Source organism: Dendropsophus ebraccatus, chromosome 8 (genome assembly GCF_027789765.1).
Source record: "Dendropsophus ebraccatus isolate aDenEbr1 chromosome 8, aDenEbr1.pat, whole genome shotgun sequence".
Classification (NCBI taxonomy): domain Eukaryota; kingdom Metazoa; phylum Chordata; class Amphibia; order Anura; family Hylidae; genus Dendropsophus; species Dendropsophus ebraccatus.
Genome location: NC_091461.1, coordinates 60,697,128 through 60,841,306, shown reverse-complemented (window position 1 = coordinate 60,841,306; position 144,179 = coordinate 60,697,128). Strand labels below are relative to the sequence as shown.

The following is a 144,179-nucleotide window of genomic DNA, read 5'->3' as shown; positions in this document are numbered from 1 at the left end:
GCTGCAGCCCGGCGCGCGCGCTGAGAGATGAGTCCAACGCTCATAGAGAATGACGGAGCGCTGGACTCACCAGTCATTCTCTATGAGCGTTGGACTCATCTCTCATTGCGCGCGCCAGGCTGCAGAGGCTGAGATCTCCGTGACCCGACTGGATCCAGAAGCGGGACCTGGCGGGATCTGGTGAGTATAGGGGGCTGTAGCGGGGGGGTCGGGAGCCTGTTCCCTTTAATAGGGATACTTCAAGTGCTCTACCTGGTTCTTGCAACAGCAGAACCGGCCAAAGACTATATATGCATACCATAGTGGTATTTTCTCTAGAAGATTTCCTTACAAATTTGATTTCATTAAAAGTTTTATATTATACAAATATGAGAATATATTCGGATAAAATAGGTCAGAACATTAGAAAACTGTTAAAACAAAGATAAAATAAAGCATAAAATAAATTATAGCAGTAGATAATTATCTACTGCTATAATTGATTTTTGTTTATTTTACCTTTGTTTTTACAGTTCTCTATATGTTCTAACCTATTTTATCCGAATATATGCTCATATTTGTATAATATAAAACTTTTATTGAAATCAAATTTGTAGGGAAATCTTCTAGAGAGAATACCACTATTTCATATAAAGGCTCATGTACTGGAATTGTATGGTGACATGATCCATATTTCAAATCTATAAGCAACTCACGTTCAGCCGTGTGCTGTCTCTGTAAGACATTCTTCCCTAGAAACATTGGTAAAAAATACAAGAGCATTATTTTTCTTTATTTTATTAAATATTGTTATTAAGTTACCTTGTCATACAAACCTATGTCATTTTCTAGAAACAATGCAAACAATGGATTTGTTTTATTCCAATGGTTATGTGGTAAAGTACCTAATTTTATAGAATTTTAAGGTTTTGTTTTTATATACTGATATACAGTATTAATGGACCTTATACATTTGTAATGTTTTGTTAGCAAGCAGATATTTATTTCGAATAAAAGTGTAGATAAAAGAAAATGTAATTCCAGTTGAGCCGTGTTAATACAATGCACATAAACCATGGCAACCAGAATGGAAGTTGTTTATGTTGTGCGCTCATTTCAGAAAACTGGAGAAAAAAGTTTCTTACAGTTTATTACAGTGAGCTTTATTTGTTAAAGCTTTATTTCTAGGAAGGCCATTCTTATAGATCAACAGGGAAAGGAAATGCTTTATACTTTATACTTGGTTTCTCACTGTGAACAATACTAGATGACTATGTTTTATAATCACAACTGATTCAAATATCCTTAAGGTTAGGTTCACACTGTGTAAAATAAAAGTAAAAAGACAGCTGTAAAATAAGTATCTAACACATCTGTATTTAAGATTTAATAACGTGCTACAATAAAGTATATGGTAAAATGTGTACACAGATAGCTGTTACTTCATAAATTTTAAAGTGTACCTGTTGTACTGTATATATAACTTTTAAAATCTAAATAAACAGTAGATGTGAAATAAAGAATGTTTGCATATACATATACATTCATTTTTTTCAGTTATCATTCTGTAAAACAAAGCTTTACTTACCAGAACAACAAAAAAATTATGTAAATTGAAAACATGCTTTATATCACATCTACTGTTGATTAAAGGGGAAGTGCGGCGGTAAAGAATCATTCACAGAATAACATACATTACAAAGTTATACAACTTTGTAATGTATGTTATGTCTGTGAATGGCCCCCTTCCCTGTGTTTCCCCCAACCCCCGCCCGTGTACCCGGAAGTGTGGTGCGCTATACATAGCTGTCACGTGCCGACCTCCGTCTCCGATCTTCAGTCAGTGAAGTCTTCTTCGGGCGGCCGGCGAACAGCTCCGACTCTCCTGAATGCCGGCCGCCCTCTGCAGCATCATCCGATGCTCAGCCGCAATTGGCTGAGCATAACTGTGCTCAGCCAATCGCGGCTGAGCATCGGATGACGCAGCAGAGGGCGGCCGGCACTCGGAAGATCAGAGAACATCGGCCGGCCGGCCGAAGATGACGTTGCGGCACAAGATGGCGGACGGGCGCGACATGGATCAGGTAATGTATAATGCACCAACACTTCCGGGTACACGTGCGGGGGTGGGGGGATACAGGGAAGGGGGCGATTCACAGACATAACATACATTACAAAGTTGTATAACTTTGTAATGTGTGTTATTCTGTGAATAATTTCTTAGCGCCGCACTATCCCTTTAAGGTTTTAAGTTATAACGACAATGCCAATTTAAAGGGGTATTCCACTTAGAATTAACTTATATGTTGCTGCCCAGGCGTAGAACATAACAGCTAACTCTTTCCTTTCCACACTCTCATCCTTACATCCTCCTTACCTTTCCACTTTCTGTCCTCCTCCATCATCTTCGGTCCTGAGACAGACTCATCTTGCAGCGACAGCGCACTTAGCTGGACTGCAGCCAGTAACTCCCTAAAGCTGTGCCTTCTACAACAATAATATATAGGCCATGGTTAGTAGCCCCCTGGGAAGGCAAATAAAGATTTCTTGAGAAATTGTGATGTGCGGGTGGCGACCGAGGAATATGATCACGGAGTGACAGCCCACTCAGTCAATCACTGGCCGCAGCACTCTCCGAGTCAGTGATTGGCTGAGAAAGCACTCACTCCGGAAGCACGCGAGTGACAGCCCACTCAGCTAATCATTGACTGAGTTGGCTGAGTGGGCTGTACCTCTATTCTCAGGAGTGACAGCCTGTTTAGCTGTTACATATTGTGTAAGTGGGCTGTTACTCCTGAGATGAGTGATAGCCCACTCAGCCAAAGGCTATGTTTACATTCTGTAAGAATGATCTCTGAAAAGATCATCCTGGCCGGTACTGCAGTAACAGCCGGATGATCTTTTGCGCTTCTGAGTTCTGATGTGGGCGCATCCATGCGCACCAGCATCAGAATTCCCCACTGCACACTATGGAGCGTACGGCTGGAGCCGCTCGCTCCATAGTGTGCACTGACAGGGTTCCTGCGGCCGCTATTCAATGAATAGTAGCCGCAAAAAACTGACATGTAAGTTCTTTGCGGCGCTGCTAGAGATCCCGGCCGGAGTGTATACTATGTGTATACACTCCGGCCGGGATTCCATAGATGGTAAGGTAACGTATATGTTCGTATTACTCATGGCTGTTGTTGTACTCTGCAATGACAGCCGTACTTTTACAAAAATATGCATTGTGTGAACATGGCCAAACACTGACTGCCTGAGACTTATCAGCAGCGGGGCTGTCCTCTTTGCTCTTCTGCTGTGCTCCATGCTTGCCTTGGGGCTGCTTGTGTCTTCTTCCTACTTATTATTTTTTATAGAGGCAGCTTGTCAGCTCCACCTCCTGCTTTCTCCCTGAGCATTTTTGGACTCTTGAATTCCAAGCAAAGGTGTGTTTTGCTATTCTGCTGACTGTCTGTGAATTCTGACCTGTGCCTTTTCTTTGGTTTATGCTTATTGCTTGACCCTTGTCAGTACCGTATACCTCTCCTATTGCCGACTCGGATTGTCTGACCTGCCTTTGAAGCCACCTACCCCTTTGCCTGTCTGACTACGCTACCTGTCTCATCCCTGGTACTGCGCTGACTCTCCTGTTGATGACCCAGCTTGCTGACCACGTATACTTGGCCTGTCCTTATAAGCCTTGCACCAAATCTGTTTGGATCTGGAGAATAAGCTGCTGCTCACACAGGACCACACTTGTGGAGTGACCTGATGCCCTCTAGCTACAGAAATCCAGCTTCCACATCCTGGAGTATGATAAAGTGTTAAGACCTAGAGGGCACTTAGACTCTGCTCGCTGGTGTGGCCTAAAGTCAAACCAGTTGAGTAGCACAACGGGTCGACACTCGCTGTCTGTTACATTACACTAAAACATCTAAACATCTGCAATCACTTAACCATTTTAGTGTGGTTCGTTTGAAAATTGGTTTGGATGAACCCGAACTTTGCTTCAAAGTTCAGCAAACCTGCCAAACCAATTTTTTTTAAGTTTGCTCATCTTTACATAAAATGTAGACTTATAATGTTGAAACAGAATATAGGCTTAGGATGTAGTCTTAAAATGTTGACATAAAATGTAGGCTCAGATTGTTGGCATAGAATATTGACATAAATAATAGGCTGGCATAGTATATTGGCATAAAATGTATGCTTAGAATGTTGACATAAAGAAGGAGATTTATCAAAGGGTGTAAAATTTAGACTGGTGCAAACTGCACACAGCAACCAATCACAGCTCAGCTCTCAGCTCTGGTAAAATGAAAGAGGAGCTGTGATTGGTTATTTTAGGCAGTTTGCACCAGTCTAAATTTTATACCCTTTGATAAATCTCCCCCAAAATGAAGGCTTAGGGTACAAACACACACGGCATATACGCGGCGTATTTACTGCTGCGATACGCAGCAGATACGCAGCAGATTAGATCTAAATGACTGAACACAGTATCAAATCTGCTGCGTATCTGCTGCGTATCTGCTGCATATCTGCTGTGTATCTGCTGTGTGTGTTTGTACCCTTAGAATGTTTGTATAGAATGTAGGCATAGATCACTGATTTAGAATGTTGGCATAAAGTGTAGACTCAGATTGCTGGCATACAATATAGCCTTAGAGTGTTGGCACAGAATGTAGGCTTAGTTAGAATCTAGATATAGAATGTTGACACATTATATGCTTCTAGGTATAGAATGGTCAAATAATATGCTGACAAAGAATGTAGGCTTAAGCCCGTATTCCACGGGTCGTTGGAGGAGCAAACGAGCGCTGTCAGCGCTCGTTTGCTCCTCGTTCGCCGCTCGCTGCCGCCGCTATTCAACGCGGCTGCAGCGAGCGGGTGAGTGCGGGAGGGGGCGGTGGGGAGCTGCGGGGGGGCTGCCCGGGGGATCGCTAGATCGTCCGGGCAGCCCATAGGATATAGCAGCATCTGCTGCCGATGCTCCTATTCAACGGAGCGACGGCAGCAGATCGCTGCTATATCAGTCGCTTGTTTTTCAACATGTTGAAAAACAAGCGACTGCAACGATCAGCCGACATGAACGATGTCGGCTGATCGTTGCACTCTATTCCACGGAACGATTATCGTCCGTAGCGGTCGATATCGTCCGAAAACGAACGATAATCGTTCCGTGGAATAGGGCCATAAGTATGTTGGCATAAATTGTTGACAGAACAATGGCATAGAATGTTGGCTTAAAATGTCCGTATAGAATGTAGGCTTAGAATGTTGCTATATAATGCAGATATAGAATGTTAACATAAAATGTAGGCTTGGGTTCGTGACATAGAATATTGAGGTAGAATGTTGACAGAATATTGGCATAAACTGTTAGTAAAGAATGTCCACATAGAATAGGCTGTGTCAGGATCAGTGGACGTGAGCCCACTGTGTCATGTGCCTGTCTATCCCTAAGGGGGTCTAAGTGTATCTTCTGTTCCTTACAAGATACTCCTGAAGGTGGAGTAGACTTTCCCAGAGGATACGTCAAGCTGTTACATCTGTTACATACTACCAGAGTTGCCAAACAGACAGTCCAGGCAAATGTTAGGACACAGGACACACCTGATACAGGCAACGGGTGCAACTGACAGCTACTGGGGATGAAGACACAGGTGCAGGTTACACAATGCAGGTAACTTAATGCAGGAACGGGTAGCAGATGCAGACACAAGTTGGGTCAGATTTAAACTGAGGACGGGAATACGCAGGAATACAGGAGCTGGCTGGAAGTACAGAGGGACCAGACAGCAGGATCACTAGGACACAGGGACACCACCGCGGGAGCACAGGTACCAAGCTGGATATTGCAAAAACACTGTAGCAGGAACAGTGGAGCTAGGATGGACAGTACAGAAACACAGAAGCGCTTTTGCAAAGCAAACAGAAAAACCTTTGCATGACCATAGGACCCTGATGCTTGGGCAGAGCACATGTGTAGGAAGCCTCCTTAAATATTCAAGCTACAGGTGCAGAATAATTAAGGTACTAAGTCTTAACTGTAATAAAGGTGCATGCGCACCCCCTCTAATCGCTGGATCTATAGTGCATGCAGAGAGGCCTAGCAGTGGTGAATGAATGTACGGAGGCTGGGACGCCCAACCTCTGTTACATGGTGAAACTTAAAGTGAGCCTGGAGAAAGAAAAAATGTGCTGTTGTTCCTGTTTATGCTGGAGAATTATGCTGTGTGCATAGGACTGCAAGTTGGAGGAGGTTAAATGGAGGTAACATTGTGTTATTTACTTAGGGTGGTATCTTTATAGGGCTTAAAAGGTAACTATTACCACCAAACCATGACCACTAACAGTACCACCATACTGTTACTGACCAAATCCAGTGTACTAAAATGAATAGTACAAAAAGTACCAGTTTACAAGGGACAAACATTACCACCATATACTGACTAATGTCACCACCAGTACTAATTAAAATCACCTCACACAGTGACCATACAACAGAACATACCAGCTCTACACAGACCCGGTCGGTCCACGAATGAAAGTACAAACCAAAGCAAGCTCCGCCCTTCCCTCTGGAAGGTTCCTAGTTGTGTATATATGTGTTAAACCTTCATTGCTTGTAGCCATACATGGTAGAATATGTTAAAAAGTAAAATTGTGCAAATGAGTACAAAATAGCATAAATATCAAAGCACATATGAAAAAGGGGGCAAATGTTGGACAACACCCAATCCCAGGCATCACAGGGATCCAACTGTAACACTGCACTAGTAATGTCACTTATACTCATTATGCATTAGTGTCTGTGTGTTGCATCTACGTATAAATTATTTAAGATTAAAGTTATTGTAACACTAATAGCCAATATTTAAAGAGACTCTGTCAATAGGTTTATGCTTTCCTATCTTAAGGTAGCGTAAAATAGTGACAGAGAAGCTGAACAGAATGATGTATCACTTACATTGTTCTGTGCAGCTGATCCAGAGATATCCTCCTGAATAACATGGACAATAAGTAGTCCCTCTCCATTATAAGCATGAGCCCAGTAGTCCTGGATATTAAAGTAGAAAACTCCGCCCACCAGCTGCTGATTGGCAGTTATCTATCTATGCCGTATATAGGTAGTCAACTGTCAATCAGCAGCTGGAAGGGCAGGGGGTGGGGGGGGGGGGGGGGTAGAAACCCCATTATCCTGCATATTAAAAAAGCAGCTAAACAGAATGATGTAAGTAATACACCAATCTGTTCAGCATTTCTGTCACTAGGTTATGTTGCGCTCATTTAAAGGCTGCATAAACCTAGTGACAGATTCCCTTTATGCAAGACTCTCTGTTAGCTATTTACATCACATACAAAACTACTGTAAATTAAACATCAGATGTCAGCTTTGATCATCCTTGTGCATGATAGCATAATGAAGTCTAATTGGGGTCTGTTGTTTAGCATGCATAAATGCTATCTATTCAAAAAACATATTACGGTAAATAAAAGTATCTCTGTTCTTTTGATCATTGTTTGGACTTTCTGCATTGCTTGTTCAGTATAAATGACTAAATTAAAATTCATTTGATTTACTCATCATGAGGATCCGTGTCTATTGTCTCCCTTTTTTCCACTCTAATAACCCTAAATAGCACATCTAAAAAAATTCCAGTTATGGCGAATGCCCACAGAAATCTTTTGTTACCAACTAGGGATGGTGAACGATCGTACGAACCCGGACTCTCGGAAATAAATCCCGCTGTCTTAAACCTCCGTGGAGAGGGTGGATAAAGCTGGAGGACCGCCTGGAAAACTGGGATACAGCCTATGGCTGTGGCTGTATCCTGGTTTTCCAGATGGACCTCCCGCTGTATCCACCCTCTCCACGGAGGTTTAAGACAGCGGGAATCATTGCCGAGAGTCCGGGTTCATACGAACCCGAACCTCGGCAGGTTCGGACCATCCCTATTACCAACATATTAAGCAAAACATGGTTAACAAAAACATAGATGTAAGTTCACTTAATGGAGTTTTTTCTATTAAATTCAATAGACCTTTTAATGGAGTTTTTTCAATTAAATTCAATGGACCTTTTAAAATTAGCCACACCCAAAAGGGCCATCATCAACCTAAAGTAGAATTATGTATCAACAGCCGTCATTGCCAGCAAAATATGTAAAACAATGGCCATTATTTAATACTCTAAACAACGGCCGTTATTTTAAGTAACAAATAACAGACATTGAAAATCGTTGCGTGAACATGGCCTCAGAGTCAAATACGTTGTTCTATATTTTAAGTTTTAGTTCTATTAAAGACAAGGAGGCCAAATGTTTTATTTTTGTCATTCCTTTCAGTTGCCTATGTGTAACTTTCCTTCAAGTCTATGATTCTTTCTACAGTAAATGGTAACATCTAGGCAGATCAAAAGGACCAGCTTGTTTTCCTTTCAATGTTGCCAGAACACACTGGTATAAGCATCACCCAAGAATTCTGAGAAACCATTTTTAGGTTTTACTATATTTTATGCATTTTTTTTGCAACTTAAACTATGTGACTGGATATTTTAAGATGGGGTTTCAGGGTGGAATACCATAAGCTCTTTCATTTTTCATACTTCTTCATCCCCTCTTCTGTCATTTTCAATACCACATCGTATTCATATGTGGGTTTTCCAATTCTTAGGTTTTTTTTATGAGCATGCCAAAAGTTTTGTTTCACTTGTAATTTTGACAAGTCTATAAAATAGCCTGATTCTAGTTACTCTTATTATAGTAAATGTTTAATTTGTATAAACAACATCTCTTCTGATCCAATTCAGAGTCACTTAACGAAGAAACTGGTCTTGTTTTAAGGATATCATTTAAAGTGTCCTTATTAGAGATGAGCGAGTAGTAAAATATTCGACTTTCGAGAATTCGAATCAAATAGGCACCGATATTCGACTATTCGAACGAATATTCGATCCCATTATAGTCTATGAGAAAAAAATTTGAGGCACTTGGAAATCCAAATTCGACCACTTCACCATGTCCCCCATGAAACCTCCCTAAACGATGCCAAGACCTCCAGAGTGACACTGTGAAAGAAGGGGGAGCATGCCTGGGTGCACCCAACACCCCAAAATCGCAGTATAATGCCACTCTCCGCAGTTGTGAAGGAAAAATATTTGCGAGCGCTTTACGAATGTTTACAGCAATGTTCACACATTTCTTTTGAATTTCGTGCGCAGCGTTACATACATGATTCCAATCTGCGTCCATAGAGCATCACGTTATTCGCGCGTATCACGCATTACGCTGTACGAACGCTAGGCTGCAGCAGAGCAGAGATTAGGCAACTGGCACTATAGGTATCATGTGCCTTTTACTGAGCAACTGGCACAATAGGTATCACTTGCCTTTTACTGGGCAACTGGCACAATAAGTATCACTTGCCTTTTACTGGGCAACTGGCACAATATGTATAACGTTTACGTGCCCTTAGTGGGCTTAACCAGGGACACTATAAGTGACTTGTACACACAGGGTACTGAAATGAATACAGCTGCTGATGCTGCTGCTGCTGCTGATGCTGTTATATCATCTATGTCTTAGCATTGAGAAGTGCTTTGGATTCAAAGATGACCTTTTTCGCTTAGCCCTGAAAAGGACTCTTGAGTTTAGTAGTAATCCTGCCTAACCAAAACGCTACTAAAACCTATCTCTCCCTGGCTAGGTTGAAGGCGCACCTGCGGTTGAGAGGCGGAAGTCAATTATTAAATATTCGAGGTCATGTGGTTCAGCCATCCAATGAGGGTAGAGGTCGTTTTCGCACTGCGTGCGTACTCCCAGGGTTCCTCATGGCCTCCCTGCATGGTGATTGGATTTAAAAACGTGCCAAGTGCGATGGGAGGGCTTTCGAATGTTTCCCGCGTATTCGTCACACTACTCGATTGAATTCGAATCTTTTGAATACCGTAAAAATCAATTGAACACCATCTCGATTGAATCGTATTCGCTCATCTCTAGTCCTTATCACTGTAAAACTAAAAACAAAAAAACATGATGCAGGGATATGCCAAAAGTTGTGATCTTCACAGATCTTTAGATGAAGTCTGGAGAAAGATGCGACAGTCTATGAGGCTTATCTCTTGCAGCGAGCAGAGATCAGAGCTAATCAGGGAAACAAGCACACAGGTCCGTGGGGTCTGAACAAACTTGTTTCTGCAACATGTCAAAACTTTATGTGACAGGGAAAGTAACTTTCCACAAGCTGTATATCCATGTTAACACAATCTGTCTAAGACTAGAAAATAAATGTAAATGATCAGATAAGGCATGTCCTTTGGTGCCAAGGGAAAACCCTGAAGCTCGCATTACGTTACCATCCACACTGCTCTAGTGACTGGTAGGTCATATTGCTTAAAGAGTTTGTCTAGAGAAAACAAAATTTTCCAGGTTCTGTGACATCCCAACCCCATAGCAATCCAAAGTCAATTCTGGCACTTACCAACCGATGCTTGAAGTATTTATTAATAAATACACATATCCGATTTTTAGAATATTACACACGCTAGAAAAGGGCCAAAATCCCAAATACACAACTAGATTAGTTCCCATATATAAAATGTAACTTTTAATCGGCTTCCATTAAAATCATGTTGAATGTCTATTTTGATATACTAACAACACGCCTTGTGCCCCATATAGTAATAATGCCCCCCTGAAGTAAAAATGCCCCCCTGTAACTCCATATAATAACAATCTTCCCTATACCAATACCACTTTTGCCTCACATAGCCCCATTGTGACCAAAGGAAAAAAAAACAATCTAAAAAAAATAAATCTACCGCAGCTAAACAAGCCAAATACATTCAGTTTCCTCCAAGGGTGCTATACAAACCTCAGGACAAGTGAAGAGCAAACCTGCGGAACATTTGGCTTTTTCCAAATCTGAACGCTCGACATTTGACTCCCAGTGTCTGAAGAAGGTTCATGCAGCCCTAGCGCTGCCAGGAAAACATGGATACAGCCTATGTATGTACATTTTCCTGGACTCCCTAGGGCTGCATCCAACTTCTCCAGCTGCCAGGAGTTAAATGCAGAGCATTCCGGTTCAGACAAACTGGAATGTTCGGTGAGTTTGCTCATCACTACTCAAGACCAGTTATATCTTTCTGGTTAATGCCTGCCTGATAGACGGGATGCCTGAACACCGTAAAGTTTCCTCTTTTAGGAGGCCTGGTCTTTATGGCAGCTGCCTTTGGTTATTTTTTTGTTTGTGTGTGTTTTCTATTTCAGGTAGGGCCCCATTATATGAGGTGATTATCTGCCAAATCAGGCAGATTCAGGCAGATCACTGGCGGTGGCATTATTAGGAAGTTCAGCAGCGGCTCTGGTCAGTGAGGAAAAGGCAGCAAGACACCGGGGGAGTAAGGACAGGTAGGTATACATTTGTATTCTTTTCTATATAAAGCAAGGGCTGCAAGGACATGGTTAACGAGCAGCCTCCCCACACAAAAATCGAGCAATCAAAAAGCCTTTATAGGCAGTAAGTTTATCCAGGATATCGAGCTGTGTAATACAGCCCTTACTACTTCAACAAGTGGAAAGCATGGGGGAGATTTATCAAACTTGGTATAAAGTGAAACTGGCTCAGTTGCCCCTAGCAACCAATCAGATTCCACCTTTCATTTTCCAAAGAGTCTGTGAGGAATGAAAGGTGGAATCTGTTTCACTTTACACCATGTTTGATAAATCTCCCCCCATGTCTCTATGAGCTAGGGCAACTCGGCCTGTCTTGTTAAAGAGACCATTAACAGCAAGAAAAGAAATAAAAACATTGAAATAAATGTCTAAATGAACTTTTATGAAAAAAAAAGAAAGCTGAAAATAAGAGTTGAAACAAAAAGTAACAGAATCTAATTAAGTGATGAGTCAATCAAGGATTAAATAAAACCTGTCTATTGTAAAAGGATGTACGAAATAAAAAGTCATTGTTTGTGATTATCCATTTTTCTAGGCATGTAGCCTTCAGCACAAAAAGAATTACATTCAAATACATTTTTTCTATAGTTAATCCTAGAATGGCAAAACAAAAAACAAGAGAGGAAAAATGAAACAAAGAACAAAAAGTACTATCACAATGTACATACCCACAATGTACATAGTTCCTCTAGTTGTTCTAAAAGTGTATAAATAAGGCTATGTTCACACAAGTTTTTTTCAGCTCCGTTTAAAATTACGTCCGTTATTTTGAGTCTAAAATAACGGATGTCATTTAGGAGCCTGGCCTCCCCTTAGTGCAATGACTGGTGTTTGTACATTATTTTAGTTTGGGTTACTAATTGGCCTTTGGTTGTGGCTTAATTGAAAAGTCCATTGAATTTAATAGTAAAAACTGAGAAAGAACAGTGACAAAAGAAAAACTGTGTATGAAGAACTAATAAAAAACGTCCGCTGTTTGCAAAAGTCTTCCGAAAATAATGATCATGATCATTATTTTGACGTCCGCTGTAAAAACGTCCGTTATTCAATACATTGTGTGCATTGGATGTCCATCTTTCCATTGACTTCAATGTATTGCCATTGCAGTCAGTTAAATCGCGGCAAAAACGGACGTTATTTTAAATTGCAAAATCGTCTGCCTTTTCTCTATTTTTGACGTTGTGAACATAGCCCAATAGATGAAAAATATATATGTCTCTTATAACAATGGTTTAATCTTACATGCCATCCAACCTGTTATTGAACAAAATACGGAGGTGTCACAACGAGATTGAGGAAAAAGCTCATGATGCTGAAGGCATTTGATCAGGAAGACACAGACTGAAATAAAAGAAAAAATTGTATAAAATAAAAAATATATAGAATCACTTTCTCTAACTCGCTTCCTTCATACAATGGAGGCACCCCTTCAACCCCGTGGGATGACACATTTAGCAGCTTCTTTTCCAGATTAACCGTTAATTATGAACCTTCACATATTCAGGATTTTATCGAAAAATATTGTTCACTCTCTCATTTTAGAGTTAAAGGGGTTGTCCAGCGAAAATCTTTTTCTTTTAAATCAACTGGTGTCAGATAGTTATATAGAAGTTATATAGATATGTAATTTACTACCATTAAAAAATCTCAAGTCTTCCCATACTTATTAGCTGCTATATGTCATGCAGGAAATGTTGTTATATTTTCAGTTTGACACAGTGCTCTCTGCTGCCATCTGTGGCCGAGACAGGAACTGTCCAGAGCAGGAGAGGTTTTCTATAGGGATGCCCATAGAAATGTGTGCTATGGCTGCAGCAGGGTGTGTGTGTGTGTGTGTGCACGTACTATGGCTGCAGCAGGCTGTGTGTGTGTGTGTTAGCTATGGTTGCAGCAGGCTGTATGTGTATGCTATGGCTGCATGAGGCTGTGTGTGTGTGTGTGTATGCTATGGCGGCAGCAAGGTGTGTGTGTATGCTATGGCTGCAGCTGTGTGTGTACTATGACTGCAGCTGGCTGTGTGTGTGCTATGGCTGCAGCAGGGTGTGTCGACATTTGACTCCCAGTGTCTGAAGAAGGTTCATGCAGCCCTAGCGCTGCCAGGAAAACATGGATACAGCCTATGGATGTACATTTTCCTGGACTCCCTAGGGCTGCATCCAACTTCTCCAGCTGCCAGGAGTTAAATGCAGAGCATTCCGGTTCAGACAAACTGGAATGTTCGGTGAGTTTGCTCATCACTACTCAAGACCAGTTATATCTTTCTGGTTAATGCCTGCCTGATAGACGGGATGCCTGAACACCATGAAGTTTCCTCTTTTAGGAGGCCTGGTCTTTATGGCAGCTGCCTTTGGTTATTTTTTTGTTTGTGTGTGTTTTCTATTTCAGGTAGGGCCCCATTATATGAGGTGATTATCTGCCAAATCAGGCAGATCACTGGCGGTGGCACTATTAGGAAGTTCAGCAGCGGCTCTGGTCAGTGAGGAAAAGGCAGCAAGACACCGGGGGAGTAAGGACAGGTAGGTATACATGTGTATTCTTTTCTATATAAAGCAAGGGCTGCAAGGACATGGTTAACGAGCAGCCTCCCCACACAAAAATAGAGCAATCAAAAAGCCTTTATAGGCAGTAAGTTTATTCAGTATATCGAGCTGTGTAATACAGCCCTTACTACTTCAACAAGTGGAAAGCATGGGGGAGATTTATCAAACTTGGTATAAAGTGAAACTGCCCCTAGCAACCAATCAGATTCCACCTTTCATTTTCCAAAGAGTCTGTGAGGAATGAAAGGTGGAATCTGTTTCACTTTACACCATGTTTGATAAATCTCCCCCCATGTCTCTATGAATTAAGTGATGAGTCAATCAAGGATTAAATAAAACCTGTCTATTATAAAAGGATGTATGAAATAAAAAGTCATTGTTTGTGATTATCCATTTTTCTAGGCATGTAGCCTTCAGCACAAAAAGAATTACATTCAAATACATTTTTTCTATAGTTAATCCTAGAATGGCAAAACAAAAAACAAGAGAGGAAAAATGAAACAAAGAACAAAAAGTACTATCACAATGTACATACCCACAATGTACATAGTTCCTCTAGTTGTTCTAAAAGTGTATAAATAAGGCTATGTTCACACAAGGTTTTTTCAGCTCCGTTTAAAATTACGTCCGTTATTTTGAGTCTAAAATAACGGATGTCATTTAGCAGCCTGGCCTCCCCTTAGTGCAATGACTGGTGTTTGTACATTATTTTTGTTTGGGTTACTAATTGGCCTTTGGTTGTGGCTTAATTGAAAAGTCCATTGAATTTAATAGTAAAAACTGAGAAAGAACAGTGACAAAAGAAAAACTGTGTATGAAGAACTAATAAAAAACGTCCGCTGTTTGCAAAAGTCTTCCGAAAATAATGATCATGATCATTATTTTGACGTCCGCTGTAAAAACGTCCGTTATTCAATTCATTGTGTGCATTGGATATCCATTTTTCCATTGACTTCAATGTATTGCCATTGCAGTCAGTTAAATCGCGGCAAAAACGGATGTTATTTTAAATTGCAAAATCGGCTGCCTTTTCTCTATTTTTGACGTTGTGAACATAGCCCAATAGATGAAAAATATATATGTCTCTTATAACAATGGTTTAATCTTACATGCCATCCAACCCGTTATTGAACAATCCTGAGCAGTGTAAGGCTATGATCACACAACGTCAAAAGAAGAGAAAAGGCGGCCGATTTTGCTATTTAAAATAACTTACGTTTTTGCCACGAATTAACTGACTGCAATGGCAATGCATTAAAATCAATGGAAAGATGGACGTCCAATGCACACAATGTATTGAATAACAGACGTTTTTACCGCGGACGTTTCTTACTAGTTCACACAGTTTTTCTTTTTTCACCATTCTTTCTCCGTTTTTACCATTACATTTAATGGACTTTAATGGACTAAAGACTTGAGGAAGACTTGAAAATTTTTAATAGAAATAAATTACAAATCTATATAACTTTCTGACACCAGTTGATTTGAAAGAAAAAGTTTTTCGCTGGACAACCCCTTTAAATCAGCTATATGTCTCTCACTGCTTCCTCCTTTGTTGCTGTCTTTGTTTAGCCACTATCCCTGCCAACCCTTTCCTGATTCTGCAGAATGGTGATCCTACTTAAAAAAAAGTAATCTTAAGATAAAGGTTGGGGGGCAGGAAAGGAGCATGATAAATGGAGAGGGGTATTTTAAATTAGTAATGTATACAATAGTATTTAGGTTTGAACACAAGCGTGGAGACTGCTGCTACTATTTCTATAAAGTCTGATAAAGGGATTCCCCGAACACACTGCTCTATAGTATCTTATTTATATACTACCTGTATCCGTGAATTGAATCTAAAACCCAACAGCCCCATTCAGCGTTTCCTTAGGCATCACAAAGGTTGTATTCTCATACATTGTACTGTATGTTTACATTCTTTATAATGTTTATATAACTATTTTGAAACCAAGAGAATGTTAGGGTTACCAAATACTACAAGCAGCCTTTAGAAAAAGAACATAATAAATATTTGAACAGACTGTATTGCTTTGAGGGAAAAAATACGGAGGTGTCACAACGAGATTGAGGAAAAAGCTCATGATGCTGAAGGCATTTGATCAGGAAGACACAGACTGAAATAAAAGAAAAAATTGTATAAAATAAAAAATATATAGAATCACTTTCTCTAACTCGCTTCCTTCATACAATGGAGGCACCCCTTCAACCCCGTGGGATGACACATTTAGCAGCTTCTTTTCCAGATTAATCGTTAATTATGAACCTTCACATATTCAGGATTTTATCGAAAAATATTGTTCACTCTCTCATTTTAGAGTTAAAGGGGTTGTCCAGCGAAAATCTTTTTCTTTTAAATCAACTGGTGTCAGATAGTTATATAGAAGTTATATAGATATGTAATTTACTACCATTAAAAAATCTCAAGTCTTCCCATACTTATTAGCTGCTATATGTCATGCAGGAAATGTTGTTATATTTTCAGTTTGACACAGTGCTCTCTGCTGCCATCTGTGGCCGAGACAGGAACTGTCCAGAGCAGGAGAGGTTTTCTATAGGGATGCCCATAGAAATGTGTGCTATGGCTGCAGCAGGGTGTGTGTGTGTGTGTGTGTGTGTGTGCACGCACTATGGCTGCAGCAGGCTGTGTGTGTGTGTGTTAGCTATGGTTGCAGCAGGCTGTATGTGTATGCTATGGCTGCATGAGGCTGTGTGTGTGTGTATGCTATGGCGGCAGCAAGGTGTGTGTGTATGCTATGGCTGCAGCTGTGTGTGTGTGTACTATGACTGCAGCTGGCTGTGTGTGTGCTATGGCTGCAGCAGGGTGTGTGTGTTTGTGTGCATATGTACTATGCTGCAGCAGGCTGTGTGTGTGTGTCTGTGTGTGTGTCTGTGTGTGTGCTATGGTTGCAGCAGGCTGTATGTGTGTGCTATGGCTGCAGCAGGCTGTGTGTATGCATGCTATGGTTGCAGCAGGCTGTGTGTGTATATGCTATGGCTGCAGCAGGGTGTGTGTGTGCTATGGCTGCAGCAGAGGCAAAAATTAAAGGGGTATTCTGGGCAACAGTGAAAAATCCAGGGGGGTGGTGGGATCAGGGCCGTTTCTAGGTAATTTGGACTACAGGGCGAATCTTGCTAAGTGTCCCCCCTCCCCCCACCACAAAATAAAAAAAGCAATTCCGTGACTCACAGGTGACGTCTTCTTTGATCTGAGGCGTCACTTCTCTTTTCCTCTCCTTCTGGCCAGTCCTCCATGATGATTTCTTCCAGCTACAATTCATCTCTTCTCTTCTCTTGAACCTGCCAGACAAACATTTTAGGCTCTGCACTTTGACAACTTCCACTTTTTTTGTGTCACATGCAGTAAAGTCAGTAGCTATGTGGGTTGCCCGCTGTATGAAGGGTCCCCTGCTGTGCCCTCATATAGTAATAATCCCACCTGTGCTTCCCCTATAGTAATAATCCCCCCTGTGCTCTATTCCCATAGTAATAATCCCCCTGAGCTCCCCTCCATAGTAACAATCCCCCTTGTGCTTCCCCCATAGTAATAATCCCCCTTTGCTCCCCCCCATAGTTATAATCCCTCCCTGTGCAGTCCCAATAGTAATAATAGCCCCATATAGGATAGCCCTCTCCCTGTGTAGCCCCCCATAGTATAGACCCCCTGTGTAGCCCCCATAGTAAAGCCCTCCCCTTGTGTAGACCCCCAAAGTATATCCCTCCCCCCGAGTAGCCCCCCATAGTATAGCTCTCCCCCCGAGTAGCCCCCCATAGTATAGCCCTCCCCCAGAAAAGCCCCCCATAGTATAGCACTCCCCCTGAGTAGCCCCCCAATAGTATAGCCCTCCCCCTGATAGCCCCCATAGTATGATAGCCCCCCCATAGTATAGCCCTCCCCCGAGTACCCCCCCCCCCCCCAAGTATTGGCCCCTTTGTAGCCCCCACATTGCCGCAATTATGGGGAAAAAAAAACAAACACTCACCTCTCCTGGATCCTGCAGCAGCGTCTCCCTCTGTCTGGCAGCTGGTCTTGCAAGTACAGTGAGCTTCCGGCACAGGCAGCTGGCCACACACCGTACCGGAAGCTCACCGCTGTAGCCCTGCAGCGCCTGGACTTCTCTTCTAGGCTGCGGACATGTGACGTCATCATGTCACATGCCCACCGCCAAACAGGAGAGAAGAGAAGTCGGGGCGCCGCGGGGCTACAGCGGTGAACTTCCGGTACAGTGTGCGGCCAGCTGCCTGTGCCGGAAGCTCACTGTACTTGCAAAAGATCCGGCTGTCTGGAGGGACCGGCCCGGGGGGCATGTGCGGCGATCTGGGCAGATGATGGGGTGGGCGGCCAGTGCCCCCTAGCTGTCGGCGTCCCATGCGGTCGCCCGGCCCACCCGCCACTAGAAACAGCCCTGTGTGGGATCATAATAAAGTAGTCCTATTTACCCGTACCTGTGCCCCTGCGGTGCAGGCTCCCGTGTCAGGGTCCCGATCCTGTGATGTCATGGCCCCACTCAGAAATGCCCACTCAGTGAGTGAACTAAACAGCTGTGGTCACTGACTGGCTGAGCAGTTCCTGTGGGGCCGCACTGATTAAGGACCCTGACAGAGAGCTGATAAATCTGGGTCTATGTATTACTGCTATATCCCTATGGCTGACCTCTATTTCAATGTGGCTGACCCCTCTATATCACTATGGATGACCTCTATATCAGTATGTCTGACCTCTATATCACTATGGCTGACCCCTCTATATCACTATGTCTAACCGCTATATCACTATGGCTGACTCATCTATATCACTATGGCTGACCACTATATCACTATGGCTGACCCCTGAATATCACTTTGGCTGACTCCTGTATATCACTATCGCTGACCCCTATATCACTATGTGTGACCCCTGTATATCACTATGTCTGACCCCTTTATCTCTATGGCTGACTCCTCTATATCACTATGGCTGATTCCTCTATATCTCTATGGCTGACCCCTGTATATCACTATAGATGTCCCCTCTATATCGCTATGGATGACCCCTCTATATCACTATGTGTGACCCCTCTATATCACTATGTTTAACCTCTGTATCACTATGTTTAACCTCTAAATCACTATGGCTGACCTCTATATATCACTATGGCTGACCCCTATATCACTATGGCTGACCACTTTATCACTATTTGTAACCCCTCTATATCACTATGGCTGACCTCTCTATCACTTTGGCTGACCTCTATATCACTATGGCTGACCTCTATATCACTATGTGTGACCCCTCTATACCACTTTGGCTGACCCTCTATATCACTATGTGTGACCCCGCTATATCACTATGTGTGACCCCTCTAAATCAGTGCTCCTCAAACTTTGAGGTGGGCCTCACCAGTGAGGCAACCACTAATTGTTGGTGAGGCCCAGCTATGGAGCTAGTTTTTACAAAAGTGACTATGATCTGCACAGTCCTTTTGTTGTTTAGCAACATTATTAACTTATTTTGTACCTGCTTATTTAGTATATAGCTTGGGAGACGGGTGAAAGGTAGCCCTAGGATTATTTTCAGCTTTTAAATGGACTTTCACCACAGATGGCGAGGCCCAGGCACCCTCTTGGTCAGTCTGGTGAAGCCCAGGCATTGCCTTGGTCTGTTAGGTGAGGCTCTAGTAGAAAAAGTTTGAGAAGCACTGCTCTAAATCACTATCTCTGACCCCTTTATACCACTATGTCTTACCTCTATATCACTATAGCTGACCTCTCAATATCACTATGCCTGACCTCTATATTGCAGGCATCTGGCATTGTTAGCAGTGTTTCTGTGTGTATGGTGAATATTTAGTTAGAACATAGAAGATTGTCAGCAGGATAAGACCACCTGCTCTATCTAGTCTAGTTCTGAGTTGTTCAAGGCATGGAGCCTGGAGACTGGCTGCATCCACTGCACACACAGGAGAATCTGCTTTATATCTTTGCCTTATTCACTCAGAAGACGCCGCAGAATTATGTCGGACATCAGGATGGAAGTTATTTAATGGCAAATAACGGCCGTCATTTTAAAATATCTGCAATTATTTGCCATTAAATAGCAGCTCTACAAATAATTTAAACAGTGTGTTAACATAGCGTTTCTGTGTTTTCAATCCACTCCTGGTTTTGGTTGCAAAATACTGAGCAAAAATACTGTGTGGTAAAATATCCCATGAATGGTAATAGAGCAATTCTAAACACATTGGGGGAGATTTATTAAACTGGTGTAAAGTAGAATTGGCTCAGCTGCCCCTAGCAACCAATCAGATTCCACTTCTGATTTCTCACAGATTCTTTGAAAAATGAAAGATGGAATCTGATTGGTTGCTAGGGGCAACTAAGACAAATCTACTTTATACCAGTTTGATAAATCTCCCCCATTTAGGTTTTTTTTTTAGTTAAAATTTTTTTAAAGCAGTCAAATAAAAGACAAGTTATATAAGTTGCCTATCATTGTAATCCTACTGACTTGGGGAACATATATAACAAGCCAGCTTTTACCACAGGGCAATCGGTGTAAACATAAAACACCCCCCACCAATGAAAACAAATTACTTTTATTTTTAGTTTTTCTGGGCAAATAATTTCAAGTTTCACAGCATATATTATGGAAAAATGAAGTCTGTCATTGCAAAGTACAATTGGTGTTGCAAAATACGAGGGCTCATGTGGGTCTGTAGGTAAAAAATGCAAGTGCTACTATGGCTTTTCGAACACGAGGAGAGAAAACGAAAGTGTAAAAAAAGAACAAGTACAGTAATCCTGCCATATTGTTTTAGCAATGGTCGGGGGTCCCAGCCCCCTGAGACCCACTGCTCAAAACTCCTGGCATGTCACTATAGCACATCAAATGTTATTGTAAAAGAATAGGTGTCCTGTAATAAGCCTGGGCAAGAAATCTGAAATGGTACTTTACTTGCAAAGGATAAAATCAAGAAGATTGCAATGTTGGCAAACATAATAGTATGTTAGTAAAAGCACAAAAAGGGCTGACAGCTGCCATATCCACAGAATGTACTTCCCTCTTCCTGGAATCCCTGAAGTTGTTTTTACCATCAAAGTTGGGAATATAATAACTTCAGTGTGTCGCAGGTCAATGGTACGGTCACAGTGAGAGAAAAGCCAGAGGGTTCTCCCCAACTCACTAGCTCTATACATAATACATTGATTCTCCATTATTTGTCATGTTTACTATTGCTTTCTCAGGGTTGAGGGTTACAAAATATTTAGTACATTGAGACCATTCTTGGGCTATGTTCACACATAGTATGTCCATCAATATTTTGGTCAGTCTTTTTTCAACCAAAACCAGGAGTTATTTCTACAGAAGCTGTGCAAATCCTTCCAAAAGACTGGCGGAAATACTATGTGTGAACATAGTCTGAGACAGGGGCGTTGCTAGGCTCTTAAAACATCCGGGGCACGGGCCCCCTGAGTTGACTTCTGCAGTGACGTTACACACACTATATATATATATATATATATATATATATATATATATATATATATATATATATATAATATGTGTGTGTAACTTTTTTTTTTAAACAGATGATCACATAGGCTAGTATTTGAAATTGTGACTCACAGTTGACATCTTCTCTGATCAGATTCGCTTTTCTCTTTCTTTTCCATTCAGCCCAAGCCATAACCCCCTTCTCTACAGAATCTGCCAGGAAAAACATTTTAGGCTCTTTGCTCCAGCACACACAGTAATTAGGTCTCCTCTGTGCCCTATATGCCCTATCTGTGCTCACATAGTATAGGCCTTCTCTCTACCCCCACATAGTTGTAGCCCCCCCCTTCCCTCTGTGTCTGCATAAATTATAGGCCTCAACTGTGCCTCCAAATAGTATAGCCCCCCTGCTCAGCATCCTGCCTATATAGAATAGCCCCCATGCTGTGCAGCATCCCCATATAGAATAACCCCCTGATGTGCAGCATCCCCATATGGAATAACCCCCCCTGCTGAGAAGCATCCCCATATAGAATAACCCCCCCTGCTGTGCAGCATCCCCATATAGAATACCCCCGCTGTGCATTATTCCCGTATAGAATATCCCCTGCTCTGCCCCTCATATAGTAATAATGTCAACTGCTGTGCCCTTCATATAGTAATATTGCCTCCTGCTGTGCCCCTCATATAGTAGTAATGTCTCCTGCTGTGCCCCTCCTATAGCAATAATGTCCATGCTGTGTCCTATATAGTAATAATGTCCCTGCTGTGCACCCAAATATAGTAATAATGCCCCCATGCTGTGTCCCCCATAGTAAAAATGCCCCCATGCTGTGTCCCCTATATAGTAATATAGCATCTACTGTACCCACCATAGTAATAAAGTTTCCCTCTGCCTACAATAAACCTGCCCCCTACACACACTATCCCACCTGACCCCCTACACACACACACACACACACTACCCCCACCTTACCCCCCCTACACACACTACCCCAACCTGACTGCCCCTACACACACACACACACACACACACTACCCCAACCTGACTGTCCCTACACACACACACACACACACTACCCCCACCTGACCCCCCATACACACACTACCACCCCCATCTGAGCCCCCCATACACACACTACCACCCCCATCTGAGCCCCCCATACACACACTACTACCCCCATCTGAGCCCCCCATACACACACTACTACCCCCATCTGAGCCCCCCATACACACACTACTACCCCCCTCTGAGCCCCCCATACACACACACTACTACCCCCCTCTGAGCCCCCCATACACACACACACTACTACCCCCCTCTGAGCCCCACATACACATACACACTACTACCCCCATCTGAGCCCCCCATACACACATTACTACTGCCCCCATCTGAGCCCCCCATACACACACTACTACCCCCCTCTGAGCCCCCCATACACACACATTACTACCCCCATCTGAGCCCCCATACATACACACACACTACTACCCCCATCTGAGCCCCCATACATACACACACACTACTACCCCCATCTGAGCCCCCATACATACACACACACTACTACCCCCATCTGAGCCCCCATACATACACACACACTACTACCCCCATCTGAGCCCCCATACATACACACACACTACTACCCCCATCTGAGCCCCCATACATACACACACACTACTACCCCCATCTGAGCCCCCATACACACACACTACTACCCCCATCTGAGCCCCCCATACACACACACTACTATCCCCATCTGAACCCCCCATACACACACACTACTACCCCCATCTGAGCCCCCATACACACACACTACTACCCCCATCTGAGCCCCTCATACACACTACTACCCCCATGTGAGCCCCCCATACACACACTACTACCCCCATCTGACCCCCCATACACACACACTACTACCCCCATCTGAGCCCCACATACACACACTACTACCCCCATCTGAGCCCCACATACACACTACTACCCCCCTCTGAGCCCCCCATACACACACACTACTACCCCCCTCTGAGCCCCCCATACACACACACTACTACCCCCATCTGAACCCCCCATACACACACTACTACCCCCATCTGACCCCCCATACACACACACTACTACCCCCCTCTGAGCCCCCCATACACACACTACTACCCCTATCTGAGCCCCCCATACACACACTACTATCCCCATCTGACCCCCCCTACACACACTACTACCCCAGTCTGAGCCCCCCCATACACACTACTATCCCCATTTGAGCCCCCCATACACACACTACTACCCCCATCTGACCCCCCATACACACACTACTACCCCCATCTGACCCCCCATACACACACACTACTACCCCCCTCTGAGCCCCCACCATACACACACACTACTACCCCCATCTGACCCCCCATACACACACACTACTACCCCCATCTGACCCCCCATACACACACACACTACTACCCCCATCTGACCCCCCATACACACACACTACTACCCCCATCTGACCCCCCATACACACACACACTACTACCCCCATCTGACCCCCCATACACACACACACTACTACCCCCATCTGACCCCCCATACACACACACTGAGTACTACCTGGTCACACACTGCCAGCCCCCATCCCTCCGCCCCAAACACACACAGTAACCCCCCCCCGGGGGTTACAATACTCATCCCTGTGCTGCAGCTTGAGGTGGAGGAGCGCGGCAGGGGAGAAGCGTGCCGGCGTTACAGCCGGCTGTGACGTCCCTGGAGAGCAGGAGAGAGGCGGGCCGGAGCGTGCAGCGTCCACTGCGTCCAATGAAGAGAGGGGTGACGTCACGAGGCATCCGGAAGTGGTGCCGGCCGATCCCGCTCCCCCCCAGCGCTGAAGTAACAGCAGCCTGAGGCCTCTGATAGTGATCTATCACAGACCCGGCTGCTGTTACTTCAGCGCTGGCTGGATCAAAAAGACTTTCGGGGCTAGGCTGAAATCATTCGGGGCTGGGGCCCCGAATGATTAAGCCTAGCGACGCCACTGGACATGTTGAAATTGGCACCTGGAAAGTTTGTAGCATTGAGACCATTCTCTGACATGCTGGAATTAGCATGTGAAAAGTTTGTGGCAGTAAAAATTCCTTATGTGTGTCCCTGCCTCAGTAATGCCCCATAGGTCTTATTCACATGCTCCGTGATCACTGATCTGCGATTACAGACAATTTTAAAGCCCATTGCTTTCTATTGGGCTACTCACACATTCTGTTTTTTCACACATCCGCAATTGATTCCATGAAAAATAGGACCTATAATCAGTGGCGGATTATAATGTGGGCGGTTTGGGCAGCCCGAGGCTCCGGGGGGGGGGCCCATGCCACGCCGCCCACATTATAATGCCGCCCGGGAGGCCCCCTTCCCCCCGCCACTGCACTCTTGTGACCGCAAGCATTGTTTTGCTTGCGGTCACAAGAGTCTCCGGCTGATGCACGGCTGCCGGGGTGTCCCGTCCTCTCCCCGTCAGCGCGCGCATCACACAGCTCCCTGTACGCCTGGGGCCCTGACTTCCGGTACTGACGCTCTCTGTACCGGAAGTCAGGGCCCAGGCGGCACTAGGAGCTGTGTGATGCACGCGCTGCCAGGGAGAGGATGGGACACCCCCGGCAGCCGCGCATCAGCCGGAGACTGCAGAAGGAGAGAGGATCGACGGGGGAACGGACGGCAGGTGAGTTGTATTTTGTTATTTTTGTGTTATTTACTGACTGGAGGGACCATCTATAAAGGGGAGAAAGAGGGGGACCATCTATAAGGGGGGGGGGGGAAAGAGGGGGACCATCTATAAAGGGGAGAAAGAGGGGGACCATCTATAAGGGGGGGGGGGAAAGAGGGGGACCATCTATAAGGGGGGGGGGGGAAAGAGGGGGACCATCTATAAAGGGGAGAAAGAGGGGGACCATCTATAAGGGGGGGGGGAAAGAGGGGGACCATCTATAAGGGGGGGGGAGAGGGGGACCATCTATAAGGGGGTGGGGGAAGAGGGGGACCATCTATATGGGGGGGGAAGAGGGGGGCCATCTATAAGGGGGGAAAGAGGGGGACCATCTATAAGGGGGGGGGAAAGAGGGGGACCACCTATAAGGGGGGAAAGAGGGGGACCATCTATAAGGGGGGGACAGAGGGGGATCACCTATAAGGGGGGAAAGAGGGGGACCATCTATAAGGGGGGGCAGAGGGGGACCATCTATAAGGGGGGCCAGAGGGGGACCATCTATAAGGGGGGAAAGAGGGGGACCATCTATAAGGGGGGGGCAGAGGGGGACCACCTATAAGGGGGGGCAGAGGGGGATCACCTATAAGGGGGGAAAGAGGGGGACCATCTATAAGGGGGGAAAGAGGGGGACCATCTATAAGGGGGGAAAGAGGGGGACCATCTATAAGGGGGGAAAGAGGGGGACCATCTATAGAGGGGGGAAAGAGGGACCATCTATAAGGGGGGAAAGAGGGGGACCATCTATAAGGGGCGAAAGAGGGGGACCATCTATAAGGGGGGAAAGAGGGGGACCATCTATAAGGGGGGGAAGAGGGAGACCATCTATAAAGTGGGACCATCTCCTATAGGATTAGCAGCCTCCTCTCCTGACATCCTCTGTGCTGCTGGGACCTCCCCTATAGATCAGCACCCTCCTCTCCTGACATCCTCTGTGCTGCTGGGCGCTGCAACCTCCCCTATAAGACCAGCACCCTCTTCTCCTGACATCCTCTGTGCTGCTGGGACCTCCCCTATAGATCAGCATCCTCCTCTCCTGACATCCTCTGTGCTGCTGGGACCTCCCCTATAAGATCAACACCCTGCTCTCCTGACATCCTCTGTGCTGCTCTGACCTCTCCTATAGATCAGCACCTTCTTCTCCTGACATCCTCTGTGCTGCTGTGACCTCCCCTATAGACCAGCACCCTCCTCTCCTGACATCCTCTGTGCTGCTGTGACCTCTCCTATAAGATCAGCACCCTCCTCTCCTGACATCCTCTGTGCTGTGGGAACCTGCGGCCTCCCCTATAAGATCAGCACCCTCCTCTCCTGACATCCTCTGTGCTGCTTTGACCTTGGGGGGGGGGGGGGCAACATCAGGGGACCAGGTGAGGTGGCAATATGTTTATTGGGGGCAACAGCGGGGGAACAAGTGGCAATATGTTTATTGGGGGCAGTGGAGGTGGGGTGGGCAATGCTTACTGGGGGTAGCAGCAAGGGACCGAACATTATGTTTATTGGGGCCAGCGGGGAGGGGAGGCAGGCAATGTTTATTGGGGCAGCATTGGGGGGGGGGAGGGGGGCAGTAGTGGATTATAATGTGGGCGAATTGACTGGGGGGGGGGCCCAGGTTGGGTGGACAGCCCGGGGCCCAGGGTACTTTTAATCCGCCACTGCCTATAATAATTGGTGGTGTGATCACAGCACAGTTTCCCGTATAGAAGTCTATGGAATCCAAGGGTTTTCCCTGATTCCACACATGCCATATCCATTGAATCTGTGTAAAAAAGGGATCTCGTGTCACCTGTATTGTCATTTTGTGTGACGCACGTATATGAAAATCACTGAATGAGGCCTTAGGCCATGTTCACACAACGTATCTTTTTCATGAATGAATGCAAAAGATACGTTCTATGTGAATAAATGGAATCCCGGCCAGACTGTGTACACATAGGGGGAGATTTATGAAAGGGTGTAAATACACACCTGGTGTAAACTTTCCACAGCAACCAATCACAGCTCAGCATTCAGCTCTGGTAAAATATAAGAGGAGCTGTGATTGGTTGCTGTGGGCAGTTTACACCAGGTGTATATTTCATCCTTTCATAAATCTCCCTCGTAGTATACACTCCGGCCGGGACTCCATCCAGCCGCACGGAGTGTCTCCCCTGAACCCCAGCCTCTCCCCCTGCCCCCCAGCTTCTCCCCTGCCCCCCAGCCCCTCCCCCTGAACCCCAGCTTCTCCCCTGCCCCCCAGCCTCTCCCCCTGCCCCCTAGCCTCTCCCCCTGAACCTCAGCTTTTCCCCCTTTTCCAGCACTAATAGGGCATAGAACAAAATCATCTCCCCCTATCCTCTATTTGTGATGTTCTGGGGTCACTTCCCTGCACTGTGCCCCCACAGATCTCTGTATTCTGATCTCCCACAAAGCATCCAGTGTATAATGCACCTAGGACCCAACTACAACTCCCAGCATGTACTGACAGTCTGCAGCCCTCAGGGTATGCTGGGAGTTGTAGTAAAGTAGTACAATCCTCTGATAACTGCGGCTGTAGACAGATGTATTGCTGGACCTTCAGGGCTGATGGTTGTCACCCACAGATTGCAGCCACCAGGAGACTCTGCACACAGTGATTTATTACAGGGTTGTCCTCTCAGAGACTACAACTCCCAGCATACCCTGAGAGCTGTATAAATGGAGGGATTTGTCACAGATACAGATGAATCCAGGAGAGGAGCGGGTCAGCATGTTGTGTCTCACTGGTTCTATATTGGTGGGCTCCAAGGATCATTTCCTCTGGTGGGCCCCAGGTACCCCAGTCAGACATTGGACTGAAGCGGTCCCCAAACTAAGACGTTCCCGGCCTCCTTCCTTCCTCCATCATGTCTGTTTGATGAGAAGAGCGGGTATCAAGCAGAGCGCCACCCAAGTGCCAGGGTATATACCATGCATGTAACCTGCCAGTGCCGGGGGGGTGGGGGTGCCTCAGCATGCAAAGTGCCTAGGGCAGCATGAACTCTAAATACAGGCCTGTGCATAAGGTAAAGGTATGTCCTGCAGGAAGTGGTGTATTCTCTCCAGTCTGACACAGTGCTCTCTGCTGACATCTCTGGCTGAGACAGGAACTGTCCAGAGCAGCAACAAATCCCCATAGAAAACCAGCCAGAGATGTCAGCAGAGAGCACTGTGTCAGACTGAAAATAAAACGTTTCCTGCAGGACATATAGCCAGTAGCAGATTATAATAGCATACCTCCCAACTTTTGCAAAGAGGGACATGTGCGCAGCGGTCCCCATAGCCACGCCCCCATAGCGACCCTCCATAGCCACGCCCCATAGCGACCCTCCATAGCCACGCCCCCATAGCAACCCTCCATAGCTACTCCCCTACAGTCACCACATGCTGCGGACTGAATAGTGCCCTATACGGTATCCAATCCCCCCCAAAATGCCCTATATAGTATCCAATCCCCCATTATAGTGCCCCACATAGTATCCAATCCCCCCAATAGTGCCACACATAGTATCCAATCCCCCACATAGTATCCAATGCCCCATATAGTGCCCCACATAGTATCCAATGCCCCATATAGTGCCCCACATAGTAGCCAATGCCCCCATATAGTGCCCCACATAGGAGCCTATGCCCCCATATAGTGCCCCACATAGTAGCCAATGCCCCCATATAGTGCCCCACATAGTAGCCAATCCCCCATATAGTGCCCCACATAGTAGCCAATCCCTCCATATAGTGCCCCACATAGTAGCCAATGCCCCATATAGTGCCCACATATTAGCCAATGCCCCCATTTATGCCCCACATAGTAGCCAATCCCCCATATAGTGCCCACATAGTAGCCAATCCCCCATATAGTGCCCCACATAGTAGCCAATGCCCCCATATAGTGCCCCACATAGTAGCCAATCCCCCATAAAGTGCCCCACATAGTAGCCAATGCCCCCATATAGTGCCCCACATAGTAGCCAATCCCCCATATAGTGCCCCACATAGTAGCCAATCCCCCATATAGTGCCCCACATAGTAGCCAATGCCCCCATATAGTGCCCCACATAGTAGCCAATCCCCCATATAGTGCCCCACATAGTAGCCAATGCCCCCATATAGTGCCCCACATAGTAGCAAATGCCCCCATATAGTGCCCCACATATTATCCAATCCCCCATATAGTGCCCCACATATTATCCAATCCCCCATATAGTGCCCCACATAGTATCCAATGCCCCCACATAGTAGCCAATGCCCCCATATAGTGCCCCACATATTATCCAATCCCCCATATAGTGCCTCAGATAGTATCCAATGCCCCCACATAGTAGCCAATCCCCCATATAGTGCCCCACATAGTAGCCAATCCCCCACATAGAGCCCACATAGTAGCCAATCCCCCCATATAGTGGCCAATCCCCCATATAGTGCCCCACATAGTATACAACCCCCCCATATAGCGCCCCACATATTAGCCAATCCTCCCATTTGTGTGGCCCGACCAGAAAAACAATAAACCAGTAACTCACCTGTCTGCCGGTCCCAGCAGCTCCTCTCCCGGCAGAGCGCGCACTCCCATCATCTTCCGGGGCGGGCAGCCAAAAATACATAATTTAAGTGGTGTATTGTATCCTGGCTACAGTTCTGCCATGATTTGCAAAATAACTATATAAAAAAAACAGCTATGCCAAATTCAGAAACCATAGCACACCAAATAATGTAATGAGTAAAAGTACTTTATTATAACAGGTACAATATTAGATATTACTGATCCCACAAACTTAAAAACAATTAAAATGTATAGCCCACAAGGGGGTACCCGGTATATTACCACCCACAATGACAGCCCAATCTAAGTATGTCACACACCCTGTACAAGTAAAGTGCACGTGCAATACGTGAGTGATCTATAACAAATCTAATTGGCACCAGCAATCCACAATATCAATAAATATATGCACTGAAAGAGGTGTCACCTAATAAATAGGGAAACTGTATTTGAGAACAACCAATTGCAAATCAGTTCAAGTGATAAAAGGTATAAGCTCTATAAGCACTGTCACCTAGTAAATAAGAAATCGTGTACAAAGACAGTAAAGTCAAAATCAGATAAAGATAGTAAGATACCACCATAAATAACAAGCAACAGGGTGGTGATGGGGTGTCAAGGAAAAGAGCCCCACGCGGTCCGTCTGCCCAACCGGACTTCCTCAGGGGTACTGTACAAAGGTTAGGGACCGTTATTTATACAGAAATATCAAATGATTAAATAAATCATACAAATAATTGTTAATACCTGTGTATCGGGAGCTGCCCATTGCTCCATGCTGGCTCCAAGATGACCAATGCGTGACCAATGCGTCAGTGCGCATGTCCGGTTCATTGCGGTCACGTGACCACGTCTGTCTGACTCTAAGTCACATGACCGAGATAAGCTGACATAAAGTCACATGATCGCTGTAAAACATTGTATTTGCAACAACCATCGAAAACGAGTTTCACATAATTGTATTGGATATATTGCAATGAAACACACTACATTATGGTTATAAAGAGCATATGTATTCATGCTGTCTCCAAGATAGCGCCGATAGCGTGACCCATGCATTAATACGCATGTCCAGTTCAATGCGGTCACATGGCGCGTCTATCTGACTCTAAGTCCCTGAGAAAGTCCGGTTGGGCGGACGGAACGCGTGGGGCTCTTTTCCTTGACACCCCATCACCACCCTGTTGCTTGTTATTTATGGTGGTATCTTACTATCTTTATCTGATTTTGACTTTACTGTCTTTGTACACGATTTCTTATTTACTAGGTGACAATGCTTATAGAGCTTATACCTTTTATCACTTGAACTGATTTGCAATTGGTTGTTCTCAAATACAGTTTCCCTATTTATTAGGTGACACCTCTTTCAGTGCATATATTTATTGATATTGTGGATTGCTGGTGCCAATTAGATTTGTTATAGATCACTCACGTATTGCACGTGCACTTTACTTGTACAGGGTGTGTGACATACTTAGATTGGGGTGTCATTGTGGTTGGTACTGTACCGGGTACCCCCTTGTGGGCTATACATTTTAATTGTTTTTAAGTTTGTGGGATCAGTAATATCTAATATTGTACCTGTTATAATAAAGTACTTTTACTCATTACCTTATTTGGTGTGCTATGGTTTCTGAATTTGGCATAGCTGTTTTTTTGATATAGTTATATTGGTCTATATGCTTACCATTTAGCACCCATTATTTACATTGAGTTGTGCATGTCCATTACTTCTGTTTGTTTCATGATTTGCAAAACAATCGCTGCTTTTTTACCGCAGTTTTGCACTAATCAGGACATTGTGATATTATATTATGTATCCCCTCCTATGAACACCACGCTAGTGCTGCCATAGTTACAGCGGGGTAGGGGGGTCCAAGCTTGGTGAACAGCCCGGGGCCTATGATAAAGTTAATCCGCCCCTGTATATGGCAGCTAATAAGTATGGGAAGACTTGCTATTTTTAATAGAATTAAATTACAATTTTTTATAACTTTCTGACACCAGTTGATTTAATAAAAAAAAAAAAAAAAAATTTCGCTGGACAACCCCTTTAACCAGTGAAGGGCTTCTGTGTCCTCCTGATGTATGGGTCCAGTTGCAGCTTTGACCTCTGCAGCTTTACACCCTGCTGTATATGGTATTCTGCACTGCAAGCCACAAGGCTGCGGTACCGCACACAGATGCTGCATACACGGTTATAGGAACTGGGACGTTTCTCTCCTCACGCTGGTTGTGAACACTAGGGCCACAATGGGAAATGTTATTACCTTTACGGACATATGATTCCTAGTACCGGCCCTGACCACTAGGGGCAGAGGTGGTTTACCTGGGAGCAGGTAAGTGAGTGCTATAGTAACCTGTGCTGTGTGGACACTGGTGACCGCCCACCATGCTATCTCCACGTGGCGACCGCACTAGAGCAGGACGTCAGGCAGAGGGCGGGATCCGGGCAGTGCGCTAAGGACGTCACTAATCTTTCATTCATTGCCTATTCCAGACCACGCCCATTCCCCATAGCTGGCGCCCATTGGCTTTCAGAGCAGGGGGTGTGCGCTATAAACAATTCTCTTTTGACAGGAGGCTTGTCGAAGCCCCGCCCACAACCTATGCAGCCAATGGAATAAGAGCCGGGAAGGTGCGTGCGGGGATATGGTAGCTGCGCACCGCCCGGCCTGTCCTTACTGAGTGTAACATCAGGCCCGAGCAGACGACAAAGGATCGGCAGCATGTCCTACAGCATCGAGCAGAGGGCCAAGGCCAACAGCCTGGAGTACCGGCTCTACTTCAGTGAGTGATGCGTCACCGGGAGGGGCGGAGAGGGAGGGGAGCTGTCATACTGGTCCCGGCATGGAGCATGGCTGTACACAACAATGGCCGCACGCCTAGTCACCTGTGTGTACGGGGATCTGCCCTGCTGAATAAATACAGGCACCTGCTGGCATGAGAGTAGTGACAGGGAAAGAGGGTAATGGCAGATCCTATATACACTGACAGGGTGATCACCCCCATCATGGATCTGCTGAAGGGGGGTTATTACCTGTTCTTATTAGTAATACCTATCAGGTTATCAGTCCTGGGGCTTTTCCATTTAGTTTGTTCCATATTGTAGGACTTAGTGGGTTGGCAGCACTGGGTACATTGTGGCAGATGTATGAAGTATCAGGATTGTAACTGTCTTCAACTTCTGGTTGTGAATAATAATAATAATTAGATGTTTCCAGTTAATGACAGCAAGCAGAGATCTTCTAACAAAGTGTAGTAGAAGTTATAAAAGAATACAGGCTGCTACTTTATATGAAGGTTCTGCACTAGGACCAGATCTTGTACAGAGCCATCACAGGCATTCTCTTCCATCCATTAAATCCAGTGGGAACTATAGAGACTTGGGACTCCACAATGCTCCTTAGTTGCACTCTTCATAGACCTGTATTAGACCAGGAGCACAAAGTTCATGGAAGCTATGCACCTATGTAGTGTACCTAAGATTACATCTTATCTTCTATCCACAGGACTGACCAATCTGCACAGTAGGGATCCACCTGCTGGGACACCAACCATTCAGAAGAGCTGGGGACAAGGTGCTGGTGCTCTGTTTACTCACTGGGAGTGCTGAAGGCAGCCGAGCACTTTAGCCTGGATTCTCCATCGATCCTACAGAGAGTGAACAGAGCACCAGCACACATGCATTGCACTGTCACTCCATTCACGCAAGTGGCCAGGAAACCCAGTTTTTAAAATTAAGTGGTGCCAGTGGTGAGACCCCACTGATCAGATACTTAAAATGTACCTGTCATTATAAAAAAGAAAACTTTTGGGAGAATGAGCCAGAAGACTGCAAGCGGGGATAGGAGCCTCTCCCGCCTCTGTGTCACATGATGAATCAGGCTCCTGATGTAAAGGCCCTATTCCACTGGACGATTATCGTTTGCATAATCTTTAACGATTAACGATCTCAAACGACCGCTATTGCGAAAGACCTGAAAACGTTCAGTCATTTCCATGGAACAATAATCGTTACTTATGATCGTAATTGCGATCGTTTTACTTCGCTATTTATTCACTATTGCGTTCGTATCTATTGCAAACGACCGAACGATGTCTTATTCAATGCGAACGTTTTGCGAACGAGCAACGATAAAAATAGGTCCAGGTCTTATAAAGCGATCAACGATTTCTCGTTCGGTCGTTAATCGTTAACTGCATTTCAACCGAACGATTGTTGTTTAGATTCGAACGATTTAACAATAATCTGAACGATAATCGTCCGGTGGAATAGGGCCCTAAGTCTATGGAACTCAACTTTTTTTTTCCTGACACAGAGCAGGGAGCAGACGCCCTGCAGCCTGGTCCTCTCCCGACTTGTTCTCACTAGTGGTACGAGTCTGCAAACTCAGACCTGGACCAATTAAAACTTTTGGCATGTCTCTAAAGGTCAAAATTTTTATTATGATGAAAGGTACTTTTTAATAGGTCTTCTATGGATATGTCATTAGGTTTATTCTTTGGAAAACCCTAGTATGGCCATTCCGGGGCTACGGCTGAACATATAGGGGAGGGTTAATCAAACCTTGTGCAAAGAAAAAGTGGAGCAGTTGCCCATAGCAACCAAAAAAAATTTGAACCTGCTGATAGGTCCTTATAGCGCACGGGGCGCCAAGGATGAAGGTAAGCTTCTTACTTACATCAGATACAATCAGTGACAAAGACTATAGGAAATCAACTTGCACGCCAACAATGTTAGAGATATCAAAAATATAAATTACATTCATCCTCATGACTGTTTTCATGCTATTAGAAGTTTAATCTTTATGCCGTTTTGGTCCACGGGGGGCAGGACTACCGCCCGCAGTGCACCGATCCACCCCAGCTGGCCCTGCTCAGCTGATATTTATCAGAAAGGGCAGGCCAGCCAGGGGTGAAGTGGTGCATTTTGGGGGAGAAATCCTGCCCCCGAGCACCAAAACACCTAACTGGCATGAAGATTAAACTCCTAATAGTACTGAAAGGATGGTGAGGATGAAGGTAACAAACAGACCTTGTGGTATAGAGTCATATCAGCAGGTTAGATTCTCCTAGTTTACTTTAAAGCTTTCTGAGGCCTTTTTAGAAATGAAAGCCGAAATCACGTTGGTTGCTATGGTTAGTGCTTCATTGTTACTTTGCACAAGGCTTGAAAAAAAGAAAGTAAAGAGAGTTCAACTGCTAAGAAAAAATAGGAGAGACTGCCAAGGCTAAGCAATATCTTTTATATACCCCTGAAAGTGAACAAGAAAACTAAAATATACACTTATGGTCCTCAAGGCTAGACAATATCTTTTCTATACCCCTAAAGGTTAAAAAAAAAAGCTAAAATATACACTAATGGTCCTCAAGGCTAGACGCTTGTTGCATTTATGTAGATGTATTTATTAAGAATAGGTATTTTGTGCTGACATTTTGCACTCATCACCACTCGCTTACATGTACCTTCTTTATCCTACCATCTTGGAAAGCACGTACAATAAGTGATGATACTACTGTATGTAGTTTTTCATGAACGCTATACTGATATCATGGCGCCTGCCACCTTAGGAAAGATGCATCACTGGAGTGGTGACCATAGTCTTTAATTGACTTTCATGGCTTATGGTGAGTGATAGAGGTGCCAGAGATAAAAGGCCTGAATATATACAGATGGTTGAGGTATTTATGACATTGTCTTGGCTAATATAGATGTGTTATGGTGAAGTAATTGGAACATTGAAACAATTGCAGACTAGACATCAGTCTGTCTGGTCTGTTCTTTATCTGATACTAGAAGCTACTAATTATTGGTGTACACTTATTAATAAAATGAAGGCTGCCATGTTTATGAAGACCCCCTGACACTCTCTCAGTATTTTCTTTTTTTTTTTTGCTGTATAAAAGCATGTCCACACACAGCAGATTTCTCTACTGTAAATCTGCTACGTGATCTGCACGTTTTGCTTGTGTATTTTGCCATGAAATCTACGCCATGCATTGCAGTAGGTGAAATCTGCAAACATTCTGTAAACCCATTAAAGTGACTCTGTACCCACAATCCGTCCCCCCCAAACCACTTGTACTATCAGATAGTTGCTTTTAATCCAAGATCTGTCCTGGGGTCCACTTTGCAGGTGATGCAGTTATTGTCCTAAAAAAACAACTTTTAAACTTGCAGCCCTGTGCCAAACTGCCGTGGCCTAGAGTATCTGTGCCCTAACCTTGCACCATCCCTCCGTCCCTCCCCCCCCCCCCTCTTCATCATTAGGAATGCCACCTGCAGGATTTTTCCTATTCCTCTGCAGTGAATACTGCACAGTTGCCTTAACGATCCGGCCCATGTGCAGTGTTCACACAGCTGATGAATAGTAAAAAATCTGCCTGGAGCATTCCTAATGATGAGGAGGGACAGAGGTTGTGCCAGCCTAATGCACAGACACTCTGGGCCACGCCAGTTTGACACAGGGCTGCAAGTTTAAAAGTTGTTTTTTAGGACAATAACTGCATCACCTGCCGAACGGACCCCAGGACAGATCTTTGACTAAAAGCAGCTATCTGAAGGTACAAGCGGTTTGGGGTGGGCAGATTGTGGGTACAGAGTCACTTTACAGGTATGTTCCCATGTACTGCCGTGTATATATAGTCTGTGAGAATCTGCAGCATATATAGTGTATGTGAATATAGGCTAGGAACACACATTGCAGAAGTAATGCAGATTTTCTACAGCAGACAAGGAGCGAGACCAAGATTAAAGAGAAATAGGAGATATAAAGGAAAGATTTAGGGGGCGTTTATGATGAGCGACATTTCATACGCCCCTCTAATCTCAAAGCCATGTGAAGCTTTAGACTTGTGTCTCAGCCTGTGTGTCTGATGAGAACATGTCATCAGAAAATAACTCAAGTTTTTAAGTTTTTATGTTTCAGCTTTACTATCTATATTACACAATTTACAATATAATGTACAATAATAATTTCTTCTGGCCGCTAGGCTTAAAACGAAGGTGAGACTTCCTGTCCTGTCTGTGATAATAAGGAAATAGCTGTTGAAAAGTGATCTGTACAGTGAAAGGTGACTCCAGTAGATAGTTTTCAATAGATGACCCTCACCGCTCATCCTCCCTTTCCCTGTAGATTGACTTTTGCACAGGGGGGGAGATTTATCAAACATGGTGTACAGTAGAATTGTCTCAGTTGGCCCTAGCAACCAATCAGATTCCATCTTTCATTTTTCAAAGAATCTGTGAGGAATGAAAGGTGGAATCTGATTGGTTGGGGCAACTGAAACAATTCTACTGTGCACCATGTTCACAGAGCAACCAGAGTTCACAGAGCATGCTTACAAGTGTGTCCTATACAATACAAGGTCAATAAATTCTGTTAAAAACCACCTGAACAAGATGTACATAAAAAAATAAAAGGTACAATCCAACAGCTTTTTCTTACCCGCAGAATAACAAATGCAAATCCACAGCTGTTTAGGTATTTTGGAAGATTGCAGTATATAGCTATAGGTAGAAATAATTGGTAACAGTGGAATAAATATCCTTCATACTGTATATCGAAGGTGTTAAAGACATTTAAAAAAAGCAGATTTGCTATCATGTATTTCCCCTAATAATGGTGGCATAGCATTGTGATAGGGATACATGGCTCATAACAGTGCATTTTGGCTAATTGGAGCAATCGAAGAATAGTCAGATGTATTCTAGAGGCAGCGCTCACCTTTGCCTTCACCCTCTTATTGGTGATCGATGTCTGCAGACACAATAGCCTGTCGATCACTGTCATAAGGCAGGATGTGCCCAAATGTCAAGAATACATCAGACTCCTAGGTATGGGCCTGGTGTATGCTCTGAATGTTGCTGTTTCCTTTTTTTTTTTTTTTTTTTTTTTTTTTTTTTTTTTTTTTTTTTTTTTTGCATAGGCCATCATAGTCTGACTGATCTGCTTTAATGCTGCCAAAGAGCTCAAGAGCATAACCTTCTATTGGGAAACTTGTTTGTCGGTCAGGGGTTGCCTGCCACCACATCTGCTGCCTCTGTCCTTTAATTTCACAATTAACCAAATTCTTTGTAAATTAGCCAAAATATAAAAAGAAGCAAACGTTAGTGCATTATGACCATTATCATGGGTATCAAGGGTAGTGCGGTGTGAAGCATAACTATGCTCAGCCAATCGCGGCTGATCAGCTGATGACGCGCTGAAGGGGGGCCGGCATTAGGGAGGGTGGTGCGGTCCGGTTGGTCTTCCTGAAGATGACGTGATCGTCCCAAGATGGCCGGGGTACGACAGTGATACCGTAAGTATACAGTATTACACTTCCGGCTCTAGCATGGGGGGACGGAAACACGGGGAAGGGGGCCATTCACTTAAATAACACACATTATAAAGTTGTATAACTTTGTAATGTGTGTTATTTAGTGAAATAATGCTTTACACCACACTACCTCTTTAAGGTATACATAGTCCTAGAGGGAATCCCTCTTATTAACCAGAATGAGAACCCAGTATTATCATTTTCTTTCTCCAGGGCTTGACACTAGGGGCAGATTAATTTTACCATAGACTATGGTTAGTATTCCAAAGAGTGATTATCGGCCGTATTTGGCCGATGTCAGCCGTTACGGCCGATAATCGCCCCGTGGAATTGACAGCAACGATCAGCCGACATCGTTCATGTCGGCTGATCGTTCATGTCGTTTGTTTTTCAACATGTTGAAAAACAAACGACTGATACAGCAACGATCTGCTGCCGGCGCTCCATGGAATAGGAGCATCGGCAGCAGATGCTGCTGTATCCTATGGGCTGCCCGGACGATCAGCGATTCCCCCGGGCAGCCCCCCGCAGCCTCGTCCCCCCCCCCCCCCCCCCCCCCCCCCATACTCGCTCGCGGCAGCAGCACTAATAGCGCTCGTTTACTCCTGTCAGTAGCCCGTGGAATAGGGCCTTATGGCAGCAGTAGAGTGGTGTTAATAGTATGGGATAGATAGTGTTGTATTTACAATGTACCTGTAAAGTTTTATGGAAAATAATAATTATCAGGCAGCACTGTGCTTTTCTAAATTACTTTCATTTTAAATTTGGTGCCTAAATACCTTTAACAAGGGTGCCATTGTCAACCAGTATCCTTCTTTTCCCACCCTAGACTGGTCACCCAGTATTCTCTTGCACCCCCTGTGTCCCTCTTTTTCATTGCTTGTCCTCCCTGTCCCTTTTCCACATACCTGTACTTTAAAGGACAAGTGCCATGAAAAACTTTTTCCCAGTAATTGAAGCACATTACAAAGTTATATAACTCTGTAATGTGCTTCAATCACCTATCTGCCTCCCTTCCCTGTCTTTTCCCCCCTTCACCCCCTACCAGGAAGTGTCCTAACTCACACAGACCTAATGACTGTCACCAAGCTCTTCTCTCAGCTCCTTCTCCTGTTACACTAGCCTCCCCCCTCCCCTGCCTTGTCAGGTGACTCAGCTTGCTCAGCTCCTATTGGCTGAACAACTGCAAGCCATCACTTGTCACATCTCACTTGCTTATCTTCCCTCCGACTGACTCGGAAACATAGGCAGCCTCCCCCCTCCCCTCATACCCTCTCTCCTGCTGCCGTGGACTCAGTGAGTGAATGAGTCATGTCACTAGAGAAGATAAGCGGAGCAAGCAGAGTCACCTGACAAGGAGGCTGGTGTAACAGGACCTAGAGCAGCCCTCCTGCTGATGCAGCTCATGATGGACCTGTGGTGACATCATATTCACATAAGGTCCTTCAGTATGTTACTGTATTGTCTCCTGGCTGCAGTTTTGCCCTCATTTGTGCAAATTGCGGTAAAGCATTAAAAAAAAATAAAAATAAAATTCTTGCAAATCATGGGAAAACTGTAGCCAGGAGACCAAACACCACTGAAAGTATTGTCATTTTGGGTGGCCATGGGACCTCCCAGGAGTTCTAGGCCCCGGGCTACCGCCCAAAACAGATCTATTATAATCCGCTACTGCTTGACACCACCATGTATTATGGGGCTGCCCATTGATTTAGGGAAGGGCTAAGTTATTCTACGCTTCTTCTCCAGGGCTTCAGCAAAGAAACAGAAGAAGAAGAAAAAGAAGATGTTAGAACCAGGGCTTGTGCAATGGCGAAGTGTCCCCTGGTTCTAACATCTGAATGCTAGTAGCTCTTGATTTTGAGAAGGAAATTTAAAGTGACTGTCCTGTCCCCTGACTGTATACTGTACGTGGCTGTGCCTAGTACTGCAACCTGTCACATCATACAGATTCAAACCTGTTTGAATAGGTAGGTGTGTAAACATTCCTAAACCACCACCATTGACTGTAGTTTAATTTTTACCCTAATTTTCCCATCTAAAGTAATTAAAATATAATTTTTTTTTTATGCCATTTTTAAAAAGATCTGTTAGAGTCCATGTTAACAGTATTGCAGATGCCTGTTATGGCCAGTTGTACTGATTTGGGATTTGCCCACTAGTGTAGATTGGATTGGAAATATAGGGTACAAATTGGACTGAATTGCAGTAAATGGTGTGGGTTAGTACTTCATGCCATGCCCCATACTGGGGATATATAGCTTTTACTATTTGGTTCACTATTTGTACTGTTCACTAAATAGATGGGCAGGAACATTATTGCAAAATGGAGTGTGATGCAGTTATTGTCCTAAAAAACTTTTAAACTTGCAGCCCTGTGAAAAATTGGCATGGCCTAGAGCGTGTGTGCCCTAGGCCTGCAATGCAAAGGGTGACATTTTCTGTGAATTTGCATGTAGCATTTTGACAAAAAACCTACATATCAGTCCTACAAAATTATCGTATTCACTCAGAAATAAGGTAACAGTGAAGGAATTTGTAGACTACTTTTGAACCATTAACATATTTGGGCATGGTTCCGGTTCCTGGTAGTATACGTTGGCATATCAATCTACTAGTATGCTGATATAGAGCTTGAATTCAAGTGTGTCTGTCACGACAGCCTGCTTCAGAATCAGAAGCAAGATCCTCTCTTAGGGTATGTACACACTACGGAATTTGGGCGGATAACCCGTTGTGAATAGAATAGAGTCTATGGCACGGGCAGAGGGTTAAGTGGCTGGTTATCCGCCCGGCTTCTGTAGTGTGCACATACCCTTAATCTGGAAGTTAAGGTCTCCATGGATATGGATATAGATATGGAGATGCATTAAGATGGATCCAATAGGGGTCCCACGCATTAGGGTCTCATTGTCTCTGTATGCATAGAGACCCAAACTTAACAGACGATCTTGCTGCTGATCCAGAAGCTCACCGTCATGACCGATACAGATAGAAGAGAGGGCTGGCAGCAGTGATGGCACACAATGTTGAGCCTTATTACACAGCCTGCTATTCCGGATAAGTGAGCGCTGATACGGAATTACACAGCTCAATAATCGTGAAACATTCTTAGTGATGTCTGGTTAGCCCTTGTCTTTAGTGTCAAACTTTATACTTACCTGACCACGCTCCCTCGTAGTCTAGCTTCTGCCTGCTCCTGGCAGCTGGAACTTCGAAGACTGTCTCTGACTGGAGAGTGCTGCTCGCCAATCTCAGGCTGAGACGAGACTGTCGGGGCCAGTGATTGGCTGAACAGCCTGTCACTTCAGAGACCAGCTCAGAAGTTCCAGCAACTGCAGCAGGGAGCAATGATGATTTTTCAACATTTTAAAAGGCAACGATCAGCCGATCATTTCTTCGGCTGGTGGTGAATGTACTGCATGTAAGCACAAGGGTGGTCTGTGCCCCATCTTCATGTTGATGTGATTGTTGCAAAGACATTGTGTTAAGTTGATGTGTTATATAGCAGCAGGAAGAGGCTAAATGCAGTATAAACAGGTAAAACCTGTGACTGGGAAATCTTATCACATGACTGATAATAATATATATTATAATATTCAGCATGAAGTAAAGTTCTCGGCAGGACATGAGAATTTTCACTGGATTTGTTCTTTACTGATTCGCTGCACATCAAAATGCATCGATGAATGAATACACCAGCTTTGTAAATCGCTTTTGGCAAATGTATAAATATGGACGATATTGATTTTACTAATGTCCAGCAACTCACAAAACAGACACATTTATTTGCTCACACCTAATCCTGACCTTTTACTATTCAGAGTGTGTATATAATCTGCTTCTCCCCCACAGCTTCTCTTCTCTAGAGAAGGTGAATGTCACTAGATTTTGATAAGGCTGGGTTCACGCTATGTTTTTGCAATGTGTGTGTGTTTTTGTTTTGTTTTTATCCATTTTTGCCAAAAAAGCGCATGGGGAAAAATGGATGCATTTGTTTGCATCCGTTTTGATCCGTTCTTTCATTAAAGGGGTAGTGCGGCTTTCAAAATTATTCGCTAAATAACACATTACAAAGTTATACAACTTTGTAATGAATTGTATGTTAGTGAATGCCCCCCTTCCCGGTGTTCCCCCCCCCCCCCCCCCCCCCCCCCAACCCCAGCACAGTTATGCTTAGCCAATCGCGGCTGAGCAGCTAATGACGCGGCACATAGGGGGGCCGGCATGAGTGACGGTCAGAGCGGTTCGGCTGGCCTCCCGAAGATGACATCATTGTCCCAAGAAGGCGGACGGGGGTCAACACGAATCAGGTGAGTATAGTGCATCACACTTCCAGGTCTAGCGTGGGTGGGGGGGGGAACACTGGGAAGGGGGCCATTCACTAACATAATATACATTACAAAGTTGTATAACTTTGTAATGTGTGTTATTTAGTGAATAATTTTGAAACGCCGCACTACGCCTTTAACTTCCATTATTATAAAAGGGATCAAAACGCATTCATTTTTTTACGTACACAAAAAACACATTTTTGTGTAACTTAAAGGGGTTATCCAGTGCTACAATAACATGGCCACTTTCAGAGACAACACAACTCTTGTCTTCAGTTCAGGTGCGGTTTGCAATTAAGCTCCATTCACTTCAATGGAACTGTGCAGCAAAACCCCGCCCAAGCTGGAGACAAGAGTGGAGCTGGCTCTGGAAGAAACGTCAATGGAAGAACAGATCAAAACAGATGCACACAAATGTTTTTTTTAACTGATTAAAGAAAAACGGATTGCAAAAACGTATTGTGTGAACCAAGCCTTAGTGAGCTTTTTAGGGATGGCTAGGGGGGCTTATGCATATTCAGCACTTGTGTCAGCATGTCATCTGTATAATAAATAAGCAATAGAGATAGCACTTTTGAAGTGAAAAAATCTGTGGCTTTATTCACCCCCTTGCAACATTTCGGCTAAACACACTAGGCTTTTTCGGCTAGCATGTCATGTCAACCAGGCACCTGACTGTCAGATGCACAATCTCCAATACAGCCATTATTGTAGAGCTCTGTAAAAACACAGCTCACTAGAATAAAGCCCCTTGATTGCTGTAAAAACGCCCCTTGTGTATGTTGCTTTGGTTAACCAGTATTTACAATGGAAATTTGGACCAGCAGTATTGTCCCTTGTGGCTGATGAAATACACTGGAGTATCCACTTCCTGTGGACGCAGTTTTCTAACTGTATTCCTTTTATTAACACTAGCTGAATCTTTGGCATTCAGCATCATGGTTAAGGGTTGAACAACCCTGTGCTTAAAGGGAACCACATTTGTGCTGTTTAGGCTCACAGGGATGCTGCACAGACCTTGCAGACGGGTCCCCTATTATGGTGGGGGTTGCTGGCTCCCTAGCTTTATGTCCCGGTAAAACGTTGTTTAATACTGCGCGTTAGGAAGGGGGAGAGCCATGAACTAGTCATCTAGGCAGAGAGCCGTCCGTGACTAGTCGCGGCTCCCTGCATGGAAAAAAATGTCCCCGTCTGAACTTCTCCATTATTCTGTACTCTATGCCAGGAGTCACTGGCAATTTGTGCTAAATCACAGAAAGAACAGATTAACAGATTTCTTGCATGTAACAGTGATCAAGTGTCCATGCTTCATTTATATCAACAAGTACAGCAATGCAAAAAGACTTTACATTGCTGTAACTGTTGATGCAAAATAAAGCGTGGATACTTGATAACTAATGTATGCTGTTGGACTACTCTCTAAGTCTACTTGCCCACATACGGGATTATGGGTTATCCAGCATGCATCCAACCTCTGCCACATCCATCTCTGGTCCAGTGCGGATTCGCACCACACACCCAACTCTTGTACATGTTGTAGAGATGTATCAAAAGTTTTGATTGGTTCATACCCTCACTCATAACTAGAATGCTTTAGGAAAAGCAGCATAACAAGAATGATTTGGGAGAAGCACACAGCAGAGTGCTTCTCTCCACACTGTGTGTGCACACAATATGAGGCAGTCCTATAGACTTGCATTAGGAGTCTGTCTTGGTCACAGGCAGAGCTTGGTAGAGAGAGAGCTTAGTATGTGCAGTCATCCTGGCTCCATCTAGCGATTGATTGGTTGGGGTCGTAGCACCCAGACCCCAACCCATTTAAAGAAGAGAATAAATAATAATTCATCAGATCCCACTAAAGTAATACATTATAAACTTTTTTTTTTTATCACATGTGAATGTCTCCGTGTATGTGTAGGCCTGCATCTCACCCCATGTGTCTTTGTGATAAAGTCTGAAAGCTTAATGCAGTAATGCGACTCGGAGAACCAGCAGACTTAATAACAAGCTTTTATTTCAGCCCAGACTTTTGCCTCACATTTGATTTAAAGAGAAATAAAACTCTGTCTGCAGCTTGGCTACATTTTCTAAGGCAGTGATTTCAAATTGGTGGCTCAGAAGGCTATGTGTGGCCCTAGCAATGTATAGAAAAGTACATTCATGTGACCTATGTACCTTGCCTGGAATAATGATCAGACACAAGCTTCTTGTTGTGGGAGTGCTGTGATTTTTTTCTGATTTCTAAAAATTGTTTAAACCAAGGCGGGATTTATTAAGACAAGCATATCGGTACTCCAGTCTTAAAGGGGTATTCTCGTCTCAATTAACATAGTTATATCTGTAGGGCTTGTCAAGTTAAATATTTTTGCAAATGCATTTATTTAGCAAACTTGTCTCCTTTTTCCCAATACAGTATGCTGCTCTTTCCCTCCCATTGTTGACATACCACTATTTTTGGAGCAGAGTGGTGGTCTGTAACCTAGACAACTAGCTGTCAACAACTGGAGGGGAAAGAGCAGCATACTGTATTGGGAAAAAGGAGACAAGTTTGCTAAATGAATGTATTTGCAAAAATATTTAACTTGACAAGCCTTACAGATATAACTATGTTAATTGAGACGAGAACAGTAGTAGATTACAATGGGTCCTTTTCGGGGCCTGGGGCCCTGAGCTCCTGGGGGGCCCATGGCCACCCAAAAAAAACTTATATTTTTAGTGGTGTATTGTCTCCTGGCTACATTTCTGCCATGATTTGCAAAAAATTGCTAATTTTTTACCGCCGTTTTGCACAGATGAGGGCATCATGATATTATCTATCTTATACTATGAACAACACGCTAGTGCCGCCATTGTTACAGTGGGGTGGGGGTGGGGGTGGGGGGGCCCGGGCATGGTGAACAGCCCGGGGCCTATGGTAAAGTTAATCCACCCCTGGCCGAGAATACACCTTTAAGACTGGAGTACCCGCCTTGGTTTGAAACATTTTTAGAAATAGGAAAACATCACAGCACTCCCACAACAAGAAGCTTGTGTCTGATCATTATGCCAAGCAAGGTACATAGGTCACATGAATGTACTTTCCTATACATTGCTTGGGCCACACATAGCCCTCTGAGCCACCAATTTGAAATCACTGCCTTAGAAAATGTAGCCAAGCTGCAGCAAGAGTTTTATTTCTCTTTAGATCAAATGTGAGGCAAAAGTCTGGGCTGAAATAAAAGCTTGTTATTAAGTCTGGTTCTCCGAGTCAGCTGCATGGGTGAAGGCTTTACTGCATTAGGCTTTCAGACTTTATAACAAAGACACATGGGGTGAGATGCAGGCCGCTGGGAGGAAAAGAGCAGCGTATCAGGAAGAGGAGGCAAGTTTTGAGTATATTTGCAAAAATATTTACAAGTCCACTGAGATTTACTATATTAGTTTGGATGAGAATACCCCTTCATATAAATGTTCACCCCTTTGTCCTGTGCTGGTTTTTAGAGATGCACACATCTTAATAAATCTGGCACCTATGAGGCTGCCTCCAAGCTGTTTGCAGGTGTAAATCATAGTAAATTGGGTGGGTGCTGAAAGAAGGTACACCTCCTCTGCACTATGCCACACCACCCATGTCCACCCAGCAGGCATACAGAATGCATGGTAAAATCGTAAAAGCTCACATTTTTGTCTCTATTTTTTGGCCACCAACTTTTTGCTGTTTTGGACCCAGGCATAAGGATAATAACTCCCTCCCCCCCCCCCTCCTAAATTGTCAAAACATGACATATGGGTGCTTTGACCCAGTCCTGGTAAATGTGATGTGTAGCCCTTTAAGTAAAATACTACATATAAGGTCCCCACAATTTGTCATTTTTGGTTTTAGCACATCTTCCGTAAGGGGCATCTGTGGTAGTCTAAAGGGGACCTCTCTGACAATAGAGATTTGTTTTCAAAATGGATGACCTCATTGAAATCAATTGGTCCCTTTTCTGTCTGTAATTTAAAATTCTGATTTATGGTCAGAAAAAAACTGAAGCCTATTTTGTGTTCTTCTGTCAGGAACCTTTGTTACAGATTCCGTCACAATAGATGGACAATCTATAAAATGCAACGCTATATTTTCCCATCCAAATGACTGATACCTTGGCAGAACCTGATAGACTCCACTATAAGACACTGAGCAACTGTTAGCCTTATTGGAATACACTGAATAACAGATCTGGCTCTGCATCTTGGGTGTTACCAAACTAACCTCACATCATTGCTAGAAATCATGATACTAGAAGTTTAATCGGGTAAAACCGGAGCAATGTACAGGTTTTACATCGGGAATACAGAATAGTAGTAATAAAACACGGACCGCTCATCTTAAGTATTCTCACAGCAGAGTTTTTTTTTATTGTGAAACTATTTATAAATTTATGTATCGTATATACTGTGTTCTGACCTCATCAGAGAAGCCATAAACAATCTTGGCTTCAGGTTTTTCATACAAACCCGGGTGGTAGAGTGTATGAGAACGGACTACAGCTCATCTATTAGTGACCAGAGCAGGGAGCACAGCGCTTCTTAATCTCTTAGTAAGATTTACTTCTTTAAATAGCCTTTACTTCTTGACCTTTCACAGATGTATAATCCTAAGGCCTGTAGAGAAGTCTCCTCCACTGATGTTGGAAGGTCATATTTTATATGTGCACTGACCTATATGGCTGAAAGCTCTGTTACCATGATCATGTTTTTTTTTTTGTGCATCCGGCTACTTTATCTACTGTAACAATAAAATAAAGTGTGGGATCAGTCAGTAGCAGATTTATGTCTTACAATCTTTTTTGGGCATGTTAACACTCCAGGATTTTTATACAGTGCAGCATAGGCTATTATTAGAGAATAGTGTAGAGGTTCTCTTCTATGCCTTGTTCTTTGATTTTAATAATGCTGCCTACATTTCCCATAAGGCTTCTGGTTTTGCATAGAGTGTGGGTGGGATAGGATCAACGGCAGGTCAGCTAGTGAGGGCTTTTCAAGAAATATTGCCATGACCTACTATGACAAGTCTTCAGGGCGTTTTCAAAGGTTTTTTTTTTTGTTTGTGTTTTTTTTTCCTTTTCTTTTTTTCCAACGATTTTCCAAATCACAGTAAAAAGATTCAGTTTACGCAGTTGCAGTAAAAAAATCACCATTTTTGTCTGATTTTGGCTAAATCACTGCAAAAACTTAACATATGAACACTCGGGTCAGGTCAGATGTAGAACTAGACTAAATCTTGATCCCATAGAGAGACCAGCTGCAGCAGCAAGTGAACCATGCAAGGACACAAGCGAATGACGATCTCCGAGATCAGTGCAAGTTGGCAGTGCCTCCAGAAACAAGAGCTGTGAGTAGTTGCTGTGGGCAGTTTACACCCAGTTTACCCTTTAATAAATCTCCCTCATAATTTTTAACCCCCCTCCCCCAATATGGGGGATCGGCGGGAGGAGGCAGCCGCACATTGCCTCCCCCCGCCGCCACCGCCTGCAGAGGAGCTATGCTCCCCCAGTGCAGTTGACCCCATAGACGCTGTGGTCGGTGTGACCGCAGCGTCTATGGGGAATCTGGAGGGAGATCCGCCCCCTGATGCCGCACATTGCCTCCCACCACTGCTGCTGCCCGGAGGGCAGCTTCCCCCCCGGGCAGTAAACCCCCATAGACACTTAAGGGTCTACGGGGTATCCAGACGGAGATCTGTTTCTCTGGAGCCATGTGAGCGATTGTGTGGCTGCGGGGGGTAATCATAGCAACCCAGATGCTGTCTAGTGTGTTAGTAATGATCAGGCCCCTGCACTGAGGCAGGGGCATGATAGTTTGTATGACCTGTCAATGTCCTACACTGTATAGTGCGTTCCAGCACATATCATGTGCTGTGATGTAATGTGAGTTCTTTGTTAAGCCAAGCTCCTTCACTAGAGGCCCCCCTCTTGAGCTAGCGCAGACGCAGGGCCGATTCTGGGTTCTAAAATTGAAACTGCGCCCCTTCCCCCGCAAACACAACTATATACCAGCAGTGAACATTGCATATATGACTACATACCAACAGTGTATGAATTGAGAGGAAGAAAGCTGCAGGGACTTACCGGTTCTGTAGCGGTATTTCTTTATTTATTCATGGTTAAAAAATGGGATTGGTACATGTATCTGGGACGTCAGACGCCACATCTCACAGGTGCATCACACACATGACTGCCATTTCGCGCGCATGCGCGCTTCATCAGGGTGCTTACATACCAACAGTGCATACAGAACTATATAACAGAAGTGCATACACTAAGGGTATGTTCACACTGAGTAAAACAGGCGGAATTCTGCGGTGGAACTCTTCGCCGCAGAATCCCGCCTGTCTCACTGTCCCATAGCCCGTAACGTCACTACTTTGAGCGGAGAGCGGCGGCTGCGGACAGTGAGACAGGCTGGGACAGTGAGACAGGCGGGATTCTGCGTTGGAATTCCGCCTGTTTTACTCAGTGTGAACATACCCTAACATGTATTAGTGCCAGTCTTAGTGGTGGTGACATATGGGGAGCCAAGTGTTAGAGACCCCATAATAGTATAGGTCTCAGACTGCCTAATACTGGCAGCTTCAGACACTCAATAATACTGTTAGCCTCAGAGACCACCTTACCCATATCATAATACTACTCCCCCTTCATCCTCCTTCCCTCTCCATCATCATACTACTGCCCCCTTCATCTTCCTTCCCCCCCCCTTCATCCTCCTTCCCCCTCCATCAACATATTACTCCCCCCCTTCATCCTCCTTCCCCCTCCATCATCATGCTACGACCCATTTCACCATCCTCCTGCCCTTCCATCATCATACTACTTCTCCCTTCATCCTCCTCCTGTCCTTCCATCATCATAGTACAACCCCTCTCATCCTCCTGCCCTTCCATCATCATACTACTCCCTTCATCCTCCTCCTGTCCCTTCATCATCATACCACTAGCCCCTTCATCTGTATTTAAAACAAAAAAAAGCCATACTCGCCTCACCAGTATGGACCCTCCACGGACTCCTCTCCCTGCTCTGCATGGATGACATCACTCGCGCTCGGCAGGGGGCAGGGCTTCCCGTGGGAAGGGGCGGAGCCTCCCGGGACATTGTTTTGCCGGGGCTGTCTCGTCAGAATCAGGATAGTCCCGGCGAAAACCTGAGGGCCCCCACCTGCTCCCCTCCTCTCCATCCGGACCGGGATCCACCGCTTCTCCTTTCCCTCGGTGACAGGAGAAGACGCCACACTGTAATCCTCTCCCCTGTACTGTACGGCATCCGCTGGCTGACAGGCCCCTTCCCCAGGCCACGTCACAGCGCCGTACACGCTCTCTGTTGTACAGCATTGTGACCTGGCCTGGGGGTGGGGCCTGTCAACCCAGCGGATGCCGTACAGTACAGGGGAGAGGATTACAGTGTGAGTGGGGGCGTCTTCTCCTGTCACCGAGGGCCCCGAGTCTGACGGCAGTGCATCCCTAGAAGCTGCAGAGTTGCAGCTTCTAGGGATGTGGAAAGGGGGACAACTGAAGCGGCAGAAGCGGCCCTGCGCAGAAGGCCACTAAGTTTTCTTGTCCATGTCTGGAAAACCTGGGCTTTTACATGGCCACATGTAATATTGCATCTGTGTGCTGACAAGGTACAGTTAGCACCTGTAAGTATTTTTATGGGATATGCTGAGTGGCAGGTTAACGGTGATAAGGTATTACTAGGTATGGGTTATTATCAGTGTCGGACTGGGGTACCTTGGGCCCACCAGGGAATTTAATTCTAGGGGCCCACCCTACATATACCAGATAGAACCAAACCTTTGCACAGCGCTGTGTATGTGACCAGCAATGCTGGCTCACTGCTGGTAACTTGTCAGTCACTCTATGCAAACAGTATAGGATGCCACATAAGTATCTTGAAAGGAGAAGTCCCATTAAAAGGGAACTCCAGGTAGAAGTTAAAAAAATGAAACTTCTGCAGAGGCATAAAGCATTACTTACCTATCTATTCCATTTTTGAAACTACCAAAAATCCATTTGTTTTGGGGGGTTTTGTTCTGTTTTGCGTTTCTGCACTTCCTGGTTTATCAGTTGTACACAGTACTACAGGTTCCAGAATGCAATGCTTTCACTCAGCTGTACTTCACAGTTCTCCACCCTGCCTATTCCCCGCCCAAAGCTGTTGCAGAACATCTAGGCTGTGTTCACACATTGCAGTTTCATTGTGTTACTGAATTATTTGCAGTAATTTATGATTTTATTGTGGTCCCACCCACACAGCACGCTGTATTCTCTACCTGTAACACCACACAGCACGCTGTATTCTCTACCTGTAACACCACACAGTACGCTGTATTCTCTACCTGTAACACCACGCTGCAGTACTGCAATGATACTGCAACATGTGTGAACACAGCCCTAATTTCACTGCACACTTCTGCACAATTAAAGAAATCAGTGCAACACCTGCTTCTGGCCGGTCAGAGATGATGGATCACTTAGGGGATTGGAGGAACCAGCCAAGACTCCTATGACATCACACCCTGCCCCCCTGTCTGCATCATCAGCCTGTCCTCAGCAAATACACACAATGTGAGGCAGAGGGATGTAAGATTTGTCTCCTAAGGGAGGATAACAGAAGGAGCAGGAGACAATGTGGATTTGCACAGGGGCCATTTTTTTCACTTCCTGGATTTCTATCAGTTACCAGTGTGGCAGAACCATACAGATACAGTAATACATTGTATAGACACATATATTTAACTTTCAATGTATTTTTAATAGAAAACAAGTTTTTCTTATCCGGCGAGCCCCTTTAAACTGACAAATCTCAGGCAGGCAAGAACATAATACCGAAAGTATACTTACCTGTACCCGTGCCCTCGTATTTTTTTGAACTTACGCTGTTTACTGTGCATGATCAGGAATGTGATCGTTTAATAGTTCGGGAGAATATGCAAGCGGCGATACCAAATATGTTTATTTATTTGTATTCATAATGTAGGAAAAGGGAGGTGATTTAAAAAAAAGCAAGAATAGGAGGTATTTCAGTATGAATTTTGGGAGTCTTTGTAGAACAGATGGTATAAAGTGGCCTCCATCATAATTATATGGGAAGGTATGGAGGTCATGGAGCAAAAAGAATAAAAATGTGGTGTGAACAAGTCTCTGCTGCCACATCTGTCGATGACAGGAACTCTCCAGAGCAGTAGCAAATACCCATAGAAAACCTCTTCTACTCTGGACGGTTTGTGTCATGAACAGAGGTGGCAGCAGAGAACACTGAGTCAGACTGGAGAGAATACACCACCTTCTGCAGGACATACAGCAGCTGATAAAAAAAAACCTTTATGCACCAGTTGATTTGAAAGAAAAAAAAAAAGTACCAATTTAAATCTACTGAATTCACTACAAATGTAAACCGAGATTAAGACTGTTGCACATCTTCCTGTTTTCTGGTGTTTTTTCCTGGCACTTCTGCCATGTTCTCATTTTAGTGTAAAGTTTAGTTCTAATTTTATCCCCTGTGGGGTTTTTTCGGTACAAATCATGTGATTCCAGGTTTTATGTTGAAGAACTGGGGAAAAAACACTAATTTCCATATAGACATGAAAATATTCCCCCCCCTATAGAAGCTTGTGGCAAAACACAAAAAAACACCATAGCAGGAAAATGTCCTATGGGTGTTGTGTTTTGATTTTCCCCACTGACTAACATCTGGTCTCTGTTTTTGAACCCCAAAAATGGCATATGCCATATTTCTGAGTCCAGCCATATAGTACACGAGAACATACCCCTCTCCTAGTTATTCACAGGATAACGGATAACAAGACCTATAGAGAATTAATGGAGCACCGTCCCCACTGTTTATTGAGGGGGATATGTTTCCCACATTCTCATAACCACTGGGACCCCAACCAATCAGCTTAATATCCGCTATCCTGTGGATTTTGCAGGGAGGGGGGGGGGGCAGCTAGCCCACACCTGCATGTATAGGTGTGGGGGCACAATACTCTGCCTTGTCCCTGATCCTGCCCACACACACACGAGCCACTGGGTTATGTATATATGATGTATATTTATGGTGGTGTCCTTGTTGCTATGATTGGTGTGACCCTGTCACTTCATAAAACCTTTTGCCAAGCCTTGTAGATGTAGGTATAAGCCTTGTGATACATGTTTTTTCTTCAAGATTTGAGTGTTATTTTAATCCAGGGATATGCACATACAAGCAGGAGTTCCTCCAGTCACCGCTCTATATTACTTTTGAGCATTGTGCAGGTGATAGATCTGTGTAGCAGGCAGATATCCAGCTTTATGACTCTGCAATATGTAATGCATCCCCAACTCCCCCAAGAATGCAAAATAAAGACACAACACATTGTAATCAGGTGTCAAAGGGTCCCAATTTTATTTAAAATTACATGACACTGAAAATGGCAGACCCCCGACTCACGAAGAGTCATCCTCCAGCACTCAGGCGAGGAAAAAACCCCTGTGGGGGAAACCTCGAGAAAGCCATGGCTGGAGAGCTGCCCCTCCCCTGGGCTTAGAGGGTAATACCATACTATAAGTATAATAAACTGGATGTGAGAGAGATGAGGCTGCAATATCTGTCACCTTATTGATGGCTAGGCGGCTGTATCTCTTCTCCTTCACAGATCCAGGTCCCCTGCTAGAACCTCCAAATTTCATCAAGGGTAGTAAATTAGTCAAGCTCAAGGTCCTCTGGCGCATCCAAGATGGCACTGATCAGAGCGCGGTGCATGGCTTTATGGAACCTTCTTTATGACATAAGCGCTTGTCATCACAGTGCATGGTTGCCATGGTTACTGCAGGTAAACACATCTGAAGCATTAACCCATTAATGACTGGCGATGTGCTTCACTGCAGAGGTCACACACTTGTGACCAAGCAAACAGCCTATGGTTAGGCCACACTAAGAACACTAAATAATATGGTTTGATGTGGCCCATAGCAACCAATCACAGCTCAGCTTTTGTTTCTCAAATTACTCTGGTAAAATAAAAGCTGAACTGTGATTGGTTGCCATGCACAATTTAGACAGTCTAATCTGCCCATAGCAACCAATCAAAGCTCAGCTTTAATTTTATAAGAGCTTGTTAATATATGAAAGGTGAGCTGTGATTGGTTGCTATAGGCGAATCAGATTGTGTTTTATCTCTGGCAGGTTGATAAAGCTGCTCCATTGCTTTTTGGGGGGACACTTGTGGTTCACAGACATTTCTATATACAGTTTAGAAAACCACTGGTATACAGTTATGTGGCGGATTTGTTAACATGAATGAGACAGCTGACAATCTGATTTCGTTGTATGTGGAAAGGGCAGCCAAAGAGTATGACTACATTTCCCAGGCTGTCATAGGAAATCGGTGATCACCTGATTAGTTGATCAATGGAGAAACTGCACTGACTGTACAAAAGGGGCTGTCAAGTTGTTTAAAGGTAAAATAGTCCACAGTATTAAAGGGGTACTCCAGCAAAAAAATTATTTCAAATAAACTGGTGCCAGAAATTTGTACTTTACTTTAATCAAAAAAATCTCCAGTCTTCCAGTACTTATTAGCTGCTGTATGTTCAGCAGGAAGTGGTTATTATTTCCAGTCTTACACATTAATATCTGCTGCTAAAGTAAGTAACTGTCCGAAGTAAGTTCCTGGCATGGACAAAGGTGGAAGCAGAGAGCAATGTGTCAGACTGGAAAGAATACACCACTTCATGCAGGACATACAGCAGCTGATAAGTACTGGAAGGCTTGAGGGTTTTTAGCAGAAATAAATAAAAAATCTAAATAACTTTGTGACACCAGTTGATTTGAAAGATTTTTTTTTTTTTAGCTTGACATCCCCATCCTATGGTTTTTAGGGGGAGCACCACCTTGGGCCCACCTGGAATTTGATTCTTGGGGCCCACCATACCTTACACCAGATATAATAAGCACCAAACCTTTCACATTACTATAGTGACCTTGCACAGAGCTGTGTATGTGACCAGCGATACTGGCTCACTACTAGTAACTCTTCAGTCAGTCTATGCCAACAGCATAACCTGCCACTTAAGTTTCTTGAAAGGAGAAGTCCCATGAAACTAACAAATCTCAGGTAGGCAGGGGGGTGCAGGAACATAATAAAGAAAGTATATATATTTACCCATCCCTGTGCCCCTGAAGCTCTTCCTTAATGTTCCCGCTCAGCCAATCACTGACTGGGGATGGACACCGCTGTAGTTATTGACTGGCTGAGCAGGCAATCCATTAGGCGAGTATGTGACATTGAGCTGGCGCCATGACATACACAGAATCTGACTGAAAAACTTCCAGCAGCTGTGGGAGAGAGCGCGGTCCAGGGGCACAGGGACTGGTGAGTATAGTTTATTATCTTCCCACACTCCACTGCCTGACTATCATTTGTTACGAGACTTCTGTCAGCTGTAATTCGTGTTCCAAACTGCTGACACTGTTAGATGCTGTTAGGTCAAGAAGACACATGGTACCTTACATATATTTGTCTGTGCTTCTATCGCATAGAAATTGTTTTTATTCTCTGGTAGAAAGAGTCAAACAGGGAGGCCCACCTCCTGCCAAGGGCCCACCAAGGGGTAGGGCCCACCGGGGGATTCCCCTGTTCCCCTGTAGGCCAGTCCGAGCCTGGTTATTATTACCACCATTGTGGTCTACTGCTGCTGATATATTGTCTGCTTACTTATTCACACTGGCTTTTACCCAGACTGGTCTCTCATGTAAATAAAAGCTCTAGTTGGCAGATAGATGAAATAATGGAGAAAACTTGCTCTTTACTCCTATAGTATTACATGTTGCTGTTGCTGTACTTGCAGTACACTGATAGTTTGCATTCTGCACTATTTGATGTGCATTCAGTATAGTTACACACAATTACCTAAGTGCTATAGAGCACTTTGCCTCTTGCAAATTATATTAATTAGGAGCCATTACTAAAGGGCCTGTATCACTTGATAAGGACACGGTGTGCTGCAAGCAATACAACCTATGCATCTAAGTGGTTGTCTAAAAGGGCAATCTACAGCAAATTACCGCCTGTGCTTCACTGTAGAAGCATCTGGAAGAAATAAAATAAAAAAAAATAAAAAAAGTTCCTTTTGTAAGCATACATTGAAGCTCGCATAGCACAGAAATAAATCTATATGGTTGGGAATGCTTTGGGAATACCTACCTGTTAGGAAAATAGGTGTCACCTGCTCCTCTTTTCAGTATGGAGAAAGAGCTAATGCTAAGTTTACACGAGGCGATTATTGGCCCGATCGAACGAACAATTTCGAAGTAACGATTTTTTTTTAATAATGATTAGCGTTAAGACGGTACAATATATCGTACAGAAAAATCATTTTGCCATGGCGCGCCCACAGCCCGGCCCGCCCGCAGAGGAGCCGTTTGAAATTCCCGGCTCATCTCTTCAGCCAATCAATGCGTTGATGGGAGCCGGGGATGTCGGAAGACCTGCTGCGCGGAGCAGGTAACGTATACTCTTGGCCGCAGCGGCGATCAGAGCAGCGGCGGGGGTGGCGCAGGGGGCTGCGGATGAGCGGGGGGCTGGGCGGCGTGCGGCCGGACTATCGCGCGACGACTGTTTACACAGAACGATCGGTGAATTTTTTGCGAACAGCGATTTATGAACATGTTAAAAGATCAAAATGAACGATTTTTCGATCGTTCGCCGCGTTTACACGTACGATTATCGTTCGAATTTGATCGTTATCGCGAAAATTCGCCCGATAATCGTTTCGTGTAAACGTAGCATAAGGGTGCGTTTACACAGAGCCATTTATCTGACAGATCTTTGAAGCCAAAGCCAGGAACACTCTATAAACAAAGAACAGGTCATAAAGGAAAGACCGTGGTTTGTAGGTAGAAGACGGCACTCTGTGACGGCGATGGTGCGCGTGGTAGGAGTTATCCCAAGATAAGTAGAAGAGTTAATCCCGGCACACATCAGGTAGAATTCTGCTTACTTTATTGGCATAACAAGTGCAGTATGTACAGGAGGACGCGTTTCGGCGATGTTGCCTTCATCAGCTACATAAAAGACCAACATTTCTTCTCTATTCAAATCCATTCCTGGGTTTGGATTCAAAAATCTGTCAGATAAATCTGTGTAAACACACCATTAGGTAGATGTGTATGCATGCGTCCATTTACTTTTGGGAAGCTACAAAAATGTGATCATTTACCGACTATAACTACTGAACATGCATGGTCCCCTCTCCAATGTGCCAATAATCCTTATGGATCTACCATAAGGGTACATCTACACAGAAAGGTTATCTGTCAAAGATTTGAAGCCAAAACCAGAAACAGACTATAACCAGAGATCAGGTCATAAAGGAAAGACTGAGATTCCTCCTCTTTTCAAATCCATTCCTGGCTTTGGCTTTAAATCTTTGGCAGATAACCTGCCAGATAATCTTTCTGTGTAAATGGGCCCTGAAGGTGCGGAGTAAATATTATTTTTAGTTTAGACGGTAGTTTAGACGGTACATTATCGTATGGAAAATCGTTTTGCGATCGTTTAAGCCTATCTCACACATTGGTTAAATCAGCGAACGACTGTTTACAAGGAACGATCTGCGAATTTTTTCTGAACGACGATTTGGGGGAACATGTTGAAAGATCAAAATGAACGATTTCTCGTTCGTCGTTTGATTGTTCGCTGCGTTTACACGTACGATTATAGTTCGAAACCTTGAGTTTCTAATATCAGGTATACCTATTTGTGAATTAGTTCTATTTAAAGGGGTAGTTCACCAAAAAATGCTGTTATTTTTTTCCAGATCAACTGGTCCCAACAAGTGCCAGAAATTTGTAATTTGCTTCTATTAAAAAAAATTGTTTTTCAGTACTTATCAGTTGCTGTATGTCTTGCAGGAAGTGGTGCATTCTTTCCATTCTGACACAGTGCTCTCTGGTGTCACCCCTGTCCGTGTCAGGAACTGTCCAGAGCAGTAGCAGATCCCCATAGAAAACCTCTTCTGCTCTCCAGGCTGGAAAGAGTACATCACTTCTGCAGCAACTGATAAGTAATTAAAGGGGCTATCCAGCACTACAAAAACATGGCCACTTTCTTCCAGAGACAACACGACTCTTGTCTTCAGCTTGGGCAGTGTTTTGCTGCTCAGTTCCTGAACCTGAACTGGAGACAAGAGTATTGTCTCTGAAAGAAAGTGGCAATGTTTTTGTAGCACTGGATAACCCCTTTAAAGACTTGAGATTTTTTAATTGAAGTAAATTACAAATCTCTAGAACTGGCACCAGTTGATTTAAAATAATTTTTTTGGGGTGACCTTCCCCTTTAAAAATATCAAGCTTTCCAGTATCAGCTGCTGTATGCCCTGCTGGAAGGGGTGCTCTCTGCTGCCACCTCTGTTTATGTAAGGAACTGCCCAAAGCAGTAGAGGTTTTCTATGGGGATTTGCTGCTGCTCTGGACAGTTCCTGTCATGGACAGAGGTGGCAGCAGAAAGTGCTGTGTCAGACTGGAAAGAATTAAACCACTTCCTGCAGGACATACATCAGCTAAGTACTGGGAAGCTTGAGATTCTTAAATATAAGTAATTTACAAATCTGTAACTTTCTGAAACCAGCTGATTTTTAATTTTTTTCTTCCTCTGGAGTACCCCTTTAACCCCTAGACGACCTAGGATGTACCGTTAAGTCCTGGAATTCTGTGCCCAGACAACCTAAGCTATGAAGCGGAGGGCCGGCTGCAGTGAGCAGCCGACACCTTACCGTTAATGACAGGCTGCAGCATGCCATTAACTCCTTAAACGCTGCAATCACGGCGCAACCGCTGCGTTTAAGTGTAAGTGACAGGGGGAGTCCCCTGTCACTTAGCGATTGGGACCCCCACAGTGTGATCCTTAAAACGGACCACCGAAGGTCTCTCACCTGCCTCTGTGCGGTCCGATCGGCGATCTGCTCACTGAGCCTGCACAGGCAGGCTTAATGAGCAGAGCACCGATAACACTGATCAATGCTATGCCTATGGCATAGCAATGACCAGTGTATAAAATCAAAGTATTGTATGTACAAGTCCCCCAAAGGGACTTAAAATGTGTAAAAATAATAATAAATTAAATCACTTACACATTGCCCCAAAGCCCCTCCCCAATAAAAGTTGAAATTACACCCCTTTCCCATTATATAAATAAAACATATAAAAATAAATAAACATATAATATATTGTAGCGTGCATAATTGTCTGATCTATTAAAATTTAACAATCATCATTGTGAACGGCGTTGATGAAAAGATTACCGATTTTGTTACTAATATATATATATAATCAATTAAAAGTGATTAAAACGTCCGATCTTCACAAATATGGTATTAATAAAAACTAAAGATCATGGCGAAAAAAAGGACACCCCACACAGCCCTGTAGGTGAAAAAATAAAACCCTTAGAAGTGTCACAATAGGCCCATTTTATTATTAATTGCCCAAAAAAGGATTTCATTAAAAATATATATATCATTAGAGAATCTGTGTAAACCTGCATATGGTTGTGTTCAGACTGACCTATAGAATAATAGTATCATGTCGCTTTTACCGCATAGTGCATAACGTAGAGACAGGAACCCTCCAAACATTACCATATTGCATTCTTTTTTACAATTTCACTTATTTATATCTTCATAAATAACTTTTTGGGATTCCGTCATACATGTTATGGTAAAATGAAAGACGCCATTACAAAGTACAACTATTCCCTGTAACAAACAAGCCATTACATGGCCTTGTAGATAGAAAACTGAAAGTGGTAGAGCTCATAGAAGGGGAGAAGGAAAAAACGAAAGTGAAAAGATCAAAATTTGCGCAGTCTACTCGGTCATTTTGGGCCTGGTCCTCAAAGGGTTAAATAAGCATTTTAGGTAAAGTAATGCCAACCCAGCCTAGTGCCCTTTCATTAGTTCACCACTAGTACCTTCTGGCCACATAGCTTTTCCTGTAGTGTCTATTCACATGTTCAAGTTTAATTGTTTTTTGTATTTACCAAGCTTTTTGTGCTTATTCATTGCCAATGTTTGTGCAAATGGTAATTTAAACAAACCTATTTTTTCATGTCTGCATTTCTTTAGTTATTTTACCAAAACTCCTTTTGGATGACGTTACATTTGCTTTGCCTTGCAGTGGTTGCTATTTTATCAATCCACCCATTTAATGTTGTAATAGTGACTATGGGAGAAGCAGTAAAGGAAGTGTCTTGATGATTTGATTTAATTTATCCACCAACCCGGGCAGACATGTAAAAAGTCCTGTCCGGACAACCTCTTTCATTTCCTATAGTATGAACTATATTCAATAATTTTCTTCTTCTAATTCTTCTTGTTTGACAGAAGACTGCAAGGGACAGTACATCTCTCCATTCCATGACATCCCTCTGTATGCAGATGAAGGAAATGTAAGTTTATAATCTAAGTTTTCTTCTATATCCTCCCCTACAGATGGCAATATGGCTTGTAATTTCCCAGAATCACGTATAAAATCTAACTTTTATTAGATATGCATTAAAAGTAAAAAATGTATTAAAACAAGTGTTCTACACATATGAAATCGGCACTTCACAACAGATCTAGGGTGTTGACCCTCTGATAGGCTGGTATATTTAGGGATAGATTAGCCCAGATATATAAGGATAAAACCAGACTTCAGAAAAAATTGCGATAAACAAGTATCTCTGTCTCAATTCTGGCGCCAGAATCACCATCCTGGGCACGTTGGGGGTAGTGAGTAATCCCTGTGGGGATGAGTACACCATATCTGCACTGTGACTTATCATGATGGCTGTCTTGGCAAACACTGTCAGTATATATGCTTCATGCACTTGCCAGTTTCTGTGGCTGTACCTGCTGTATGAGACCTTTTTCATCTTCCAGGATTGGATGTTCCTCTAGTACTCGGCAGACATAGCTAGTATATGCATGGTTGCCATAGATTATCATAGGGGTTATGCATGTTATCATATTTGCATGTGGCTTGTGACATCATAGGATACTGGTATATAACCTGAACCCCAAAGGACTGTCTCTGAGGGTCATTGCTATCCCTATTGGTCAAACATACAGTTCCTGACGTGTAATACTGCAGCCATAAAAGTGTACTCCTGATTGTATTGTGTGTGGTTTGTCTGTGTCTTGGGGGTTATCCTGACCTGTCGCTCCAAGTGCTTATCGGAGGCCGGGCCGGGGTGACCACGCGACGCACAGAGTATATACACTATATATATCCCCACTTGTCTCCTACCCTTTTCTATATTTATCTGATTTTTCTATTTATTTAAACACAACAATTCTATATAATCTCTAAACAGTAACCATTGTGTTTTGTGAAGGTCTCCTGATGATCCCAGGGATATATCTGGGTGAAACGCGTAGAGACTTGGATTGAGACAGAGATACTTGTTTATCTCAATTTTTTTTCTGAAGTCTGGTTTTATCCCTATATATCTGGGCTAATCTATCCCTAAATATACCAGTCTATCAGAGGGTCAACACCCTAGATCTGTTAAGTGCCGATTTCATATGTGTAGAACACTTGTTTTAATACATTTTTTACTTTTAATGCATATCTAATAAAAGTTAGATTTTATACGTAATTCTGGGAAATTAAATATAATTTACACGTATTTGGACCGTGGTTACTGCACGCCCATACGAGGTGGTGCATCTGTGATTTCTGCAATATGGCTTGTAAGGTTGAGGGTATGGACTTGTTAAAGGAGAAGTCCGGCAAAAATTTTTAGTACTGTATTGTCCTCCAAAAGTTATACAAATTACCATTATACACTTATTACGGGAAATGCTTATAAAGTGCTTTTTTTCCTGCACTTACTACTGCATCAAGGCTTCACTTCCTGGATAACATGGTGATGTCACTTCCTGGATAAAATGGTGATGTCACAACCCGACTCCCTGAGCTGTGCAGGCTGTGGCTGCTGGAGAGGATGATGGCAGAGGGATGCTCAGTGTCCCTCCAGTGTCCTCTGTCCCTCAGTGTCCCCCTGCCATCATCCTCTCCAGCTGCCACAGCCCACACAGCTCAGGGAGTCGGGTTGTGACATCACCATTTTATCCAGGAATTGAAGCCTTGATGCAGTAGTAAGTGCAGGGAAAAAAGCACTTTATGTGCATTTCCCGTAATAAGTGTATATTGGGGATTTGTATAACTTTTGGGGGACAATACAATACTTTCATAATAATTTTGGCCGGACTTCTCCTTTAACTCAGAATAATTTCTTAATTGGATGCAATATTTATTTTTATCTCCCTGGTCTTAAACACCTATATAAACAGTGGCCTTTGTAGATTTTCTTTTCTTTTATGTAATGTGCCTCATTAAATTACTGTGTTTGTTATATAGCTATAATGGTGTATTATTCAATATTAACTCAGTACCTTGTTTCTGTAGCTTGGCAACAATATTTGTATAGACTTCAGGGCACATCTAAATATACCAGTTTTATAATTATGGTAATTGGAGACAGTATGACAGTCATGCAATTTGCATAAATGTGATTTAGGCTGGGTCCAAACTGCTGTTTTTGCTGCTCATTTAATTGAAAAAGTGGAAAATGGTGTGCATTTGTATGTATACGTTTGGATCCGTTATTCCATTAGCTTCCAATAAAAAAAAAAAAAAAAAAAAAAGATTAAAATGCATCAATTTTTAGTGTAAACAAAAACTTTGAACATGTTTTTATGTATCCTAAAAAAGTGTTTTGATCTGGTGTTTTTTTTGTTTTGTTTTTTTTGTTTGTCTTTGTCATCATAGGAATCTTTTGACACGTCAGACCTGTACCGATCGGGAGAACGAGTCAGGAGGAGACCGCGCTAAGCTTTATCCTCTCCAGGCTCTGTGTCACGTGATCAGTTGAGCTCATTATCTAATGGAGCCCAACTGATTATGCTGACACACAGTAGGGAGCGGGGGCACTGAAGTGCAGTCCTCTCACCACTCTTTCTGATCGTATGGGTGTTGACACTCAGACCCCGACCGATCAAAACTTTTGAAATGTCTGACGTGTCAAGTTTTCTATCATGACACTTTAATGGAAGTCAATGGAAAAACTGATTCAAACGGATGCACACAGATGCATCAATTTTTTCCATTAAACATACTTACTTATTGTGCCGCTATTGTTGTCTATGCTACAAACAGCACAGCTTGTTGATCAAGGAGGAAATGTGTCAAACACCTGAAAAAAAAAAAACTTGCAGCACTCACCAATCGATCATTGAAAAGGCATATCTTTATTTTTGTTACAAAATCTGAAGATGTGGATGTCGGGCAACAGCCGTTCCAAGCGCGGTGTGCCTCAAGAAATGGCCATTGCCCGTTGTCTGCGTCCTGAGACCTTGTAACAAAAATAAAGAGATACCTTTTTATTGTCCGATGGGTGAGTGCCACAAGTCTCTTAAAAGGTGTTTTTATTTAATTGGACTTGAATGCATTTACTGCTTAGCTTGCAGAGTACCATCGGGACTTTGGATCAGTAAGCTGCCAGTGTACCATAGTTTGTGTAGCTCCAGGTAGTGTCGGTCCTCCATCTCACTTGGCGCAGCAGTCACTTTGTTCTGGTTTCACTTTAGTAAGCACAAAATGTTGTCTTCTTATCCAATCGGTGGCTACAGTGTTATCCTGCCACTGTTTGATTGATCAGGCAATGGCTGACTAGTGTAATGGCATAGAAAAAGTAAAAAAAAAAAAAAAAAAAAAAGATTCTAATGGCATATTAATGTAGAAGACGTTAAGGCTAGGTTCACACTGTGTTTTCAGCATCCGTTTAACGCATCCGTTTTTTGCAAAAAACGCATGAAAAACGGATTGCAAAAAACGGATTCATTTGTGTGCATCCGTTTTTCCATTGACTTCCATTATAAAAAAAAGGATCCATTTTTTTTTGGCGGACCAAAACGGACCAAAAAACGTTGCTGACCCTATTTTTCTGGACGTTAAAAAAAACGGATCCGTTAAACGGATGCTGAAAACGCAGTGTGAACCTAGCCTAACATAATACTTGCGACAAAACAAATACTGTGCTATGCTTAGAGCTGTGACTGTGAGGCTGCTGCGTGACACCCAAGAGAATCCCTGTGTCGTGCACCACCCCTTCATACTCCAAATCTTTGTTTTGGTCTTGGCATAATTTGTAGGCTATATGGAAACTATGTTTAAAAAGACCAACAAAACACAGTTATCACTGAACTCGAGAACAGTAAAAAAAAATTCCAATGAAGTACTCAATCAAGAGTCTCCACTGATGCCCCCAAAAATTTAAATATGCAAAACAGGAGTCCGTGGAGCCTCGGTTGCGAGTCTCAAAACACGGGATAGCCAGATATCTCTAGCCTGTTGCCACGGGGTGCCTCCATGATAGGGAGAGCACCACACCACCCTGATAAATAGCCCCTTAAGTCCCACTTAAGTTTTCACTGTTCTCCTTGAGTTCAGTGATTACTGTGTTTTGTTGGTCGATTTGCTATTGCCCCTACTAGCCAGAATCCTATTCCACACTGACGAGGGGCAAAAACCCCGAAACGGCTGTCTGTGAATTGAAGCCTGCCTTGGCAAGACCTTGTCATGATCGCAATACTCGCACCTTGAGTTAGACATTGACAAAAAGGGGCCACCCTGGTGTTTCCCTATTTATGTTCCAATCCTCGCAACTGAGTGGGACTTAAGGGACTATTTATCAGGGTGGTGTGGTGCTCTCCCCATCATGGAGGCACCCTGTGGCAACAGGCTAGAGATATCTGGCTATCCCGGGTTTTGAGACACGCAACCGAGGCTCCACGGACACCTGTTTTGTATGTTTAAAAGACCCCTGGCCAAGTTATAATCACTACAATAAAAAGCACCTAGAGTTAAAAATAGCTGAAATTTGTCTATGCAGAAGCTTCCCTTCTCTGCCATATATTGGCAGATCTCTGCAGGTGCTTCTGTGTACTTTTGCAGTGAGATTTGTTTCATCTTTTGTTTAAATAGGTGTAAATCCAATGTTTGTAAATGTCACTATCCATGCTGGGAAAAATAGGATTTTTCTTTTGCAAGTGGGAAATCTGATGAAATTGGCATCAACATAGAATAAAGAAATAAGTTCAAAGAAGAATCTGTGGGGATTGTATTTCTCAGCCTTCAGTAGCAAAGGGCACAGCAGGTATGAACTTGATGAATTGTCTACAAATGAGAGATTGTGACCTAAAGATTAAAATGCCATGTATCACAACTACTAGTTCCTCTAACTCTACCTATAGGATCTCCTTCATGCAGAGTGTCTGTCCATCCATCCATCTCCGAGTAAAAGCATCTATAAATGGCATTCCCCAAGTTTATCATTTCCTGATAAAAGCAATCTTCAGCAGAACAGACCCATTTAATGACCTCTAATAAATGCTCTATAGTAAGTTTAGCCGTGGATCCCCTGAATGACATCCCGAATCATCATGTAGGGTGACAGTTTTAAAAGGTACCTGTCGCTTAAAAGAGAAAAAGGCCAATTTTTTTATGGGCAATGTGTCAATCTGAACACTGCACGCAGAGCAGTGACTATTAGTAACATCCAGGTACAGCACTCAGCCAAGCACTGCTATATGTTTTAGGGCCCTATTCCACAGTAACGATAATCGGCCCCATTTGGCCCGATTCGGCCCATTATCGTTCGGTGAAATAGAGAGAACGATCAGCCGATCGTGTCATCGGCTGATCGTTCATTTAGGGCCAGACCTAAGGGCCCTATTCCACCGGACGATTATCGTTTGCATAATCGTTAACGATCTCAAACGACCGCTATTGCGAAAGACCTGAAAAGTTCACTCATTTCCATGGAACGATAATCGTAATCGCGATAGTTTTTTCTTCGCTATTTATTCGCTATTGCGTTCGTATCCATTGCGAACGACCGAACGATGTCTTATTCAATGCAAACAATTTGCGAACGTTTTGCGAACGAGCAACGATAAAAAAAGGTCCAGGTCTTATAAAGCGATCAACGATTTCTCGTTCGGTCGTTAATCGTTAACTGCATTTCAACCGAACGATTATCGTTTAGATTTGAACAATTTAACGGTGGAATAGGGCCCAAAAATCATTGTTCCCCCACCGCGCATCGCTACCATTGAATAGCGGTGCGCGGCGGGCGACCGACGATTTGACAGCAGCAGCATCATCATACATTACCTGTCCAGGCTTCTCCGCGCTGCCTTCATCCCAGGGTCCCGCGCTCTCTATCTTCTGAACCGGCCATTCAGAAGATAGAGCGCGTGGGACCCTGGGATGAAGACAGCGTGGAGAAGCCTGGACAGGTAATGTATTACTGCTGCTGCAAGGGCTGCAAGGACATCGGTAACGATGTCCTTGCAGCCCTCGCTCAACGATCATCGGGCCTTGGAATAGGCCCAGTAAACGAGCGGCGATCTAGCAGATCGCCGCTCGTTTACATCGTTGATCGGGCCCTCCTCGGCCTGTGGAATAGGACCCTTAGTCATCAGTGAAGGTCTCATCGCCTGGACTCCAACAATCAAAACTTTTGACCTGACACTATGACAATATACCAAGAACAAAAAGGGGGCTAATATGTACCTGCCTCATTTTGTGTTGTATACCAGCAGCACATGTAATGATTTCTTAGGCCTTACTCGCACTTCCATAGTTTTGTCCACAATTGCTAAAGACCCATATATTTCAGTGGCTCCATTCACATGTCCGTACAGGGACATGATCCGTGTTACAGACAAAGGACAGGTCCTAGTACAGACCCGCTATTGTGGCATAGATCACTATCAGTCTATGCAGAGGTCCATGAATTGCAGAGCACTAAAGATATGTGAATATAGCCTTAGGCTGGCACATGGCAAAGCCCAGACAGTCATTTCAGAGTGTACATATTGCCATCTCACAGCAGGGTAATATGAGCTCCACTGTAAGTCTATAAAAGTTATCTCATACAGCTAGACTGAAAAGGCAGGAGCCAGGGAGTGGAGCTTTCTTGGTTCCTCCCAGTGCACCGGTCCACCCCGGCAGCATCGGGTGCAGAGGGGGCTGCTGGGAAGTTTAGTACAATAGCAGAGCTGAGTCTGTCTTCTGGCCACACAGGAAGTGTCACATAACGGCCTCTGTGTGTGTGAGCATCACTTCATGTTTATTGGAATGCGGGCACTTTTGGGTGTGCCCGTGCTCCAATTAACCATAGAACACAATGTAAAGTACGTCTGGAGCCGTACTTTACAATGTGTGCGCAAAGCTATTTTGTGCAACTGCTGTTCCTTGAATTGCGGCCGCACAAAATAGACATGTCAGTTTTCTGTGCAGCCGCAGAGAACAGTTACCGGAGTGTATACAGTGTGTTTACACTGTGGCCGTTGTTCCATAGAAAGTAGTATTATTTCACACTTATAATAAATGTCTGGTGTTGCAATCTGCAGCAACAGACATTATTTATTGAAAAAATACAAAGTGTGTAAAAATGAAAAATTCCCATTAGCAACTGACCATAAATCAAAAAAGACAATAAAGGGAAAAGTCCGGCGGCGGCCAAAATAAAAATTAAGTTCAGGTTGTGGGGGGACATATACCGCTCTCTGTGCTCACGCAGTGCAGTGTCCTGCACCACTGCCGGCAAGCTTTATATCTCCCCCCGCTACGTCACTACTTGGCTGACTGATGCCCCACTCAGCCAGCTATTAACTGGGGTGGACACCGCTGCAGTCACTGATTGGCTGAGTGTGCTACTTCCCACCCCTATCCCGGTACCCAGAAGCTAGGAGGAAATGACGGGGCACGGGTCCGGTAACCATACTTTTATCTTTCCCTCACCTCCTGCCCGCACTGTAATTTGGAATTTTGCCAGACTTCTCCTTTAAGTGACGGGTTGTTTTTGTTTCCCAATAACAAACCTGGACTTTGAACTTAAAAGTCACAAGGCCAAAATGAAACTGGATGCACTGATTGTGAATTAAGATAAAACTTCAGTTTGTTCGGTTTCTGCAGCCCTAGGACTCATGACATTTTGATTTTGTATTGAAGCATTATAAAAAAAAAAAATGTGAAAAAGTTCTTAAAGGGGTTTTCCCACAAAGCAAAGTTGGTCATATCAGATTTGTACCCATGCATATATGTAAAGGAGTGCAATGTGCTGTTTTTTAAATAAAATATCTAACATCCTTGTACAGTTTTTATCCCCCATGGATCACATCACTACCTGGTTTCTTCTCTGAACTTTGACCCTGCTGTGACCATGCAACAGTACACACACTTTCCCACATTCCGACACTGCTTCCATGGGCAGTGAAGACCAATTTCCAATACTAGTGGAATAGATCAGGAGATTGAAGTTGAACTAAGCATGATTGACCTAACTTTGTGGATACCCAAAGGCAGGTCCTAACTAAGGACAACAGGTTATCACAACAAAGAATGTACATGAGGGATTAGTAAAGCAGGGATTACAGTAATCCGGTGACATTTCCCTCTGGCGCAGTAGCAATGTGCTGGAGGGAAACGGATCCCATTCATTTCAGTGAGACAGTACAAGGCATCTGGCAATTCAATTTTGCCGCCGGATCGCTGGACAGGCGATATAGTGGAACGCATTTTGCAGTGTCCTGCAGTACATTTTTGTAGCATCAGCTGTCATCAGTTTCTGGTTAAAGAAGAATGCTGAACCACCTTTATGAATATAAACCCAGCTTAAGTAAATATATATCTTTCAAACCTTATCAGAAATGCTTATACATTTAACATTTGTTTCATTTCGAATACTGCATCCATTTAGGGCCATGTTCACACAACGTTGGATTGAAGCCAGCTTTTATTGGACGACTGTCATTTAATAGATTATAAGGCTGGGTTCACACTATGTATATTTCAGGCAGTATTTGGTCCTCATGTCAGGTCCTCATAGCAACCAAAACCAGGAGTGGATTGAAAACACAGAAAGGATCTGTTCACACAATGTTGAAATTGAGTGGATGGCCGCCATATAACAGTAAATAACGGCCATTATTTCAATACCACAGCCGTTGTTTTAAAATAACAGCAAATATTTGCCATTAAATGATAGCCATCCACTCAATTACAACATTATGTGAACAGAGCCTTTCTGTGTTTTCAATCCACTCCTGGTTTTGGTTGCTATACAGCCTCACAAATACAGCCTCAAATATACATAGTGTGAACCCAGCCTTAGGCTGTTGTTACATGAATAATGGGCGTCATTATAAAATGGCTGTTAATTCCTGTTAAATGAAGGCCATCCAATAAAAACGTCATTTTGACAGTGTGTAAACATAGACCTATTTATCTTTGTGGGACAACCCCTTTTCTCCTTGTTAGAAGGAATACACTTCATACGTTCATCTGTTCTGCTAAATTTGGCATCCATCTGCACAAACAGTTCACTTTAGGCCTTGTTCCCACACCACGGTTTTTCAGCCAGTATTTCCAGTTTGGATTTTTTTCTTTTGCCAAAACATCTAAAACAAATTCCTTCACTTCTGTTCTTGAGTTGTGCAGAGCAGAAATGAAGGGGCACAATATGGTCAGCTGAACCATTCTGTCTCTTCAGTGGAGGTCCCAGCCCAAATAGATACAATAAAGCAGCGTTTCCCAACCGGGGTGCGACACTGTCCCTTTTAATATCCCTAGAAGCTGCGGCCGCGCAGCTTTTAGGGATATGCCGATCGGTTTGATGTTCCGCCCGCTCACTCAACATTCAATCGAGCAGAATGTCTGAGCAGGACCTGTCAGCGTCCTGCTCTGACATTCACTCCCATAGGCCGCGGCACTTCATGCCAGCAGCCTATGGGACGCCAGGACGTGAGGTTCAGTCCCCGCGGCTCACAGGATGGAGCCTGAAGAGGAGGGAGAGCTGCTGCCTGCAGCCACACAGCGCAGATTAGGTGAGTATGATGGTTTTTGTTTTTTAAACTATTGGTGCATATTGGTATACTGCAGGGGGCATTATTAATATATGGGGGCATACTGCAGGGGGCATTATTAATATATGGGGGCATACTGCAGGGGGGCATTAATATATGGGGGCATACTGCAGGAGGCATTATTAATATATGGGGGCATACTGCAGGGGGCATTATTAATATATGGGGGCATACTGCAGGGGGGCATTAATATATGGGGGCATACTGCAGGAGGCATTATTAATATATGGGGGCATACTGCAGGGGGCATTATTATATGGGGGCATACTGCAGGGGGCATTATTATTATGTGGGGGCATAATGCAAGTGGCATTATTACTGTATGAGGGCAAAGCAGGGGGCACATAGTACTTCTCATTGTACCCCTTTATATTGCAGTATATGAGCCATATAATTATCAGCACCATATACTGTGGCGCTATACAGTGCACATCACCACAGTATATGGTGCTGATAATTATGTGCTCATATACGTGGGACTGTATGTATGAGTTTACATGGGACTGTGTATGTATGGATGTGTGTGTGTATGGGAATACATGGGACTGTATGTATGAGGGGGTTATCCTTTTTTATTTCACTTTTTTAAAATAAATAATTTATTGAAAGAACCTCTGCCAGGCATATTTCACTCTTGAGGTTTTAAAAAGCAGCTGTTGTGGTGATAAGAAGCTGATTTAAAACCCCCAAGAGTGAACTCCGTGCACTATATGTATAATATGTACTGTTTTAGTGTCATTTTGTGCCATTTTGGTAGGTGGTGTGCCCCGGGATTTTTTAAGTATAAAAAGTGTGCCGCGGCTCAAAAAAGGTCGAAAATCACTGCGATAAAGAGTGATCATAGGACCTGACAGGGACGGGGGGTGGGGTGGGGGTGACTGGGGCTAGAAAGGATGTTTTTTGTACTGTGCAAAAAGTCTTGGACTGGAATACCCCTTTTATTTGGACATTATGGATATAAATACAATTTTAACTTTATTATACTAATTGTTATCATTTCTGTACTTTGAGCAACTAAAGCTTAAGTCTTTGGGTACATTTACACAGAAAGATTATCTGGCTTCAAATCTTTGGCAGATAATCTGTCAAAGCCAGAAAAGGATTTGAAGAGGAGAAATCTCAGTCTTTCCTTTATGACCTGATCTCTGTTTATATTCTGTTCCTGGCTTTGGCTTCAAATCTTTGGCAGATAATCTGTCAGATAATCTTTCTGTGTAAAAGGACCTTTTGAGGGTTTGTTAGATTCTGACCCTCAGTTTCAGTATGAATAAATAGGGACATTAGGACATAGCTATGACTGGACTGTGCAATATGTAAAGTCTACTAAGGATTAAGAAAAAAAACTTACATATGGTATCTAACACTTTAGATAATTTTTTCACAATTATAATACTCTCTCTGGCTGTGTGCAGTGCTGTAATCCAAGCTTTTCATGTTACTGCCCTTAATGCTTCCAGATCGTAATGTATTCGAGAGCTTTAATGTCAGATTATTCAAACGGTGACCTAAGATAGCAGCAGAACATGAGACCTTCACATAATACATCCATGTTATACCTTTTCATATTTCTATTATCATGTCGTACCTTATCACATACTTATGCAATCAGCGATATGCAGCCGTGGGAGTCCGGTGAGGACTCTAGTAATTCGCTGTTGTACAAATGCACTTATAATCACTCACCGCTTCACATCATAACCTGCTTCTGATTGAAGTCTACTGTGCACAGTATTACAGTAAGAGGAAGTCTGTGACCGTGAGCAATGCACCAGTGAAGTTAATACTGTGCCCATTTGGTGGTCCAGTAATAATCGACATGGAGCATTAAATGCAATACATTTCCTCCAGCCTAACCTCTGTTATGCTGGATGGTGCTGATTGGGCAAGCATGTATGGTTATGATGCTACTTATGTATGTACCATCCCACCACGTTAAGGTGGACCTATACTGTACACTGTCTCCTGAGCTAATAAGCCTGCACACTGGGCATGCAGGATACAACTAATCTCTGCTAACTATAACTATATGACTTGGTATAGGCAGCATGCTGTCACACTTCTGTTTTCACGTTTGCATTTCACCCATTGCAGTGAGCACCTGCATATTGTGAATAGTTATATTGGATGTTCTGAACATTTCTGTGCGTGGCTATTGCATGCCAGGAGAATGGCTGCCTCTCTTTGGCTTATGCACTACCCCCTTCCCACACCTTGAGCAGAGATTAGTTGTAGTCTGCATGGCCACTGAGAGAGGCCAGTATACGTAGTACAGTGTGTAGGTCCATCCTGTGTCTGAGGTCACCTCAACTTGGTGGGATGGTACACACTATATTCCCCCCCCCCCCCCCCCCCCCCCCCTCCCCAATAGCAGTTTTGCAATTCTGAATAGCTGTATTAACAATTCAGGGGAATTGATCCCCTTTTGGTTGCCCGTGCATATTTTTCCTCCCTTACCTCCCATTAGTTTTGGAATTTTCCTATTCAGTGTTTTCAGCCTTCTACCTTGAAGTAGCAATGTCATTTCTAATATGAATAAATATCTTGCGGCCCTTTTTTGTCTAATCCCAGTCAGAATTCATGTAGCATCACATATAATTGACTTCATGCTTCTTCCCTTTCAGATTTTAAATAACTTTTTCTGGGTTCCGCTGCACTTTCTGCCAGGCGGTGATAGGATTTCAGACTTGTTCACCTGCATACTGCTGAGGGTGCATTAGAACACTGCTGTGTAAACTCATTAGAATAAACCCATCTGTTGCAGTTTCTAAGCTAGAAGCCATGAAAATTAAAGGATTTCATAACTTCATAAGTCTTTATTTCCTTGTGGAGCAAGTATGAAATTGCGCTGATACATTGGAGGGGGGGGGGGGGGGGGGGGGGGATGGAGTAAAATAAGTTATTTACTGCCTCTAATTCTGTGTCCTAAATGTTTGACTGTTCACGGTGCTTAACTAAAGACCTTAAAGTGGCAAAACCATCTGACTGCTAATGTCTGACATCGCTCAAATCCAGTAGAAATTTCTACATAGTGTCTGCCTGTGCAGCCATTGTCCCTCTCCTTATCTCACCACCGCTGCCATACCCTCCATAGTGGCATGCGTGCCAAAGGATTTCTCAAAGGGATAGGCGTATGTCAGCAGTTTTATATTCCTTTCTGATGATTAAACCCTGCTCCGATCTGCCACAACTTGCCTGAGCACCAACATTGCTGTTGGTGAATATGTTCTGGATTTGATGCTTCTTGACTTTTTGGCTAAGATCAAGTGTGGTGTCTGTTCTTATCAATTTAATATCTGATACTTCCCCTATCTGGGTCCATAAATTTAAATGGATTTTCAGAACAAGGAGATGGAAAAAGAGCTTGCTCTGCCCTCTCCAGGCATTGACCTGGTATTGCAGTGCTTCCAGGTTCAGTGCAGAAAAAAAAATGTTGTGGATCCAGACTGTATATTGACCCTGTCACTGAAGTGCGTACCCTGACCTGTACGAATTATACTAAAAAAAATTCTGCCTGCCTTGACTCTGGATTCTGGCAATGCCAGTATACCATCTGCAAGCTGTTAGCGTTTACTGTTTGAGACTAAGCATCCTAGGGATTTCCTGCACAAAGTCGATAACCATGTGAGGAGCGTCCTAAGGTGATATTTAGGTTTTCCTTCCAGTAGTAAACATTTTCACTGATCCATTGATACTTGATTGGCGCGGGTCCAGCTGCCCTCCAGAGAACAGGGGTCCCATTGTATACTGCTGCTGCTTCATTCAGTCTCTAGGGGATGGCCAGAGAGTGCTGTACTCTTCATGGAAAGTCTACAGGACTGCCAAAGATAGTGAGTTTGCATGCTCCACTGCCACTTTATTCAAAATGGGGATTAAGGGCCCTTATTCTTGAAAAGAATGGAAGTTTCAGCAGGTTAGATCCCCACCAATCTAGCAGTTATCACTTATGTACTGGTTAGAAGGTAACTTGTTTCTTTGGGTCCATGCTCCTGTCTAGAGGATTGATGGTGACTGTGATCCTGTGTAGCTAACCTTATATTCGTGGACTGTATAAGTGAAGCAGCTATTATGTTATCATGAATTGTTTCTTTAGATATTTCCTTATCTGACAAGGAGCTACAAAACTTCTTAAATAGGCAATTAAAAAAGTTTCTGGTAGTATTCATGTTATAAACAGTATGTTTATGCTGCAGCTCCGCAGCAATGGTCTGTAATGCTATCTGCTTGGTTTACTATGTTCTGTACTTGTAACAAATAAGGCAAAGGCTAAAAGGTTCAAGCCGCAATGTTCAATGCCTCTACACTTTAGGAAGTTGTTTGTAAGAAACTCTTAGAATATCTTGACAGACAGAAGCAATTATCTGGATCTGGTTTGAAGTGCTCCGATAACAGGAGCAAGGATAGGATTAGATGTAAAGACTTATTTCAGACGTGTTCACAAGTCTGATACTATGGTGTAGAGGCCAAACTTGAATGCAGTAAGGGAAATGTGGGGATATTAAAATAAGATAAAAGCAGCTGTAAGATATTACTATTTTTAAAGGGGTTATCCAGGATCAATTATGTCCTCTGGTTGGCACTATTCACTTAAATGAAACCGAGCTGCAAAACCACACCCAAACGGAGGACGAGTGATCAGACAACAAGGTTGAATTGCTATGAATCCTGTTAAAGACAGGGGGTCCGCTGGGCACCATCCGTGTCAGCCATGACTGTTTCAGCACTGCCGTCATGTTCCTTTAGGCTGGGTTCACGCTACATATATTTCAGTCAGTATTGTGGTCCTCATATTGCCACCAAAACCAGGAGTGGATTGAATACATAGAAAGGCTCTGTTCACACAATGTTGAAATTGAGTGGATGGCCGCCATATAATGACAAATATTTGCTGTTATTTTAGAACAACGGCTGTTATATTGAAATAATGGCAGTTATTTACTGTTATATGGCGGCCATCCACTCAATTTCACCATTGTATGAACAGAGCCTTTCTGTGTTTTTAATCCACTCCTGGTTTTGGTTGCAATATGAGGACCACAATACTGACTGAAATATACATAGTGTGAACCCAGCCTTATATGTTATTATAATGCAAAAGACAGAAATGCAACCTTAGCTAGAAATCGTACCCAATAAAAAAAGCATTCGCGTTTTCTCCAGTGAATGCTTAACAAAGGACCTGTGTATGTCATATGTTTTCTGTTTAAATATAATTTTTATTTTTTCACAGAACATATTCAACATGATCGTAGAAGTGCCACGATGGACCAATGCAAAGATGGAGGTTAGTTATCATATAGATGTATAAAAAACGTATTTTATAATGGAGACACCATTTTACATTGGCAGTCTTTTTTTACTTTTCGAAAGCATAAAAAGTATTTTGTCACCTTTTGGGATGTCTTTTGACACCAACAAATCGCCCCATTATTAGTGTCTATTTGCCATTATACCCTCAATATTAGTATGTGCAGGGTTGCGCTGCTCCATTTTAATACACATCTCACCCTGGTCCGCTTTAGCTGACTCTGGGGGCAATATATCTTTAAAATAAAAGGATGGGACACTTGAATTCCAATTCTCTCATATACATCAGTTGGTTTGGAAACTACTTCTTTCTACCCTCACCTCAAGGGTGCTGACACATGTAGACCGCTGGGCACCAACTGAAGTGACAATTTCACTACTAGCATTGCTACGTCTGGTAAGGACCAGCTTCTGTCTTCACACAAAACAGCTATGGGAAAAGTTGGTTGTGTAAAAAAAAAGTTTCATGTTTATAAGGGTAATATCTTCAATAAAGGTTAAAGTCTTGAGAGTTTTTTTTTTTCTTTCACCACTTTCCATTAACCAATGCAGTTCTGCCAGTGATTACAAAAGGACACTTTCCACATTAGAAACTACAGTGGTGCCTTGGATTATGAGCATAATTCGTTCCGGGACAGTGCTTGTAATCCAAATCCACTCTTAAACCAAAGCAATTTTTCCCATAAGAAATCATAGAAATGCGGAAAATTGGTTCCACACCCCAAAAATAATGATTTATTATTCTGAATAACATGTAAAACAAATCAAACATTCAGAAACAGCAGAATATGTGATATTATAAGGATGGGAAACACAAGGACTGGCAGAGACTGCAGGGAGCATGAAGGAATGAGAAGGGCAGATGTGGGCACATACCTGCAGCACTCTGTCTGGGGAGAGAGGGGTTACAGCTATGAGGAGATTACCTCCACAGTCCTGTCCCCTGATGTAAGCCCCAACCTAAAGTGGATCTGCTGTGATTTGGTAGGTGAGGGAAACTTCCTGGGTCAGAGTACAGGGCTGTAGACCCCGCTATGCAGACCATGCCCCTCCCCTACTAGCGCTCCCACACAGTACAGGGAGCTCTTAAACCAAAGCAATGCTCTTAAACCAAGTTACAATTTTGGGAAAAAATGTGAGCTCCTCAATCAAAACGCTCTCAAACCAAGTTACTCTTAAACCAAGGTACCAATGTATACATGTACAACTGCCTATTGGAACCTGCTCATGTGCTGTCTTTGCTGTCAATATAAATATATATTACGATCTCCTGGAATGTGTTTTACAGTGGAATGATTATCATACATTAATAGACACACAGTTCAAGAATGTCCTTACTGTGTAAATGTTGGACAGTTTGAGTGTCCCTTTGGAAATGGAGCATCAACATGCATACTGGACTGCCACTTTATTCACATGGCATGGGAATGCTTAAGATAGGTGGGAGTGGTATAATGGGATCTTTGGGGGTTTGACTAGAATGGCATAAAATAGGCACTTAGTCTTTGGGTAATGCCTTGCAACATACTGAAGGCAGAAATTGGTACTGAAATATGGTCATAGATTGATGATCTTAGTGCTAAGGTTTGTCAAGTATTCATGTGATAAAACTGCAATTCTCACTTTGCACCATTAGATTTGCATTTAAGCAAAAATGCTGACATGTCCCTGTAGCACATGGGGTGCTGAGGATGAATTTATCTTTATTTTTTTTTTAACCTTCATCCTGGGCACAGTTTCTGTAATTAGGCGTTTGGTGCACTAGGCGTGGGGCTTACCCAAATGGTACACACTGCTGATATTCATTAGAAGAAGTGGGCCAAAAAACTTACTGTCATCCTCAATGCCCTGTGCACTATAGGGACATATCAGCAGGTTAGATGCTTCTAAGTTTTGTAAAACCCCTATGGTTGTAGGAACAAAAAATGGATTTAAACTCCTGACTGGTCTTCATATCTTGCATGAAGAAGCCAAAGATTGCCAAAGCTGCTATGATACCCAATGTGCACAAGCCCATTTCTAATTCATAGGAACTCGCTGGGTGTCCTGACTTGCTACAGCAACCCAACAGCCCTGCTTTGAATGTGGTTCTCCATGCCCAATCTGAAGAAGAGGCGAGCGTGAAACTTACAGGTTCCCTCTAACCCCTTGCCGCAAAATGACGTTTGGGAAATGTCCTGTAATGCAGGTAGTTCCTGTATAATGTTTCCAAAACGTCATGCTGTCCCTGCCTCCCCCCTCTGTCCCTAACGAGGATGTCTATGGAGTCGGTGGAAAAGCACGTGCCCGTGCGGGCGGACAGCTGACGGAATTCCGCAGACATTTTCCGTGAGAATTCCTTAGCCCACCCCAATACATTACAGCGCAGATCATGTGCTGTAATGTATTATAAATGTACCTGCAAAAGTTAAAACACTCAAACGCATGCATGCATTCATTCATTCATTCATTCATACATACATACATGCATACATACATACATACATACATACACACATATATATATATATACATACACATACATAAACAGATAAATAAGATAAATTAATAAATTAAAATTAATTAAATAAATATACACATTCCATATCCCCCTTTATAAAAAAAATCCCCTATAAATGAGATACATATATTTTGTATCGCTGCATCCGTAATGACCCTGTCTATTAACCTGTTACATTAATTATACCGCCCGATTAACGGCGCAAAAAATAAATACAAAACTAATAAATGACAATTTTTTGTACCTAAAGGCTGGGTTCACACTACGATATTTAATGGCAAATATTTGCTGTTATTTTAAAACAGCTGTTGTATTGAAATAATGGCAGTTATTTACGGTTATATGGCGGCCATCTACTCAATTTCAACATTGTGTGAACAGATCCTTTCTGTGTTTTTAATCCACTCCTGGTTTTGGTTGCAATATGAGGACCACAATACTGACTGAAATATATACGTAGTGTGAATCCAGCCAAAAGGTGTAACCTAAAAAGTCAGCTTATGCCACAAAAAAATCTCTCACATAACTCCATTGAAAATAACAAAAATAAAAAATATTACTGCTCTTAAAATATGCAAGACACACAGTATGAGTGCAATAAAGTATAACAAAAACTATATAAAATGGATATTACTGTAATTGTACTGACTTGATTAATAACGATAACATGTCATATGGAACGTATAGTAAATGGCGTACCAAAAAAAGGTGAAAAACAGGTGCTAAATTGTGTTTTAATTCATACCACCTCATTAAAAATTTTATTAAAAATTATTAGGGTGTCACATGCCCCCCAGAATGGTACCGATTGAAACGCCAACTTATCATACACAAATATTTTGGCACTGCACGGCCTCTGTGACATGGTATAATGGTTAAAAATAAAACCTGAAATAAAAAAAGGCCCCAAAATTCACCAGGCCTCTGTCATGTCTGCGGCCTGTGGTTGAGTCAGGTGACGCACTGCGGCCACATATGGGGGATTTCTAGAAACATTGGAATAAGGGGAATAAATAGTGAGTGGTATTTGCTGTGTTAGCGGAAAACATTAATTAAAATAGAATATATGCCAAAAAAATTTGAATTTTTAATTTCCTCTCCAACTTGCTTAAATTTGTGCAAAACACCTAAAGTGTCAATAAACTTATGAAATGTTACTTTGAATATTTTAAGGGGTGCAGTTTTTACAGTGGAGGGATTTATGGGGATAACTAACATACAGGCCCCACAAATCCACTTCAGAACTGGACTGGTCCCTAATAAAATCAGAGCTGAATTTTTCTGAAAAAATCGCTGCAAAATTTCGAAGCCCACTAACATCCTAAAAAAATAAAGAAGTTCGCCAAATGACGTCACCATAAAGTAGACATGTTGTGGATGTTGCAGTAATAATTAGTTCATGCGGCATGACTATCTTTCTTAGGAAAAGAGAATTTTGAATATAAAGAAATGTAAATTTTTGCGTGTCTTTGAGTGTTTCAACCAAAGTATGCCACAAATATAAAGAGGAATATGTCACGAAAAAACAATCTCAGAATAAGCGCGATAGATAAAAGCATCGCAGAGTTATCACTACGTAAAGAGAGACAGGTCAGGTTTGAAAAATAGGCCCTGGGCATTAGGGCCAAAGCAGGCTGAAGAGGCAAGGGGTTAATGGATCTGATGCCAAATAACCTCAGACACTTTTACGGGTCTTGCGGAGTTCAGGCCTTAACAGCTCAGAGTTGTTTCAGCAGCACAAAGTGGAGCTACACAATGTAATATATATGTTCTATCTGATCAATGTAATATGCGGCAGGACTTACACAAATATACATCTTACACAAATATACATACAAATTGATTCTATTCAATCTATAATGTGCTCTAAATACTGCAGCTGAATGAAGTGATCATATTATAGTGAATATAACAAAAGACTGCATCACATTGCAGCCTCGCTATAATGCCTTTACATGCTCCACACAATAGGACAGATTAGCCTAATCCACAAAGCTCTTTGCGTCGTGTTTCTGTTAGATCTCATGGTTTTAAATGTGATAAGGACAGAATATGATTAAGAAATGGCTGTAAATCCTCAGCTGAATGTGTGGGGTTTTGGCTAAGGTATCACTCATGTCACGCTGATTATATTTTCCGGCTTATTCTAAAGTACTGGAACTCTTTGTGGGCTTCCAGTAACCAACCGTTGTGCTTGTGTTTCCAGATAGCTACAAAAGACCCATTGAATCCCATCAAACAAGATGTGAAGAAAGGCAAACTGCGTTACGTGGCCAACGTGTTCCCTCACAAGGGTTATATATGGAATTATGGAGCTCTCCCACAGGTAATCATAAGCGTTTACAGCCACCGGCTCTGGAGAGACTGGCTATGAACAGTAGTTTATTGTGTAACGTGCTGTGTGGCAGTTTTATATAGCGTCTTGTAAAACCTGTTTAGAGTATAAGGTTTGTGCCAGAGGATTCCCAGTGCAAGCATATAATCAGAGAACGGCTATTTTATGCTCATCTAACAGTGGTTTTGTTGCCGCTAGTGATTTACTCTCTTCAGCTTCTATTCCCGGGCTCTAGAATATAGTGCTTTGATTCCTCCACATCTGGACAGTTCGCGTGTTTGTCTTACATCTTTAAGGCTGCTATTACGCTGAACACAAGGATCCACAATTACCACCTTTAAATAGAGGCCTATGCCAGGTGTTGGAAATTTTCCATCTTTCCTGAATATTAGACCTGTCCACAGGTAAACATATGTTAAATTGTTGAGAGTTATAACCAATTCTTATAGATAAATCTGCACAGGGTGTAAGGCTATGCTCAGAGTGATGTCTGAAAATATACATCAAAGTAGCAGATATACCATGCGGGTCTTCCCCCAGTGCTTCATACGAGGCTGGTGCTCGGGAATAGACCATCCCCGTGCCGGGGCGATTCATTTAGGTAAAAAACTTAGCGATGTACCTGATGGTACTAGGGCTAAAACTCTCTGGACTCTGGAGATCATCAAAGGTCCTCTTTATCCTGCGTATTATTTGTGACATCTGATCTTACAGGCCAGCAGCAACCTCTAGCCCCCATATGCACAAATCTCAAGGGGATTAAAGTTGAGAGTCCATTCTCAATAACTGGGGATATTCGGGCACCCACACTGGCTCAATATCACGCAAGGTGCTATCCACTTTCTTTCTTTTTTTTTTCTTCACTCCATTTTGATCTTAACCATTTATGAGAAGAATGGTACTATTACAGATGTAGGATTGGGGGGGGGAGGTGATGTTATGTTGCTGCATTTGTTTTTCTGAGTGGAAAAGTACTTGATCTAAAAATACTGTGTGTGTGTGTGTGTTTTTTCTCTCGATTTAATACCTGACGCACAGAAGTCTACTTGTGTGAAAACAAAGTTTACATATCTCAAATAACATGCTCTTGGCCACATACAGACTCTCCGATCCCGGCTGCTTACTAGTCTGAGCGGGAACCTCCCACGTCACAACCTGGTCAGACCAGGAAGCGACCGGGAACTGGAGCGTATGTGGCCAAGAGCATGTTATTTCTTAAATCCTCCCCCTCCCCAGCACTTGCTAAAAAAAATGGGTCTGGCTGGACTTCTCCTTTATTTAGATTAGAGCACCCCTTTAATATTTTACATATTTCCTGAAATAAGTAACAAATCTGCTCCCAGTTGTCAAGACTTATTTACCCTTACAAAGAAATCCTGATCATATAAAGATATGTTAAATATGTAAGTGTTGATGTGGACAGGAGGAATATTACAATTTCACAGTATTATGGCCATGTTTGCATATTACTGCTTCCTTTAATCTTGGCGGGCAAGGATTTTATTTTTACAGTGAAAACATATTTTAATAGTTATGAATATATTGCCTAGAGATATTTATAGTCCCTGAACACGATTTATCTATTTTTAATGGTTTATTTGATGTTTTTAGCATGTCTATATACTTCTATAAACATACTGTATAGGCAGAAAATCATTCTTTAACTAGTTCAGTACATGTTTAGGATTAAGCCACGGTTACATGGCTCACAAGAACAATCTACCTGATCTCCAGCATGCTTATTTTTCGTCAACGCAAAGTTTTTAACTTTGTGAAAAACATCCTGAAGATTAGACATAGCTTGCTGCTGAAAATGTTTTGTTTTTCTTTTCTTTTTTTTATGTGTCCTGCTCATTTGTATGATCGTGGGACACATTGTAATCACAAATAATTTGATCACCTTAATGGGAACCAATCATCTCAATTGGGCTGGTTTGGTTCCCTGCATCATTGTATAACAATCCTGTGCAGCTCCGTACCGGCTGCAGCAGCAGCTTTATATGGGAGAAAATGAAGTGGCAGGCAGAGGCAGGGAGGTAGTCATCTGGGCGGCTCCCCGCCTGTGTGTAGTCACTGCTCTCTCCCTGTCAATCGGTGGGGGGATTGACAGGGAGAGAGGCCCGTTACTGGGCTCGACACGACAGCCATCTCCTTCCATCAGTGACAGAACTCCTCTGTACTAATAACTATTGACAGTACATTATACATGTTACAATACATTAAAATACACAGGCATCTGTTAGGGCACACCTATATCAGAAATCTATCAGAGGGGGGAAAAAAGAGAAGAGGCTAAGTAATGCAAACACCGCCCCCCCCCCCCCCAAAAGAAAAAAAAAAAAAAAAGAGAAAAAATATTTTAACCCCTAAGCGACATATATCGCCTAGATTTCCTTCCTTTTACTGATTAGAGCCGTATACTAAAGGTTGTTCTTTTATTCTAATTTTTCTATTTTCTGACTGCAATGTTTTTACCTTTTGTACATTGTTATGGGGGCTGCCATCTTGCCTAAACTGTTTCTTACTGCATTTACTGACATGCTTTACAGTAAGACTCATGGACATAGATGACAACAGATTAGAATCTGCCCCCTTAAGAATGTGAAACATTACCGAGCATGCTCTGTGACTTTTTTTTAGAGGTCATTCCACAGGGAGCTGCTATTGTCTTCTCTATCTATTGGTGTCACATGTAGGCACAATGCTGTACATATTACTTTCCAGCAGCCTCCTCCTATCACCACTGACAGAGCTTAGTTTTTCCCCTAGATTTCAGGATTATTTTATAATATACATAGTAAAATGGAAAATTTGAAAAAAAAACATATATAAATTTAACATAAAACATAATTTAAACAATAAGTTCTTTTCTGATCACTTATTCCCTTTTTAAGGCATCATGATGTGCATGGAGAGAGCTTGCTATGTGTTTTCACAGTCAGCAATCAGAGATCTAAACCTACACTACTTCCCCCGTTAAACAGATGCCCATTACGCAGCATATAGCTACACCATGTGTGTGTCAGCTCTGCTACATCATCTGCTAGTATGGGATACATACTGGGTGTTTACTGTACAATAGTAATGACAGCAGTGGGCAGGAAAGAAAGCTAAGGGGGCAAGTATGCAAACTGAATAATGTGGGTGATGCATGATGGAAAATGTAGTTTCCGGGCACCATCTTGGATATTGATTGGCTTTAAGAAAAACTTGTAACTCCAGAACAGCAGCAGCTAGAAAGACAGACAACTCAAAATACTCCGGGGGACTTGAGTAAGACCAGCTAGGTTTGGAAGTGTTTCATTTTTAGAAGATAACCCTTTAAAGCTGGTTTCACAGGTTTTTAAATGGACTCAATGTGGGTTTAACAAACTTATTTTAGAGAAATAATTTCTTTGAAATGAACACTGTTTTGAATTAAGCTAAATAAGGTCCTAAGCTGATCATTAGCTGACACAAATCTGCACTCTGCAGAAGGCAACATACAACTATCCGTGCAAGAGAAATGGATCAGGTAAAAATCCTTCTCTATACACTTGGCATTAAAACAGCTAATGTTTATTAGCAGGCTCTGTCATAGTCCTATGGCTCCATCTTCTGCCAGTTTGTCTGTTAGTCATTTAGGAGGTTAAATGAAATAATCGGGGTGTAACTGCTGAGATATTGTATGAAACTTGCCTGTCCTGGATCCTGCGCCAACTCCTCCTCTGAGGTACTGCCCTGGCAACTGCGTGCTGCTGTTAGGTGTCCGGCCCAGGTGACGTAATGGAGACCCGACTGCGTTGTTGGCTACCAGAGTTGCCATTGGCTCTGCGTCTCTGGCTGGAGTTTTTTAAATCCCTATAGCCGTGTCTGCTCCCTGACTAATACCTATGCTGCCAGTCAGAGTTTCTCTGCTCAGGTGTCTTTGTTTTGAGCCAGGAGCCCAGTCCCATCTTCTCTGGCCCGGTCTCCTGGCCCCCTATTAGTTGTTCTTTGGGACTGCAGTAGTTGCTGGCTATTGCAGTATATACCTCATACAGCGTACCCTGCTCCTATACAGGTGCTTTATTCTGTATTCCTGACCTCTTCCTGGACCTTCCAACTTTTCTTGTTTGCAGCCTTCTCTGACTCTTGCTTGACTTCTGACTTTACCTTTTGTCTGGTGATTTAGTACCGTTGCTTTATTGTGTGTTGTCTGTCTTGTGGTGGTCACTGTTTCACCCACTCAGGACAGGAACCGTCTCCAATTTATCCACTGCAATTTAGGGCAGAGTGGGGTAAATACAGTAGGTAGGGATATGGGTCGGGTGACCGTTTAGTGCTGACTTGTCCCTGTGACTCGACAGGTTTGCTGACGGGTATATTGGGTGATTAGTGATTTTCCCTTCAAATAAATAAATTAAACAAATAGATGGATCGGCATCACTCTGATGGCATGTCTGTAGCCATGTGCAATGTGTCTTCTTTATATACCATTATGCAAAAAAAAAGCTGAAGGCAATTGCATGTTTTTTGTGGAGGGATTGATTCATTACAGAACCAACTATTGATTTCATTACAGAAACAGTTTTTAGATGTTATTGACTTTCGCCTTCCTTGTAATTTTTTTTAATTTAACAGTCAGTTTTATTGGCAATTGACAGTAACTGTCATGGGGGGCAAATTTTGCCCCTGGTCATAACAATTTAACTATTAGTTTTCACTTACACAGCTTTGATAATATGGTTTGATTTACCGGAGAATGTACTGAAGAGGAATCTTGAATAATAAATTAGTATTGAGGTCGTTAACACCACTAAACTTTTTTTTTTTTTTTTTTTTAAGACTGATACAGATTCTTACATTGATTTTTATCATTTTTTTAAGTGGATTAAAATATGCCTAGAGAACAGTTGGGCAGAAAGGCAGAGTACAAACTATTCTAGGATTTCTGATTATTACGAACAAAGCAATCTTCAGAAGCAAAGATTAATGGGGAAAATGTTGAAATCACTGAACCTGTCATCTGTGATGTAGAGTCAGAACAGGCTTCTTGTAAGGAAAAACTGAAGAAGAAGAAGTATGCTTTCATCACTAAAATATTGTCGGTGACTTAAAGGGAACCAATCGCCAGAAAAAAGCATATAGAGCTTTTGAAATGTGCTGTTAGAGCACACAGCACACTTGCCACACGTGTTTCCATAGCCTCCGTGCCTTCCCCGTGTAAGCCGCAAAGTAACTTTATAAAACTGGCGCCCTGTATGCTAATTACCTGAGGTAGTCATCTGGGCGGTGTGCTGCTAGCAGGTAGTCACGGTCCCCTGGGCGTTCTTCCGCTGTAATCACGCCCCTCTGGGCGTGATTCAAATGGCAGAGTAGCTGTGGCGTCTCTCAGGAGCGCACCGTGCCCGAGGTCGTCGCGCTTATGTACTGATGCCGGACGCCGCCGCGCATGCGCAGTGCAGCCGCTTCCATTCCGGCTGGACTGCGCCTGTGCAGAATAGCCTCGAACTCCGGCTAACAGGCTATCCGAGGCTATTCTGCACAGGCGCAGTACCGCCGGAATGGAAGCGGCTGTACTGCGCATGCACGGCGGCGTCCGGCATCAGAATGTCACAGCTACTCGGCCATTTAAATCACGCCCAGAGGGGCGTGATTACAGCAGAAGAACGCCCAGGGGACCGTGACTACCTGCTAGCCGCACACCGCCCAGATGACTACCTCAGGTAATTAGCATACAGGGCGCCAGTTTTATAAAGTTACTTTGCGGCTTACACAGGGGAGGCACGGAGGCTATGAAAACACGTGTGCTGTGTGCTCTTACAGCACATTTCAAAAGCTCTATATGCGTTTTTCCGGTGATTGGTTCCCTTTAAGAGTTTTAAGAAATTGAAATTTTAAAATGTGCCGTGTTTGTGCCGCAAAGGCTCAATTCATAAAAAGCCTAGTCATTGGCTGCCAAGGTGCCAGTCTTAGGGGTGTGCAACTGCGTAGAGTGGAGCACAACTTGCATGGCAAAGCTTCAGATGCAAATATGGTGGCCTTTGCTGATGAATAAGTTACTGTGGGGGACAAGAAGCATATATAGAGTCAAGGACTGGAATATTTGTATTTTGACAGGTTGCACATAGGACAGGCAACTTTTATCCCTAGCAGCCTGTCTAAACTGGCCAACACACTGCTTACATCTTACCCTGTCCTACAGCATGTCGTTTTCTTCTTGCTTTCCACTGCAGGCTGCTTATGGCTTACTCTTGTTTTACTTTGTTATCTTGCAGTTGGCAGTCTATGCAAAAACTCACAGGAAAATAATAAAGGCTGTGATGAGATAACAATAAGCAAAATAAGAGTAGGCCATAAGCAGCCTACTATTTCCACACAGAGTGGCATACATATATATAACTAGAGCCCTGTGGGGCATCACCATTAGAGGCTAATATTGCTGCTTCTCCCTACAAGAATACACAATACAGTGCTGTGACGTTGTGCAGTATCAGGAAGCAACTTTTATCAACATTGGCCCTGATGTATTTTTGCCTTATGGACAGGTGTGCACCTTACAAGAACTGTTTAAAAAAAACAAACAACTTTTTTGAAGTCCTCTGTGTTTTTACTAATTGTCAAGAACTATTCAAGTCTTTTGCTGTATTGTTGATGAGTTTTATTTTACTGATCTCCATATTTAGGTTTCAGATAAACCCAAGAACATGAATACTGTATAAACACCTGCATAATATTTGTGTAGTTAAAACTTTGTTCACTAAAGCTTTGCATAATTTAATCCACTTTCAAGACTATGCAGATTCAGAACCGCGCAGACTTTAACATAGCTTAACAAGATATTTAGGAATTCCCTTGAGTCCTATTCCCGACTGACTTGTAGTACTTGCCATGGCAATCTTATGGTTTACTGTAAGATTGCCAAGTGAATACACTAATGAGGAGGGTTCTGACAATTACCTGTTAAAGGAGAAGTCCGGCCAAAATTAATTTTTGATATGTTGTTACTTATGAAAAGTTATACAAATTTCTAATGTACATTAATTATGGGAAATGCACATATACTGCTATTTCCCTTAATTTAGTAGATCAGGAAGTGTTAGAAATATCTCTGAAGAAGTGACGTCACGACCCAGGGTGTAATTCCTATGGAGTGTCCAGCAGGGGGCGCTCTCTATATAGAAGTCTATGGGACTTTATTGTTTCTATGGGTTTCTATGTAATGTAATGTAATGTAATGTAGTGTACAGTGCTTTATTGAATGAATACATCTATGGAATACTTTGGGGAGCAAGTGTCCTTGCTCCCCAAAGTATTGCATAAATGTATTCATTCAATACATTCAATACACAGTAAGCCCGCCGATCCGCCGCATTTCCGCCGATCCGCCACACGCTGATCCGCCGCATTCCCGCCGATCCGGACCATATACATTGAACTACAGCTCCCATCATCTGCTTCTAGTATGAACAGGTGATGGGAGCTGTAGTTGGGTAAGGGATATCACATGCCGCCGGGCGCAGGGGGGAGCCGCTCAGTACACAGGAGCGCTCCCCCCTCCTCCTCCTCCTTCCGGGATAACTTCCGCCTATACCAATGCTGACTCCCTGCCTGGCCGCCGCTCTCCGCTCACATATACCGGCTCCCGGCATCAGCGCGGACACCAGGATGCATCGGGAGCCGGTATGTATGGGGGGGAGAGCGGAGAGCGGCGGCCAGGCAGGGACTCAGCATTGGTATAGGCGGAAGTTATCACGGAAGGAGGAGGAGGAGGGGGGAGCGCTCCTGTGTACTGAGCGGCTCCCCCCTGCGCCCGGCGGCATGTCATATCCATTACCCAGCTACAGCTCCCATCACCTGTTCATACTAGAAGCAGATGATGGGAGCTGTAGTTCAATGTATATGGTCCGGATCGGCGGGAATGCGGCGGATCAGCGTGTGGCGGATCGGCGGGAATGCGGCGGATCGGCGGGCTTACTGTGTATTGAATGTATTGAATGAATACATTTATGCAATACTTTGGGGAGCAAGGACACTTGCTCCCCAAAGTATTCCATAGATGTATTCATTCAATAAAGCACTGTACACTACATTACATTACATTACATTACATAGAAACCCATAGAAACAATAAAGTCCCATAGACTTCTATATAGAGAGCGCCCCCTGCTGGACACTCCATAGGAATTACACCCTGGGTCGTGACGTCACTACTTCAGAGATATTTCTAACACTTCCTGATCTACTAAATTAAGGGAAATAGCTCTATATGTGCATTTCCCATAATTAATGTACATTAGAAATTTGTATAACTTTTCATAAGTAACAACATATCAAAAATTAATTTTGGCCGGACTTCTCCTTTAAGAAAGCAGAACTGTTCCTCTAAAACTCTGGATATTCCATGGTAGGTCAGTCTCTAATTTAAAGTTTATGTAGAATTGGTTTCCTCCTTACAAGAGTTTTGACAACTGAGAAGCTGGCTTTAGAATCTTCGTAACCAGTTATGGATAGTATGTAATTCAGAGATAATTATATAACCTCTAACTTATAATAGAAGCAATATATTCAGAGCTGACTATTATATACAGAATTTTTAAAAGGGCAATTAAATGATTATAAAATGTTGAGGTCAATGAAACCCATTTAGTCTCGCAATGTTGGAGATTTATTAAAACCATTGTAAAGGAAAGGTGAAGCACTTGCGGGCAGTAATATTCCAGCACTCATGGTTCAGGTCCTATCTGAAATGAAAATTGCAGCCTGTTTGGTAAGTATCTACACCACTTTTCCTTTGCATCAGTTTGATGTTTGTGTTTCCACAGTTTTGAAAGTTTTTTTCGTTTTTTTTTTTTCTTTTCCCCCATGTGATAAAGCCATAGCATCTTGCTAGGATATGATTCTTTTTCCCCCTGTATAGCAGCTCTTCTTGCCACTCTTGCTGTGCAGTGATTTACAGCTGACCCTATTCAACTGAATGGGGCTGTGCTTCAGTTCTGCACAAAACCATCAAGGCTGGCTTGTTGCCTTTATTCCTGTGATGAGTGGATGTCATAGGTCAGACCTTGACTGATCATAAAATATGAATAAGATTATGATCCTTGAACTATATGTATAGATACAGCAATGCTATATTTTAAAGAGCAATTGAATGTAAATAAAGTGTGTCACACACATTCTAGTTACGTTTATATGCTAGCTCAACCAGAGGTGCAAGTTTTGTGTCTGCAACAAAATAAAGGCAATTCAACGTGTTGTCTCATCCCTGAGCCCGAGAGACCTTTGGCTAACTGCTGACTTTGCTTAGGAAAGTTGCTCTTGGCTGCTCGTTTCTCTTTTACCAGCCGCTTCAGGGAAGATGGTTTAATTACATATACAAATCCACAGCTAGCTGTCATGGAAAACAATGTGCATGGAAAAATAAAACATGTGCACCTTTTGCATTATATACTTGTCATTTCAGAAGATTTTTTAAAACCTGCATGGTTTTTATTTTTTTATTTATTTTTTTTTAACTCTTTAGAGTAGTGACAATTATTATTGATGGTGACAATGATTATTGGGCTTTCACTGCTGTTGTTTAGCGCTCTCCATGGTACATTGCTAGTTCTTATTCTCTCCTTTTCAGAGGGTAGGACCAGGGCTTGGTTGTTTTCCAGTTGTACACAAATGACTTTCTTTCCCTTACTACTTGGCCAGTCACAGCACAGTACCTACATCTTACAGTTATGTCATTTTGTCTGGTGCTCATGAAAGTGCATTGGACTAAACAGGCTGGCACTAAGCTAGAGGATGATACAGTACACTAATATAGATGGCAAAAACACAAGAGAATGCAGAACGGCACTGTGTGGCTCAAGGCTGATGTAGGGTGCACAGCCCTCCGGTTCCAGACCCAGGTCCCAGAAGTGATACAACTGTAGAAAAAGGCGGCACTCCAAAATTTGTGATTTAAAAAAGGTGGTTTGGTTTATTCACCCAACTTGCAACAATTCAATCTTCTCAATGAGAAGAATGCAATATAGATGGCATGTGGAGGGAGAAGGGGTTACTCACACATTGGGGAAGATTTATCAAACATGGTGTAAAGTGAAACTGGCTCAGTTGCCCCTAGCAACCAATCAGATTCCACCTTTCATTTTCTGACTCTGATTGGTTGCTTGGGACAACTGAGCCAGTTTCACTTTACACCATGTTTAATAAATCTCCCACATTGACTTTGCAAGGTGGTATGTGAGTGGAAATAGCAAGGGGAGTGTTACACTAAGCAACTGTTACTGGTGATAAGCTAAAGAGAGAGAGAGATTACGTTCAGAACGGTGTATATACAGTAGTAGAAACAGCTGACCAGAACTTTATCAGTGGGACAGGGTGAATTCTGGTTCAGATTGTAAGTGCACAGCCCAGACTCGCGCTTCCTACTGCATATATCATTAGCCCTCTCTGTTTTCTATCCAAGGCACAGTCCATCTCTAGTAACGGAGACCTGCAACGGGCAGTGGCAGCAAGTCACAGAGAAGTAACCTTGTGGCCAAGGGCATTTTTCTGACGTAAATCGTCAAATGAAGGGGATGTCCTTTAAAACAACTTTTGCCATTTTTAAAGGGATGTTTCCTCAGAAAATCGACATCCTATTTGGATGTAATGATAAATACATACTGTAGGCTAAAAACTGGTAAAAAGGAATTTATGTAATGCAAAAAATACTGAAATATGACATTTTAGCCAACAAGTGGTTTGTTTTCCTAGTGAATTGGCTACCATTATGTCACCAGTATGTATGGGAGGTAAATGTCACTTGAAATGCCAGTTTTTTAATTTGTATTCTGATGTGACTATCTCTAAGCCTTTGTAGGGAAATTCTCTTTATGGTTGTTATAACATGGCTAGCAAAGTTTGATTTAGTGGCATATTCATGAAATATAAGACCTTTTCCTGTTTAATCTCAGGGTTTATTCTTCTGTATTATCCCTATGAAAAATAACATTCTGTATTGAAAATGCAAAAGGTATGGACAGTATAAACAAGCTTTGGAAATTCACAAATGAAAGGTTTTATGAATGCTAGTATGTTACTGGCATAGGGTAGCATCCTTGCCTCCTGCAGAGACACATAGGGATACAGAGACTTATTAAGAGGGGCTTATTTCCAGAAGCATCTCCAGAAAACAATATCATGCATCCGGTTGTAGAACTATGAAAGACATTGAGTAAAATTAGTAAAGGGCATTTTGAGGAAGCTAGAGGCTTGGACAGAGAAGTATGTGGGATTTTTTTTTTTCCATTTGCACTGAAGTATATTGGAGGAAAGAAAAAAAAAAGCTCCATCGCCAAAGTGCTGCAATTTTGATAAACCGTCACAGAGAATAAAAAATGCAAAAACCTCATGTGAGTATGGTGTTTCATATTTCCTTATTGACTCTGGACTAACACGATCTGTTGCATTTTAGAACCCAAAATAAAACAATTGTGAGACAGTATGTGTGAAAGTGTGACAACAGCCTAAATGTACAGTTGTATAGAAACATAGAAGATTGTTGGCAGAAAAAGACCACTGGGTCCATCTAGTCTGTCCTTTTTAGTATTTCCCTTCTTATCTTAGAATAGATATATGTTTACACCAGGCATGTTTACATTTAGTTATTGTAGATTTACCAACCACATCTGCTGGAGGTTTCGGTAAAGTAATATTTTCTTATGTTGCTTCTGATATTTCCCCCAACTAATCTGTGTCCACTTGTACTTGAGTTCAGTTTTTTTTTTTCAGTTTTTTTTTCCTAAAAACTTTCTTCTTGATCGAAACCTAACCAAATGTCCCAAAGGTTCATGTCCTCCCTTCCCCTTCTTTATTCCAGACTATAGAGATTAAAATCCCTAAGTCTTTCTTGATATGTTATATGTCTCACACCCACAAATCCACTGAACTATCCAGGGATTAAAGGACAACTGCGGCGAAATTTTTTTTTGGCTTATTTAACACACATTACAAAGTTATATAACTTTGTAATGTGGTTAAATACCCGGTCTGGCCCCCTTCCCCCACTTTCCGACCCCCACCCCGGAAGTTAAAGAATGTATACATTGCCTATTACGGTCGTCACGGTCCTCTTCTCCGGTGTCGGGTGACGTCAGAGCTGGGGGGCGGTCCGGGTCTTCTTCCTCTTCGGCGTCTTCATTGAGAGTGAATGGGAGAGAAAAGGCTGCTGGTGCACATGCGCACCAGCAGCCTTTTCATTGGCTGGAGCGCATCACATGGCTTCCAGCTTGCTCAGCCCTGATTGGCTGAGCTTGCTGGAAGCCATGTGATGCGCTCCAGCCAAGGAAAAGGCTGCCGGTGCGCAAGCGCACTGGCAGCCTTTTCTCTCTCATGGACCCGGAAGCAAGAGACATCGCTGGACGGCGGAGGCAGGTGACTGTGAGGCGGACTGCGGGCGAATGGAGTGGCGATCGTCACCGGAGGGATGGTGAGTATGGTGTCTGTCTGTGTCTGTGGTTTTTTTTTGGGGGGGGGGGGGTCCCGCCGGAGTTGTCCTTTAAGTGCAATTTTCTCTAACTTTTCCATTAGCTCTTTATGGGGAACTTTATCAAAGGCTTTGCTGAAGTCCAGATAGGTGATATCCATGGCACCACCTTCATCCAACACTTTTTGTGACATAATCAAACAAATCAATGAGATTAGTCTGACATGATCTGCCCGCAGAAAAGCCATGCTGATTTGGATCCATCAAATTGTTGATTCTTAGATGATCCATTATCTTTTTTTTTTAGAAGAGTTTCTATCATGCTTTACTAATAAAGATTTAAAGCTCACTGGCCTGTAGTTACTGGGCTTTTCTCTACTCCCCATCTTTTGGTTGGGTATAACATTTACTGTTTTCCAATCATCAGGAACATCTCCTGTTTGGAGGAATTGGTTATACAGATCTGTCAGGGGGCAGCAATCACAGATCTGATTTTCTTTTAAGAAACTTGGGCTGGAAACAAAATGTACGATTATGTGCTAGTCTAGTTATTTGAAGGTCAGGGAAGAGGAAATTAAAGAAATGAAGGTGAAGCATATTGGTGGTGTGTTATAGGACTTAGTGTTACTCTGCTAATCCTCACCATCCATACCATGTCGGTTTAAAAAAAAAAAAAGTTTTCAGAATTATTAGACACTTCTATTCACCTATTACTGAGCAATACTTTCCAAAATTATAAAAATTGCTTGACCATTACCTTTCTTAAGTAACGGTGTTATCAACTTTTTTTTGTAATATACTTGTAGGATATGTATAGAAATTGAGTACATCAGCCAGTAAATGTTTTCCTGTTGTAGCAAAAGATGACTTTATTCTGATCACTCAGCATGGGGGCTGCACTATTGTTTTAATGCTGAGGGCCATTACTGATTGTGATTATAGCTTTACAAGAGGCAAGACACAGAAGCAAAAGTCTTCTCTGTCCTGTTACTGTAATCAACAATCAAAGCCGGGGAAAAGGGGTAAATAATAATTTTACCAGATAAAGTATTTCATATTACAGGGCATTAGTGATTAATTCTTTATGGTGTACAGGGTACAGGATTAGAAAAACATTGTGGGGTCAGAGGGACAACACCAATAACTTTTTTTTTTTTTTTTTTTTTTACAATTTAAGTTGGTTGTCTTGATGTAATGTTGCATTAAACTGCTTATGTAAACAATACACAATTGTGATTCTATGCATGATTCCAGAAAATATCGCTGCCTTAGGCCATCGTTCTGTGACCCGCTGGCTGTCTTCTGAGCTCCCCATCGGCTATGCCATGACCCGGGCTAACGGATGCCCCACTCAGCCAGGCAGTGACTGGGGTGGGACACCGAAGCTGCAGACACTGATTGGCTGAGCAAAGTAAATCCCACCCGTCTGTAAAGTACTCAGAATCTGGTAGAAAATGACAGCTGGCGGGCCATTAGATTGGTGATAGATTGCTTTGGCCTGCTGCAGACCATAGCAATCTATTGCCAAACAGGGATCAGCATCATTTCCCCCACCCCTTCGGACTTCTCCTTTTGAGGTTGCCTAGCTTACCACTTAAATCCATGTCTGAGTGACCACTATTTTAGTACATAGAGCTACATGTAATGGAATGGTAGCTTCATTGCAACGCAGTTTTATTCAAGTAGGTTTGTTTAAGAATCATCCATGCTTGATGTTAGAATGTGCTGACACAAGTATCAAACATTCTTTTATTGTATAAGAATAAAGCTAGGTTCACTCTGTGTTTTTGCTGTACAGATAGTAAACCAGATGCTGTTGTATTCTATACTGCAGGATCCGTTTTTTCATTGGCTTGCGTTACAAAAAGAAACTAATCAATTTTTTTTTTACCTAAACAAAGACGTGATAGACCACTACAATACAATAAATAGTTACATTTACTGAAATAAAAACTTTGAAATGCGAAGACAGTGTGAACCCGGATTCATACCAATTTGATGAACCACATGTTTTTTTTTTTTGTTTTTGTTTTTTTAAAAGGCAGTATTACTGTTTTGTTTTCCCTATTCTCTATTGAGTGAATGGAGCAGCAGAGTGCATGCTTGTCCATCTCGCAAGTCCGTTTATAGGACTTGTGAACTTATCAAAATAAAGTGCTTGGTAATGTTCAGAAGTGCTATAAGGAATTAGTGAAGCCGCGGTTGAGAATTGCTGTCGCTCCAGCTGGGGGACAATTGAATTTACTGAAATGAGTAAAGAGTGTTATTCCCAGAATTCCTCTTACCTTGTATAGAAACCTTTTACAGATGAAAGAAGACAGGACCTATATATTTAACATCAAATCCACATGCAGATTAGCCTCATCCTCTTGCCTACTAGTGTAATATTCAGAAAATGTTTCTTAAAATCTTCAATACGTCTGTCTTGTGTGAATTCATCCTTACTGGATAATGGGAAGATAATAATGACCGAATGTTCTTTCTTTCAGACTTGGGAAAATCCATCTCACATTGACGAGAACACCGGATTCGGTGGTGATAATGACCCTATTGATGTGTGCGAGATTGGGAGTAAGGTAACAGATTATAACTTATGTCTACGTTTTAAATACGAAGAGGAATATGTCAGATGGTATCACATAGTATAACTAGTCATAGTGCCAGGTAGAGGTTGGAAGCCCCAGTATAAGCATACCTTTAGGTTTGTGAACTTTAGCTTGTGAAATTAGCAATTTGGCCATGCCTCTATGGGTATTTAAAAAGGTACTGTTGCGAAAACCTTTTTTTTTTAAAGAAATCAACAGGCATTTAAATAATAAAAAAAAAAAAAAACATTTTGTGTTTAAATCAACGTTAAACATATGGCCAGTAGGTGTCTCCCTCCCTGTCAAGCTGTGGCCCATACTTCCTCTGTACCGATATTTGGTCTTTTCTCTAGTCAAAAAAAGACCAAACACATGAAGTGCTAGTCCTTATGCGTGCTTAGACATGGCTTGGTATTGATTGCTAGCTATTCCTGAGTGCACATGGAATGGGACAAGTGTTCACTGCATTTAGTAGCAGAAAATCCTGGGTGTGCTTGCATTGTACAGTTAGCTCTCCTGTCACACTACACCAAAACTTCTGTATGCACACAGTGACGTTCTAGTGACTTAACAATGTAATATCCGCATGGAGGGGGCATGTACCACAGTTTGGCCATATTAAATAAATATAAATAAATATATATTGATTTAAACATAGAAAAATTAAAAAAAAATAGATTATATTGCAAAACTGCTTGTGATCACAAGCCCTGTTGATTTTTTTAAAATAAAAATAAAAAAAGATGAACTTTTATGCTCATTTGTATATATGCATACATTTCTGTGGTTTGTTTAACTATGTTAAACCATCCATAAGATTTTCTGTAAGCATGCTAAAGCATATTAAAGCATGCTGACTAAATGTTTGTGATGAGCTGTGTATAGCAGGTAGTTGCTAAAATTATTATGTTAATTTGTTTTCCCTAAGACCCATTGGCATCACAACATATGGGGTAAATTCGCCCCTGCGAGCCCCTGGGACGAAGGAATATTTAATGAAAAAATAACAATTAAATTTTAATCCCCTCCTCCATGAGGTATAAATAGGCTCCACCTCCCCCTAGACCTCAGTCTAATTATAAAGAAACATAAAACACAGGGAGGGAGTCTTGTGATGCCAATGGGTCTTAGGGAAAACAAATTAACATAATAATTTTAGCTTCCCTTACGTCCCATTGGCATCACAACATATGGGGAATTAGCAAGCATTATCCCCAATGGGCGGGTTATTTATTACGTCCGCATTAAGAACAGATCTTGCAAAGGTTGTTCTTGACAAGAAAGAAGTATCCAGCCTGAAATATCTCACAAAGGTAGTCAAAGACGACCAGGTAGCTGCCTGGCATATGTCCTCAAGTGGCACAGCGGCACGCTCTGCCCAAGTGGAGACCACAGCTCTAGTAGAGTGAGCCCTGGTAAATTCTGGTGGATCCAGATCAGCAGAGGAGTAACATAAGGCAATGGAGTTACAGATCCATCTGGATATTGAAGGTTTTGAAGCCTTTCTCCCCTTGTTCTTTCCTGCGAAAGGGATAAAGAAATTCTCGTCTTTACGAAAATCACCTACTCTATGTAGATAGATCTTGATAGCTCTGGATACGTCCAATAAAGAAAGATCCAAGTCTTCTTTAGATGATCCAGTAGGAGAAAATACAGGCAATACTATTGGCTGGTTGATGTTGGCAAATGAAGCCACCATAGGCAGGAATCCTGGAAGGAACCTAAGGATAACCTTGTCTTGGAAACAAATCACGTATGGAGGTGCGGAGCCAAGGGCTTGAAGTTCTCCAACTCTCTTAGCAGAGGTAATGGCTAGTAAAAGAGAAACTTTCAATGTTAACTTGAAGTCTACTTCCTCCCAAGGCTTAAAGGGAGGAAGACACAGGCGTCTCAACACAAAGGATAAGTCCCATGGGTCTACCTGCTTTACCAGGTTAGGCCTAGTCTAGCCTTAACAAAATTCTTACCTCCAAGATCTGAAAGAAACGTGAGTTTCGGTGTGCAGAGAGGGCTGCTATCTGCACCTTGATGGAACTAGGTTTTAATCCTTTATAGAAGCCTTCCTGTAAAAACTCCAATGACTGTGGAGTAGAAGGTTTAAGTCCATCAATACTCCTGCTCGCACACCAATCTTGAAATCTTCCAAATACGTGCAAAAGATTTATTTGTAGTGCTACTACGAGCGTGAGAAAGGGTATACTATACCTTCTCAGAAAAACTAATACGGTCCTCTCAGTCTCCAAGCTGTCAAGCTGAGGCTGGAAAGATTCCTCCCTGGAATATTAGATCCGGATGCAGAGGTAATCTCCAAAATTCCCCTGTGCTCATATTCATGGGCAGGGTGAACCATGACCCCTTCGGCCAGAAGGAAGTTATTATTATTACTGACGACTGATCTAGACTGATCTTCGTGAAACTCTGGGAATCATGGCTATGGGAGGAAAGATATACGCCAGCTGGTATGTCCATGGTATTGTCATTGAGTCCACTACCGTGGGATTGTCTGCCCTGTAAAGGGAACAGAAATTCCTCAGTTTGGCATTGCTTGCTGATGCCATGAGGTCTCTCTGAGGAGGCCCCCACCTCTGGGTTAACTGAATGAACACTCTCCTTGAGAGAGACCATTCCCCCGGTAATGTCAGGCCTTGACTCAGTCAATCCGCCAATATATTGTCGACACCCCTGATATGAATCGCAGAGAGTCTGGTTATTCTGGTTTCTGCCCAACAGAAAAATCTTCTCTACTTCCCTGAGGAGAGAAGGGGATCTGGTACCTCCCTGTTTAGGTACGCCACACAGGTCATGTCGTTCATCCGGATTCTGACTGCTCTCTGTAAAATAGGAGGAGAAAAATGAAGAAGAGCTAGGTAAATCGCTCTAAGCTCCCTCACGTTGGAGGGCAGAGCGGATTCCTGTTGACTCCAAGATCCTGCAGTCGTGATGACTGTCAGATGAGCTCCCCAACCTGTTCCTGAAGCATCTGTCGTGATGGTTATCCAGTGTGGTTCTGAAAATAAAACTCCATGTTTGACTTGTCTCCACCACATTAGAGAATGTCTTGTTTGAGTCGATAGAACATCGCATCCAAGTCCTTCAGTCCTCGGTTCCATACTGTTAGTGCTTCTTTCTGAAGAAATCTCATGTGCCATAACGCCCATGGCACCGCGTCCGCAGCTGAGGCAAGGAGCCCTAGAAAGCGCATTAATGTTCTTATGGATACCTGACGAGGAGGAATTAGGAATTAAGTCTGATTTCTCTATGTTGATAAGCCAACCTAATTGTTGAAGTATGTCCTGGACACAACTGAACTCTCAGAAGATCCTGAGTCTGAGTCATAATCAACCAATCGTCCAGGTAAGGGATAACTTTATCCCCTGTAGACGGAAGCGAACCATCATGGTGACACTACCTTTGTGAAAACAAAGGGTGCGGAGGTATTCCGGATGGAAGGACTTTGAATTGTAAGTGTCTTACCTTCCCCTGGATTTGGATGGCGAAGGCTCTCCTGTGAGCCTTCAGAATCGGTACATGAAGATATGCATCCGGTAGATCTATGGTGACCATAAAATCTCCCTCCTGGAGGATAGATTTTACCAATCTTATTTTCTCCATGTGGAACGTCTTCTTTATGATGCACCTGTTGAGATATCGCAAATCTATAATAAGCCTCCACTTTCCGGATGGCTTTAGCACTAGTAACACTGGGGAGTAAACTCCCTGACCGATCTCAGATAGAGGAACATCCTCTAGAGCCTCAATGGAAAGGAGGTGAAGAATTTCTGGCTTAAGATTTCTTGACAGAAGAAATCTTGGAGGAGGAAGAGATGATAAATGAAGGACATAACCATTTTGAATAATATTTAACACCCAGTGATCTTTTCTTAATTCTTCCCAGGCAGGGAGAAACAAACTCAGACGTCCCCCCACTGGACAGCTTCTGCGTCAGAAGTCTGGTTTCTTGTTGGTGTCCTTATTCTGCTGCTTCCTGGAACCTCTTCTGGAATAGTTTATTCCTCAACCTCTGTACTGGTATCTCCCTTTGCCTCGCTGAGGAGATTTTGCTCTGCGAAAGGAATCACCGCTCTTATAGGACAATGGTAGGGACTTCCCCTCCTTGTCAGACAATTCCTCCATTAATTTATCCAGCTCAGAGCCAAACAGCCTACCTGGCTGGAACTCCATATTACAGAGCTGAATTTTGGAGTTAGCATCTCCAACCCAGGGTTTTAACCATAGCGCCCTTCGGCAGCGGTTGAGAGCGTACTCGTTTTTTTACGCTAACCTGGTTCCCTGAGATGCATCATCTCAGATGAAGTCAATGGCCATAATGACCTTTTTTAAGGAGCGAAGGACCTTGTCCCTGCTAGCTCTACCTTCCAAATTTTCCTGGACCTTGGTCAGCCATCTTCTTAGGCTTCTAGAAACCTCAAAAGAAGAAATGGAGACTGCCCCTTGGGCTGCCGCTGCCGTATATGATCTCTTGAGGGCTACGTCCACCCTTCTATCCATCGGATCCTTAAGATTGGATCCGTCCTCCGCAGGCAGCACAGTACATTTCGACTGTTTGGCTATGGCCGGGTCCACCTTTGGAGGCTCAATCCAGTCCTTACATTGTTCTTCCTTGAGAACATATAAGGTCTTAAACCTCTTGCTCAAACCCGGAGCCTTTTCCGGTTCCTTCCATTCCGCCTGTAACATAGACAATGAAGTCTTACCCACAGAAAAAGCCCTAGGCTTTTTTGAGGAGGACCAATCCTATCCTCTTCTATTTCCTCAGGGTGTATTTCAGCTTACACAGCTTAGCAGAGCTTGTGAATTCTATCAGCTGTGAAATACCCCCTGAATAATTCTTTCTCATCTTCAGAAGTAGAAGAGGTTTCAGAAGAAGATGATGACTTAACTTCATCAATCACAGTAAACTGAAAATGACCATAATCCTACAGCCATAAAGTAATATACTCAAAGGCTGGGAGTAGAGAGAGAAATACTCCATTTGGTCTTTAACTTAGGACACGGGCGGCGATTCTCATTAGCCGCTAAAGTCTTTTGCACATAGTCCTTGACCCATACAACTACATCCTGAACATCAGGCTCCTCATAGGTTTAGGTCTGCATGAAGGACAGCGTACTTAGGCATTATAAATATTTTTATGAAAGAAAGGATGAATCTTATCTGGAAAAAATGATCCTCCTACGGTATCCATAGCCGTCAGGTAGAGGAGTCTCACACTCGGCACATGAAGTGCTTCCTTAGAAGGTCTTTTGCCAGCAGCAGGACTGGACTGGTCTCCATTTCAGACATCTGCAGATAATCCATGTATTACAATACATATAAACCACTAGCCTGGCTAGAGTGATATCGGAAAGAGACACTAGGTGGCAGCAACACTTACTTTAAGTATATAGAAGAGAGATCACAGCACTTTGCACTCAGATGTTTTCTATTAGATCCAAATGAGCCACAGAAAATCCTTCCAGAGGAAGACAGCCAGACCTAGAGGTAGCAACAGCTTACCTTCTGCCTTGAACACACAGCTAATCCGGCATGCAGAGAGCGAGCGCCCCTGCCGGCCCCCGGAAGTGACATGACGCTGATGCCGCTGTGCTGAGACGCACGCAGCGCCGATGCGTTCCACAGTCGAACGCGACTGGAAGAAAAGCCAGCGGCTCGGGTGACACGTAGAGTGCGTTCCAAGACGCACTAGCTAAGAAAAACTTAAAAGCTAAGACCTGCAGAAGCAAATATCAGGATACTACCTGGACACCGGCTCCAGCGGCATCCCAGCAATCATTACCTGGAGAGAAAACCTGAATGCAACAGGTTAACAAAGCATAAAAACGGAGGAGGGACAAAGTCCCCTAGGGCTAACAGCAACGAAGTAAAAAAAGACTGGGGTCTAGGGGGAGGTGGAGCCTATTTATACCTCATGGAGGAGGGGATTAAAATTTAATTGTTATTTTTTCATTAAATATTCCTTCGTCCCAGGGGCTCGCAGGGGCGAATTTACCCCATATGTTGTGATGCCAATGGGACGTAAGGGAAACATGTATTTCAAGTTCACATTGAATATTAGCGTAAACTTCATTGAGTAAGCCTGAACACAGTCACCCCTAAATATGTGCACTAATAGTGGGTACAGCTGGGTGGTAGTATATTGTATTGTAGCAAAAAAATCACATCTGAGCACACTGATAGACGTAAGTGGTTATCTTGAGTGTGTTAACCTGACACAGCAATTTGGTGTTGGGATATCCTATTGCACTAGGGATGAAGAGAAGGCCAGTTATTGAGGAGCAATATTAAGTATTTTTTTTTTTTATATTGGATTAAGATATTCTACTTAGGTTGCGATAGGTTATCTTACAGGGATGGCCTGAGTAGAACACAGCTAAAGCCTTCTTCTTCCCAGCATTCACTTACTGTTGCGTTAACATTGTGAAGCCATTGCACATTACATGGGGACATGGTTTCAGGATATACGCCCATCCAAGTCTTGGAAGGCTTACTTTCAAGTTGTAGATTCACTGAAAATTACTGCTGGGGAGCAGAAAACTTCAGCCTTCTTCTAATTAATGGGCAACCCCTTTAATGTGCCAGGGATGAGGATAAGGCTTTCTACACCTACCTTTACAGTACCTTCTATTCTCTCTATCTCTTTTCTTAGGTTTGCGAAAGAGGAGAAGTCATTAAGGTCAAAATTCTTGGTACCCTGGCACTGATCGATGAAGGAGAAACCGACTGGAAAGTGATAGTTATCAATGTTGAAGACCCTGAAGCTGCACTCTATAATGGTAAGTAACACAAAGCACTAAGGGCTGTTTAACCCCTTAGCGACCCATGACGTATCTGATACGTCATGGTGCCGCGGGGGGAGTTCAGAGAGGGGTCCCGCCGGGACCTCACTCTGAACGGCGCCGCTCCCGGCTGTTATCTGCAGCCGGGGGAGCGCCTCTATTAGCCGGCGCGGGTCCTGTTGCCGTGTCGGCTAATTAAGCCTCTAAATGCAGCTGTCAAACCTGACAGCTGCATTTAGAGGCTTAGCTCCGTGCATCCCTGGTGTCTAGTGGGTCGGATTGCATCGCGATTGCTAAAAGCAATCTATCACCGATCTAATGGATCTTTGCTGTGTATATACACAGCATTGATCTCTATGAGAGAACAGTGCTGTGTATATACAAGTCCCCCCCCAGGGGGACTTCTAGTTAAAGTAAAAAAAAAAAAAAAAAAAAAAAATTAATAAAAAATCCCCTCCCCTAATAAAAGTCCAAATCACACCCCCTTTTCTCATTTTATAAATAAATGAATAAAGAAATAAACATATTCGGTATCGCTGTGTGTGTAATCGCCCAAACTATTAGTTTATCACATTCCTGATCTTGCACGGTAAAAGGCGCAAGCGGCAAAAAATTTCAAAGTGCAGAATTGCGCATTTTTGGTTGCATAAAATCCAGAAAAAATGTAATAAAAAGCGATCAAAGAGTTGCATGTGCGCAATCAAGGTACTGATAGAAAGAACTCATCATGGTGCAAAAAATGACACCTCACACAGCCCCATAGACCAAAGGTTAAAAGCGCTATAAGCATAGGAATAGAGCAATTTTAAGTAACATATATTTGTTATCAAGGGTTTGATAAACCCAGGGCGAGCAGCGTAAACACGAAACTCCCTGAAATGAAAACAAATTCCTTTTTTTTTTTCAATTCGAAAAAAAAACATTTGCGCTTTCAGTTTCGCAGCATATTTTATATAAAGTGCTATGGCCTTTTAAACATAAAGTGGAAAAAGCCCTTAAGGGGTTAAATATGTCCTGGAACCACAACTGACATGTAAAAAAAAAAAATTCTGCTTTTCTGTGTGTTGGAAAAATGGAGCTGAAGTTCATGACTAGTCATCTGGGGCATGGTGTCAAGTTCTTGATATTAAAATGGTTTTCCGGGGATGCAAAGATGGCTCAAGCAACATTGAGGACTTCATCATCGAAGGCGAAACCACATGTCAAAAAGTGGAGTGAAGATACAAGGGGCTGCTGATAAGTCTTTGGCTTTACCCAGAAAGAAACAAGATAGGAAGATTTTTTTTTTAATTTTCTTTGCATATATTTTTCTATATATATTTATTTTTTAACATATATCTATAACACCTAAGGGTCTAATCATACATTTACTCCTTTTTCCTTTTTTTTTTTTTTTTTTTTTTTTTACCATAAATTTATACATACATTTTCTATTTTTTATTATCTATTAATATTTGATACTTAGTGACATATTTATGTCCTTTTATCTTACACACACTAACAGCATGTATCTATTGCTATATGCTTTTTTCATCCTCACATGATGGTTATTGAGATATGAGGTTGTTTTTATTATCTTGACTTCATTCATTTTATTTTATTTTATTTCACTTTAGATCATCATAACCATTATAACTCATACTGAAATCATAATTCATACCAGCTTGGAAACTTTGGTGTTCTGAGAGCCCGCCCCTTTTGTACTGCATGATGGCTGTATGGGGATTTCCCTGTCAGCCAGTCCACTATCTCAGCTGGACCTTATTCATTATGCTAATTCAGTTCAGAAGCCTGTCTCCACTAGGGATGTCACGATACCAGAATTTTGAGTTCGATACCGATACCAGCTTTCTTATTTCGATACTCAATACCAATTCGATACTAAATAAAGTTTAAAAAAAATAAGTAACAATACAAATATAAGCGATATACTTATTTATGTGATTTTTGATAACTTTGTTGCATTTTATAGTTCGGACAATTACGCATGCAATGGATGTCAAACATGTATGTTCCTTTTCTTCCACTTTTTTTTTTTTTTAAAAAAAGCAAAAGGGATTATTAGAACCTTTTTATTGTGATTTTTTTAAATTTTTTAATAACACTTTTTAATTCCCCTCTACCCTGCAGCATAACTCCCTGTGCACAACAGCATACCTCCTTGTGCACTACAACTCCCATCATACCTTCTTATGCACTACAACTCCCATCATAACTTCTTATGCACTACAACTCCCATCATACCTTCTTATGGGGATTTGTAGTGCACACGGAGGTATGCTGGGAGTAGTAGTGCATAAGAAGATATGCTGGGAGTTGTAGTGCATAAGAAGATATGCTGAGAGTTGTAGTGCCCAAGGAGGCATGCTGGGATGTTGTGTCGGGAGGCTTCTGCTGCACAACCAGGGGCGCCGCAATGATGAGGCGACCTGAATCGTCTGCCTCAGGCGGCGCCACCAGCTGTCTTCCTGGGGGCGGCATTCAGTGGCAGATTATAATATGAGCGGTTCGGGCGGCCGCCCACATTATAATCCGCCACTGACTGTACCCAGGGCCGCTTTAACCAGAGGGCACATGGTGCACGTGCACCGGGCCCACTGGTTAAAGGGGCCCCCCCGAGCAGGCCGGCCGTTGCTATGTGCGACCAGTGCGGTCGCACAGGGCTCCGGCCACCAGCCTGTCAGGGGGGAGCGCCATGGATGGGTAATCTACTTACCCCTCCATGGCGCCCCCTGCAGGGCCCCGCCGTTCGCCGCTGCCCCCGTCCGCTGCTGCTGCGGCGCTTAAGCGCTGCAGCAGCAGCGACACTGACAGAGAGAGAGCCATTGGCTCCCTCCCTGTCAGTCACTCACTCTTGTGGCCGCACTTCCTGCGGTCACAAGAGGCCGCGCTCTCCCTCTAGCGGCCGACGTCACTGGAGCGTCGGCGCGAGGGTAAGGGGAGTGCAGCCTCTTGTGACCGGAGGAAGTGCGGCCACAAGAGGGAAGAGAAGAGGAACGCGTGGATCCAGGTGAGTAACAGTGTTTGTTTTTTTCAATGTTATATGGGAGGGGGAGCTATATACTATTGGGGAGCACAGGGGGCTATATACTATGGGAGAGCACAGGGGGCTATATACTATGGGGGAGAACAGGGGGCTATATACTATGGGGGAGAACGGGGGCTATATACTATTGGGGAGCACAGGGGGGCTATATACTATGGGGGAGAACGGGGGCTATATACTATTGGGGAGCACAGGGGGGCTATATACTATGGGGGAGAACGGGGGCTATATACTATTGGGGAGCACAGGGGGCTATATACTATGGGGGAGCACAGGGGGCTATATACTATGGGGGAGCACAGGGGAGCTATATACTATGGGGGAGAACAGGGGGCTATATACTATGGGGGAGAACGGGGGCTATATACTATTGGGGAGCACAGGGGGGCTATATACTATGGGGGAGAACGGGGGCTATATACTATTGGGGAGCACAGGGGGGCTATATACTATGGGGGAGAACGGGGGCTATATACTATTGGGGAGCACAGGGGGCTATATACTATGGGGGAGCACAGGGGGCTATATACTATGGGGGAGCACAGGGGAGCTATATACTATGGGGGAGCACAGGGGGCTATACACTATGGGGGAGCACAGGGGAGCTATATACTATTGGGAAGCACAGGGGGCTATATACTATTGGGGAGCACAGGGGAGCTATATACTATGGGGGAGCACAGGGGAGCTATATACTTTGGGGGAGCACAGGGGGCTATATACTATGGGGGAGCACAGGGGAGCTATATACTATGGGGGAGCACAGGGGAGCTATATACTATGGGGAGCACAGGGGGCTATATACTACTGGGGAGCACAGGGGGCTATATACTATGGGGGAGCACAGGAGGCTATATACTATGGGGGAGCACAGGGGGTTATATACTATTGGGGAGCACAGGTTAGCTATATACTATTGGGGAGCACAGGGGCTATATACTATTGGGGAGCACAGGGGAGCTATATACTATTGGGGAGCACAGGGGTCTATATACTATGGGGGAGAGCACAGGGGGCTATATATTATGGAGAGCACAGGGGGGCTATATACTATTGAGGGGGAGCACAGGGGGGCTATATACTATTGGGGGAGAGCACAGGGGGGCTATATACTATTGTGGGAGAGCACAGGGGGGCTATATACTATTGGGGGAGAGCACAGGGGGCTATATACTATTGTGGGAGAGCACAGGGGGGCTATATACTATTGTGGGAGAGCACAGGGGGGCTATATACTATTGTGGGAGAGCATAGGGGGGCTATATACTATTGGGGGAGAGCACAGGGGGGCTATATACTATTGTGGGTGAGCACAGGGGGCTATATACTACTGGGGAGAGTGCACAGGGGGGCTATATACTAATGGGGGAGCGCACAGGAGGGCTGTATATAACTGGAGGAGCACATGAGGGTCTATATACTACAGGGACACCTTAAAACTATGGAGGCACAGAGGGGTGTAACTATGTAGGGGTACAGAGGGGTGTAACTACTGTATAGGGGTATAAGGGACCTAACTACTGTATGTGTTGGAGCCTAAAATATTTGTCTGGCAGATTCTGGAGAGAAGATTCACAGCCAGGAGGAGACTTCAAGGTGGCCCAGGCTGGATGGAGAGAAAAAGAAAAGGTGACAGACTCTGATCGGAGAAGACGCCTCCGGTGAGTCACTGGATGTAACTTCACTCTGTTATAGGGTTGTAGTGATAGGGGTCATGGTATGGCGGTATTATGTAATGGTATCAATGGTGATATCTTTCTGTTTTGTTTAGTGCAGTTTTTATGTAATATGTAATCACTGAATGGTGGAAATAGTGTTATAAGGTAACTACTGTATGTACTGGGGCTCTTGATACAGTGTGGGGGCAAATTCAGTACATTATACAATGTGCAGAAAGGTAAGGGGGGGCCCACTCTTGAGGGCTGTGCACTGGGCCCACCAATGTATTAAAACGGCCCTGACTGTACCATGTACTGGAGCCCCCCCGCCCCCGGGCAGTATCTGTAATGAGATGCTGTGAGCGGGGGAGACTGTATTCATAAGCGCCGCGCTGTACTAAATCAGCCGCGCGGTGCTGATACTACAGCGCGGCGCTTATGAATACAGTCTCCCCCGCTCACAGCATCTCATTACAGATACTTCCCGGGGGCGGGGGGGCTCCAGTACATGCATTCCACGTCCGTGATCCGTCAGGATCACGGAACGTGGGAATGCAGCCTTAGTCCCCCGGCTGATGTGCGGCTGCCCGGGGTGTCCCGTCCTGTCCCCGGCAGCGCGCGCATCAGAGAGCTCCCCGTGCGCCGGAAGTCACAGGCACAGGCGCACGGGGAGCTCTGTGATGCGCGCGCTGCCGGGGACAGGACGGGACACCCCGGGCAGCCGCACATCAGCCGGGACCAGACCAGAGAGGCTCGACGGGGGAACGGAGGGCAGGTGAGTTGTGTGCTGTTTTTTGTTTTTGTTTTATCTGCTGTGCAGGGGGGGGGGGGGGAGAGGGGGACCATCTATAAGGTAGGGGGGGGGAAGGGGGCCATCTATAAGGGAGGGGGGAAAGAGGGGGACGATCTATAAGGGAGGGGGGAAAGAGGGGGACGATCTATAAGGGGGGGGACCATCTATAAGGGAGGGGGAGAGGGAAGAGGGGGACCATCTATAGGGGGGGGCATCTATAAGGGAGGGGGGAAAGAGGGGGACCATCTATAAGGGGGGGGCCATCTATAAGGGAGGGGGGAAAGAGGGGGACCATCTATAAGGGGGGGACCATCTATAAGGGAGGGGTGGGAGGGGGACCGTGAGGGGGACCGTCTATAAGGGGGGGGAAGAGGGGGACCATGTATAAGGGGGAGAGGGGGACCATCTATAAGGGAGGGGGAAAGAGGGGGACCATCTATAAGGGGGCATCTATAAGGGAGGGGGGAGAGGGGGACTATGTATAAGGGGGGGAGGGGGACCATCTATAAGGGAAAGGGGACCATCTATAAGGGAGGGGGAGAGAGGGAAGAGGGGGACCATCTATAAGGGGGGGGGGAAGAGGGGGGACCATCTATAAGGGGGGGGGAGAGGGGGACCATCTATAAGGGGGGGAGAGAGGGAAGAGGGGGACCAACTATAAGGGGGGGGGAAGAGGGGGACCATCTATAAGGGGGGAAGAGGGGGACCATCTATAAGGGAGGGGAAAGAGGGGGACCATCTATAAGGGGAGGGAGAGGGGGACCATCTATAAGGGAGGGGGGAGAGGGGGACCATCTATAAGGGGGGGAAAGGGGGACCATCTATAAGGGAGAGGGGACCATCTATAAGGGGAGGAAGAGGGGGACCATCTATAAGGGGGGGAAGAGGGGGACCATCTATAAGGGGGGGAAGAGGGGGACCATCTATAAGGGGGGAAGAGGGGGACCATCTATAAGGGGGGAAGAGGGGCACCATCTCCTAAAAGATCAGCACCCTCCTCTCCTGACATCCTCTGTGCTGCTGGGACTTCTCCTATAGGATTAGCACCCTCCTCTCCTGACATCCTCTGTGCTGCTGGGACCTCTCCTATAGGATTAGCCCCCTCCTCTCGTGACATCCTCTGTGCTGCTGGGACCTCTCCTATAAAGTCAGCCTCCTCCTCTCCTGACATCCTCTGTGCAGCAAGGGACCAAACATTATGTTTATTGGGGACAGCAGTGGGGGGGGGGGGGCAGTAGTGGATTATAATGTGGGCGGATTGACGGGGGGGGGGGGGGCGTCATTCTATAGTTCGCCTCGGGCAGCAGAGAGGCTAGAATCACCCCTGTGCACAACTGCAACTCTCAGCATACCTTCTTGTGCACTACAACTCCCAGAATACCCCCTTTGTGCACTACAAATCACCATAAGAAGGTATGCTGGGAGTTGTAGTGGACACTGAGGTATGCTGGGAGTTGTAGTGCACAAGAAGGTATGCCGTGATTTGTTGTATCAGGAGGCTGCTAATGCAAAACTGAAACTCCCAGCATACCTCCTTGTGTACTACAACCCCCAGCATACCTCTTTATGCACAAAAAGGTATGCTGGGGGTTGTAGTGCACAAGGAGGTATGCTGCTGGGAGTTGCAGTGCGTTAGCAGCCTCCTGACACAACAACTCCCAGCATACCTCCTTGTGCACAACAACTCCCCACAAGAAGGTATGCTGCGAGTTGTTGTGTCACTGTACCCGGGGGAAGGGTGGTGGTGGGGGATCGGGCAGGTGCGGGGGACCATGCTGCACGGGCGGGTGCGGGGGACCATGCTGCTCGGGGCGGGTGCGGAACTGGCAGGTGCTGGATGGTGGGGAACTGCCGGGTGGGAATGGAATAGTTAAATGACTGCCGCTTGAACACGCTCGCAGGCCGCAGTCATCAGCAGTGGGGGCCGCTCCATATGCAGCAGACTCCTGCTGCATATGGAGCGGCTCGGGAAGGGTTAAATGCTGCTGTCAGTTGTGACAGCGGCATTTACCCTGAATAGCCAGCACTAGCGCTCGCTATGTGCCGGCTATTTGAATTTGCCGCCGCCGGGAGCGGAGACCACGTGGGCGGAGGAGGGGACACCAGGGGGCCGGGGGTGGCACACAGAGAACACGTCCGGCGCTCAACTAGCCGCTGCCCGTGTTCTCTGCTCTATACTTTATATTAAGCTGCTCTATTATGCAGCTTAACATAAAGTATCGATACCAGGAAATCCTGGTACCGAACCGTTTTTATGCCCGAAATATCGATAGTAGTATCGATATTTCGGTGCATTGTGTATCACTAGTCTCCACTAAAGCGCTAGCTGTGGAGACACTCCTCTGTTAGTTGCTTGGCACATTCACTCATACAGACAGACTAGAAATACTTGTGTCTGAATAAAGTGCACCTTTTAATCCGAAGGTGCTTGGGTCCATTCACATGTATGTATGTGTATATATATATATATATATATATATATATATATATATATATATATATATATATATATATATATATATATATATATATATATATATATATATATATATATATATATATGTGTGTGTGTGTGTGTATATATATATATATATATATATATATATATATATATATATATATATATGTGTGTGTATATACGCTAGTGCTGTGCTTTATATAGTAGTTTTATATCTTTTATATTTGAATATGTATTAACCTATGTTTTGCTTTCTTTCCTCCCCCCGCCCCCTGGGCGGGTGTGGTGGGTTTTACCATGTCTTTTAAACCACACTGTTTCCATGAGTTCACTATGCACTTTGGTTCTAAGGAAGGGAGGATACTCTCCCAAAACATGTTAACGTGCAACCAAATAAACAAGTTTTTCTTCATTCGCCTGGTGAATTGGATTTTCTGGCAGTGACAGCGCTGGTAATGATACCATTTTTTTGGATTTTTCTTTTTACTCTGGTTTAGCTGAAATTAGCAGATTCTCCAGTATGAGGTTGTGCACAGCATTGACGATCTCCGGAACAACAACTACTCTCAGTCGTCCAGGACGTTCCTTATCATTGGTGCTGAAGTGGCCTGTTTTAAAGCGACTCTGTACCCACAATCTGACCCCCCAAACCACTTGTACCTTCAGATAGCTGTTTTTAATCCAAGATCTGTCCTGGGGTCCGTTCGGCAGGGGATGCAGTGATTGTCATAAAAACAACTTTTCATCCTGCAATGCTGTGTCTAACGGCCGGGGCTTACATTTGTATATGCATTAGGCTGGCACACCCTGTCTGTCCTTCCTCCCCACCCTCCTCATCATTAGGAATGCTCCAGGCAGATTGCTTCCTATTCCCCACCTGTGTGTATAATGAACATTGGCTGGATCTTTAATACACCTGTGCAAAGCTCAAACAGCAGTAAATGTTCCTGGATCATTCCTAATGATGAGGAGGGTGGGGCGGAAGGACGGAGAGGTGGTGCCACCATAATGCATTTACAAATGTAAGCCCCGGCTTTTAGACACAGTGCTACCGGATTAAAAGTTGTTTTTATGACAATAACTGCATCCCCTGCCAAATGGACCCCAGGACTAAAAGCAGCTATCTGAAGGTACAAGTGGTTTGGGGGGGGACAGATTATGGGTACAGAGTCTCTTTAAATTTGGCAACCCAACTCTTACCTGTAGAATGTGAAGGGCATTGATCCCCAAATGTCTGCAACATATCACCATGAATATCCTTTGCGGAGTTTCCTTGCAGAAACAAGTATTTTATTGCTCTAATTTGCTGTGAATATCCCCTTAGACTCCGCCATTTTGTTTTCCTACGTGCCTAGATCACTGTTGCCATAAGCTACATACACAAAATTTTGAAAACTTATATTAAGACATATAATGCTTTCATGTAATGTAACATTTGTTACCATTAGAAACAAAAAAAGAACACAAAGCCAACGCAAAGACTTATCAGCAGCCCCTCATATACACATGCCCCTTCCCCTCTCTGAAGTGGGTGCCTGGAGTAAAAGGCTTGAGCCAATTATTGCTCCCCAGGCTACACCTTTTTTATTAATGGTTCTCTCTATGACAAAAGAACAATCTTGGAAATGTGACTCTTTTTAATGGATAAAGGGGTATTCCTGCATCGGGTAAAAAAAATGTAAATACTCCAAAAGCATATAGCATTACTTGCCTGTACGCCCAGTTTTAAAATTACCAAAGATCAGTTTGCTTTGTCTGTTTGTCTTCTGGGTCTATTAGTATGCCAGATTATCATTGTGCTTCTTAGCTGAGCTATTGTGCAGTACTACAATTCTGAAAATGTATTGCTTTCCCTTAGCTGCGCAATATATATATAATCAGAGATGTTGATGTAAGCTCTGCTTTAAAGGCACCAACGGCAAAGGTATTAATAGTATCTATTCCTAATCACCTCTATGAGACTGTTGCCCTTTTAGATGTGAATTTTTAGGTGACAGATATAAATTGGATTACTTATAATCACTGGATAGATAGAACCTACCATAGGTGAGCAAGTGTACATAGGCTTTTTTAGTTAAAATGTTTTATTTCTTATCTGGATTCTGTTCAGAAGAAAATTACACATTTTCTATACATTTCAGTATAAATACACCAACGTGTTAAGTGAAAAGAAGTCACAAATGGAAATGTTTCTGGGGAAAAGAAATGAAATCTATTAAATGAAATGTTTTTCCAGTGACATGCATATATCACCATCCTCATTGTTTGCAGTCACAATATAGATTTCTTCAGGTTTACTTCAAAGCTCAAAGAGTGTCTTATAATGGTGGCTGAAGTTTATACTGGGTTATCTGACTTCCAATGCGCTGTGAAAAATATACATTTATAAGATTGTAGTAGACGCTAAGTTTCCTTTTTTTAGCTTTACAATAAAAAGAAGGCAAGCTACACTACAAAAGACCGCTGGGTATGAACAATTACTGCTTTGATGGCTACTTTTTTTCTTTTATATGAGATGGAGATGGCATTTCATCATCTTAATTTTAGATCTTTTATCTCTAGTCTTCTATCCAGTGCTATTGATTATCTGAACCACAATTGCAGGTGGAGAATGGATCAGCTCTTTGTATATGGCATCCATATTTATTATATTTATAATGACTGAGGGCTCTCATTATGTACTGTGTGTGTTGAATGTTCTTTGTACTAGCACCCTGCTTATTACTTTCAAAGATCACAACATTATAAAATTTTTCTTCTTTGTGATCTTGCCTCCTACACATAGGCTGTTCATTAAACCTATATTTAATAGTTCTGATGACCACAGCTTGTTAACTATGTTCGGTTTCTAGAAAGTCACTTTATAGCCGTTGCATGCACCTCTAATATACATTACAGAACGGGTCCAGTTAATTGCTATGTGTTACACTAATAGTGGCGTCTTTTGCCTTTAGATATTGAAGATGTCAGAAGACTAAAACCCAATTATCTGGAATCTACTGTTGACTGGTTCAGAAGGTACAAGGTTCCTGATGGAAAGCCAGAGAACCAGTTTGCCTTTGATGCTGAATTTAAGAACAAGGTATCTAATCTCTTATTTTCTTCCTAAACCATTTCCCTATGATAATATATATATATAAAATGAACTTTTCTGTGCTTAAAAAGGGCATTCTGGGATGAGAGCCAAGCATTAGTCTCGTAGATGATAAAATGGCATGTAATAGCACCTAAGATTATAAAATGCAGCTATAGTTTGTGGATGTGAACAAATGACTATGAGGTGTTCTTTAAAATTCTGCATATATATCGTATGTGCTTTGCAATTTTTTTTATGTGTTTATTATATGAGGTAATTGCATAACAATTACTGTATTTTCCGGCGTATAAGACAGATCCCTGACTTGTAAGAAGATTTTTAGGGGTTTGTCTTACACGTCGGAAAATGTTAACCCCTGTCTAATCGAAGCAGGGTTTACCAGCTGGAGACCTGCTGCGGTCAGGCAGAGGTTAACTGAAGTTGGAAAAAAACAACAATCAACTCACCTGTCACCCATTACTAGCAGCCATGCGTCTCCTGTCAGGTTCCTGGCGCAGGCAGTGTGATGCACACTGCCTGCCCTGGAGGTCCCCGAAGCTCTCCCAGCAGCTAAGCTTCTCCGATGAGACACTCGGCTGCCGGGAGAGCTTCGGGAGAATGACAGAGGCTTCGGGGACTTCCGGCGCCTCTGCTATTCTCCCTAAGCTTTACTGTCAGCCAAACTCCTCTGAGCTTCTCCAATGAGATGCTCGACTGCCAGGAGAAATTCAGGGACCTCCAGCGCAGGCAGTGTGCATCACATTGCCTGCGCCAGGAACGGGACTGGAGACACACGGCTGACGGGAATGGGTGACAGGTGAGTGGAATAGTTTTTTATAGCAGTCGCCGCATACTGTGTGGATGCTGCTGTTTTTATAGCTCCCCCACCATATGCGTCGACCATACCTGGCATATAAGACGACCCCCGATTTCTGGGGTTAAAAAGTAATCTTATACGCCAGAAAAAAGAAACCATTTCTCTCAATTATTCTTGAGAAACATGTTTGTGGTGTCAAGAAGACATGCGAGGTATGTACGACACTTACTGGCATGTGAGGTATGGTCATCTTGGCATCCAACTGCACGTCAGTTGGTCATTTGCACAACTACATAAGACCATGCTGAGGGTTTGTAGCCAAATGAAACCTGTAAGGACTTTTTAAGCAGTGACACCACAAACCTGAATTAAAAAGGCAGTGACCTAAATTGACATATGAAAGAAAAGAGGTGAGGCGGAAGAGAATGATGGAAGGGGTATTAAAAGGCCAATGGATGCCCCTGCACACTGAGCTAGTAAAATAGTGTGACTATACAGCGATAGGTGGGTCATTAGCTAGTTCCCTCTCCAAATACCAAGTGGTGAGCCGAAAGTGAGACTTAATTTGCATCTGGCTTCATATCGGGAGAATGAAGATAAAATGTTAAGAAATATGAAACAAATTTTCAGTTCTCTCCTCTTTACGATAAGAAGTCTCCAACCAATTCATACTAAACAGTTAATTTTTTCAAAAATAGGTTCCTCTGTGGTATATGCGGGGCTATACATTCCTGCAGAATAGCTTTTTTAGCTGCCACTGCAATACAGTTTAGCAGCTTTCTGCAATTCTTTGTGCAATTATTGTACCAAAATATGGAGAGAAAAACACCCTTAGTCCTGTGGACACTCACCCATTTTTACTAGTAAGAATGGGTGAGTGTCCACAGGACTAAGGGTGTTTTTCTCTCCATATTTTGGTACAATACTGGTTGAATAGAGGTTTACCCAATCAAGTCTGTTTACAACTATACTGGTACTTTACTAGATAACCTTGTGGCACTCAGTATATGTTGATCCATTCAGTCTATGTGGTCTGTTATAATATATATGCAATTTTATTGGAATTTGGTTGTTTTTAAAAATGTATATACTTTTTATTTATAATTTTCAAAAATTGTTTTTATCATGTTATTAAACACAATCATAGTAAATAAAATATTTTTGTAAGGATTCAGATCTTATGCCCATAATTTCTTTGTGTATCTATTATTTCCTATGGGAAGACACTGCTCGGTTTTCAAACTGCTTGGTTCTCAAACTGCCTTCCGGAACCAATTAAGTTTGAGAACCAAGGTACCATTGTATGTGAAGAGCGGTATGCAAATATTTTGGATTTAAGTTCCCTCATTGTGACAAGTCATCTCTGTGTTTTGTCTTTGCACATTTTATTCAGGATTTTGCGATAGAAGTAATCAAATGTACTCATGCTCAGTGGAAGGCCCTGGTGACCAAAAACACTGATGGCGGAGAGATCAACTGGTAAGTTCTGCTTTTATAATGAGTAAAACACATTCTGAAATGGGAACTAAGTTGGAGTTTGAAGTACCTAGACTCAAGACCTATTTAAAGGGAACCTGCCTGTACTTTTATGCTGCCTGAACCATGAGTCACCTGAGTGACTTTCCCCCACCCTGCTGGCCTTGATTGATAGATCTCTCCCTATACCGAAACCAAGAGACCTCTACCAATCAAGGCTGGTGCAGTGGGAGAACTGGCCGGGGACCACCTTAATTACTCATAGTTTTGGCAGTAGGAAATTGATGAGCAGTTCCTTGAGGCTGTGACATCACATGCTGCTATATGTAATGGTGTTATGTACATTTATTATAGTGCTTGAAAAGCACTATATTGTAATCCGTCTTCTTCTTCTTCTTCTTTCTCCTTTCTCCTTTCTCCTTCTTCTTCGCGTAATGCAGCCCGAATCGCTTTACACACAGACTCCGTTCAAACTGCGTTTCGAAGTTCTCGGCGGTGTGTGGTGTGCTATCTATTTTTTGTTTCAATAAGATTTGTCGTTTTTAAGAAATTTACGTTTAAAAACCCCAAATTTCCCATAGAAAATAATGGCCCATTGCAAATAATGGCCACACCCTAACCGCTAACAGCCAATCACAGCACATATGCAAATAGCTGATATATAGCAGCCAATAGGAATTCTAAGGTCTTGTCAGGCATGTATCACACCATCCACAGTCACATGTCCACTATTGGCCAATAGAAGATGTAATACATGGAAGGTCCTTAACGATTTTGTCTCATTGACATGAGTGAGGTTGTCATGGTAACCGAGCATTGATCTTTACCATTATAAGTACCCAGATCGCTCTTAAAGGGACCCAGGTCGCCCTTACTTAAAGGAACGCAAGTCGCTCTTAAAGGGTCCCATGTAGCTCTTAAAGGGATCCAAGTCGCTCTTAAAGGGACGGGACCCAAGTTGCTCTTAAACGGACAGGACGCATGTTGCTCTTAAAGGGACCCAAGTCACTCCAAAAGGTATGGGACCCATGTCGCTCTTAAAGAGACCGCTAGAGCGACCTGGGTCCTTTTTAAGAGCGACCTGGGTCCTTTTTAAGAGCGACCTGGGTCCTTTTTAAGAGCGACCTGGGTCCTTTTTAAGAGCGACCTGGGTCCTTTTTAAGAGCGACCTGGGTCCTTTTTAAGAGCAACCTGGGTCCTTTTTAAGAGCGACCTGGGTCCTTTTTAAGAGCGACCTGGGTCCTTTTTAAGAGCGACCTGGGTCCTTTTTAAGAGCGACCTGGGTCCTTTTTAAGAGCGACCTGGGTCCTTTTTAAGAGCGACCTGGGTCCTTTTTTAGAGCGACCTGGGTCCTTTTTAAGAGCGACCTGGGTCCTTTTTAAGAGCGACCTGGGTCCTTTTTAAGAGCGACCTGGGTCCTTTTTAAGAGCGACCTGGGTCCTTTTTAAGAGCGACCTGGGTCCTTTTTAAGAGCGACCTGGGTCCTTTTTAAGAGCGACCTGGGTCCTTTTTAAGAGCGACCTGGGTCCTTTTTAAGAGCGACCTGGGTCCTTTTTAAGAGCGACCTGGGTCCTTTTTAAGAGCGACCTGGGTCCTTTTTAAGAGCGACCTGGGTCCTTTTTAAGAGCGACCTGGGTCCTTTTTAAGAGCGACCTGGGTCCTTTTTAAGAGCGACCTGGGTCCTTTTTAAGAGCGACCTGGGTCCTTTTTAAGAGCGACCTGGGTCCTTTTTAAGAGCGACCTGGGTCCCTTTAAGAGCGAAATATGTCCCTTTAAGAGCGAAATATGTCCCTTTTAAGAGCGAAATATGTCCCTTTAACCCCTTGCCGCAAAATGACGTTCCTGGAATGTCATGTAAAAGAGGTAGTTCCCGCAACATGACGTTCCAGGAACGTCATGGCTTTCCTGCCTCCCCCCGCTGTCCCTATAGAAGATCGGGCAGCAGGAGGATGCTATGTCACACAGCATCCTCCTGCTGCCTCTGCCCGGAGGGGAGCCGCGCTCCCCCCGGGCAGTTAACCCCATAAACGCCGCGGTCAATGCGACCACAGCGTCTATAGGGAGATCGGGCGGCGGGGGGAGGCTGCAGCACGTTGCCTCCCCCCACCGCCACAACAATTGTGTCCCTCGGCCCCCTCCCCTTGTCCCCCGATACCGGAGATCACCGCTATTACCGTTATAGCGGTGATCTCCGGTACCGGGAATTACCGGCACCGCCGATAGCTTTCATCTCCCCCCACCGTGAATCCACGGTGGGGGGAGATGAAAAATGTGCCCTCAGACCCCAGATCAACCCCCCTAGTAGGGCGATAACTAACCCGCTCCCTCCCCGGGCGGCCATCAGATCCAAGATGGCCGCCCCCATCCCTGCGAACAAACGATGTTTGTTCGCAGGGATGGAAATGAATAAATGATCAAAGCCCCATGCTCTCCACCACTGGAGGTAGCGGAGAGCATGGGGCAGTGATCGGGGACCCCCCCCGTTTGGTCCCGGAGCAGGCTATCGGCGGTATATACTATATACCGCTGATCGCCTGTTCCCAGTGCAAAGAAACACTTTTTATCCCCTGTCACCATAAATCATTGGTGACAGGGGATAAAAAGTGTCAGTAAGTCGCCCCCCAAGTCGCCCCCCACCCCCCCTGTAACCCCCATCCCCCAGTCACCCCCCCCTTCCCCATATACTCACCTGATCCTGGAGCTCCTTCCTCCTCGACGTCCTGGCTGGTTATGAAGTGCGCATGCGCTCCACAACCAGCCAACTCTGAAAATTTAAAGTGACAGAGACCAATTTGGTCTCTGTCACTGAACTATGATTACTGTGATAGAAAATATCACAGTAATCCTAGTAATACAGTGAAAATGAATGTGTAAACGTACAAAAAGTGACAAACATACAAAAAAATAAAACACACACTTTTTATTATAGTAATAATTGCAGTTTACTCCCAGATTACCCCTAACCCTCCCAGATTGCCCGTAACCACCGCACGTTTCCCGTAACCACCCCCGGTTTCCCGTAATCGCGCCAGATTACACGTAACCACCGCACATTGCCACTGACCACCGCACGCTGCCACTGACCACCGCACGTTGCCACTGACCACCGCACGTTGCCTCTAACCACCGCACACTGCCTCTAACCACCGCACGTTGCCTCTAACCACCGCACGTTGCCTCTAACCACCGCACGTTGCCTCTAACCACCGCACGTTGCCTCTAACCACCGCACGCTGCCTCTAACCACCGCACGCTGCCTCTAACCACCGCACGCTGCCTCTAACCACCGCACGCTGCCTCTAACCACCGCACGCTGCCTCTAACCACCGCACGCTGCCTCTAACCAACCCAAATTGCCAATGAGCCCCTCCAGATTGCCCGTAACCACGCCAGATTGCCGTAACCAACCCAAATTACATATAAGCACTTTAGTTTATCCGTAACAAACCCAGATTGTCCGTAACCCCCTCACGTTGACCGTAACCACAGCTGGTTGCCTGTAACCACTGCAGGTTGCCCGTAACCACCTCCAGATTACCCGTAACCACAGCAGGTTGCCCATAACCACCCCAGGTTGCCCGTAACCACAGCAGGTTGCCCATAACCACCCCAGACTGTCCGTGACCACTTCCAGATTACCCGTAACCACAGCAGGTTGCCCATAACCACCCCAGACTGTCCGTAACCCCCCCCCCGCATTACCTGTAATCTCATTTTCTTTATTGTATTTTAGTAACTGCGCTATTCTAATAACCATCACTAGCTGCGGTTTTGCTCCAGCAAATTGGCGCTCCCTTCCATCTGAGCCCTGCTGTGTGCCCATACAGAGGTTTATGCCCACATATGGGGTACCGTTGTATTCAGAAGAACCTGCGTTACAGATTTTTGGGTACATTTTTTCTCCTGTTCCTCGTGAAATGTAGAAATTTTAAACTAAACCAACATATTATTGGAAAAATTCGAGTTTTTCATTTTTACTGTCTACTTTTGAATACTTTCCTCTAATACCTGTGGGGTCAAAATGCTCACCACACCCCAAGATGAATTCTTTGAGGGGTGTACTTTCCAAAATGGGGTGACTTATGGCGAGATTTTACTCCGCTGGCACTACAGGGGCACTGCAAACGCACCTGGCACTCAGAAACTTCTTCAGCAAAATCTGCATTAAAAAAGCTAATTGGCGCTCCCTTCCTTCTGAGCCCCGCTGTGTGCCCATACAGTAGTTTACCCCCACATATGGGGTACTGTTGTACTCAGGAGAACCTGCGTTACAAATTTTGGCATGCTTTTTTCTCATGTTCCTCTTGAAAATGAGAAACTTTAACACCCTAAAAAAGTAAAATATGTGTACCAAATTATGCCAGAATAAAGAAGACATATTGATAATGTGATTTAGTAACTAATTTATGTGATATGACTTCCTTTTTTAAGAAGCAGAGAATTTCAAAGTTCATAAAATGCAAATTTTTCAAATTTTTCCTGATATTTTGATGTTTTTCACAAAAAAACAAAAACAAAGTAGTGACCAAATTTTGCCACTAACATAAACTGCCATATGTGATGAAAAAACAATCTCAGAATCGCTAGCATAAGTTAAAGCATCACTGAGCTATAAGCGCATAAAGTGAGACAGGTCAGATTTTAAAAAATTTGCCTGGTCATTAAGGCCAAAACAGGCTTTAGAGGCAAGGGGTTAAGAGCAACCTGGGTCACTTTAAGAGTGAAATATGTCCCTTTAAGAGCAAAATGGGTCCCATTAAGAGCGAAATTGGTCCCTTTAAGAGCGACCTGGGTCCCTTCAAGAGCAAAATGGGTCCCTTTAAGAGCAAAATGGTTCCCTTTAAGAGCGAAATGGATCCCTTTAAGAGCGACCTGGGTCCCTTTAAGAGCTACCTGGCTCCCTTTAAGAGCCAAATGGGTCCCTTTAAGAGCAAAATCGGTCTCTTTAAGAGCGACCTGGGTCCCTTTAAGAGCGACCTGGGTCCCTTTTAACCCCTTAACGACAAAGGGCGTATAGGTACGCCCTATTGCCGGCAAGGGCGTTCACATCGGGGCCGCACGGCGACCCTGCTCTGAACCGCGGCGGTCCCGGGTGCCGCTTGTAGCCCGGGACCGTAGGTATTAGCGGGCACGGTCCGATCGCCGTGCCCGCTAATACAGTAATCAGATGCAGCTGTCAAACATGTTATCCCGGAGGAGCGATCTCTGTTTCTGAAGCCGGCCGGGGACCGCTCCAAGATGGCGCCGTCCCCGGCTCGGCACTCGTTTACTTCCGGCTGCAGCAGCCGGAAGTAAACGAGTGCCTATCTCATGGATCTCTGCAGCATATCTATGCTGCAGAGATCTCAATGAGAGATCAAAGTGTATATACTAGAAGTCCCCTAGAGGGGCTTCTAGTATATGTGTAAAAAAAAAATATATAGTGTTGTTGTCAATAAAAAGCCCCCTCCCCTAATAAAAGTCTGAATCACCCCCCTTTTCACAGGTTATAAATAAAAGTAAACAAATAAATAAACAAACATGTTTGCTATCGCCGTGTGCATAATCGCCCGAACTATAATTAATCACATTCCTGATCTCGTACGGTGAACGGCGTAAGCGCATAAAAATCCCAAAGTGCAAAATTGCGCATTTTTGGTCGCATCAAATCCAGAAAAATTGTAATAAAAAGCGATCAAAAAGTCGTATATGCGCAATCAAGGTACCGATAGAAAGAACACATCATGGCGCAAAAATTACACCGGACACAGCCCCATAGACCAAAGGATAAAAGCGCTATAAGCCTGGGAATGGAGCGGTTTTAAGTGACGTATATTTGTTGACAATGGTTTGAATTTTTTACAGGCCATCAGATACAATATAAGTTATACATGTTATATATCGTTTTAATCGTAACGACTTGAGGAACGTGCATAACAAGTCAATTTTACCCAAGGGCGTATGGCGTAAAAACAAATTTCCCCCAAATAAACAAAATGCGTTTTTTTTTTTCAATTTCACCACACTTTTTTTTCTGGTTTCGCAGTGTACTTTATGCAAAAATTCAGCCTGTCATTGCAAAGTAAAATTAGTGACGCAAAAAATAGGGGTTCATGTGGGTTTCTAGGTGGCAAAATGCAAGTGCTATGGCCTTTGATGCACAAGGAGGAAAAAACGAAAACGCAAAAATCGAAATTGGCTCTGTCCTTAAGGGGTTAAGAGCGACTTGGGTCCCTTTAAGAGCGCACGGACCCAGGTCGCTCTTAAAGCAACCCAGGTCACTCCTAAAAGGGACCCATGTCGCTCTTAAAGGGACGGGAGCCAAGTTGCTCTTAAAGGGATGCGACCCAAGTCGCTCTTAAAGAGACGGCACCCAGGATTAAAGTTTCTTTTAAAAGGAAGTCACTGGTGAAGGACGCTCTTTTCAAGCACTATGTATTTCCCTGGAAATACAAATCTAGTTAAGTGCTATTATATGTCTATCATCGGGTAGATGTCCTATGACCGTTATTAAAAATTAGAAGATATTTGTCTTTAACGTGTAACAGGTCCTTTGACTCTTCCATAGCACTTCCAGCATAAGCCATGTATCAAGTGGTTCTTTTACAACCAAGCTGCATCTCTTATTAAGCCTTTGTTCTTTCTCCATCTTTTCCATTTCCTCAGCCTCCCTTTGTGTTAAATGGATCATTCAATTTATAGGCATGTTTGTTAATGGAACATTAAAAGCGTTATCCAGTTATATAAAATTTGATTGCCTATGCTCCAGAAAGGCCATCAATATTAGATCAGCCAAGGTCAGACTCCCAGCATCCTGTTGATCACCCGTTTGGAGGGGTCATCACATGTGCTAAACACCATATTACCTTCAATGTTCACCATTGTGGATTCCCGCAGTGCCGGGTTCTTCAATGTTCTCCCATTTAAAGTTTCACTGTCATTATAACTTTCAAAATCTAAATCAACAGTACATGTGATATAAAGCAAGTTTGCATTATTTTTGTTGTTATCATGCTGTAAAAAAAAGCTGAACTTACCAGAAATCCAGGTCCAGTCTCCTGAAGGCAGGCTAAACACCAGAATTCCGGCCAGTACAGAGAGTCACGATTCAATGTGTCTATCAGTCACATGACTGCCTTCTCTGAGTGAACGCTCAGATGGCCTGGGATATAAAGGACTTCCTGTTTTCTGACTGTTTCCTGTTCTTTGAGAAAGAACAGCCAGAACACAGGAAGTGCCGCATTTTCCATGATAACTTAAAAAAAAGAATGTAAATTGCAAACTTGCTTTATATCACATCTACTGTTGATTTAGAAAGTTATAACGACAGTGACACTTTAAGTATGGCTGTGCAAAGTGTGCATGCATGAGAAGACATTGAAAAGGATGTGGTGCTCACATGAGCTCCGTGGCCTCTTCTTACAACTAAATGGCAGAGGTACCTGGAGTCAGACCCTAGCCAGTCTAAGGGCCCTATTACACCGGGTGATTATCTGCCCAATCAGGTGGATGCAGGCAGATATTGTCCTGTGTAATAAAGACAATGAGATCAGCAGGGAATGTGGGGAGAAGACATAAGGAAGCCAGGACACGTGGAGAGGTAAAGTATAGTTTTTATTTTCTATATATGCAACAAGGGCTGCACGGACCTCTTTTTTTTCCAGCTTCCAACTGACTGGTAACCAGCATAACCACGTCTTCTCTCGATTCATAGAAATCGGTTAGGATCTGACCACTTAGACCCTGACTGATTAAAACCCTTGACATGTCAAAAGTTTCCTTTCTAATGCCTGGGACACTTGAAAGCAAATGTTAACCATATATGTGACTGCAGTGGCCGAACTTGTATATAATATTTTTAGGGGTATATAAGGATAGTCCAAGAAAAATCTGTAGCGTTAATTGAGCTATGGTTTTTATCCTCACAAATCCATTACAGCTATAATAATAGAGTCTGTTTTCTATGGCTTTTAATACATTTAGATGGGCTTTTCTACAACATCGCTGCATCCTTGTGTCCGTTATAAATCCAGACACACGTTGATCTTCTTCACATTGTTATTAGCCTGTCTATTCAGAATGTTCTTTTTCGAGTAAATTGAACATTAGCATCTTGTATCATTTGCAGACACATAAAAAAGTAAAGTGTATATTGTAAATAGCAAATTAATTTTTTGGGAAAGTAAGGAGATTTTTACAATTTGTGCTGCAAATCATACAATTTTAGGTAACTATAGAAACTCGTGTCCTGGTTTCAACCATATGACACAAACCAAACATTAACACCAACATTTAACCGAACATTAACACTAGAGATGAGCGAACCGGATTCGGTATTTGATTAGCGGTGGTTGCTGACCTTGGATAAAGCTCTAAGGTTGTCTGGAAAACATGGATACAGCCAATGACTATATCCATGTTTTCCACATAGCCTTAGGGCTTTATCCAACTTCAGCAGCCACCGCTAATCAAATGCCAAAAGTTCGGGTTCGGATGGACTCGAGCATGCTCGAGGTTCGCTCATTTCTAACACCCTTCCAATTGTTCCTGCTAACTTCATGGACTAGTTTGTACAAGTTATTACATGTTCTAGTTATTTGAATTGTACCAGACCTTCCTCTGTTGTATACAGAGGGGCAGATTTACTATTGAAAATGCACTAAAAAACTGCTTAGGGTGCCTTCACACTCACCGGATCCACAGCGGATCCTCACGCTGCGGATCCGGTACCATTCACCCTAATGATAGCACATACCCGCAGCGGGATTGACATCCCGCTGTGAGTATGAGCTTTAACCCCCTGGCGCCCGCAGCCCCGCCGCATCCCCGCCTTCTGCAGCTCTGCCACTGCCCCCATCAGCCCTGGCGCCTGCATCCCCAATCGCTGCCCGCACGCATCCCCGATCATCCCCGCAGCCCGCACGCCTCCCCGATCATCCCCGCAGCCAGCACGCATCCCCGATCACCGCCCGCATCCCCCATCATCTCTGCAGCCTGCCCACATCATCCCCGCAGCCCGTCCGCATCCCCGCAGCTGGCACGCATCCCCAATTGCCGCACGCAGCCCACACGCATTCCCCATCATCCCCGCAGCCCGCCCGCATCATCCCAGCAGCTGCGCCGAGGAGCAGGTAATGTATGCTCTCGGCGGCGGGCTGCGGGGATGATGCAGGTGGGCTGCGATCGGGGATGCGGACGGGCTGCAGAGATGATGGGGCATGCGGGCGGCGATCGGGGATGCGTGCTGGCTGCAGGGATGATCGGGGATGCGTGCTGGCTGCGGGGATGATCGGGGATGCGTGCTGGCTGCGGGGATGATCGGGGATGCGTGCTGGCTGCGGGGATGATCGGGGATGCGTGCGGGCTGCGGGGATGATCGGGGATGCGTGCGGGCTGCGGGGATGATCGGGGATGCGTGCGGGCGTCGATTGGGGATGTGGGCGCCGGGGCTGATGGGGGGCAGCGGCGGATCTGCAGGACGCGGGGATGCTGCGGGCGCCAGGGGGTTAAAGCTCATACAGCGGGATGTCAATCCCGCTGCGAATATGTGCTATCATAGGGGTGAATGGTACCGGATCCGCAGCGGTTCTCGCTTCGAATCCGCAGAAGTGAGATCCGCTGTGGATCTGGTAGGTGTGAAGGCACCCTTAAACTTGCTTAAAAACTTGCATTATATTCTTCCACCCTGTCTAACAGAAGCCTGATCAGTTACCTGCCTTGCCAGGACTCTGCTACTGCTACTATATATAATATTAAATTATATTATAATATAATTTCCACAATGGAGAGCACTCTGCTTCTGGTAGTGCTGTGGGTGCCAGCAGCTGGAGACCAAATCCACGTCTCCCCTTTAGAAAGTCCAAGAATTCCGCGGCACAACCAAATGTAGTAAAGAAAATCAAAAGGTGTTTATTCCATAATAAAATATATAAAACATGGAATCCTATAAAAAAATCTGTAAAATATACAATGTCGCTACAAGTTAATGTAGATTTTTTATTTTTTTTTTAAGTCTTTTTAATAATAAAAATCCCCTTAAAAGTTTGAATCACCCTCCTTTTCCCATTTTCTAAATAAACATATTTGGTATCTCCGCATGCGTAATAGCCCAGAGTGTTAAATTTTCCCATGCCTGATCTCGCACAGTAAACAGGCATACAGATTATGGCACACAAAATAACACCTCACACCCCATACACCAATAAATAAATGCGTTATAAAGATGGTAACACAGCAATTTTAAGGAACATTAAGGTTTTTTTTTAAAAGTTTAAATTTTTTAAAAGCAGTTTTACCATGGTGCCAACGACGTGAACACAAAACTTCCTCTCACTTTTTCTCTGGTTTTGTATGGAAAAATTAAGTCTGTCATTGCAAAGTACAATTAGTGGGGCAAAAAATAAGGGCTCATGTGGGTCTGTAGGTTAAAAAAATGCAAGCGAAGTGGCTTTTCAAACACAAGGAGAAAAAAACATAGCGGGAAAACAAAAACTTTCTCTGTCCTTTTTTAAATGTTGAAATTTAGGTTTAGAGAAAATCTTCAATGATCTGATAATAAGGGCCTAATATGATCTTTACAAATGCGTAGGGACAAACAAACATAAATGAACAAAGAGGGGCGCTTATGGTGCAGTATTTTAAACTCTTGGAAGTATAAATTCGCATAAAAAGGGCAACTAACCTTGGGGCGTTGTGAGATCTATAGGCACAACACTAGTCAGGCTTAGATTAGATAAGTCCGCAGCCAGGCTTGCAGCATATGGTGGACAGATCCGTCATGATACCATCACTCGTACATCCATAGGAAAGAGACTAAAAGAAGACTGAAATAGCCTCGGCGCTGGACTTTAAGGATATACTCCTAGGGAGTATATTCTTCAAGTCCAGCGCCGAGGCTATTTCAGTCTTCTTTTAGTCTCTTTTCTATGATCTTTACAAATGAAGACGTATGTCAGGTTAGATAAACTCACAGAATGTGTGTGTGCTGGAGTTGGCTCCCATGGAATATAGTGCACAGAAAAATGTAGAAAAGTTCTGCAGAAGAAGCTTAGTCAGTAATCCTGACCTGCAGATATGCTATATAATTGGTCTCCTGGGTTTTATTAGTCATAATGGCTTAAGGAAAAGTTTGAGCTGGTTTTATACAGCACTAACGGCCCAGAAAGCCAGCCACCCGTACAGTCATTTATCACTTATTTGGTTCCACTAACGCGCCATAATGTCTCGTACTGCTAGAGTGTATTGTAAGGGGAAAATATATTATGTGTGCACCATTCTTTCCTTTAGAAGTTATTAGGGGTATGTGCAGAAAGTCAAAGTGAGCATTCAGTATAATCGTCAGACACAGCTCTTTATTTTAGGGTATAAGGGTCCTATTCCACGGGCCGAGGAGGGCCCGATCAACGATGTAAACGATGTAGATCGCCGTTCGTTTACTGGGCCTATTCCACGGCCCGATGATCGTTGAGCGAAGGCTGCAAGGACATCGTTGTCTTCAGAATGGTCGGTCAGCTGACAGGCGGTCCCGGCCTGTGATTGGCTGAGCGCTCCATCAGCTGACCGGCCATTCTGAAGATAGAGCGCGCGGGACCCGGGGAGGAAGACAGAGCGGAGAAGCAGCCCTGACAGGTAATGTATGATGCTGCTGCTGCTGCCAAATCGTCGGTCGCCCGCCGCGCACTGCTATTCAACCGTAGCGATGTGCGGTGGGGGAACGATGATTTTAGGACTGGCCCTAAATGAACGATCAGCCGATGACACGATCATCGGCTGATCGTTCTCTCTATTTCACCGAACGATAATCGGCCGAATCGGGCCAAATGGGGCCGATCCGGCCGATTATCATTACTGTGGAATAGGGCCCCAAGATTTCTTGCTCAAGGGAAGATGGTGGGAGAATGCTAGTGATGATACTAGAGAACTCTTGGCACTCCTTACTGGCTTACAATAACTCACGGTGTCTGCTCAAGCCCATTTATTTTTTAAAAGGTCTGAAAAAACATTTTGCTGTGTTTTCAATAGTCAAGTTTCACAGATGTGGAGCTGCGGACCTGGACTTAATGGCTCATTTTACTATTGCAACTGATATAATTATGCCACTGGAAACCTTGGTGGGGGGCGCACTGCCACGCCCTCTCACCACCTGTCTGGCGTCAGTGGTGCAGAGGACCAGTAGGTAAATTTGTGTGCATAAATTATGCAAATATTTGCAATCTGTGCAGCTATAAATCACCCTTGTATTTACATGTATTTAGGGCTGGGCGATTAATCGAATTAATTTGATTAATTCGCCCAGAATTTGAGAATCGATCAGATTTTTTTTGAAAATCGAAAATTTATTATTTTTTTTTAAATCATTGGATGCGGGTGCGCGGGCGGCTGGCAGGGAGGCACGCTGCTCACATCCTCCAGCTAATGAAACAGCCTGAGGAGGGAGAGCAGCCAGCAGCGTCCACCCGCCCCCATAGCAGGACGTATACACTCTCTCCCTCCCGGCCGCACATGGAGTTCCCCGGAGGAGGCTGCAGGGACTGAAGGATCCGGTTATATGCCCTCCGACCTGCAGGAGGAGCAGTGGCGCTCCGGGCAAGCTGCTCCTCCTGCAGGTCAGAGCGGGACCGCAGACGCCCGCCGCCCCGTAATGAGGGGAAAACGAGGACAGGCTGAGGGGTCGCAGGTCACTGGGAAGAGGACGAGCGCGACCATGACGCATCCTATGGCGGGTGAGTGCAGCTGTGACTGACAGCCCTGACATAGGACACCGCCAGCAGGGCTGCAGCTTCTGTGTGAGGGGGGTGTGGGACTACAGATGCTATATCTTCTACTCTGTGCGGAGGCTGCAGGACAGAAGAGAGGTGCGAGGATCACAATAGGGAACCCGTATCATCACCTCTGTATAATACATCACCTGCAAAAAAAATAAAAAATGCCTTCCGACCTGCAGGTCAGAGTGGGACCGCAGCCGCCACCCGCCCCCATAACAACCACACACCTATAAGATCACAGCTGCTCTACTACTACCCCAATACTGCTGTACTACTCCTCCTAATACTGTTCTACTACTACCCCAATACTGCTCTACCACTCCCCCCAATACTGCTCCTAATATTGCTCTACTACTACCCCAATACTGCTCTACTACTCCCCCCCCCAATACTGCTCCTAATATTGCTCTATTACTACCTCCAATACTGCTTCTAATACTGCTCTACTACTACCACCCCAATACTGCTCTAGTACTACCCCTAATACTGCTCTACTACTACCCCCACTACTGCTCTACTACTACCCCCACTACTGCTCTACTACCCCCACTACTGCTCTACTACTACCCCCAATACTGCTCTACTTACTGCTCCTAATACTGCTCTACTACTACCCCCAATACTGCTCTACTACTACCACACTACTGCTCTACTACTACCCCCAATACTGCTCTACTACTACCCCCACAACTGCTCTTTTACTACCCCCAATACTGCTCTACTACTACCTTACTACTGCTCTACTACTACCCCCAATACTGCTCTACTACTACCCCCACAACTGCTCTTTTACTACCCCCAATACTGCTCTACTACTACCACACTACTGCTCTACTACTACCCCCAATACTGCTCTACTTACTACCCCCAATACTGCTCTACTACTACCCCCACTACTGCTCTATACTACCCCCAATGCTGCTCCTAATACTGCTCTACTACTACCCCCACTACTGCTCTACTACTCCCCCCCAATACTGCTCCTAATATTGCTCTACTACTACCCCTAATACTGCTCTACTACTACCCCTACTACTGCTCTACTACTCCCCCCCCCAATACTGCTTCTAATATTGCTAATATTGCTCTACTACTACCCCCAATACTGCTCCTAATACTGCTCTACTACTACCCCCAATACTGCTCCTAATACTGCTCTACTACTACCCCCAATACTGCTCCTAATACTGCTCTACTACTACCCCCAATACTGCTCCTAATACTGCTCTACTACTACCCCCAATACTGCTCCTAAAACTGCTCTACTACTACCCCCACTACTGCTCTACTACTCCCCCCCCCCAATACTGCTCCTAATATTGCTCTACTACTACCCCCAATACTGCTCCTAATACTGCTCTACTACTACCCAAATACTGCTCCTAAAACTGCTCTACTACTACCCCCAATACTGCTCCTAATACTGCTCGACTACTACTATCCCCACTACTGCTCTACTACTACCCCCACTACTGCTCCTAATACTGCTCTACTACTACCCCCACTACTGCTCTACTACTACCACACTACTGCTCTACTACTACCCCCACTACTGCTCTACTACTACCTCCACTACTGCTCCTAATACTGCTCTACTACTACCACACTACTGCTCTACTACTACTCCCACTACTGCTCTACTACTACTCCCACTACTGCTCTACTACTACCTCCACTACTGTTCCTAATACTGCTCTACTACTACCACACTACTGCTCTACTACTACCCCCAATACTGTTCTACTACTACCACACTACTGCTCTACAACTACCCCCAATACTGCTCTACTACTACCACACTACTGCTCTACTACTACCCCCACTATTGCTCTACTACTTCCCCCAATACTGCTCTATTACTACTACCCCCAATACTGCTCTACTACTACTACCCCCAATACTACTCCCACTACCATTGCTACCACTACTCCCCACTCCTGGTACTACTACTCCCAAAACTGATTCTACTACTACTCACACTACTCCAAAACCCTCTTTTTCTATGCTACGTTTACTACACCCCTTATCCACTGTGCCTTTACTTCTACACCCATCATAATTAGCAAAAAAAATAATAATAATAATAAATCGAGAAAAAAAATAAAATCGAGATTTTATTTTTTGGCCATATCGCCCAGCCCTACATGTAATCTCTAGTTACCACGAGTTGATAGGAAGAAATAAAGAGCATACCTGTATATTTTGGATATAATAATAGAAGGAAAGTAAAATAAGAAATATAATCTGTATGAGAATACACACCAAATAATATAAACAGGTTTGCAAATGTGTGGAATCTCCTATTTAAGATGAGGATTCAGTGCTTTTTCATGGTCATAATAGATAAGATGCAGGAATATCTTTTATAGTTAGCTATCATAAGCCACACTGTGCAACCAGCGGAATCACGGAAGCCTTCATACAACCTTTTTTCTGTCATTAGCATCCCCAGACTTTTGCAACTGGGTGAACAGTTTGCCATAAACATGAGCAGATAGCTATTTTTTTTTTAAGTTTTAAAAAATTATTCCAGTCTGTTTGCAAAATTATAAAATAATCTCAAGCTCAAGTGCCAAATAGGGCTACACCAAGCCACAGCAGCGTGCTTCCTCCCTGCCCTGCATGATTGACATATGGAGTTCCCAGTTGTGGAAGCCAATCCTTGTGCATTAGTAGTGTATTGCAGCTAGGAGCGGGGAAGGGAGTTAGGCATGCATGCTGCAGCTCAGCACTACTTTGTAAACAGCCAAGAGACTTGTATCTTTTTGTTTTATCTTTCTTTCTGCTTTCTGCCTTTGTCTACAGCTCTGAGCTTAAAAATAGAGCGGAGAATTTCCCTATAAAAGTTGCTCATGCACAATGGCCCAAATTTAGTAAAACAAACATACTGTCTTAATTAGCCATAGCAACCAATCATAAGCCCCACTGGACCTAGCAGTATTGTAAAGTGTCCCACATCTAGTGTAGTGATATTGGTTGTGGTCAGCTGTATACATAGTCCAGAAGTTAATAGAAGAAAGTCTCCATAGCATTCACCATAACATCACTTTTATCGCCAGAAGGTGTGAAACGGACGTAGGCTGGTGAAGGCGCGTTCTCTTTATCCCCTTATGCGTTTATTGGAAAAATAAGTGATTTTATGGTGAGGGCCTTCTATTACATTATTATTATTATTATTAATTATTATTATTATTATTTATTATTATTATTATTATACTTTTGTCAGTGCCAGTAATGTGGCAAGCAAGCCTGATAAATTCCATTTTGTATAGTTTCCCATGGCAAGCAATTTAGTTGGAGCAGCATATTGAATTTCACAAAATTGTTTCTTTTTTGAACTATGTTGACTTTAGTGGAAAGCCTATATCCTTATATCCTGTGCCATCATTATCAATGTCACAAACAAGTCCATTAGTTGGTCCCATTCAGCCATATCCATGTCCTTTTTTGTTACAGCTCAAATCTATGGAGAATCTAATCTTGAATATTGTTCTTTTCCTCAGCACGAACACCACGGTACACGACAGTCCCTTCATTTGCAAAGCAGTTGAAGCGAAGGCTATTGTAGAAGCGGTAAGTCATTGTGGTGACTGGATACACAACCTGACCTGGTTCAGGATTATGAAGATGAAATGGCGGAACTCTCTTCTTTGTATGAGCAACTTCTCTGAGATGCCTGTGTAAATAAATGGCCACTGTCTTCCTGAAGCAGCACCTCTCCTGTCTTCAGCTTTAGTGTGGGTGGTGCAGCTCAGTTTTATTGAAGCAAATAAAGCAGGGGTTGTGCTATTTTGGGGAAAAAGTAGCTGTGCTTTTTCTAATTCTGGATTATCCCTTTAATTCCTAGTATTCTCCATCAAATGACCATGGTAGGCCAGCTTAGTACCTATAGAACACTCTTACCTTACCTTCCTCCTCAGTGTCCCGGACGCTATATGCCATTCTGATTCAGTAGTACATCATGGTGTATGGGGGGGGGGGGGGGAGTGGGAGCAATAGTTCCTCAAAGATATGTGAAGGTTTGGAAACTTGCCACAGAAATTGCATTGAGACCCTGGAGCTTCATGTTCCATGTGTTAAGGACACTTGTGTAATTGTAAAACTCAACAGAACAGAAAACATGACGGAAATCAAGCTGCTTGATTCACTTACATATGACATGTACATCAACACGATGAGAACACGGCACAATAGATGGCTGATTTAATTGTAGTAATTGTATAGAAAATGATAGCTCATGCAGGCTTAGACAGTGATGGAGTAGCCATCTCAGCACACCGTATTTAAGCCTTCTGTACTATGACATTGATCGAAACTCTTTAACAACAGTATTTATGAATAAATGCCTAATCTCTTCCGATTGTCGCTTATATAATGAGTAGGTACACAGCAGAGAGCCATAAAGCATTTTACATTTTAATCATTTCAAGATGATGAATAAACATGGCTCGCATCCCGCCCGCCGCACTTTGTCTACAGGGAACATGAGACTCTATGTTCTGACTTTACAAATGAGAATCCTGCAGCTTTCGCAGACAAATACACGCTGCCTGAAGAATGTTAGATAGGAATCCTACACATATTTCTATCTGCCAGTGTACAAGTTGGTAGTTCTGCCCCATTAGCTCAGCTTGTAGTGGGATGACAGCAGAGACTTATCGTACTTCAGACCTGCAGTGCAAGCAATTAATTTCTGTCCATTAGTCGCCGACGAGCTGCAGGTCTATAGACACTTTAGAACATAGTCTGGTTTCTGAAATGGCATCGTACTGCTTCAGTCTTAGATTTCATAAGCACCTATTTCAACAAATCCTGTGTTATGGTTTAAATCCAAAAATTTTAACAGGGTCGAGGAAAGTTGGAACAAGGGCAGTGTTTGCATGTCTGAGGTTTGTAGCCCTCAACTTTTTAACCACACATGAGCAAAGCTTAGGCTATGCTCATACAGTTTTTTTTGCTGTCTTAGGGAATGTGCACACTAAGGAATCCCGATGGAACATTCGTTGCCAATTCCGCAGCTCTCACCCGTTTGCGGACTCTGGTGGCCGCGCGTATCTCCACTGCTCCCATAGACTCTATTGTATGGTTTGCCAGATTCTGCCGTCCGCCCAAAGAATGAACCCGCTCATCCTTCGGGTGGACAGCGAATCTCTGTATGTAATTAATATAAGGAATGGTAGCAATTGAACAAATTTCTGTTTTTGCTCTGCAAATTACATTGATGGTTAAATTTGTATCTTTCAGGCACCTCCATGTGGACCTGCTGGCCCCATCCCACTAGATGGTAAGTAAATGGAGCTTTAGTTTATTTAATGGTGCATCTGGGCACAGCATGGTCATGTTTGGTAAATGACACACTGGGAGGTTTACATGCATTAAAGTTTTCCTTCAAAACTATACAGCAATCTGCGTAACTATTATTAGTGCTAATTTTTTGATGCTTGAGTTTGTTAAGTATAGTACTGCCACTAATAATGAACGCAAATAACAATGGTGTAGGCTGCAATTTTGTATGCTTTGTATGTTCAACATATTGTGCAGGAGACACATGGATTACAATCTTATATAGCTAAATAATTCTCCTCTTTGACTGACAGGACATGTCATAATACTTCATAGGAGACAGTACTACAGTGTATGTGCCAGTTCTGTTAATGTTATTGAGATAACATAATTCAAGACTCTAACTCCAAACCAAACATTTTGATTCCAATGACGTGTGTAATCTGCACATAGTGTCATCCTTTGATGTAATATCACTAGTATTTTAGGGGGACATTTATCAAGACTATTTTTAAAACTGATGCACTCATATGCTAAAGTCCCTCCCCATTTTTCTTGCCGGATTTACTAAGAGGCGTACACCAAAACTTAGCGGATCATGGCAAAAGTTGACAGGGGGACTTGGGTAAGCTATGCAAAAAAAAATGCAGGCGTAGTAGCTCTAAAGTTAAACATCCTCTTTAAGGGGTTAAGCGACATATGGCAATGCATAATTAGAATGCATTTTTTTTTTTTTTTAAAGGTAATCCAGACAGGCTGAAATTGTAAGGCTGTGTATAGAACCCTGTTCTGATTTGTGCACAATGAATACATTTTTGTTTTCTTTGTGGCTAATTAAAATGTTCTCCTCTTTTTCTCTCACCGCCTCTTTTCTTTTCTTGCCATGGAATATGCAGTGGACAAGTGGTTCTATTATCAGAAGAACTAATTACCAGGTGAAAGCCTCTCACCATTATTGCATGCCTTTCCCTAGGCGTTTGGATCTGCACCATAGTGACAATATCGACAGACAAGACCTGACCATATTAACAGAAGCCACTGTAACCCTTTACACTGCTGGACAATTGTATACATAATGTGTACTATAAGCTGCTACAGCCTCAGATGGGTTACTGTTAATAATACCGGCAATGTCTTTGTTATGTATCAGCAATATATGCTTCTGTTTTAGCTTTTGCTAGTTTTGTTAAAGCAGACTGAAGAATTGGCATGCTGAAATCTGCAAATCCTTTGTGTAGATTTCCTGTACAAAAAGGCAAATAAAGCTACTTTGGTAATTTTTTTTTGTGTGTCTTCAGCATGTATTTAAAAAAACTCATTTGAAGATGGAAACATAAACTTTTAGCTGTTCTGCACAGAGACAAAAGGGGTTGTCCCATAATGAAAATATCCTTTTATCAGAGTGAATGGAGTGTCAGCACACTCGTTTGGCTACCACTCGTTTTCCTATGGAACTTCAAAACTCAGCTATGTTTGGAAGTCCCATAGAGAATGAATGGATAAGTAGGCAAGCGGCAGGCTACTGCTCGATATATTCAGGGAACAATGGGACTCCCTTTCCTTTTACTTTTATTCTTAGTTTGTGATGTAAAGGGGTTGTTCCAGCCACTGTTTAAAAAATAAATAAATACTGTTCCAGTTTCACAGAACAAAATGTCAGACATGTTTTTTAATAACCAACATCATTTATTTAAATTACATAGAGCTTTTTTTGTTGGGGGGGATATATAATTATTTTTTCTTATCCTGGACAAACCCCTGTAAGTCAGCATGTATGCGCACCATATCCCTATTTTCCATTACACACATTTAATGAATGAGGACTTTTATGCAGTTTAGTTTATACATTGTCCCCTGATTAGCCACAACTGAATATTCCTATGATGTTGTCATTAGGGTTTTTACTTAAAAAAAAAAAAAAAAAGCCATGTTAAGCCAGCCTAAAGTCGCCAATATTTTAAAAAATGTATTGCAGACACTAAATTATTCTTTGTGCTGAACTTGAAGTAAATATATTATTGAATGTATGTGGACCACCCTGGCCTCGTCCTTTTTGCCAAAACCATCTCCTGTCAAAGAATTATGATTTAGCAAAAAAGCAAAGACTTGCACGTTTTACAAATGCTGCATCTCTAGTTGCCTTGTTTCATTGACATATGACAGCCTGTACAAACCCTATTTGTCCCAGAGGCAATGTGACAATGTGAGGTTCTGAGAAATATGTATATTTTTAAAGCCTTTTGGTATAGTGAAAAGTCACAATAGCACAACAAGGCCATAGAAAGTAAAAAAACTTTTCTATAGATCTCTATTAAACAGGAGCAGAACATTTTTATAGAATTTGTTCCCAATGACTAACAACCGTTCAAGAGCACAGAGTGAGATAAAAGCCTTGGTTGACTCCATTGAATGCCTTGGCGGATAGCATGTTATGCTTAGGATACTAGGACGATGAAAAGTTCAATCTTTGTTCAGAAACAGAACCAATAGTTAATAAAGGCAACTTGCGATACAAAGACTTCCCAAGATACCAAAATTTCATTTTGAGAGTAGTACGGTTTATAATATACTTACCATTTTTTTCCGGCATATAAAACAACTTTTTAACCCCAAAAAATCTGCCCAGAAGTCGGGGGTCGTCTTATATGCTGGAAATGGTCACCGCATACGGTGGGGGAGCTCAAAAACTGGCACATCCCCACCATATGCGGCGACCCCTATGAAAAACACAGTTAAACTCACCTGGCAGCCACGTGTCTCTTGTCATGTTACCAGCAAAGGCAGTGTGATGCAGACACTCTACCTGCGCCGGAGGTCGCCGAAGCTCTCGACTCCTCTGCCATTCTCCCAAAGCTCTCCCGGCAGCCTAGTGTCTCCGAGCTTCGCCAATGAGATTCTCAGCTGCCCGGGAGAGCTTCGGGCACCTCCAGTGCAGGCAGTGTCTCTGCATCACGCTGCGTACGCCGGGAACATGAGGGGAGACACGCAACTGCCGGGAGGAGCCTCCAGGAACAGGTAACAGGCAAGGTCATTGCTTTTTTTTTTGTTTTTTTTAGTGGGGAAGTTGGGTTGTGGTGGGGTTCCTACCTCCCGCCTCAGTTAACCTCTGCTTGACCACAGCAAGGCTTGCGCCTAGCGGCATATAAGACAAACCTCTGAAAGTCTTTTTAAGAGTCAGGGGTCGTCTTATATACCGGAAAATATGGTAACTCTTCTTTTTGCATCTGAAGTTACAATATTCTTCAGAACTTCCAGAAAAGTGAAATAGTTTATTTCTTTGTAGGTTTAACTAAAAAACAGCGCAGAAATGTCACGGTTTTTAGCTAAGCGGAGTGAAAGAAAACAGCTGACAGTTACACGTCTGTTGTATTCATGAGGCCTCAGCTGACAGATTCGCTTTAACTGTTCCTATCAAACTCTCCAAAAGTTTGCTTCAAAAACATATGCTGAGAGAAAGTATTTCATGTGTAACTTCAGAGGAGTACTGTAGCACATCAATCACAGCTATGCTCAGTTTAGTGATATCTTCTTTTCAGAAGAGGCTTTCTGTTGAAGCTTTCTCATGGTGTGACGTGACCAGCTTTGTAACAAGAAACATCTATAACCTGTGCACTGACTTGCTGATAATAAATACATCCTATTAAGTATTAAGCTTGGATTGATGATCTGCAATCAAAAGATGAAGAGTGGAATCAAAAGTGGCTCACGACATCAGACACTTGTTATTTCATTGTCCTTCTATACAAAATATGTTGTCAATCAGTGGTACATCTGACAATAGCAGTCTCTTAGTTGGGTCAGATGGGAAAAAAATGACTGGTCTGGACCTACTTTATGATAATAAGCACATGTCAATGGCTCTTACTATGGAGGGCACAGCACATTGTGTGTTACACAGTTGCCGGAAGCGGTCTCTCTTTCATAGTTGAAATCTCTGCCTGAGAAAGAAATCTTAGTAAGAAATGATTAACTGGTTTAGGTTCTATTCCCATTTGTAATTTTTGATGAGCTGTTCCATCAAGCATAAAGTCTAAAAACATAATGACAAATCCATGACACAACTGGTACTCAGCAATGGTAATAGATAGAGCCTATTGACTGATTATGGGGTTTATCTTGTTCCATCATGGTGTGTGTCATTTTACAAACCATAGTAAAATCTAGCAGTTAAGTCTACTTTCTGCATCGTGGGGTGGGATAAAGATTGAAATAGCTTTTTTCCTCATAAATGTTTGGGAAAAATCAGTCTGTAACATTGAAAGAACTAAGAATTGAAGAATCTAACCTGCTGATATCTTCCTATAGCACACAGGGTAATGAGGATGAAGGTAAGTTTCTTACCTTCATCCTCTGCATTGTTCCAGTGCTATAAGCAGTTTAATCCTACTAAAGGTGGGTTTATACTGAGGAATTCTCGCGGATAAACTCAGCGGAATTCCGCAGTATGTCCGCGCCTTTCCGCCGGCTCCATAGACACCATTCTATGGGCAGGCGTATTCCGCTATCCGCCGAAAGAAGTGACATGTCACTTCTTTTGGCGGATAGCGGCATACGCCGGCCCATAGAATGGTGTCTATGGAGCCGGTGGAAAGGTGCGCGGACAGCCGACGGAATTCCGCTGGATTTATCCGCGAGAATTCCTCAGTATGAACCCACCCTAATATGGCATTTTGGTGCAGGAAGGGGTTGGACTACCACCCCCAGCTGGCCCACCCCTTCTAATAAATATCAGCACAGCAAGGCAGATTGGTGGTAGTCCCAGTCCCAATGCCTAATTACTGTAGCAGGAGGATTAAGCTGCTAATAGCACGGAATTGGTGCTGAGGATAAAGGTAAGAAACTTACCTTCATTCTTAGTACCTTTTACGCTATAAGGAGATATCAGTAGGTGTTATTCTTCTTTTCAAGTATACCATGGCACCTGGATTATCCACATCTTTCCTGACATAGGATCTCCTGCTTGGTTATCCATCTCCTGCATATGCCACAGCTATCCCGGACAAGTGGAGGGCAGCAGTTGGATAATAACTGTATAAAGCTTAGGTGGTGCTGCACTTGGCGCACAAATGCCCAAGGTAAGCATCATCCCACCTTACACACCACACTTTCCCTGATCTGCAGAATCACAATGTGTCTACCCCACCCCCACCTCATATCTTTTTGGGTATTTTTTTTTTAATGACAGCAGCCCACCCCCCCCTAACTACCCTACCCCCCCCCCCCCCAGCTCACCCGCCGTTCCTTTGATTGCAGCACACACACACCAGCTCACCTGCAGCTCTCCTTAGATTGTGGCACCCCCGTCTGTGAACAAATACTTTGTATGATTTGCATTTTATGCCATTAAATAATGTGTTTTTCTGTTTGTTTTTTTTAGATTCACAGTTGAAAATTAATCTACAATAAAAAATACAGACTCTCCTTTTTAGGTGGGAACACTTGCAGAATCAGCAGTGTATCAAATACTTATTTTTCGCACTGTAAGTTCTATGACACAAATATAGCTGATCATTAGCAATAGGTGAAACACCAGTCTCCACACTTTAAAATAGGGGGTTAGAGGAGAGAGACTGTGGTCCTATCTGCTCAGTCTTGTTAACAGATATCACTCAAAAGCAAACTTTTCACATTGTATATATTATGAAGAATGAGCATCTGTTTAATACCAAGTATTAATATACAAAAAATTATAAGGGTACATTGACAATAAGGGGATCATAAACTGCACCCCTGCTGTGCCCTCCACCACCCACCAATTTCTGCAGGAAAAAACTTGGCTGCACCTGTAGGAAAAATGAAGCAATATGCATTGCCCATTCAAATAAATGGACATGTGTTGCACAACAGGTTCACCACAGCGATGCGCTCATAGGAAACTAGGTTGTCTATACAAGCTTTGATATTGTTGATGCTTTCGTTGCATTCTAAAATAATTCTAACTTCTTTCGCATTGAATTGCTTATTCCCCAAGAGCATTCCATTGTAATAGGACATATCTAGAAGTATATCTTTATAGGCAGCACAAGAAAATGTTTGACAATAAACCCTGCCCATGCCTCAGTGAGCAATCCATTTGTTTACCGCATAAGATGCCAGCATGTAACTCTGCTCCTATTCTCTCATAATGATATTCTGAATTCATATGTGCCAAGTCACAAGTATGCCTTAGAGCAAATCCAAAATAATCTTCTCTTCTACACTAACTTGCCTTTGAGTTTCACATCTAGGTTAATTAAAAGATTCATGAAGATTAGCTGGGATTGCACATTAGCTAAATTTTTATTTTTTATATATATTATTTGCTCACATTAAAATGTAGTTATTAAAACTGAGCATCATTAGCCACAAATGGGCAATAAATGACACATCGACCTAAAAATATAATAAAATGCACAAGTTATTCAGTGCCCGTTCTCACACAACCTCTGTCTTGGTATTTTATAATTAGATTAGAATGTAATAATCGTCTCTAACTGTCGGGGGTTAATTGGTTAGTACATTATAAAATCTTCCATTTAGGTGATGTGAATGAGGTGATCCTTCTTTCTAGGACTCTTAAATAATTCACACTTAAAGAGATTATCCATTTTGGAAAACTTCCCTTCATTATCATTGGAGAGACCTTGTTTTGTGGCATAAAAAGAGGTATCATTTGATTATAAGGACTAATAATAGCACATTCACATCACACATCCCTGGTGTTTTAAAAATCTTGAAAAACTTTGGCTCATTTTCTGGTTTTAAAATTAATATTACTAAAAGCCAATTGTTACCCTTATTACCACACTTGGCTCCCCATATTTACCCTGAAGGTATAGGTATAGCAAAACAACACCTTTTATATTTAGGAATTAAAATTGGACATACCCCTTCTTCTCTCTACTCATTAAATTATATCCCAATCTTCCAAAAAATAGAACAAGAACTTGATAGGTGGAAAAATTTACCCCTTTCAATCTTAGGCCGTATTCATCTTATTAAGATGATGTCATTTGCTAAATTATTGTATCCCTTACAAATGATCCCCTTACTACTAAAACATAAGGATATTTCTCGACTCAGATCAGCCTTTACCAAATTAATTTGGAGGTCAAAACGACCAAGAATAGCATATGATACTCTCAGCTTCCCCAAACGTAAAGGTGGTGCTCAATTACCTAATATCAGATTCTATAATTTGGCCTCCATTTTCAGACACATCAGAGACTGGATTAACGGTACTTCTTTCTTTTCTAATTATTCCTTGGAGTCTGCTCTTTCTTCTCCTTGGCCTTTGGCTTCGCTTCTTCTTCTTCTTTAAAACACAATGTTATTATCGCTGATACCGTTGCCACATGGAAAGCTTTAAGAAAATTGTATAAACTCCCATTTAGTCTTTCTAAGTTTTTCCCATTATGAGACAATCCCCTCTTTCTACATGGTAACATCAATCCTGACTATATGGTATGGAAACAAAAACAAATCACTCACTTAAGTAACTTACTGGACTCAGATAAGGGAGAGTTGTTATCTTGGGAAAAATTTAGAGACATGTATGATATCCCTCCCCATCACCAGGTTTTATTTGAACAACTGTGTTCTTTTGCTATTAATAGAGTTAAATCTTGTGCGAAGGCAGAAAAAACTAATGATTTTGATTTTCTATGCTCCAATTCTTCTCCCACCTTATCTCTTTCACAAATATACCGTAGGATATGTGTTGATTCCTTACACAAATCTCCTCCCCCTTTTCTTCGGAAATGGGCTGCAGAAATACAAACAGATAATTTGGAACAAAAATTGCTAAATAGCATCCGATATGTTACTGCAGCCAATCCCAGTGTGAAATTGAGGGAAATCCACTTCCGGCTACTCCATAAGGCAATTTACGCTTTTAACTTTTCTTACTCCACCATGCCAGATGATTTCTTGACATATTGTCCAAAATGTAAAGAACCTAGCGCAGATTTATTACACTGTGTTTGGTCTTGTTCTCAAATTCAGACATACTGGCAATTAGTACAAACCTTTATTCAGAATACATGGAATGAATCCATACCTCTAACTCTACTCAGTTATGTTTTTCATGTTGTGGTGGCCGGGGATGGAGATCCCTCTGAAAAACCTATAGCCTCAAAATGTATTCATCTTACTCTGTTATTGGCCTTAAAAGGCTTACTAAACCACTGGATCTCTGACACACTTCCCACTATTTCTGAGCTAACAACCTCGCTTAAAGAAACTCTTCATTGGGAAATGCTGGATGCAATCCGCAACAAAGATGTTTCCACAAAAAATTTCATTCAAAAATGGAAATTTTTTCTCATAAAGGTTATGTCGCAGGAGGAGAGGGAAGCTGTTATGAAACACTTTTGTAATACTGTTTGGTATCAGACGGCGGAGGCAAGGGGCACCCTAGGAGTACTCAGAGTTCCTTAATTATATTAAAGATAGAGATTCTTTATCTACATTTCTTTCGATCCTGTAGAGCATTAATTTTTGTTCTTTAGATTCTATTGTTTTTTATAGCAAAATTGTTTTGTTACTATATTGTATCCTATGTATGTCTTCCTTTGATATGTAACTGTATTGTTATAGATAAAATTTGAAAAATCTAATAAAAATATTTGGAAAAAAAAAAATAATAGCACATTTCTTATTTCTGTATTGACCTTATGACTATATTGGTATGAGTTTGGATTTCCTATCACTTCTTTATTTAAAGGGATTGTCCAGTCTTAGAAAAACATGGACTTTTTCTTCCAGCAACACTCTTGACCTTAGTTTGGGTTGTTTGTTTGTTTGTTTTTTTAGCTCAGTGCTATTGATGTGAATAGTGTTAAATTGCAATAACACAAACAACCTGTGTGGCGCTGTGTTCTTTCTAATCCTGGATAACCCCTTTAACTAGGTCACTTGGAGTCACTTGAGTTATTGGATTTGGCTTGGTGACAGACCTTTAGCTAGAGGAAATGAGTAGTCAGCAGGCAGGCTTCAGTAGAGAAGAGTCACCAGATAATCAGGAATACTTTGGGAATACATACGGTTGTACAAAACAATAATAATAAATCAGAAGGACACGATCTGCAGAATCAAACACAATCTTTTTGTGTGCATTACAGACCTAAATATCTAAACGCCTTGTATACTGTATTTTGTATCACATCCCTCCTTAAAAATAATGAAAAAATGATTTAAGAGGAAATATGATCCCATATAAAGTAGGTTGTGTGCATGAGCCCTAAGCAGCAGATAAAAAAGTCCCTTGGTTGTTAAGTCCTCTATGTTGCAAACAATAAGCACTTTGGCTCAACTCAAAGTTCCTCAAAGAAAGCTGCCCTCTGCAGTCTATGACTATGGCCATGTTCCATGGTTTTCTTGTCCATTTATAATGGGACATGAAGTCCTTTTTTTTTTTTATTTAGCGGTTTGGCTGCCAGTCAGTGCAATGACAACTGTTGGTACATTATTCTAGTTTAGGTGGACTGTGGATGTGTTTTTTATTGAAAAGCCTATTGAATTTAATAGTAAAGACGGTAAAAGGATAGTGAATAAAGGAAAACCATGTCCGCGTAGACAATGTCCGTCATTTAATACACTGTGTGCATTGGACGTCCTTCATTACATTGAGGTCAATTAAAATGCAGATATCAATGTAGCTAAGTAACTGAACACAGCATCAAATCTGCTGCAGATAAGCTGAGGATCGGCTGCGAATCCTGTACCTGTGAACGCACCCTTAGGCTATGTTCACACTTAGTATGAGTCCGGCCGTTCCGTGACCCGGACGCGTGACCCGGACGGTACTCCCCACTGCACACAATGGAGCATGCAGCCTTAAACATGGCCTTAAAGTGGATGTACTATCAGGTACATTGCTTTGGGTTTCATACTGTAATGGATCGGCGTTGGCATGGGGGCACTGGTGGCATGGTACTTGAACCACGACCCAGTTACAGTTCACGGCGCTGATCTTTTCAGGAGCACCAGTCCGCCCCAGAGCACTGGGGGTAGGCCCACCGCCCCCTAGTGTGACGATCTTCCCTCCCCTTTGTGTGAAGTGGCTCCATTATAATCAATGGAACCACATCACAAAGAAGAGGGGGTCTCATCTGGGGCGGAACGGTGCTCCCGACAAGACTGTTGCCATGTACAGGAATCGGGCGGCGATTCAAAAAAGTACCATGCAACCAGCATCCCCATTCCAGTGCCGATCCATGACGGTATAAAACCCAAAGCGATGACCTGATGGTACATTCGCTTAAAGTGCTACAGCTTCTGGAATACAGTATCTGACATTCACTGTGGGACCTCTTCACTTCACAGTCATCATCTCTTTTTGTTCCCATGCCCCTATTTCTACAACTAATATTACCGCTCTTGCATGACATGATGAACCGTGGCAACACGTTATGTGTAAAAAAGTGATGCTACTTGATGTGACAGGCATGTCTATGGGGGTTCAGGTGTTTACAGGCTCTGACAATATAAGACCCTGTCAGATGAAGTAGGAAGTTATCGCAGTTGCATTGTGTAATTGTAATGGTTCTAGCTGTTCTTTTGTTCAATGTAATTAACGGACTGCCAGCATCGCCACGATTTTATCACACTGCGGCTAATTTTACTTTTGACAGCTCTACTGAGCTCACTGACTTCACATGAGCTGCACACAAACCGAATAGCGAGAAGTAAAGGGCATTCTATGTAACCATATAACTTATCTTCAAAGACTATTATTTTGTGTTCGTTATAATGCATTATAACTATTTAAGAATGTTTTAAAAACAATGCTTTCTAGAAATGAATGGTTTTTCTTTTTTTTTTTTTTTTTTTTTTTTTACTGTGAGGTTACAGTAAGGGTAAGCGGCTGCTGAACAAGCCAGTAACAATAATTGGATTCTTTCTAAATGATAATTATTTGCTATATCGGTTTAGTTCATTGTGTTTTATGTATAAGCAATTTAAGGTTTACTGTATTTCTGGAATATAAATGAGGCTATACGTTACTGCAGAACAAGCAATAATGTCACAATAACACCCCCTATTAGACTTTTGTCTACAACTGTACCCGACTAGATGACAGTGATGACAGCTTCCGTACAGTAACAAAGGATATGCACTCCAGTGCAGGATAAAACTTGACTACATGCAATATCACTGGGCTCTCTCGTTGATATAAAGTAATTACCACCGGATCGTCGCTATCTTGGGTTCACAGACCTATGTATTTTTTCTGTTTTTTTTTTTTTTTTTTTATAATTCTTGACTACATACAAAAAGGATTTGTTTAAATTGTTTGGAGTTTGGATTTTTGAGATGTCAGAGGCAAATCTGAGGTGTAGAGACTAATGGTCCTTTTACACCGAACGATTATCTTTCGAATTTGCGCGATAACGATCGAATTCGAACGATAATCACATGTGTAAACGCAGCGAACGATCAAACGACGAGCGAGAAATCGTTCATTTTCATCTTTCAACATGTTCTCAAATCATCGTTGGTTGTTCGCAAAAAATTTGCAGATCGTTCCATGTAAACAGTCTTTCACCGATTT

The 144,179-nt window shown here is 43.2% G+C and overlaps 1 protein-coding gene and 1 non-coding gene across 2 annotated transcripts; both read left to right on the top strand.

Annotated features, from left to right (window-relative positions):
- Positions 1-32,349: 32,349 nt before the first annotated feature.
- On the top strand, positions 32,350-133,928 carry PPA1 (inorganic pyrophosphatase 1). The gene is made up of 11 exons (XM_069980549.1): positions 32,350-32,513; positions 59,760-59,824; positions 74,584-74,637; positions 79,367-79,486; positions 94,406-94,492; positions 101,167-101,293; positions 112,206-112,333; positions 114,538-114,623; positions 130,867-130,936; positions 132,608-132,647; positions 133,543-133,928. The coding sequence occupies exons 1-11, from the start codon at positions 32,453-32,455 to the stop codon at positions 133,572-133,574; spliced, it is 870 nt and encodes a 289-aa protein (XP_069836650.1). The 5' UTR covers positions 32,350-32,452; the 3' UTR covers positions 133,575-133,928.
- LOC138800225 (U2 spliceosomal RNA) lies at positions 72,590-72,780 on the top strand. The gene has a single exon (XR_011364425.1). It is a non-coding gene; the product is annotated as a U2 spliceosomal RNA (small nuclear RNA).
- Positions 133,929-144,179: the final 10,251 nt, after the last annotated feature.

Coding starts and splice junctions, on each gene's coding strand:
- PPA1 (XM_069980549.1), top strand. CDS start 32,453: ATGTCCTACAGCATCGAGCAGAGGGCCAAGGCCAACAGCCTGGAGTAC. Junction 32,514..59,759: donor GGAGTACCGGCTCTACTTCA/GTGAGTGATGCG, acceptor CTTGTTTGACAG/AAGACTGCAAGGGACAGTAC. Junction 130,937..132,607: donor CGAAGGCTATTGTAGAAGCG/GTAAGTCATTGT, acceptor TGTATCTTTCAG/GCACCTCCATGTGGACCTGC.